The sequence below is a fragment of the Haliotis asinina genome, chromosome 11 (assembly GCF_037392515.1).
Source record: "Haliotis asinina isolate JCU_RB_2024 chromosome 11, JCU_Hal_asi_v2, whole genome shotgun sequence".
Taxonomy (NCBI): Eukaryota; Metazoa; Mollusca; class Gastropoda; order Lepetellida; family Haliotidae; genus Haliotis; species Haliotis asinina.
This window is the reverse complement of record NC_090290.1, coordinates 36710954-36814764: the sequence shown is the minus strand read 5'-3', so window position 1 is coordinate 36814764 and position 103811 is coordinate 36710954. Positions and strand designations below refer to the sequence as shown.

Below are 103811 nucleotides of genomic sequence, written 5' to 3'. Positions count from 1 at the left end.
CGGTGTTACTGCTAAGCGCAGCATCGAGTTTTGAGACCGGTTATTCAACCATTTGTTAGCTCAAAGACGTCATCTTGCTTTACTGCAAGATAACGCGTGAGCGCATACAGCAAGGTTGACCCAGACATACCAGAACAACATCAAGACCACTAACTGCTCAGCTTTTAACCCGGATTTGAATCCCTTCTAACACGGAAAGACGGGATGAGACGGAAAGACAAATACACCAACAGCAAGTACGTCCCGTTAGCTTGAAACACCTGAAACGGAGATTTATTGACGCTTCCAGCAACATTCCCAGGAAGTTCATTCGACGTCTCTTCAACAGCATGGACAGATAGGGGGCGATGAGTTATATTTACATGCAGATCAGAAACAGGAGAATACAGATCATTACATACAATTTACAAAGAAATGTTTCCAGTGGTTAACAGGTGACCATGCATACCATGCATTGACCATGCATTTAATCCCTACTTCCCTACACTATCATCCAGAGATACACAGTATTCCGATTGAAGTACCCCCAGTAAGAAACACCCATTCTTCATCATTGTTCCAAAGGCCAGAAGACAGATTTATGTCAGCTATGTCACCAACTGATTCAATAAGAAGATCTCTCTGACGTCTTGTCAACTCGCAGTACGTAAAAACTTGTTCATAATATCGTAGACAAATGTCCCACACATACACTCTTTTGATAGAACACGCAGAATGCTGATTTGCACCAAGTTTGCTGAAATAGATCGTGAGGTCGACATTTGCAATAGTCTATGTATATTCTGGTATATTCTGGTATATTCTGGTACTCCAATGTCATGTGGTGTACACGTCACGACAGGCAATTTGATATTCTACATTTCTGTGTAACTTAAAGCCGTAGGTAGGTGGATCCATCAAACAAATGTGAAAATGAGTGAGTGAGTTTAGTTTTACGCAGCATTTTATTTAGGACTGAGTGAGTGAGTGAGTTAGTGTTATGCCGCACTCAACAATATTCCACCTATATGACAGCAGTCTGTAAATAATCGAGTCTGGACCAGACAATCCAGTGATCAACAGCATGAGCATTGATCTGCGCTGGGAACCGATGACGTGTGTCAGCCAAGTCAGGGAGCCTGACCACCCGATCCCGTTAGTCGCCACATACGACAAATGTCTCATTGTATTATATAGACCTTTCAAAATATCTTTTTTCCCAATATGCTTTCCAGTCTGCCTGATAACTAGAGGAAGGGATAGGTATGGTTGCTGCCGAATGAAGAGATTTGGTTCCGTATGCATAATGAGCTTCAATATCCTCCTGAAGACGTATACTGGGAGCATTCGAATTCAATATTTCTAAAGCATACTGAACAACAAAAGAAACATTGACTCTCAGATCTAAACCTATTATTTCTTTCTTACAAGGTGGTGTTTTCGTTACCGTTTATATATTTTTCATGTTGGGTTGTCACAACATGCAAGTGCATTTTCTAGGCTAGTGACACTATTTGGAAAAGTGAGCATTAATTCCTACAGGAGTTGATTATAACTATATCTGGATTTTCACACGATTACATACATTCTAAATAGTTTGAGTCTTCGGTTTTTTGGCGTGAATAGCAACATTGGGCGATTTTCTCAAGTTAATGTCATTTTACAATTCGTCATGAATCATACCAAGTGAATTCAGAATCAAACATCTCCGTATCTATTATGGCTATCATATTTTTATTTATTGAAAGTAAACAACGACGTAAGTACAACAAACCCTCGAGACCCAGAAAAGGAAAATCTTATCCGCGAAGATACGGGTTAGAACTGGTCTTCAGTAGCCCATGCTTGTCGAAAGGTATCGGGTGGTTAGGCTCGCTGATTTGTTTGACAAATCATCACGTCACATTCCGTTGATTGATGGTCATGATGTTAATCACTGTTGTGTCTGGTCCAGATTCGCCTATTTACTGGCTGGCACCAAATAGTTGAAATATTGCTGACCTCGGAGTAAAAGTAAATTCACAAACTTACACATAACCTATGAGACTAATCGTGAAATAGTGTAGTGTTCGTAGCCCCAAGTTAACAGAAAATGACACTACTGAAATTCTCTGTTGTCATTTTAAATATTTTATGAACGTTTCAATAAATTCTAAATTTGAATACGCTAAAAGTGCATACGATCGCATCCTCTTCACCTGAAGGGCTTAGTGCTGTCGATAACCCTCACGAAGGGCGACTGTAGTTGTAGCTGCTGACGGCGTTTCTGTTCCTCTTCAAAACGGCAATGCATCAGATTCGTCATATGTGTGGTGAACGTTTATTTGAAGAGACCAATGTCCAGTGATGCAGTGGAGGTTGATTCGCGAAGCACCTGACGTGTTGAGTGTAGACGTTATAGATGTCTGTGTAGAAAGTGGACTCCGAGGGTTGCAGCGTTGTTGTCGACGTAGCTGATGGAGATCCAGTAGACGCTGAACGTTGATCAGGAGTGCTGATGATCTGTAGATGATCTGTATAGCTGAGGACGTAGTAGTTGGAGGTTCGTCATAGATGTGACGTTCTTCGAGAGGGACGATCTCATCGCTGAAGGACTTCGTAGAACCCGTAGAGAATAGTTTCAGCACTGATTTAATAGTTAAATACGTGGTCATACCGATGACGCCGACTTCAGCTTGTTAGGTTGACGGGATCCAGATTCTGATGACGTCCTCTTCTGTGATCTAGACGAAGTCTCGCTGGTATCTCAACCATGCCCCTGGGTACGTCTGGCGGATCTAGACGCAGAATCAACCGATTTATTAGACATAACTTGAGAGATCCTACGTTGTTTGTCATTAGCAACTTTGAACTGTATATGAACTGTATATGAATATAATGCAAATTCTGAATCAGATAGTTTTTTACAAAGTTCACAGCGAACAGTGGAAGAACAAATAGGTTTGCACGAAGGACGGGATATATACGGATCAACCACCGACAGCCGTGACTTACACTGGGAGCACGATTTCATCAACTAAAGCCAAGTCACGGTTGAAGAACGCGTGTTCAAAACACATGAAAGTTTAAATATTTCAACAACAATTTTACACCATGACGAAAATAATTCCAAAACCCGAATACGACACAATTTAGTTTACAGGACCGAAATATAAGCAAAACATATTGCCGTAGCGGGACTCAAAATATCCCCAACTGTCCTCGTCTGGCAATGAAGTAATGAGTGATAGGCATGGCTGTTCGTGTAACCGTATTGGCGAGACAGGGAGGCACATTTAGCTTGACAACGGCGTAAGAATCTACATCGCAACGTCTCGCAACGAAATAGACAAGACGTTGTAATCCATAAAGCTTCATGTTTCAGATTGAAACTGCTTTCATCTGTGAAGAGCACACGTCGACGAATGCCCCTCCTGGATGACCTTACACTGTCTGAAGATCTGCTGCGTTATGGAAACTGTTACGTGTCGCAGTGTAGATCATGTGCCTATCATCTCAAAGTGTTTATACGCCGGGGCGACGTAGTCGACGTGCATATTCCGCGGACCCACTGGCCTGAATCTACAATCATACTCACATTAAAGCGGACAGCAAACAAATTAAATAAATACATAAAATAAAATAAATATAGCCTGACCGATTTTAGTCTGAAAAAAGAGAGTCTCATTTCAAGTTGAACAGTGAATAAAGCATGAGTACTGTCCCCCAGCCTGGTGTGTGTTTTTCCATATTGTTAAGACAAATTTGTAAACCATTTAGATGTATAGATTTCAAACAAAAACGAATATTTACAGCTTTTCAGAAATAGTGTTATCAGTAGCTTGCCCCGTCACAATGACGCCGACGATTACTATCAGAGAGGCTACGATGGCGTCCTATAAAAGTCTACCATATGTTGTTCCTCAAGAAATGCGTATTTAGAGTACGTTAAACTAACAAATGCGAATGACTTAATGCAACGTTACATTAAATAAATATCTGGGAACCGTAACTGACTCTACGCTGAACTGGAACTGAAACTGGAACTGTTGTTGTTGCAACAAGTGCCAGCAACGTCTTTGTCTCATGCGTAAACTCGGACCTTTTAATATTAATGTCGCCATATTATGCAGCATTTTTTCAGAATATTTCAATATTTTCCTTCCATTGTTGGTACGAGTCACTCCCATTTCATCTCAGATCTAAAACAGACACAATTGTTAACACAGTAAGTTAAAAACAATCCTGAAAAGGCAATAAAGTACTCTTCTATTATATTCCATTCAGACCTAAATAAAACCCGTGAAGGTCTGGGGTAGAACAGGAATTTATCAACCCATGCTTGCCGACTAAGCTTGTCGTAAGAGGCGACTAACGGGATCGGGTGGACAGGCTCCCTCGTGACTTGACTGACACACGTCATCGGTTCCCAATTGCGCAGATCGATACTCATGCTGTTGATCGCTGGATTGTCTTGTCGAGACTCGATTATTTACTGACCGCCGCCATATAGGTGGAATATCGCTGAGTGCGGCATAACACTAACTCACTCACTCACTCCTAAATAAAATAAAGCTAATATCTGGTGCAAAACCATACTCGCAACTTGTGACCGAAAGCAATTCAAACACCGAAAACACCACGTGGGACTGTTTTCGATAAACGGAGCATGTTTGTATTGCACATGTGGCAAGTGTTTGCTGTTTGGAAGCTGTTCACATCGAAGTTTCATTTATCGATTTCGGACAAAACTGTAATCGTGTTGGAAAATATGTCTTTTATCGCATCAATAGGAAGCTACATTGAATGCATATGCCCCATCATATGTAATACAGGCCAAATTGTTGTCACTCGGCTGAAGTTGACCGAAGCATTACAAATACGCCCTTTCAATCCTTATACTAACAGAGATCAAGGTTCTTTACATCCCCTCAGCATGCAGCCACCTAATCCACAAATAACTATCCACTCACCCTCTATAGTTTCTCAAGGGCGGTGGGGTAGCCCAGTGGTTAATTCGTTCGCTTGTCACGCCGAAGACCCGGGTTCGATTCCCCACATGGGTACAATGTGTGCGGCCCATTTTCTGGTGTCTCCCGTGGTGATATTGCTGGAATATTGCTAAAAGCGGCGTAAAACTAAACTCACTCACTCTAGCTTCTCATCAACCTGCCTAAGTCACATTCCTCACCACTGATTTCCCACTAATTAATCCCCATCACCTTGGCTTCTGCCTAATTAACACGCATTCACTAACTGTCATGGTAACCCCATTCATCTCATATTGTTATTTTAAGCTCCTCATCATGTCCACCTTGAACCTACCCCGAAACGTCGCCATTGTTGATAAAAGGAGTTGATCATCCATAACATTGTGTCATTTCTATACCAGCACCTGCTAGAAAACTAAATTGCATGTGCATCTATCGTCAAAAATGTGCAAAATTGTGCGACAAACGACATGGCTTGTCCCTAGATCTCGTTTCTACAGAACCTTCTTTTCCACGGAACCCTCATTGCCACAACTCATTTTAGGGCAACCGCCATTTCTGTTGGAGGTGTAGGTATTGGTGTTCCCCAGCATTACTTTTGTCAGCCGGAACAGAGAAGTATCGATCTGTACATCAACAACCCGGTTTGCATGATCTGGTGGCCTTGCTCACAAACCCTCGTGTCACTGCGAAAAAAAGAAAATACAGTAAGTGAGATGACCCCCGACTTGAAACGCTTCACAGTAAAATATACTGTCCTGTGAAGCGTTTCAAGTCGGAGTCATCTCATTTTTTTTATATTTAAATAAAAAATCTTTAATCCTGGCAGTGGCACGAGAGCCGGTGGACATACACTGTTCATAATGTTAAGCATCAAACAAATCGAATAGTCTACTTACACGCTTGACTTACCGACACAAATTTCACAAATCGAATAGTCTACTTACACGCTTGACCTGCCTCTTCACTCTCCTACCCAGAGTTCCATGCGGCCAGCCACGTTGTGATGGAAGTCATGATTTCAACAATGACGTTTGCGAGTGGCAGTGTGGCAAGCAATTCGGCAATTACGCTTTTAGTTCTCGGGCTTTTCGTTTTGAGGTACATAAACTCGTTAATATTTTTAGAAAACTGATCATTTAATCATTTATGCATTCCATACGTAATTCAAATGACTAGTAAATACGACGTATAGTACTTTGTAAATAGGTCAGGTATTATATAAAATTCAAACATCTAGGTCAAAGTAATATTTGTGGATTTCATTATGTTATTCTGTCAAAGGCGTTTGATGTTAGCTCTAAGAACATAAACAGCTTCAAGTTTGGTCCAGGAGACTATGAGGTAACCCAGTGGCCAGTGAGTTGGCTTATCATGCCAAGACCAAGGTTTGGATCCCTGCATGGGTACAATGTGTGCAACCCACAGAGTTGTTGTCTGAATTATGCTGTTACTAGCTTCAGTCATATCATGGTGGGAGACACAAGAAATCAGTTCCATGCATTGTACCCATGTTCGGAATCAAACCTGGATTTTCAGTATGATGAGTGAACGCTTTATGGGTTACGCCACAACCAAACATTTGTCATGAAGTGAAGTCATGTTTTTCAAAACACATGAATCACAATCTTTCTGAACTGATTCAGAGACATCCTGGAAGTTGCAGGCAAGAGGAATAACAAGTCTTTATGGATGTTCAAGTTCTTTGTTGACCCGTGAAGGTCCCGGGGTAGAATAGGCCTTCAGCAACTCATGCTTACCATAAAAGGCGACTATGCTTGTCGTAAGAGGCGACTAACGGGATCGGGTGGTCAGGCTCCCTGACTTGGTTGACACATGTCATTGGTTTCCAATTGCACAGATTGATGCTCATGTTGTTGATCACTGGCTTGTCTGGTCCAGACTTGACTATTTACTGACAGCCTACCATATAGGTGGAATATTGCTGAGTGTGGCATAAAACTAAACTCACTCACTCAATTTTTTTTTATTTTACAATACCGTCGCTTCAGTATAGATACTTATATAAAAATGCCTGAAAATGTATATATAAGTGTTTATACCAAAAAGTCACTGTTGATACGTCCAAAACTGTATTTATCATGAATTTAAATGTTTCATGAGTTTGTCTGAAAATTGTTGTGGTTGACAGAAGTGCCCGGATATTGGCTTATCGTATTATTTTAGCGGGTTGCATTTGGTATTGACAAAGGGAGATAACTGCTGGGCAGTGGTAAGATTTTGGGGTACAGTATATCGTCTGCTTTCCTTGTGTCATTGTGAACATGTTTTGTGAGAGAGCAGATGCTCCACCAGCGGTATGGATTAACATTTTTGCTTATACATGTTATATGTATTCTGTCTATCAGCATATCAAGCAATATCCTGCAATATTCAGTAATGACATTTGTATGTATCCCTCGTTTACAGAACTGCTGCATTCAAAACTCGCTGGCTTTGCACGAATTCTAAATATAGTATTTCTGAAGTTATCGTTGGTGAGGGCTTTCAAAGTTATTAATTTAACAGTAATAAGGGTAATTTGCCATAAAAATGGCCCTGTATGTTGACTTGACTTTATTGATCTCTGCAGGTGGTTAGGAATGCGGAAATTTGGCAGAAATGTGTTAGGTTAATGTTTTCATTAACATTATACTGAACTCAAGTCCTGATTCTCTTATTTCTTTATTGCAGTCAATCCCTGTCAGCGGGACACTTGCATTGAATTGGCAGGAATCTGCTCTGTAGTAGAATACAAATACTGACTTTCAATCCATGAACTGGAAGAACATAGTAAAAGTGAGACTTGGAACTGCAAATGTTAATGTTTCAGTATGATTTCGGGAGAAATGACTGACACAGACACTTTGAATTAGAACTATCATTCAGTGAAGAAGTTGATCATCCGTAAACACTTGTCATTCCTATGACATTCATTCTACTCCTCATCCTAAACAGTGGGAACAGTAACTAGCAACTGTCATGAGTTCAAAAAGTAAAGTTACCCACCTTCAGTGGCAGAGAACATTGAGACAGTGATATCTATGGCACCATTATCATTGATGAAGTCACAGTTGTGTAATAGTTTACTGCTGTTATCAATCAGAGACGTAATGAGTACGCGAGATGGTCTAGCGTATCTTGTATGCAAGATGGGTGTGCCCTGTTGTATTATCTGAAGCGTGCCATCCTTAAGTCTCCTTTCATTCAAGTGAGAAGGGGTGCAGTAGAGTCCAGGCTAATGAGATCTTGGGCCCATTCCACAAAGTGATTTTAGCTCCAAGGTGATTTTAACTGACATACTTTAACGTAGACTTACTGTCACAGTGTCAGCATAGTGTTAGTGGGTGAGTTTAGTTTTATGGCGCACTCAGCAATATTCCAGCCATATGGCTCGGGTCTGTAAATAATCAAGTCTGGACCAGACAATCCAGTGATCAACAACATGAGCATCGATCTGCGCAATTGGAAACCGATGACATGTGTCAACCAAGTCAGCGAGCCTGACAACCCGATCCCGTTAGTCGCCTCTTACGACAAGCCTAGTCGCCTTTTATGGCAAGCATGGGTTGCTGAAGGCCACTCTACCCCTGGACGGTCTCGTAGTCTCAAGATAGCTTTGTGGAATGAGGAACTGGTTTCCATAACCTACATATTTTGGGCTGGTGGGGGTAACCTAGTGGTTTAAGCATTTGTTTGTCACTCCAAAGGCCCAGGTTTGATTCCCCACCACTGCCATGATGTTGCTGGAATATTACTAAAAGTGTGAAACTCAACCCACTCCCTCCCTCACTCATCCAAGTAATCAGTAGTTCTTGTGTAAACTAGTTTTGGATGGTAAGTTCCCATGATAATCAGTAGGTACATTATCTTTGTTACAGTTCTGGAAAGAGTATTCCCAACCCAACAAACATTCTAGATGGCAGGAGAGACGGCTTCGGAGTAAGTAAGATAACAACTAGAATCTGTACCCCACTGAGAAAGTGTAATTCCAAAACAGAACTTCTGTTATCGCCATGAATGGCCAGGGTGTCAACTTGGAAAAATTCCATGGCTACTTCCAGGGGTTCAAAATTCAGGGCAAGTGACTTTAAGAAAGTAAGATGTCTTGACCAATTTTCCACTTGCCCTGATTTTTATGACAAAATGGTGATGATGTAATAGACCGATCCAGTCTGTCAATCAAAGCTCTCGCATGCGTCGATTTCAGCCAATCAGCAGGCCTGGTGTGCATTGTGGATTTGTCAGACTTATTTCCGGGGTCAAATGAATCCTCCGAAGCGATGTGCTTCGAATTGTGCCATTCACACTCGCAGTATCTGTTATACATTGCAGCGATTTAATGAGTACCTTCAACAAAACCATTTTGGTGAAGACAAACAAAATTAAGGTGGATCAAGGAATGCGATAGGCCTCATGATCAGTTAACTGTCGGCACCATCGTGCTCAAAACCTACGTCTGCTCGAAATTGAGAATTTGCATGAATTTCCACACTTTCGCACGTTTCCAAAACCATTACATTTTGAATGACAACAACTAGCAGTTTTAGGCTTCGCAAGTATTATAAACATGGATAAATTTTGCAACTACAAAACTGTTTTTGCATAACGTTGTAGTCAATACTTGGCATTGTTTTGGTAGACCATAAAGCTGAAACGAGACAGGCGAGAAGGCCGTGACACAATGTAAAAAAATCTTACAGCGATCTGTTTTCGGTTAAGAAGACCAAAATGGCACAATTTGTTACATTAAAGAACAATGTGATGGATATGGTTGCCTTCGATCTTACGTATTCTTAAATTTGTCACGCATTTTATGATGTTGTCAAGTTTCAAAGGCACAATCTGAAGGGCTACTGTGCAGTACACTATTCGTCAATAGCTCAAAATATTTGAGGTGTAATATTTTAATTCAAAGGGACAGTGTAAGCAGATGCCTATCACGCAATATCCAAAATATAAAAAGCATTGGGTGTCTATAAAACTATGCCTTAAATATTTCGGAATTTCCAAAAGGAGATGTGGACTGAGACGAAAACTATGCCAGAAGAATAGTGACTTTCTGGAATATTGGAGGGAATTAAATAAAATTGTATTTCTTAACTAAGAGAATATTATTTGTCTTTAATTTTTGTTACAACATAAATTTGTTCATGCAGGAGAGGTACATTGGTACACTTTTGGAATAATACAGTCATTAAAATTGATAGCAAGATATCTTTTAAGGATCTTACATCCTTTAGTAAACGTACGTAGAAATGTAGTAAAATAACTAAATTAAATAATATAACCATTTATAAACAATAATTCCTAACTGACTGACATATTAGATTCATGTGGTTTGAAAGCAGAACCAGCCATAATTAGACAACACTATATAGACATGTCATGGCAGAGCAATGGCTTGGCACAAACTTAGCAATTGCTACGTAGTTGGCCACACCCAGGCCTGGCATTATTCAGTCTTGGAACAGAATAACTTACAAAATCTTGGTTGACTATTCATGTAACTGGAATGAATATTGAAACATACATTTAGTCCAGATTTGATGTAATGCTTCTTAGAAATCACCATCTTTTGACGAGGTTACCAATGTTTCATCACTGAGCCAAAGTGTTGTTTATTAAGATGGACAAATTGTTCAAGGTTTATCGATGCACGGTTATTTGGAAAATTAGCTTCATATTAAATTGTACACTGGTTTGCAGGATGTGAATGCTTTAGGATATTTTCCTGAAGTTATGTTATGACTTTTACCACATTTTGAAACAACTTGAATATGTTTTTGATAACATTTCTAAGTATTCCAGAAAAGGAAATAGATCAGATTTCATGTTATGTCCTCTGGGGATATGGTCTCAGATATAATAAAACAAAGATTTCTAGAATTATTGTTTAAGAATCAATGATGTCTAAATGTGATTTTATTGACACAACCCTTTGAAACATGGACATATTCTTTGCACCTTATGTACCTTAGTAATTATCTCTGAAGAAACCTAGTTATTTGTTTTCGTAACTGTGGATCCTCTGTTCAGAGATTATACTGTTTCTGGAAGATGGGTCAGTGTACAGGTGCAGATCGAGTGTATCTTGGATCTTCTTTGTGTTATGGTGGTGTTATATACCTGAACATAAACACTGGCAGTTCATGAAGTCCAGTATTGTGGAAGTTTGTAAATTAGAATTCCACAACAAAGTACACACAGAAAAGTAAATTGAAGAGGATGATTAAAAGCATATATTTCTATATATTAAGTGTCATTTTAGGATGATGTAGTCATTTGAAGATTGAAATTTTACTGAGATTTGCTAAGATTAGCTGCTGAATATTTGCTTTGGGGTAGATCTATGTCCAGATACATCTACTAGTATGTAAATATTTTTCTGCTTTGTTAATCAAAGGTATAGACCCATGATTTCACATAAATGATTGGACTAAATTTGAACATCGGATAAAAGATCGAACTGAAGGCTCCTCGCGCAGTGTTGACAGTCTATTTATAGATACCTAAACGATCTGCAACTTGAACATGTGACAGTGTTCACGGTTATTATAGAATTACGATGGGAAAAAAACCTAAACAACATACTTCAGTTTCACTTCCCTGATAGTATCTTAGACGGACATGAATTGCCAGATAGATTAATCATTTCGAAGGAAAATACGCTTCCTACACGCAGCCACTGGCCGAGACAATTTTTCATCGGGCATGTAACTCATTTTCACTCGCTAATTACAGCCTGTCAGCTATGATATATTAAAAATAAAATACGTGTAACTTTCCGCTTTAAATATCATTCACAAACCACGGATACCAAAGTACCACAAGCAGAAGTCATCAACGCCGTTCAAGATTTCATTAATGACGCCATTGTTATTAGTCAGAGGTTGTCCCCCTCTAACGTCAAGAAACGAAGTGGGCGGGGCTTATCGACCCGGACTGGATCGGTCTATTATGAAAGAATGAATCAATATGGTACTTGATATTAATGTTGAGTGGACTATTTACTGAGAAGTGAGAAATAGCAAAGAAATATAACTCTACTTAATATTATTATGAAATTTAAAAGCTATATTTGCAGCAGATGTGGAATGAAATCTAAGTTTATTTGCAGTTTGAAACTGTAAGCAGAAGTTATATATTAGCCCAGGTACAAGTAAGATACCATGACTTGGTATCAGGCTAACTGCCCCCCGGACAACTACCAACTTTGTGTGTTGGTGATTAGGTGCCTGACTCTGAGGTAGTGGGTTTGGATTTACAAGATTGATAAAATGTAAATGAAGAAGCCAAAGAGGAAACAGATGATAAAGAAAATGTAATTGATATTGTGACAGTACATTCCATTCCTATGGAAATGTTTCATCTGAGTGGATATAAATGAATATTTTCTCATGTGATTATGTGATTTGCATTGGCTAGTGGCATGCACTCAAAATGGACTATCCTGTACTTTTCTTGAATGGTATATAACCAGATGTAACTATTGCCGGTAAGTGTCCTTCAAATCATTACATTGGACATTATCCCTTCCCATGTGTCGTCAGATATAACTCTTAGTCTTACAAGCAATTAAGTGTCCTTCATCTCATTACATTGGACATTATCCCTCCTCATGTGTCATCAGATATAACTATTGCCAGCAAGTGTCCTTCATCTCATTACATTGGACATTATCCCTCCTCATGTGTCGTCAGATATAACTCTAAGTCTTACAAGCAAGTGTCCTTCATCTCATTACATTGGACATTATCCTTCCTCATGTGTCGTCAGATATAGCTAATGCCAGCAAGTGTCCTTCATATCATTACATTGGACATTATCCCTCCTCATGTGTCGTCAGATATAGCTAATGCCAGCAAGTGTCCTTCATCTCATTACATTGGACATTATCCCTCCTCATGTGTCGTCAGATATAACTTTTGCGAGCAAGTGTCCTTCTTCTCATTACATTGGACATTATCCCTCCTCATGTGTCGTCAGATATGACTCTTAGTCTTACAAGCAAGTGTCCTTCATATCATTACATTGGACATTATCCCTCCTCATGTGTCGTCAGGTATAACTATTGCCAGCAAGTGTCCTTCATCTCATTACATTGGACATTATCCCTCCTCATGTGTCGTCAGATATAACTATTGCCAGCAAGTGTCCTTCATGTCATTACATTCGACAACATTGTCCCTCACATGTTGTCAGATATCACTCTTAGTCTTAGAGGCACGTGTCCTTCGTGTCATTACATTGGACAACATTATTTCTCATGTGTCATCAGATATAACTCTTAATCTTACAAGCAAGTGTCCTTCATGTCATTGCATTGGACAACATTATCCGTCACATGTTGTCAGATATAACTCTTAGTCTTAGAGGCATCTGTCCTTCGTATCATTACATTGGACAACATTATTTCTCGTGTCGTCAGATATAACTCTTAATCTTACAAGCAAGTGTCCTTCATGTCATTACATAATCTCTATTTCTGTGTATTATGTTACAGGATGTGCTATTTCAATTTGGTAATCTTGATGACGTATCTGTTGGCCAAGCTATTGTTTTGCCCCTTCAAGTGGAGAATCACAGCAATTCAAAGAGAACTCTTGCGATAAGTTTTGCTGTACGGACAAAGAATGACAATGGAGTACCTGCAACAATCATCAAAAACCGAAACTTTGAAGTAGTGGTCCGTTCCCATATTGGTAAGGGTGCTTTCTCAAACATGTTATTGTTCTATATCTGATGTACACTTCCAATAAAAGTTTGGACTCGCTGGTGTAACTACAGCTATTTCAAATAAGTTTTCTAAACTAGACTTCACTAAATATTCCATACTCGTAAAATGTATTGTTTGCACATGAACTAATATATTGTAAAGCAAATTCATAACGTTTAATAGATTATTGTCATGAGTTAAAAAAATGATGAAAATGTGTGAGTTCTTAACAAAACTTTACTCTAAAAGGCAGCTGTTCACCTGCATTTCCAAAGTTGTCATTGCTTAACTGATGGAGTGTTTAGGTCTGCTGTTGATTATATGTTATTTGTTGATCATTAATTGTGTTCTACCAGCACATTGTGTTATGATATTTTTGCGAGCTCAAGTTATTTTCAGTTTTCACAAAAATATCATGCTTGCCAAATTTTCATGATTTACAGTATATGCATAACATATAGTGAGTGCTTTAAGTGAGTCTAAACTTTTGATGAGTAGTGTATGTTAGATTTTGTTATAACTACACAATGCCATTTTGAAAGTGGTCAGATGCAAAATGTTTTATTTGGGATTAGGCTTTCAAAGTAAAGTACAGGTTGTAGTACTTTTGTTTGTTTTGTTGAGTTCCATTTGGGAATCGAAGACACAGTCTCAGAGTCAGGCACCTATCTGCCAGCACACAACATCATCCGCCAAAATGCTCAACCATTAGGTGCCTGACTGTGAGGGTGTGACTTCAAATTCCAGATGGGACTCAACTCATTTGAAGCACTGCAATCTTTATTTTATTAAGAAAGTGTAATGTCCAAAATATAACATTACAGATTAGAATGTGCCTTCAGCAATCTATTCTTGTCAGCTTGCAGACGTGGCCGATGCTAGTCATCTTAGCCCAGTAGAGGAGATCATTGTCTAATCCAGTATACATCCCTTGTTTAATGCATTTAGTTGAAGGTATGCTCAAGCCTGTGCAGTTATGTAGCATGGAAGAGTCTTACAGTCTGTTTAGCTCAAAAGCAGAGCAATGAATTGCAGTCTCAAAACCTAATAAACATATATTGCTCAAACAAACGCTGATTATTATAATCCGCATTTTACTATTTGTTACGAGAGAGGAGTGAGGACAGCCAGGTGTGCAAGAGAGGAGGGAGGAGGCACAGCACAGGTTAATTTGAATCAGTAATGTTGTCACTTGAACGTGTGCTTCTCAAACACCTGGCAGTCCCTGAACATTTTTATTGTTAGGGCATAAATTCTGCAAAAACGTCACAGAGTTGGTCTGATGTTTGATTATGATGAGCGTTTCATTGAGAATTTATTATAGTTTATTAGTTTTCAGATTAGATACCAGTTTTGAAGGAAAAGGACTGTAGGTGCCGATGAAACTGATTGTATTTGCATGTATTAAAGACACCACTTCACATTGCAGCGATGCAGATCAACATGGGTGTTAAAGCTGAGGACTATGAAGGCAAGTTGAATGATCAGCGCCGTCTCAGAGTTTCTTGTGTGATATCTGTAATTGAGACAGGCCAGGATGTCAGTAGCATATTTGACCTGGAACTTCATAAACCTCAGGCAAAGAAGTAATGATCTGCCTGGGGATTGAACAGATCAGAATGTATTCAGTATAAGGGCCTCATGGCAAATGAGTACAATAAAGTTTAGTAAATAGATTGGAGTATCACATGACACTCATGTTGAAGATGGATTAAATACATTTCTTATAAATATGGCAACAGGTTTAATAAGTTTGGCATTTTTTGTATATAGAATTTTCTAGACTATGCATATTTTTCAGATGGAATATATACTCATGGATCAATAAAGGGAACACATGAAAATAGAAGTGTTCCCTTATTTGTTTCCATGAGTATACGTTTAGTGAATTGCAGAAAATTTCTCACAGACTAACAAGCATGAAATCAATCTTCTAATGCCCTGACATTGCATAATTTACGAAAGGAATTACTTGATAATTTGATCATTGCTTTGTGGTTCCCTTAAACAAGACCAGATCGGCAAACAAGAATTGGGTTATATTAAATCTCATATTCAAATTATTCATTTGTATGTCAAAGCAATAAGTGTTAGAGGTCAGGGCCTAGATTTTTGAAGTGCTCTTGGCGCTAAGATAGTCATAAGTTAATGTTAATGTATGGCACTTACGACTATTGTATATCTAAGAGAGCTTCGAAAATCTGGGCCCAGTACCTTGACATAATAGAAGACAGAAAATCCGCAAATGAATATTTTTTAGAGAACTTTGAAACTTGTTTGTTTTGCTTCATGATTGCTAGGTACTTAGACAAAATGGTGGCCGTAAGAACAGACAATATTATTGGTGATACGATTTTTAAGTTTACATGTGTGTATGTTCCCACAGTTTTTCCAGAGGCAACAATTTACAATATGACAATATCTTGATCTGACATTGAGGTCCATTTTAACATAGTGGCATTATGTATTAAGTGGATATTGAATAGATATTGAGTTTTTACATTAACAACAATTAAAATTTTGACTGTTTCCATAAAAGAAAAATTAGGTGAGAGCTTGTAGTGCATCTAATTGTCTGAATCATATCATATCACTGTGATATAATATACATGGTATTGCTAATAACATAGACAGTTTATTATGTAGAAGATACAGATATTATTTCATGTTTGTTTACATTGTGAATCACTGTTTATTATTTTAGACAGTTCCTCTATATTAACCCACAATGTTGTCATCAGTTAATCTACTCATGTCAGCCCTTCTTGTGTAGAAATATTTTTATTGTTAATCCCTTGTGTAGCATGTACAATTCTGTGTATTATCATAGCATGCTTAAACCTGGTCAAAGTGCACAAAACGAAAATGCAATTGAGGCAAAGATCTACAGTTGAAAGGCTGTCTTGAATATGTGTTTTTAGATTGGGTTTAAAGGTATGAAAGTCTCTGAGGCTCTGTGGAGACTGGTCCAGTGTTTTTAGATTGGATTTAAAGGTATGAAGTCTCTGAGGCTCTGTGGAGACTGTGGTTCAGGCCATTGATCATTAGAGGTGTGATGTGATATTGTAGTATCGATAATCGTGGTACTTTTCTGTCGATAAATATATTGATACTTTTTTTTGTATTGTGATGCGTATCGTTGACCTCAAAATTGTTAATTGTCACTAGAAATTGACGGTTATTTCAAAATTTACACTGTCACTTGATATCAAAGTATACATTTCTTAAGAAAATAACTAAAGTCAGCATATTGTGATGTTCATCGAATCATATCGCTTTGTTCCAAGATATCGCAATATGCACGGTATCGTGAATTTTCTGTATCGTCACACTGCTATTGATCATGAAGGGACATTTTCAGTCTATTTTATTCTCACAGAGGTTTGGTCTATGTTGACCTCTGACTACTTCTGAGAAACAAGTTGTTTCCCTTGTATGAAATATGTTTCTTTCATGAGATAATATATGTATGAGGTGTATCATTGCAGTTTAGTGCAATAAACCATCTTTGTTCAGTTTTGTGTTGGTTCCTCCTCATACTTTCAAGGAATTCTGGTAGCTTAGTGGTTAAAGAGTTCATTCATCATGCCAAACACCCGGGTTTGATTCCCCACATGGGCACATTCCTGGTGTCCCCTGTTGTGATATTGCTGGAATATTGCTGAAAGGATCATAACCCATACCTACTCACTCCCATGTACACTACACAAAAGAAGTTCAAGATCACGCGATTCTGATGAAGAATCTCCTATTGTGGTATTTTCCTATTTCTGTGTGTTTTCTATCCCCATTCTAATTCAACTTATCTTACACCATTTTTTTAAAGTACATTATTTAAGTCAAGGGCTATTTCGTGGAAAACGCACGAGCAGAGGGACAATATTGAAGTGATATCATGGGGCAGAGGAATGATATTGAAGTAATTCCCCCAATTGACGGCGCATCTGAGGAACGACAAGAAATAGTGCCTTACTAAAACATCAGAGTGAAGTCACTGGAGGTTTATGAACCAGATTAAATTTCATGAACAGTTCTTTTGTCAAATGACATCACAGTGAGTTACATCACACTCACTAATGACGTCATAAATCTTGTTCCATGATCTAGCAGTGTTATGTCAACAGCACATTACAAGTAAGTTGTTTGAATTTACAAACACATCTATGATACTGTTTTGTCTTCTTTGACCCAAATTCCATCCATTTTAGCAGGATAGGGGACTTAACTGACATAGGGCTTCTGCAAATGACAATGCCCTGAAAAAGAGTGTTACCCAGTAGGGTGAGGATGCATCCAAAGGTTTTTGTGAATTAGCTTTCAATTTATGTGGTCTGAAATTCACAGCACTGACCAATCAGATCTCATGTTACACACTAAGTTTCATTAGAATGAAGCTTTCTGCTTCCAAGCTTTCACTCACCCGAGGGTAAGAATATGAGAGTATTAAGAGAGTTTTATGCCTCACTAGACAATTTTCCAGCAATATGGCACCAATCTGTAAATAACTGAGTCTGGACCAGACAATCTAGTGATCAACAGCATTAGCATCAATCTGTGCAATTGGGAACTGATGACATGTGGCAACCATGTCAGCAAGGCTGACCACCCCATACTGTCAGCTGCCTCTTATGCCAAGCATAGTTTTTTATGGCAAGCCAGGGTTGCTGAAGGCCTATTCTACCCCGGGACCTTCACGGGTAGAGAGTAAGAGCATTCATCAAAACATAATACAGAAGCTGCCATCCATGGATGCGTTCCACTTCAAAATAACATTCCAGAAACAACATATTTATTTTGATGATTTATTAAATAATAACTGTACAATTGTAGAAGTATATAACAATAAATGTAAGTCAATAGCTCTGGACATAGTTCATATCACTGCCCCAGCACTGGCTACATGACAAGTTTGTTACAGATCAGTGTGCGAAATAACCACTGGTCCGCTAACTCGTGGCTAGTAAAAAGCCAGTAAATCATCAAGTCACTGGCCTGAGTGGCTGGTGAATTTTCACGTCATTTGTGAATGTTTCTCTCAGACTTGTCAAGTTATGATACACTTTGAAAACATGCAAGACTATGGCCTGATATTCATCATAATAACAGCGTAATGTTGAAACCTGACAATGTCTTATTCTCATTTATATTTGCAATATTTTGCTTAAATTCTACACTCACATTCTGGAGTAGTCAATTATTTGGTGGGCTAGCAGCTTTCAGGCATTGCTGTCCTGAATGGCTAGCCAAATTTAGAAACTATTTCGCACACTGCTAAGATACAATGTTGGTCATCACAAGCCACGCATTAGAAAGTACATGACACTAGGCACATTCTGCTGCATACAGTCACACTGATTAATGTCTTTGTGGGATGGTATATGTCATACTATATCATATGATATATATTGCAATATCTACATATCCCAGTATATAATGATATAATGCGAACACAGTTACCATGCATACTGGCTCATTACAAGAAAACTACTCGACCATCAACTAAAAAAAAATATTTTTTAACTCCTTTGAATTTTGTGGAGTTGGTTTCAACATTGAAATGATCAGTGGTTGAAATAAATAAACGTCAGAACATATTTTCTCCCAAAAAATTCAGGTAAATTAGGAAAAAAATCTTTTGTAGAAAAACATGTTTTAATTATTAAAATCATAAATTCCTCAAGGAAAAAGGACTTGAAGTTTTATGAAATTCACATGTAAAATTGTTCCTTGGGGATTTGTAAACATTATTACAAAAAACACATCACTGTTATTTTCCATGAGATGACAAATAACTTTACTTCTGTAATAAACAATACATCATTCACAGTAATCTTATCTTAACAGCCCACAGTCCTCTGCAAAAACATGGCATTCTACTGAAATCAAATCAGGTTCTTGTGAGGGTCCTACACAAGATAGAAAAGATCTCCAGCCAATCAATTTCCTGAGGTATGTCCCTGCAAAATTCTGTTACTTAAACAAAGGCACTCAAAAAATTCCATAGTAATTTAATAATTATAAGCATTACCCTAAAGTCAATATTAACACAAATCAATTTTGCCTGAATACTTGCAGATTAACATTCAATCAGGTTATATAGCATGCCTGTAAAAGAAATGCCATATCTGTAAAATAGCTTCTGGTATGCTCTTGTATCTATAGTAATATGCTTGTTGCTACAAAACCCTCATCCACGAAGATTCATGACATGTAGGTCTGGTACATGCTTTCAGTTTAAGCACTCCACTCAGTGGCTGTTCTGTAGGCTCTGGTGCTAACTGAGGACAGAATTCCTGCTCACTGTAAGATAATGTACCAACAATTGAGGATTTCTTTTTCCTGTTTATGCAAGTTTGAAAACAATCCAGTATATATGAACAGAAACAATATTAATGGAAACAACACCTCATAAACACGTGGTTAATCTGCATCAGGTAGATATCTGGTAAGACACCTTTTATCTTTTTCTTGAGTTGGTCTGTTTTGCCATGGGTTTATCGCTGCTTTGGACAAAATATCAGTTGTCAACAAAAAGTGGGTCAGAGGTCTGATGTGACAACTGAACCCCACAAAGATACTGCAAAAAAGACTAAACAACAATACAATGATCACTGGATCCTTACACATATAAGGGATGCTACTCCAAAGAGTTCCCTGCCCTTGACAAACTGATGATCAAAACAAGGATCATTAAATTCTTACACAAATATGGGACATAACTTGACAAGAGTTCCCTGCCCTTGACAAACTGATGATCAAAACAAGGATCATTAAATTCTTACACAAATATGGGACATAACTTGACAAGAGTTCCCTGCCCTTGACAAACTGATGATCAAAACAAGGATCATTAAATTCTTACACAAATATGGGACATAACTTGACAAGAGTTCCCTGCCCTTGACAAACTGATGATCAAAACAAGGATCATTAAATTCTTACACAAATATGGGACATAACTTGACAAGAGTTCCCTGCCCTTGACAAACTGATGATCAAAACAAGGATCATTAAATTCTTACACAAATATGGGACATAACTTGACAAGAGTTCCCTGCCCTTGCCCCTTGTGTGTCCAAATGATAACGTGATTACATACTAACATCAGTATAGATCTGGCAATGTAAGTAAAATGGTACAATATATAAAAGAAATATGTGGTAACATAATATGAATAGAGTTATATAACAGTTGATATGTGTGCTGTGAAAAACTCCAGCACACCTATATAGGATGGTTAGATATGTAAAACTGAATGTGGACCAGCAGATGTCAGCGCAACAACGTTAATGTCATAGAAGGCACATAAGTAAAATACCTGGGACCAAAACATGACAATGGTGTATGTTGAACAGCTAGCCAAGCAAGAAATCACAGTCATATAAGAATAACAGGGTAAATACCCATATCGTATACTGGCACCGAGGTGAAGTATATAGTTTATTCTCTCTCCTACCAAGGCGCATGTTAATGAATGTGAAATGAACGGCTGTGTTCAGCAGCTAGACTCTTCGAGTCTTCAGACTGCTTCCTGCTTCACAGACTTCACCAAATTTGCCTCTTTCCAACCAGCTGTGAGTGAGTGAGTATGGTTTTATGCAGCTTTTACAATATTACGGCAAAGTCATGGCAGGGGGACATCAGAAAATGGGCTCCCCAAATTGTACCCATGTGGGAATCGAACCTGAGTCAGTGGCATGACAAACGAACGCTTAAACCACTAGGCTACCCCACAGCTCCCAAATATATAGACCAGGGTAACCAGTGCCCCATTCCATAAAGTGATCTTGACGCTACGATGACCATAAATCTATGTTAAAGTATAGGAGTTAGAAACACCTTAGCGCTGCAATCACGTTGTGGAATGGGACCAAGATCTCAGCATCTCAGTATGAACTGGTTTCAACCAGCTGAAGAAATGAAATGCATCTCCAGGTTTATTTTGCTAAACCTTGATTTACTGGTAGGACTCTCCTTCCAAACACTGAACCGATTGACAGCCTTGGGATTTCATGTGCAATGATAAAAAGTTGAAGTGCCAAGCAAAAAGTCTCAAAACCCATCTTACATCACACCCCAACCACACATCAAATACATAAATGACTATTTATCTGTTCATTCCTATCAGCAGATACATCATGTAAGTCAGAGATCTCATTTGGATGAACTGCATCTTTCTTCTGTGATGTGGTATAACCAAACTATCTATATGTATATAAAATAGATATAAAAATTCACAAATACTGACCGACCTGTCTGTAAAATTTAGAACATTTTAACTCAACTCATTCTCTTATTGACTCATATTTCAATCAGATCTTCATAATTCATAATGTTGAAATGTTACAACTATGTACAAAATCTAGGTATCAGTATAGACACTTTGTACAATGACACATATGAACTCTAACCCATGGCAACCAGAAGTAGATGTGGCTATGTTCTCCACGAGAACACCGGACATGGCTTTCACATATCGTACACATGAAGAGTTGAACCTGTGTGTTTGGCATGATCAGTGAATGCTTTGACTGCTAGGGTACATTCCGCCCCAAACATCTGGGTCTTCGGCATGACGAGCACACACTTTAACCACCAGGCTACCCTACCGCCCCAACCTACAGCTGTAACCACTGACTGTAAGGGGCGTTACCTATTGCTAAACCACAAAGCTGTATTTTCTAAATACATCCAAATCTAAGTCATAAATTGTGGTGTTTGGTCAAACAATTTTAACCATCAGTATAAACTTCATTTGCACTCTCTATGTTACGTTACATGTGAAAACAGACTTCGATTTGAGACCCGTTTGTGAGTTTGGTTTTGTACCGCAATATTCCAGCAATGTCATGGCAGGTACCAGAAATGGGCTTCACACATTGTACCCTTGTGGGGAATCTAACCTTTGTCTTCGAGCGAAAGCTTTAAACACTAGACTACCCCATCGCCCTACATTAATATGTAAGGAGCATTTAGCTGTTCAAATTCCCAAACTGTCGGCATCACATCTGCAACATACCATATTGTGTAGTTTCAATTCATTAATTGACTTTAATACTGCAACAGATTCAGATCAAAGCATGCATGCTCAAGACACATACTGCAGTATGGAGTTATTCCCCCTGATCTGCGTGATAGCAGGCTTATGGTTCCACTACACTGAATCAGAATCACATCCTCCCCGAGTGAGGACCATATGGAAACAACTCAAATGGACAAAGGCCTGTGACAGCTGTGATTGGATGAAATAGTGTAAGATGTTCATGTGTTTTAAGAGCACATCCATTCAGTAATTAAAACTGACCACAATTTGAAGTATTCAGCATTGTCATTTCTATCACCATGACTTATGTGTGCAGATATTTCCATGTAGGTGACATATTTGGTGCGGAATGGAGGGTTGATGTGTTCCGCTTCCTGTACTTGGAAAATTTGCCAGACAAGTTGGAAAGAATTTGTATTTTGGTGTAGTTTAAAGGCCACACTGTATCCGTATGTACATGGAAAGGCTGTTGACAGCCTGGGTAATTTTTAAAAAATAATATGCTCAACATAGAAGTCTATGGGAAAACATTTGGTGTGGTGTAACCTGTAACTATGAGCCTTTGGGATTGTGTCTAACTACCAGAGAGTTTGTGAACCCATGTTTCCAAGAAAAATGGTAATGACATTAAATATAGATATGATGTGTACATAAACGATGCCAGACTCTTGTCAGTTACTGCACCAATAAGTCACCATTATTTCAGCAGTGTAAGGCACATTCCTTCAAAGAAAGGCATTCTCCTGGTAAATATATAATGTAAGGCATTGTTCGACATCAAAAAGGACTTCATGTAAGGTGTTAATCATCTCTCACACTGCGGTAAGGCATTGATCCACATCAAAAAGGACTTCATGTAAGGCGTTAATCATCTCTCACACTGCGGTAAGGCATTGATCCACATCAAAAAGGACTTCATGTAAGGTGTTAATCATCTCTCACACTGCGGTAAGGCATTGATCCACATCAAAAAGGACTTCATGTAAGGTGTTAATCATCTCTCACACTGCGGTAAGGCATTGATCCACATCAAAAAGGACTTCATGTAAGGTGTTAATCATCTCTCACACTGCATAAGGCATTGATCAGCATCAGAAAGGACTTCATGTAAGGTGTTAATCATCTCTCACACTGCATAAGGCATTGATCAGCATCAGAAAAGACTTCGTGTAAGGCGTTAATCATCTCTCACATTGGGGTAAGGCAATAATGAACATTAGAAAACACTTTTCTAAGGTGTCTTTCAGACCTCAAACATCCAGTCTTGGATATGAACGTACACAGAAAAGTCAGATTCTCTAATTCTTCATATAATATGCTAAAAATCAGTCCGGACACGTTTGTTATTTTCAGAAAAATGGTCATTTAAACCCATCACTTAGTTTAAACTTGCACAAAATATACTGGGCATATTCCTATCAGCGTCTAAATGACGCTACTTTCAGACTTGTGGAAGGCATTGTTGAACATCAAAGACATTTGGGAGATTGTGAATGCGTCAGTTTGGTCAGACCAATTTTATTTCTCTTTTTATAGATCCGGTGGTCAGAGTTTTTCAAGAATAAGAGAAAAAATAGCAATTAATTTTAAAAAAAAAAAATCCTAATTTTTCATGGGCCAAAAATTTAGAGAAACAAAACATACTTATGGAAATTTTTTTTAACGACATGTACACTTCAAAAATTGCCAAAAGAAAAATACTTTTAGCATTTAATAGGAATATTACACTGACTTGGGACATTTTTGTTGTTCTTTTACGTTTTTTTCTCCTGTCCTGCCATTAGGTTTTCTGGGAACAAGAATCTGTGAAACAAGAAATAAAATAGCCTGGCATAACTGTTGCATCAGCTGAAAGTTTTAGGATGAAAAAATGAAGTCCTTCAAGGACTAGTATCTCCTGACCTCAACTGAAATGTCTAAAGACATTTCCTTCATGGATCCTAGCATGCACTACTGATATGACAAACATCTTCTCTACTGCCTTGATGGCATAAAATTAGTATGAGAACTGCACCAAGTTATGTATGTACAATATGAATAAAATAACAAATACATCAACTCTAAAAATAGCATTGATCCACAACAGTCTTTTCAGGAGTATACCGATATGCTGATATATCACAAAAAGTCATGTACATGGTCGTCGCAGAACGCAAACATGCATACCGATACTGCAAACGTGAATCAAACTGAATTGGATGCATCACACATCATGACATTGAAAACCTATATGAAATATCATACTTCAAAATGGAAGAAAGTGTTATTAATGTTCATTAATCAGAGCTGTCCATACCAAAATGATTCATTCTATGAGAAATTCAGTAATTGTTTAAGTGGACAAACATGTTGACGTGTATCATCTCGTCATGGGCACTACTGAACATATATTTTCAGTCAAACCTTTCTTAAGACAAGCTTTCAGTAACATTTCAGTAACATCACTGATAGGGCTGCAACAATTCAGTTCGATTCATTGAAAATAAAATCTGACACCTTAGATTCCATTTTTGATAACAATTATCACTATTTCGATTTGATATTTGAATACCTGGTTAAATTATTTCCTTGCAGCCAGAACATAATATTGACTCTAACTCCAGCCGTTTCCAGCATATGGTCTGCTATAATTTCAGACATGTTTAACTCATTTCAGTGTGTGTATAAACACAATTACTTTTGTCCAGTAGTATAGATACATAACATATGTGTGTGTTGTATAAAAGTTGTGTCTGCAAGTGTGGCTACTAGTCTGTGATCTCACGATGCTATGATGACAGCCATAGGTGTCTACAACAGGCAACTGATTGCTGCCTGTACACTGCTATCATGATGGCCACATCCTTGTTGACAACAGACCACTGATTTGGGACCTTGAGTTGCTACGATGATGCCCACATAAGTGTTGACTGCATGCTACTGATCTGTGGTATGACGTTGCTATGATGACGGCCACATCAGTGCCAAGTCTGCTCCCTCCTTCCTGAACACCGGCCCACCATTAATTGCTGTAGATCGGATAAAGATATTTCGACGTTTGTTCCCTAGCATGCAAGACACATTCTTTGCAACATTGACTGTCAGATCTTTTTTGTATGTTCTGAAAAAAGAAGAAGAGATAATTCTATTCAGCAAGTGTCAGAATACAACTGAAATAATACTGATCTACTCAGAACAGCAAAGGAAATGCAAGTTTCGAAAAAATGAAATTCATAAAAGTCAACATTCATGTCATGTCTTCTTTTTCAAATCTTGACGAAAAAACAAAAAACAGAGTTGCATTTCTTTCACTGCTCAGAATATTTTCAATTGAAAACTTAGATTATGTTCACTATCTCTACAGGGTGGATGAACACATAAAAGGACCAGGATTGGGGGTTCCCGTTCGTTTTCTCAATAAATATTCATTTCACACAATTAAGATGATATAAATCGAGCACATTCAAATTAGTTAATAGAAATCAGGTTCACACAAAATAAATTGGTGCCATGTAGTTAATGAGTTAATTATCCTGAAGTTGTTGATCTTGACCTACCTGCGCCAGAAGGAGGCAAGTGACCCAACCAACTCCCCAACTCTCTCCTCATTGACCTTGCTCTGCAGACAGAGGACAAGGTCATTGCCACTGGAGAGGTGGATGACGATGAGCTGGTCTCGCTCTGGAGAAACTGTTACTCCTGTGATCTGGACATGGAGACAATGGACGTAGATAAAACAAATCTTAAAACATGGGGGCAGAAAATTCAAGAAATCCTCTTCAAAGTTTTAACAACAATGAAGGTAGTAATTAGAGATAATGACGATATCTTAATACAAGGTAGATGAAGTCATCTTAATACATGATGGTAAAAATTCCACAAAGATACAGCCAAAAGAAGTCTGACCCCTATTATTTTTGCTCTTAAAAAATTATTAAAACAATGTCCTGAGGTCTCCTGTGTTCATAGAGACTTGATATGTACTGAGGGAACATATCAAGTTTCTTTTGGATGTCAGTATATATGAAATTATATGCAACAAAGCACATTCAACCTTTAAATGAAGATCAGTACAATGACAAACTCAAACAACTTATTCAGTAGGAAAGCACCTTGAACAGATAATTCTATTGAGACACATTTTTTTAGCATATCCACAGAACAATGTACTTATTCATCATGCTTCAAAACATTGTTCACTGGAACAATTGTAAATTTACTACCATTTCCTTCTGGCACATAACATATCCATTTCAACTTTATAGTCATTTCCAGAAACAACTCAAACGCCTATGATTCTGAAGTCTTGAAGCAGACATTACTTTGATTAAAACTATGGTTCATAACCTATGCTAAGGCCAGACCAATTTCACTTCTTGTTTTACAGATCCACCTATCCTATTTTATCAAGAATAAGAAAAAAGAATAATGTTCCTAGCTCAAAAAATATTTTTCCTGACCAGTCATAAACTTTCACAAAATTTTGTTTCAGTTTTTAAAAGGAACATTACTTTTACTGACAATTTTATTTATTTATTTCTCTCCTGCCTTTAGGTTTTCTGAGAACAAAATCTGTAAAACAAAACTGGTCTGGAGGAATATAAACGACAACTCCTTTCAGGGATAAATGCGTCAAACATTTTGAGAATCATTATGAGATTTTGGTGAAGTACATGTTAACCATGATTAAAAGTGTGTATAGACGTGAAGTGATGTGATATTATGTGATGTTATGTGATGTTATGTGATGCAGGTGTTAAGATGTTAACCAAGTTAACCATGTACATTGTACCAATATCATACCAATAAACACAATTGGAGTGAGTGAGTGAGTGAGTGAATGAATGAGTGAGTGAGTGAGTGAGTTATGTTTCACGCCACGTTTAGCAATATTCTAGCAATATCATGGTGGGGGACACCAAAAATGGCCTTCACACATACTCATGTGGGGAACTGAACCTGGGTCTTCAACATGACGAACTAATGTGTTAACCACTAAACTACCCCTACTGCCCTACCTACAGTTATAACCACATTGAATTGCTTAACAGCTGTGCCACTGATGCTCATTCTGATATGCTACTCACCTCTGTGATAGGTGTCCCTTTCCTCATTGCTTTGAACTTCTTATTGGGGTCAAGTTTGTAGATGTATTTGTCTGTGATGACCACACCCCTATCAGCAGTCTTGTTGAACTTGTTGGCCTGGATCAGTAAATTACATGTTACTCTAATAGTGTTCAAGCCTCAAAAAAGAAAAACATAAAGTTATAGTAACATGAATTAAGACTTAAAGAATGTAATAAAGCAAAATAAAATGTATAACAATGATTAATTTATAAGGATGGCTTGGATGAAGGCAGCACTGCAAAATTTCCTCAAAAGCTCTCTTTTCGCGAAAATATCCGAATGATGAGGCACTGGGGTTGTCACATGCTTCTGTTGTGGTTGCAAGGCTGTAAAGAATTCAGATGAGATATTTTGCTGGTTCTTGGGTAACACTGGAAATGCCACTACCATTCGGAAATGAGCATTACCAATTAGTATGAGTCCAGATATCGTAAAATCATGTATTATATCATTGATGATGTATCAGTCATGTTGATGGCTGGCCTATTACTGGATTACTGGCCCACAATCATGTTGCTATTGTTGTTGTCAATGTTGTTCTTCTCATACCTGTTCTTGTCATCTCCAACAAATGCACATGGTGGTTGTTGATCTTGTTCTTGATGTCCCTGTCAACCTCATCGGTCTAACCTTAGAGGTCTGGCAAAATCATCTTTGACACGTGCACACGGTGGTTGTTAATGTTGTTCTTGATGTCCCTGTCAACCTCATTGGTCTCACCATAAAGGTCTGGCAAAATCATCTTTGACACGTGCACACGGTGGTTGTTAATGTTGTTCTTGATGTCCCTGTCAACCTCATTGGTCTAACCTTAAAGGTTTCGCAAAATCATCTTTGACACGTGCACACGGTGGTTGTTAATGTTGTTCTTGATGTCCCTGTCAACCTCATTGGTCTAACCTTAAAGGTCTCGCAAAATCATCTTTGACACGTGCACACGGTGGTTGTTAATGTTGTTCTTGATGTCCCTGTCAACCTCATTGGTCTCACCATAAAGGTCTGGCAAAATCATCTTTGACATGTGCACACAGTGGTTGTTGATCTTGTTCTTGATGTCCCTGTCAACCTCATTGGTCTAACCTTAAAGGTCTGGCAAAATCATCTTTGACACGTGCACACGGTGGTTGTTAATGTTGTTCTTGATGTCCCTGTCAACCTCATTGGTCTCACCATAAAGGTCTGGCAAATTCATCTTTGACACACACACATGGTGGTTGTAAATGTTGTTCTTGATGTCCCTGTCAACCTCATTGGTCTCACCATAAAGGTCTAGCAAATTCATCTTTGACATGTGCACACGGTGGTTGTTGATCTTGTTCTTGATGTCCCTGTCAACCTCATTGGTCTCACCATAAAGGTCTCGCAAATTCATCTTTGACACGTGCACACGGTGGTTGTAAATGTTGTTCTTGATGTCCCTGTCAACCTCATTGGTCTCACCATAAAGGTCTCGCAAAATCATCTTTGACACGTGCACACGGTGGTTGTAAATGTTGTTCTTGATGTCCCTGTCAACCTCATTGGTCTAACCATAAAGGTCTGGCAAAATCATCTTTGACACGTGCACACGGTGGTTGTTGATCTTGTTCTTGATGTCCCTGTCAACCTCATTGGTCTCACCTTAAAGGTCTCGCAAAATCATCTTTGACACGTGCACACGGTGGTTGTAAATGTTGTTCTTGATGTCCCTGTCAACCTCATTGGTCTCACCATAAAGGTCTGGCAAATTCATCTTTGACACGTGCACACGGTGGTTGTTGATCTTGTTCTTGATGTCCCTGTCAACCTCATTGGTCTCACCATAAAGGTCTGGCAAATTCATCTTTGACACGTGCACACGGTGGTTGTTGATCTTGTTCTTGATGTCCCTGTCAACCTCATTGGTCTCACCATAAAGGTCTGGCAAATTCATCTTTGACACACACACATGGTGGTTGTAAATGTTGTTCTTGATGTCCCTGTCAACCTCATTGGTCTCACCATAAAGGTCTGGCAAATTCATCTTTGACATGTGCACACGGTGGTTGTTGATCTTGTTCTTGATGTCCCTGTCAACCTCATTGGTCTCACCATAAAGGTCTGGCAAAATCATCTTTGACACATGCACATGGTGGTAGTAAATGTTGTTCTTGATGTCCCTGTCAGCCTCATCGGTCTCACCATAAAGGTCTGGCAAAATCATCTTTGACACAAGTACATGGTGGTTGTTAATGTTGTTCTTGATGTCCCTGTCAACCTCATTGGCTTCACCATCACCATGGTCAGACGTAACCTTATGCATGCATGTTATGATCATCATCGTTGTTGTTGCTGTTGTTGTTATGTTGTTCTTGAGGTGAAGTCTCTGCCATCCTCATCAAAATATCTCAGCCTAAAGCAGAGTTGATTGTACAAATCTGACCATATCTTGAGTACATATTTCTGTCACAGTATCACAGCAGAACAATGCTGTTTGTAAGTTATCAAGTCTGGAACAGACAATCAGTGATTGTCATCCTGACATACGATATGACGGAAAAGCATGTTTGAGATTCACCATGACATAGTGATGACACCAGGTGTTTGCGAAAAGGTGAGTGTGTCCTGCCCCCTGCTGGGACCTGTCATGAACATATGTAAGTCAAGTCAGTTGGTTACCTGAAATAATTTGGGCATCAATCTTCTCATTGATGCATCAAATCTGGAAACTTTTTGAAAGCTTGAAAAGCTTCTGACCAAGTATGGTATGATGCTCTTTGATATCTCAGTAAAAACAGCATGATCAATTGCATCTCAAAAGTTGTGAAATGTTAACACCATAAGCTAGAGCTGTTGGAACACTGTTTCACATCAATGTTCATGAATGGTGTTTTGAAGTAAGAGGAAATATGGTCCTACAATTTTCAGATGTCCATCTAACCCACTGAAAATTCATAGGACCTATGGAATAAATTATGAACTAACATTTCATACTCAACAATTCTTGTAATTGGCATTGAAATTATTCATGAATGTAAAATTAGCAAACAGGAAACAAGTGTGACGTGTTGCATATGAATACTTCAGTCAAAGTCATTGTGAAATATAAAGTCGTATACTGTTGTAGACTACATCTGACCATCCACAAAAATACTGGATTAGTCCCAGGGTCTGACACTATTCAGGAACATGCACATGAAAGAAAGGCTGAAATCATCCCATTTGTCATACAGCCTCATCAGCTGTTCATGTAGTCAGACACAACCATCTTCATTCATGTTGTAGATATTGTTCTTGTCCCTGGCACTATCATTTGCATCAACATCAACGTGGTCAGACAAAATCGTTTTTAATACATGAACGTAGTTGAAAGTCCTCTGATGATATTGGTCATGTCAACCCTGGCATCCTTGTTGATATGAAATTCAACATGGGTGGAAAAAATCCTCTTCAATATATGCATTTTATTTGTGATGTTGTTGTTGATGTTGTCCCTGCCATCCTCGTTGGCATGAATATCAACATAGTGAGACAAAGTCCACTTCAACACATTGTTCTTGTCAACACTGTCATCTTCACTGGCATAAACACCAACACAGATAGACAAAGTCAACTTATATATGCATTTTAAAAATGTACTTGCTGTCATCCTTGTCAGTATCAACTTCAGATAGAATCTTATCCTATACCTATGCTTGACTGTTGTTGTCACTGTTGTTCTTGATTCTTTCAACCCTGTCAACCTAAACATCAACATGGTTGGACAGAGCCATCTTCACTTCATGCACTAAGTTCCTGTTATTGGGATCCTCAGTACCAGCAAGTTATGATTGAGGTTTTGTTGTACGTGCCTTGATGACATGTCTCTATCATGGCAGCATGCATCTATCATTGTTGGTGTCTTCATGGTTCTAATTTTCATAAACCTACATCTAGATCCATTCATGCATGTCTTGCCATCATGGATTACCAGCCTTCAACAACATGTATCTGTCATTGTTGGTATCTTCTGTATCTTCAAGGCTCTCATTTTCGTGCAGACACTTGGATCTATTTTTAGCAGGCCTTGGCATCACAGATTACATATCTATCTATATCTATCACACTAACACATATGTATCACAGAAAACACATGTCTTTCATGCCAACACATATCCATCAAGATAACAGTGTTTCATCTCTACAGCATTTCCCCCATCTTACCTTCTTCACAAATGATGAGAAGAGCACGCGGCTATAGTGGTCCTGACCTTTCAGAGTACTCATCTGGGACACAAAGTCATGCGTGGAGCTGTTGTCCTTTGTCTGTCACCGAAACAAGTTATTGGTACAGTCACTACAGTCAACAGAATTTATGTACTGGCTATGAAGCATGGACTTTTCCAGCCCTGCTGACAAGCTGATATTCAGTGAAACGTTTCTGGAAGTGTTTGCAAAAATACTGTGAAAGCTGTCTTAACAGGCACTCACTTGGACTGAAGAAACAATCTGGTTTAGACAACGTGCTGGATTGTTGAGCTGACACAGTTACCTACCACTAGAACTGAACCAGTTTTTATCACTCTAATAGAAGTTGTTGTATCACATGGTTGGCTCAATTACTGCTCACTACGACACTACTCACTAATTACATGTAAAAGTATAGTCTTGCTGACCTAAGGTAAAATTCTGACGGTGCACAACCATGTATAGTTGAAGCTGTCAAAACCGGCATCCATCCAATCCGGCAAGTTGTCGACACTGGCATAAAATCTCAGTCCAGCCTGGGGCTTGTTCATTTATCATCATCTCTACATTTTGGCATGTTGTCTAAACCGGATTAAATCTTCAGTCCCAATGAGTGCTGATTTAGACAGCTTCTACAGCAGTTTCACCCAAGGATGAAATGGTAACAATACACATCTGGCTGACAACTTCTCACATGCTGAACAAGACAGCGCTAACTACTTTAAAAACATATTTTGGGGCAGCTTGTTTCACGCCGAGATCCAGCAATGACAACTCCTAATAACTGAGCTTCTAAATGACAGTAAATGTACAAGCCATATACAGGAGTGAGATTTTATGCCGGTGATGGCAACATGCCGGATTGGACAGATGCCGATCATGACACTGCACTCAAATTGAAGTTGAATTTGTAGAGCTTATGAGCATTCACAACAGGAATAATAGAGAGGCCCAACAATGTTGACCTGACTGCACTGATTGCACAGACAGAGATGCCAGCCGTAATTTGACCCAATTAGTATTTAGCACAAAATTAGATGCAAAAATTAGTATTCTGCGGCCAGAATTAGTATCAACTTTTCCAAAGGGTTTTCATATTTAATAAAAAATATATAGATATATGCTGTTTATATGCTATTTGATAATTTAATTCAATGTATATATTTACTGTTACTTTAGTCTTGTATTTCGTCTTGTTTTTCCATAATGAATATGATAAAATGATACGGTTTGGCATCTCTACACTGATGAAATATTCAAAAATGTAAAAAGTAAAACAAGATCATATCCCATCTTTAAAAAATTAAAAAATATGTTTGTTTTGATCAAACAGTTTGTTTGGACCTCCGTATTCAATTTGCAGCGAAGAGGATTGTTTTGACTTGCCCCTTACCGAAGACAGATAGTTGCTCTCCCACTTCCGCTTCAGGCCATAATCTAACCTCTGACCCTTGAGTGCATCAGATGCTGCACACTTAAGGCGGAGAGCTGGCCGATCTTCCTTGGGAATATTGCGTAGTATCATGTTTGCTCTCCACCTGTGAGAACAACAGTATGGTTATAACAGGATCGGTTGTTGGTTTGTTGTTTAATGCTGCACTGCAATATTACAGTTACTGTGGTGGTCTGTTAAAAATCGAGTCTGGACAAGGCAGTTCTGCGTTCAAAAGCATGAGTACTGATCCATGCAGCTGGAATACGATGACAAGTCAACCAAGATAACGAGTCTTACCATCTGATCCTGTTAGTTGCCTATGTGTGATAAGCATGAGTTGATGAAGACAAGTGAGAATGTGTGAGTAAGTGAGTAAGTGAGTAAGGGAGTGAGTATATGATACTATATTCCAACAAAATCACTGCTGTTGACAACAGGAATGGGCTTGATAGATTGTTCTCATTCCACAATGCAACCTTAGAACTTCTGTAGTAAGTCAAAACTAAAAAATAGAAGCTACTATCGTCTCAATACTATTGGATGGACTGTCTGTGACGACTATGCAGATTATCTGAGGGACTGTCTGCATGGACCGTGTGTGGACTGTCTGGAGGATTGCCTGTGTGAACTTACTGTCTGGACTGACTGTATGAGCTACCTGTCTGGACTTCCCCTGTGGACTGTCTGAACTCAAAGTGTTTGCCCTGACGCTGAATACCTGAGTATTTCATGCACAAATGATCTCAAATACGTAGTGAATTTATAGGCTTACTTCTAAATTTTAATGCCTCACACAAACACTGTGAACTGTCGGTGTGGACTATTTATGTGGACCAACCTGTTGTGTATTCTCTGCAGCAAGCTGACCAGGCCCTCCAGGACAGATGGGGGGCGTGGCCACTGGATACTCTTCCCATAATCCCTATTGTTCCTCACATTCCTGAAATAAACCCAAACACTGGCTTATTCCAAGAGAGTCAAGGTGAGCCTAGAATATTTTCTTGACCATTAGCCAACTCCATCAAACACTTCCATTTTCTTAATTGAAGCTGGTAAAGTATTTGTAACCTTCATATCCTGTTCACAACAGGAAACAGATCACTATCATATTAATTTGAAGAAAACTTATTTTGCACATTTCTTCTTCCATAGAAATTTGATGAGCATCTAAACTTGCTACTTTTGTACATTTCATCCTTAAGTGTTTTAATTACAAAATGAACACAAGCCTAAAAGAAATTCACATTTCCTTCACAAACAAATCTATAAATTTGGACCTCTAAACTTAATGTCAAGCCTTAATTGTGCAAAACATCTCTTTTGAACTAATTCTGACAGCAGCCACTTCCTAGAATCCTGAAGGATGGCCCTATGAGAAGTGTTCCCTGCTGAGCTGAATCACACCCTCTACCATGGGTGCACTTTTACCTGAAGCGCTCAACAAGGCTCATGATGTAGGATCGCATCTTGTATTTCCTGAAGCGTCCCATGATCAAGTAGATGGCTCTCATCTTCTTTACACGTGATCGGGCCAAGCCACCTCGCCAATGCTGAAACACACACACACACACAGAGTTTTGTCAGATCAGCACTCAACAACCCACGTATCCTTCACCAACACAGTGAGGGAGTTTAGTTTAACACCATGTTTTTACATTATTAGCGCAATATCATAGTGGGGGACGTCAGAAGTGAGCTTCACACAATGTGGGGAATTGAATCTGGGTCTTCGGCTTTAACCTCTGGGCTACCACACCATCCCTCATGACCAACACAGGGTGATCAAAGTTTGCTAATAGTTTAATGGTCATGACCTTCAAAAGAGGGAACATCTGATCTTAATCCAAGGAGCATGAAATATAATTTCAGAGATTTGGACTTTACAATTGTGTGACCCTCACCGTTTGGAGGAAGAGCACTATTGGTGGTATCTTGGAATCACGGACTTCCTCCAGTGAAAAGAGCGTCTGTGGAGATCGGATGAATAGTTTGGAACGTCCATATTTGACGTCACTTTCAAAGTTCAACTCCTGTATAATGCTCTTGACTCCATCAAAATCAGATCCCCTGAACTTTGGCCACGTCCTGGATGTTATACACTTATACCTGAAACAAAACACACAGCTGTATAAAGTCTGATAAACCTACAGACAGATGTAGATAATGCAAATTTATCAACTTTGCCCCCGACAGCTTAACAATTCACAATTATTGAAGTCACAGTTCTGCTCCATTGATTCATTGATGCACCGATACAATGTGATACATTTAAGTTTGATACTGTTATTGTATCGGTGACTGTTGTATTGATACAAAATGATACACAACTTTTTAAAAAAAATAACCTTAAAAAACACAGTATTATGATACCCATGTCAAAGTGCTTATTAAAGCAAACTATGCAAGGATGACAGGGTTACATGTTGGTTTATAACATTAGTGTTAATAGTGTTTATGTTATAAACAAATACCTTGATATAAATCATTTTAAAAATTATCGCGACATATTGTATCGTCACATAGTGTATCGTCCCAGCCCTATCATTTGGAGCAGTGTAAATAATGAAAGACATGGCGGTATCAATTGGAACTTTTAAAGTTAGGTGCTCTTTTATTTCCACAGACTATTTTTGGTTTCTGGAGCAAAAAGGGATGTAATTCATTGCATGACTTGTGACACCTCTATACGACTGAACCTCCCCTTCAACACCTAAATGGTACAGAGCAGCCACAAACAAATCAGTACACCTGCTTCATATGTCAGGCTCATTAAGCCAGGGTGTGTTGAGTTTGAGGCAGTGTAAAATAATATTTTAGTCAATCACACATCAGCTTCATCTTTTGGGGATGCTAATGTGAAGCCAAGAATTTTCTGTTTCGTGAAATCCTCACATGCAGGTATATTACTGGTACAAAAGTACATCACAACTGGGGGTACACTGGTTTAGAACCCACTATCGTCTGAACTCAGTAAGGATTTAACTGCAAACCACTAGGTCAAACCCAGACCGCTACTGGTAAGCTCATCTCTGCAGGAACCTGGTATAGCCCATCCTGTAGACAAACCCAGCCCTCCTCTAACCCTCCTTCACCTACCCATGACAAAAATCATCTCTGCAGGAACCTGGTGTATCCCATCTTGTAGGCAAACCCAGCCCTCCTCTAACCTTCCTTCACCTACCCATTAAAAAACTCACCTCTGTAGGAACCTCGTGTAGCCCATCCTGTAGGCAAACCCTGCCCTTCTCACACGGACATTCTCCATGAGACCCAGGTACATGACCTGATGTTTCACTCTCGTGTCATCAAACACTACTGGTGATTTGATCTCGTTTGGCTTGATACACCGCACGTAGTGGGGCTCCTGGAATGAAGGTCACACTGTATGTGAAGACATCAATAGATCCCATTCCATTTCAAACCAGGAATAAGTGTTCAAAGTAATGCATGCTGTAACAAATGACAATATTATTCTGAAAAAAAATATCTTTATTTGCTTAATAGCAACAAAGAATCTAGTGCAAGGTTGCCTCTGATGAAGAAATGCTGTTGAATTCATGAAATCAGTGATACGAAAGACTTGCAGGGCAAAAACCCATATAGTCTGCTTACGACAATACTACACAAGTTCCTTAACAAAAAATTTTGTTTGTTTTAATGCCAGCATTATTACAGCTTCATGAGATCAGTCTGTAAATAACTGAGTATGGACAAACCAGACCAGTGATTGACAGTATGAGCACTGATCTATGCAACTTGGACATGATGGCAAGTCTGAAGCACTAGAAATGAGCTTTCAACACTGTATCCATGCGAGGAATGAAACCCTGTCTTAGGCATGACTACTGGGTGAAAACACCACCCCATGAAGCTGGAGAAGACCCTGGTACTGAAATGTCAGGATGATGAGCAAACACTTTAACCACTGGGCTACCCCACTACCTCCTGAAGCTGGAGAAGACCATGGTACTGAAATGTCAAGATGACAAGCGAACACTTTAACCTATGGGCTACCCCACCACATCCTGCAACTGGAGAAGACCCTGGTACTGAAGAGTCAGGATGATAAGAGAACACTTTAACCACTGGGCTACCCCACCACCTCCTGAAGCTGGAGAAGACCCTGGTACTGAAGTGTCAAGATGACAAGCGAACACTTTAACCTATGGGCTACCCCACCCCCTCCTGAAGCTGAAGAAGACCCTGCTACTGAAGTGTCAGGATGATGAACAAACACTTGAACCACTGGGCTACCCCACCACCTCCTGAAGCTGGAGAAGATTATGGTACTGAAGTGTCAGGATGACAAGCAAACACTTTAATCACTGGGTGACCTCCTGAAGCTGGAGATGACCCTGGTACTGAAGTGTCTGGATGACTCTACCTTGGAGGCCAGGTTCTGGACCAGTGCGATGATTGAGTTCTTGAAACTTGTGCCGGCAGTGATGGGACGCTTGGTGGTCTAGAGTACAATGACAGAAATAAATTTAGTAACCTTCCCCTCAAATACATTGTTTATATTTAGAATATGAAAGTTTTTCATGCACATTTCAGCTGAATTCAATTAAGTCAGTATAAACAGTAAATTAATTTTGAAACAAAATAAGACTTGATTTGAAATAATTATTATACACATACAGATAATGTTATCAAAGGAAATATGCAGCAAATGGGTCTTTATAAACTTTATTTTAATTTTACCTGAGTAAATTCGAAAAAATTATAATATAAGGAGATTTTTGAGTGTCTGTGTTGAAGTTCATCAGTGTGACAAACAAACACTTAGCCAGTAGGTTACCCCACTGTCCCCCAAAGTTCACCAAGTCGAATAACTACTAACCTCAGTCACTGACAGTTTCCCTTCCGGCCACATACACTTGAGCAGCTCATTGTCACTGTAACAATAAAAAAAACCATCATCATTGTCACTTTAACAATCAAGTGTCAGGCGTGAGCATGTATGGGAGTATGGTTTTATGCTGCTTTTGGCAAAATTCCAGAAATATCACTGTACCCACGTGGCAAATCAATCCCAAGCCTTTAGTGTGAATGCTTTAACCATCAACCATGTCACCAACTTAAGGTTTAATTATAGTCTGTTTGACTCAAAAGCGGACTGATGGATTGCAGTCTAGCTCGAAAACAAATAAACACAACATACTCAGTGAAACGCTGATCATAATCAGAACATCATACCAACTCTGTGAGGTTTTTGCAGAATACTTTTCCTTAAAATAAAAAAGTTGTTTAACAAACTATCACTAAAACATGGAAAGCATGGCACAGGTTAATGAATGTGTAACTTTCTTGGAAAGGATAGTACATGGGACACCAGACATGTCACAAATGTCCACAGCTTCCATACACTTTCTCTTCTCAAATGCATGCAATTTTTTTTTTAATGCTGAAGTGAGACGACAGCATTGTATGCTTACCATCCAATATTTTGCTGCAACTATCACATACATGCCCATGCTTTTCACTGCAAGCAAGACCTCACACCCTAGCAATATAGGGAGCATGATAATGAGTCATCCTGCTTTTTTTAGCCTGGTCCAAAGCTGCTTTGTTTTACTTGACAATGCCTCTAAGTCACTGAGGCATAAACTCTGTACAAGTAATTAGAAAAGTGATTATGAAACTATGGTCAACAGTCTTTGAAATTGCAGGACGTTCTAACTATGCATTGGTCAAAGTCTGCTATATACTAAAGAACAGAGACGATGCTTGTTAGATGCATGTCAATGTCCTGATTGATGGTCTAGTCAGTCAGCAGATTACCTTGTCAAGACAAATATTCTGACCAGTCATACAACAGGATTTTTGCTAAATACAGTTTTAGAAAACACTAGCAAAAGACAAAGAAACAAAATAATAATCTCACCTGTTGTACAGAAGTCTCTTGAAGTCCTGGTAGAGAGTGTCTCTGTTCTTGTCGATGAAGCCCTCGACAGAGTAGGTGACATCACCAGCGTAGTGCTTAATACGGAAGTCTTTGTCATGTTCCAGGGTCTTGTCTGATGGCACAAGCTGCAAAAGCATTCATCCGGAATTTACGGGATGACACCTATATATTTTCATTTGGGATCCTTTGGAGTCAAACTTGACAAAACATGGAGTAATACACAGTGGAAGCTATCAAAACCAGCAACTGTCCAATCCGGCAAGTTGTCAACACTGGCATAAAATCTCAGTCCTGTCTATAGCTTGTACGTTTTTCATCAGCTCTACAAGCTGGCACGTTGCCTAAACTGAATTATTTCTTAAGTCCTGATGAATGCCGGTTCAGACAACTTCCACTCTATTTTGTCACTGATATTTTCAAAGTAAACTGAAAACAACTTGTAACATGTTCTACAGAACGTACATGTTTGTAAGGATACGTCCCTTTCTAGCTAAAGTAACTGACCGCTCCCTGACGCAAGGCATCTTGGTGTAACCTGTCATGGATCAACCATGTGCCCTTTCTATGAAGAGGAATAAAACCACTCAAACTCCTACCCAAAATTATAATTCATCCCAGTACACTGCACTACACAACTTCATGAAATAGAATAGTACATGAAGATGCCATCGGAGGATAATGTTGTATGTTGCTATGATAACAGGATGAACAACAGACTAACAGTCTCTGAATATATATAATTTGGATTGTAACAAATAAACCCATTTAAATTGAAAAGGAGCCCCAAGAAGACCTGCCATTCAAAATCTGAGGAAATCCAGACTTGCTCATTTAGGGCTTTTGCATTACAAAGAGGATTTGGCAATAGTGGATATAATCTGGTTCAGGGACTGTGAGGCAGACTTGAAGAACAAGAGATTACATTATTGTCAGCACAACCATCTCCTTGAAAAGAGAAATAACAACACAACATTATTGCAAGCAGAATCATTTTAGCAGTGACTGCCAATGACTCACCGATCTGCAGGTGAATCTGTCACTGTGGTTGAGCTTCTGAGACATAGCTTGCAGGAACATCTGCAACAGAGAGAATGACAGAGTAAGTGAGAGAGTAAGTTGGGGAGTGAGAACCATGTTACCAACATGTGTGAAGGGATACATTTAATAGAGCTGTGGTGAATCTTCTATGAGAAAAATCACATTACAAATATTGGTAATGAATACAAAAATAACTAACAGTTCATGTTATTTCCATAAATTCAGTGACACAATAACAAATTAATCATTTGACATGCTTTGACCTGGCTTAGTATGTTAATTTAATACATATGTTCCCCCAATGGTCCTCGGAGGCAGAACTAATGAATATCTGGGTAAGAAATAGTCTTTAGCAACCCATGTGTGACTAACAGGATCAAGTGGTCAGACTCTATGACATGTCATCATATCCCAATCGTACAGATGGATGATCATGCTGTTGATCACTGGATTGTCTGGTCTAGATCAACAGATCACCGCCACATAGCTGGAATATTGCTGAGTGTAGCAACAATAAACGAAGAAACAAACAAACTCAGAGACAGAAGGTTCTCAACTCCTGAAGGTGTTTGTGTAGATGAAGTCATACTTACTTTGTCGGTAACCTTGCCCACACTGAGACAGGCCTCGTCCAGGATGGCCAGGATTCCTTTATGGGGCTGTTCCACAAGGTCACAGATCACCTTGTTGTTGAAGTAGTCCACCTACAATGATGTATACCAGAGCTACAGAAAACATTTTGTTTGCTATTTATATTTGATCATCAATATGAGAAAGGACATGAAAGGCCCAAAGTTGCCAAGTTCTATCCTCAGTTACCTCGAATCTAAGATTTGATATATTGTATGTACGCATGTAAGACCAAATTTATTGAGTTTATATAAAAATTCAAGTGTATATGTATTACTATTACTATTTGTATTACTATTTGTAAGCTACACACTTGATAAGCATTGAGTTTTCACATGTTTTGCTTAATTTAGGAAGATATGCAGTTAATCTGTTCCTCTGTGCATATGGAATTTAACACATGAAGTAGAGTGAAAAAAATCTTATCTGTTTTTGAAAATGCAGTTTGCTTCAAATATATTCTAGAGATTTAAGCATATTTAATGCCAACTTAAGCAGATAATTATGGGAAGGGAGATAATTCTTACCCCAAACAGACCTGTGACAAATTACTTTATAGGAAGTTTCACAAATTTCAACCCCAAACTGAGAAAAGATATATTCAATTTAGCAATTCACATTAAAGGGGATTGTTTAGAAACTATCAAACTATAAAGGCCGAAATCTGCTCAGGGTGCTTCTGATGTTCCCCTTGACAGTTCTTGTCATATCGTCAAACAGAAAGGTATTGTATTAGAATAAGTGAGTGAGTTAGTTCAGTTATACGCCATTTTTAACAATATTGGAGCAATATCAAGGCGGGGGACACAAGAAATGGGCTTCAGACATTGTCATCATGTGGCGAATTGAGCGTAACAAGCAAACACTTGAACAACTAAGCTACCCCACAGAATAAGGAATCGGAACATAAGGAGATTGAGTTATATCACTGCATACCAGCTTGATGTGAAAGGGTTACATTATCTCAGGTTCCTGTCATACCAAAGGGATACAACTCCAACATTCAAATAAAGGTGAGTATGACAACTGGGCCACACCTGCTCTTCCATGTACAGAAAGCTATTGCTGGCAAAATCACAGATGAAGCTGGTTGCATCTCACTCAGGAAAAACACAGGACGGTTGAAGATGCAAACATGGGGAGGAACTGACACATATAATGAACAGCAAAACAAAAGCAACAAGAGTTTTCTGACCATTTTAAATCGAAGACATAAACATGAACGCTTAGTTTCATGAGACTTCATTTTTTTTATATAGCATTTCTTTTGCAGTTCAATCAATTTTCCTTACAAAAGAAAACATTTATCAAATTCGCCACAGAGAAGGGGAGACAACTCACATGCTGCCACTCGATGCCCTCCCTCATGTATTCCTCTTGTTCCTGCTTCAGGACCAACTCTATGAACAACTGCTGGAGTTTCTCGTTGCAGTAGTTGATGCAGAACTGCTCAAAGCTGAAACACAAACATTTCATATCACACAATTACTTCAGTGTCTGCTAAATAATAATGATAATAATAATATCACTTTTTTGTGTAAATGTCCACAAGAATAGAGTATAATGTGTCAGTGATAGGCATGTGATACAGGTGGGTTTATGTTTAAGAGAGATTCAAAGAATTTCATTTCTGGATGTAAAGAGTTCCAAAGAGTTAGTGCAAACATATGAGAAAACCCTTCTCCCATAGGAAACTAGGTGGAATTTGGGAACTTGCAGCAGGTGGTGATTCTGAGAATGGAGTGATCTTGATGATCCTGTGATGAATTCAGAAAAATATTCTAATGAAGCTTGGATTTCTTGACACCAGTTGTTCAATTGACAGAAGAAAACCATCCATAAAATAAAGGTTATCATGCGAGTGTGTTTTGGGATGGTTAATATCCTGCATTGGGAACAAACATTGTATTTAGTGAACCATGACGAGCTAAATACATAGTGTCTATTCCTAATACAGGGTATTAACCATCCCAAAACACATGAGTGTGATAACTTATTTATGATACAATGTCATTCTTAATTTAAAATGTGAAAAAAATGCGATTTCATTTGCCACAGATCATGAAACTAAACTTCCTGAGATGTGCCAGCTTATCTATGACGTCACAAGTATGTGCGTAGTAATACTTGACATCACAAGCTCTGTGACGCAGTTTTCTACTGATCACGGCTTTGACTGCATTACATCATGTAGTTCCCTGTCAGCTTTCATGTTAAAGAGCATATTGTCGTCAACAGATATTAACCTGGTTTGACAAAATGACAAAAAACGTGTGGAATTTGGGAAAATTTCAGTTAAACTTTTGAACAATAACTATATTGTTCGCGGGGCATTTTGAAATCATACTTGTCAACTGACAAAGAGTCAAACAGTTCATTCGAGATTTTCCTGGCTGTTGTCTGAGTCAATGATTCCAAGACGCCTGTGTTTCGGTGCTGGTGAAGGCGTAATCAGTCCCATCTATCATTACGAAACAACAATTTTTTCTCATCCAGGCACTCACAGTACTGTAACCACGGCCGTCAATCTGGACATGATTACCGATAGATGGGCGTGACGCCATGTTCGTTTACAGTGTGGAAGTAGTCCCTAAATTTGCATGACCTCCCTAATTTGCATCAGTATCTGCATATGACCCCAACGGATACCGAAAATATCCGTAGGCTTTATCCTGCCGAGAACACTACCCATTGTATGATAAAGCACTGTATTGTTACTTTGCCAGACACTCTCCATACAGGGTCAGTGACTTTAGTTTTCTGCCGCTTTTAGCAACATTACAGCAGCATCACAGTAGAGGGACACAGAAATGGGCTTTACGCATTGTACCACTTGGGGAAATCAAACCCGTGTCTTCACTGTGATGACCGTAACCACTAGGCGACTCCACTGCCCGAAACTACCAATGTGGGTAAAATTAGGGCCTGTACATCTTCAGCAACCCATGCTTGCCTAAAGAGGTGACTAACTGGATCAGGTTGTCAGACTCACTGACTTGGTTGACACATGTCAGCAGTTTGCAATGGTGTTGATCAATGCTCATGCTGACGATCACTGGATTGTCTAGTCCAGACTTGATTATTTACAGACCAAAGCTATGTAACTAGAATATTGCGGAGGGCAGCGCAAAACTCAGCTCACTTACTATACAGTGGCTGTTAATAGTATGCATGTTCAAGGTGTTACCTCACGCATGCACACAAACAAAGAGTGCTTGTCATTCTCAGACTCACACATATCTTCCTCAGTGTCTGATACAATGTACACCACATATTTATAACATATTTTTTACCAAATACTATGATACACACAGAGCTGTAACCTAAATTTGCAGATAACTTTCATTTATAAGTTGTTTTAATGACCATGTTATCTTGTAAATAAAGTCTTGTATGATGTCAAGAAGCGATACTTTTGATGTACACAAAATGCCCTCCCTCGTTCATGGTGATTACTGTACCTGACTTTGTAATTCATGAAACATTGTGACTGCACATTTTGTGTGGGCAAGAATGGGGTGATGATTGTAAATGGCTCCAGTAAAGAAATGTTAGAAATGTGGAATATTACTCATTTTCAATTAGCGGAATAAAATGATCAGTAAGTATACAAAATGAAATCATGCATTAAAAATATAATTTTCAACGTACTTCCCTTACATCCATGTATCAAAGTTACACGAGTGTACAACAGCTATAACCCCAAGAAAATGTTTAATTTGTTGACATACCTGTTGTTGTCAAAGATCTCAAATCCATAGATGTCGAGCACACCGATGACTGTACCTTTGCTGATGTATCGGACTCCACTGGCCTTGGGGTCGATTGCTTCGTTGATGCGACCAACTATCCAGGAGAACATGCGGTCATAGATGGCCTGGAGTCACAACTAAGTCACATGTCACACAGTCCCAGTCACAAAGTGACCATCTAAAGTTAATGGCAAACCTATCACAGTGTAAGCATTTCCAAATTACTGTTTCTTTTAAGTTCTTTTTCTAGCATTGTTCAATTCTTAGGCCTATTTTCTTATTTGTAGAAAAAAGGTCAGTTTGAAATTGAATGAAAATTACTTTTGAGCAATAAATCAACAATAAATCTAACATGATAGGCATAAGTTTGTCAGTTCATTTTTCTTCTAAACTTTGAACAGCCATGTCATCGAACCGGTGCTATTCATAGCCATGTCTCCGCTATGACAGCTCCTGTAAACAGGGATCAGCTGTGTCTCTGTGTTGCTATGGTTTCATGGGTACTATATCATGGAAATATGCTTACGTGCACAAAAACCTCTGACATTTTAACATATTAAGCGAACATAGAAATTTGGCTGGTGAAAACTAGTCTCTATCTTAGGTTGCACCTGGTGCAGGTAGGGTAACATCTCTTAAATCTAGGCTTGATCATAAGATATCTTTTACCAACCTTAGCGAAAGCATCCCTGGCAAAGTATGCATCCTTCTTGGTGAGTCCTTTCTCCACAACGTTCCCGCCAGCAGCGATGGTGCGTGAACACAGCGCCTTCTCCAGTTGGTCCGGTCGCACCTCCAGCAGCCCCGCGATGATGTTACTGACTGACTGGTTCCCGACACATGCGACGTCTTCGTCTGTCACACCAAACTCCACATTGCCCTGGAGGAAGAGTACAACAATGACCCAACCTGTACACTCATCTCTTGCACGGAACATACAAACACAGCACTTGAATGAATGCAGTGAGTGAGATTCAATAACACAAGTCACTAATTACTAAATCATTATTAAAAAACAAATGAACAAGAGGTTTGTCACAATGTCTGTATATGTCAGTGCATAAAATAAGCCGAAACCCGGCCAGACATCAGGGCTGGTAACTTTACAATGTTACCACGTGCAGGTAACTTCAAAATGTTACCAGCTCCCAAAAGGATTTAACCAGACCAGATCTGGTGAATATTCCCAGATGAATCTAGAATCTTTCCTGGTGGTAGTCTGGCATTTTATTTATTCCAATACCAGTGTATGAAATAAGCCCAAATCCGGACAGACATCAGGGTTGGTAACTTCAAAATGATACCAGCCCAAAATGGATTTAATTAGAACAGACACCAAGAATTCAGGCTGGCTAGCTGTATTTAGACCATCCATTAGAAATCCAGCACTTTTGGGGCAGTTGGATGGGCCTTACTTCATACACTGGTATAACAGAGATACTGAGGTGGCCTTGTGATTAAAACATTCACTCATCACACCAAAGATCCGGGTTTGATTACCACGTGGGTACAATATATGAAGCCCATTTCTGGTGTCCCCTGTTGTGATATTGCTAAAATATTGCTAAAAGCAATGTAAAAATGAACTATGTCAGCGTATGTAATGAGCCCAGTTAGAAATGGAACATGCTACATTTTTACCCGGTTCAATGGATTTAGGTGTTCATTCTCAACTCCCTAGGGAACATACAACCAGTTACATTGCACCTCTTCCTAATAAAGTCTCTGATGGTTGAATAAATTCGTGTTTGAAAGAGACCGCCTTCGTGGTGTAGTGGTTAGAGAGTCACCCCCACCTCACCTCACATTTCAAAAAAAGACTTTTTTCTATGGAGACACCTTGTGTTTCAGTGTTTGGTAGGATGACACAGCCTGTAGCCATATTGACAAACATTATTACTCAACCAACTATTCTCACAAACCACACTGTCACCTACATTGTGAACAGATGGTAGAGCACGATCCACCCTTAACAGCGAGGATTAACATCAATATCAGTCCAACAGTTTCCTGAATCACGGCATCAAGTCTGATGTTGCCTGCAACACCTTGAAGACAGTGACCCCATCCTCCATACTCACCAGGTGTATGACTGCTGCCACGATGCTCCACAACGTCTCCACGTGTGCGAAGGCGAACCCTGTGGCTTTCATGGCATCCATCACAGACTTGAAGTCACGGCGGTCATTGATGGAATCAACCTACCAAAGGAAAGTGGCACATTAACATCATATGGGGTACCTAGGTTGTTTGGCATTCACTGGCAGTATTACAGTGATACACTGGCTGCAATTAAATATTTAAGTCAGAATCAAACAATCCAGTATCTGATATCACGAGCAACAATCCAGTAACTGACATCACGAGCAACAATCCAGTAACTGACATCACGAGCAACAATCCAGTAACTGACATCACGAGCAACAATCCAGTAACTGACATCACGAGCAACAATCCAGTAACTGACATCACAAGCAAGAATCTGTTGGTGATATCACAAGCAACATTACACAATCTTACATTACAAGCAACAATCCAGGAACTGACATCACAAGCAATGATCCAGGAAGTGATTATCACAAGCCACAATCCAGTAGCTGATATTGCAACCAACAATCCAGTAATTGACATCACAAGCAACAATCTAGTAAATGAAATCACTAACAACAACCCATTGCTGATATTAAAAAACAACAATCCATTAATTAATATAACAAGCAACAATTATTGTAATTATTGTATAACAAGCAACAGTAATTGATATTACAAGTAACAATCCAGTAATTGACATCACAAGCAACAATCATTTATTGTCATTACAAGTAACAATCCAGTAACTGATACTACAAGTATCAATCCAGAACTGATGTTACAAGTAACAATCCAGTAGTTATTATAAGCAACAATCTGATATCAGAATCTGATAACTGACATCAAGACATCATGCATCTCACCTTGGCACTCCCTCCCTGTCTCACATAATAATACTGTGTGGGGTCTCTGGTCAACTTTAACTTGCTCAGCTGGGCATCTTGTGCTCCTGATAGAAGCTGAAGGGAGGAAACATACAAAGTTATGAATGGATTTCTTTCACTCTGAAGTGTTCTTAATTTTCATTCCAGTATGAGGTAAGGCATTTCATGTAACTCTGTAACACAGTTTTAGTCAACTGTCTGCAGTGATGAAACTGACAGATCTTAATAAATCACAGTCACCTGAAGTTTGTTTGTAGCCAATATTTGAGTCCACATTGAAGCCTGTAAATAATCATCTCAAAGTCGTGTAGTGGTGTGAGGAACAATACAATAAATCAATGATGAGATCATATAACCATCAGCTTCTGATTATCTTCTTCCATTAAAAAGCATGGAAGACTGGGCTGTCTGATCAAGACAGTCAGGGTATGATGAGAAGCTACTGACCAATAATTGACTGAGTCTGATCAAGTCATCCATACAGTGACCTTGCCGACCAGCAGAGACTGCTGGGGACGTATTTTAACACAGATTCCCACAGGGAAATACGTAATCACCTGATAGAATGAGTGGAAGTTTCGCTCGCCTTCTTGCTGGTACACAACACGACTCTGAAACACAAATAGATGAGTGACTGAGTGAGGCAGGTTCAATGCATTCCATCCCTCGAGTATGAAGTAGTTGTCCAGTATGCACCTCTCCTCTGAAACTATAAGTATGATTAACACTTCACTCAGCAATACTCCAATTATATGATGGCAGTCTATAAATAAGGGAGTCTGGACCAGACAATCCAGTGATGAACATCATGAGCATCAATCTACACAATTGGGATGAGATAGCATGCCAACCAAGTCAGCATACCTGACCTCCCGATACCTTTAGTTGCTTCTTATGACAAGCATGGTTTACTGCCACTTTTAGCACTAGTCCAGCAGTATCTTGACAGAGGAGGACAGATCCAAGTCTGGTGAATACAAATTAAAGATATATGGTGATATGTATATTTACTGTTAGTAAAATGAAAGGTGTTTAGAGGAAAGTAGCACGCACTCATTCATACCTATTCGCACAAATAATGATTATTTTAGTGGTTGGTATAAAAGACAAGTTTCCAGAGTTACCTTTTCCAGCAAGTAGTTGTTGATGTGACCTCCCACTGGATCCCCCTTAAAGTCAAAGTTGATGTCCATGTATTTGCCAAATCGACTAGAGTTGTCATTCCTGTTGGTTTTGGCATTTCCAAATGCTTCCAGTATATTGTTGGACTTGATGAGGACATCCTTCACCCTGAAACATGGTGAGTGAGTGAGTGAGTGAGTGAGTGAGAAAGCGAGTGAGACAGTGATTGATCGACTGACTGACAGATTTGTGTTCAACACCACCTTTAGAAATATTCCAGCAATGTCATGACCAGAAAGGGGCTTCACATATTTTACTTGTGATGGAAATTGAATTCAGGCCTTTGGAATGACAGGTGAACACTTCAACCACTGAGCTACCCGACCACCTAATATAACATGAGTGAGTGAGTTTAGTTTCAAGCCACTTTAGCAATCTTCCAGCAATATCACAGCAAGGGACACCAGAAATGGGTTTCACATATTATATCCGGGCCTTCGGGATGGACAATTTAACCACTAGGTTACCCCACCACCTAATGTAACATGAAATAATACAGACAACTCAAAACGTATTGCTCTTCAACCTTTTCTCAATGTTGATGTTGAGGTTCAAATAAAAATCACTGCTTTTTCAAGTACAAAATAAGTTCACCAGCATTAAGAAGAAGGTTCATTCACATATCTGGCTAAACTCGAGTGAAAGAGTGAGTTTAGTTTTACGCCGCACTCAGCAACATTCCAGCCATATGGCAGTGGTCTGTAAATAATAGAGTCTGGACCAGACAATCCAGTAATCAACAGCATGAGCATCAATCTGTCCAACTGGGACCCGATGACATGTGTCAACCAAGTCAGCGAGCCTGACCATCCGATCCCATTAGTTGCCTCTTATGACAAGCATATTGCCTTTACGGCAAGCATGGGTTGCAGAAGGCCTATTCTTCCTTCACAGAACAGTCCTTGATAGAATTCATGACAGGTTAGCTCATCACCAAGTTCATAATTGGTGAGTTTATGAGGGCAGCTCTTAAGGTTGGTGTGTTAATGTTTAAATGCTCCATGAATAAATACTCAGTTTGTGAAAGGTCAGTTCATAAGTGAGCCCAGTGGAGAGCTTCAGACTGGTGAGTGGCGAGTTCATAATTGAATTCGTGTGTTCAACTTCTGTGTGGTGATAAAGTGCTATCAAATCAAACAGTTCTGACTAACAACAGATCATAACTGGAACAAATTTTGGATTGAAACCAAACATCCCACTGCAACTGAGGACATGCATGTGACTGTCTGAAGTTTAAGTTATCATTTCACTCACCTTTCAACTTCCTTCTGTCCGCTTACATTTGTGACAGCAGCAATGTATCGCATAATAATCTTGGAAGCCTCTGTCTTTCCGGCACCACTCTCACCTGAAACAGAGGAAGTCTTTGTTAGGCTCACTGTTGATAACGTGCATAATTGCCAAACAGCCATGGCAAGGATTTCCGTTGGAATCAAACAGTAAATCATGCAGATTGTAACAAACATAGCATGCATGCACACTTTGCCAGGAGAAATTATATTGAGGCAACTGAGATATCGGCTTATCAGAGTTTGACTCAACGGTGTTCGACTGTAGTTTAGTCTGCAAGTTGTTTGACTGGCCCAACTTTCAAGTGTGTTCAATTTAATCCATGGATGAAGAGAATACAACATATTTCTTTTTCAAGCTATTGGGAAGGAACAGAGGTTATGCCCTACTATGATACCACTGTAGAATGTATGGACACTGTTCCAGCATCTTGTGAAGCAGTGGAAAGGGAGTTAACTCTGCAAGGCATAGTGTACTTACATTTCTTGGGTTACGTAGACATTTGTTTTGTTTATGTTGTGCAGTCATGAGTTTATGCTTTGATTTATTATGTTTTGATTATGATATTCATAATAGTTTGCTAGCTCTGTGAGTAATCACATTCATTACATGTCTTGGAAACATGGTGTAGACCATTGTGCTGATGATTGTTGGGTCAGCATATACCTACTTGAGTCATCAGTGTGAATGTTCCATTTGATACACTCTACTGCCTCATTTCAGTACCTGCCACACACAATCTGGTATCCTCTGGGGTAGACTAACACTGAGTCTTTGAATACACACAATTTTGATACGAACAAATAAACCCATTTAAATTGAAAAGGAGTCTCCCAAGCCTGAGGAAATATAGACTTGCTTCGTTTAGGACTTTAGCACTGCAGGGAGCGATAGTCAGTAGGGAAAACAATGTTGAGATAACTACTCAAAGCAGGCAGGTGGGTCTTCTCATGGGAGGAGAGAGTTTATTCTTGCCGAAAGAGGAAGAGATCCTCCAGGAATCTGGAATTGTATCCTAACTGGGCATGAGAGAGGGTATCCCAACGGAGAAGTGGGGTGGGGTGGAATATCCTCATAGGAAGGATATTTTTATAGGAAGGAAAGTATGAGGATATCATTCTTCAGGAATTGGGAAATATAACTTTGACAATGGACCATTTTCGGGTTTATTAGCCATTTTCTGAATTCAGAATGGACCACTGTCCTTCTATCAACAGTAAACTTCAAAATTTTAATGGGCCATTTTTCATTTTAATGTGCAAAATGACCCATGGTCCCTGCCTTTCCAAATCCCTGCGTTCTAGAAGAAGGTAGGTATTTTCATAGGATAGTTTTCTTTGAGGGATGGTTTCCTAATGGACGTGAAGGGTATCCTCATGGGATGGAGAGTTATGCTTGTGTGAAAGGAGGCTAATTTCATGGGATGGTATCTTGATGGAAGTGAAAGTATGTCTACGTGTGAGAGGAGAGCATATCTTCCTAGGAGAGAAGCATCCATTACACAACTCACACTGCTTGTGCTGGTGGTTGAGCTGATGGGTTGTTAAGAGGTTGTGTGGGAGGTGGTTCACATCACCAGCCACCTTCTGGTTCAAACCCACCTTCTACTGAAAACCCTACTACCACTAGATGCTTGACTAGCATTTCAGAAGATTCTATTTCATGACCAGGGTTTTTCTGGATTGCATCTTCTCTTTATTCATGGATCCAAAGAATAAAGAGACTATGCAATCCAGAGAATTCTTTATGTTCATCTGTTTTCTCTACCCGTAACACTTCTCAAACTGACATCCATATCTTCCGAAACCAATCTCGACCAGTAAAACCTGTTTGCCCAATCATGAACTGGCTATTCCCAGTCATGCTGACATGACGTTTGTGCAGCCCTCGTCAGCACATACCTCACCTCCAGCCATGCAGCCAAATCATGCTGCTCAATCACGCTGCATTCACAATCTTAATGAAATGATCACCATCACACCACCATGCACACACAACAACTCTATACCTGAATCATGCCCCACTAAACTGAGCTACAAGAATGTCAGCCAGGGTGGTGCAAGGTCTGGGTTGGATCACGCAGTAAATGTTGTAGGTCACGGCTCACTGACATGCTGAACTCAAAACGTACAGACAATTTACTTTCCATTTCTTTAATGTGTACATTACTAAATCTGGGGTAACAAGGTCTAGTGGGGCTATTACTACTTATCTTACAACCCCTTAAAACAATCATCCTTCTCTATAGACCCGGGTTCGATTCCCCACATGGGTACAATGTGTGAAGCCCATTTTCTGGTGTCCCTCACTGTGATATTGCTGGAATATTGCTAAAAAGCGGCGTAAAGCTAAACTCACTCACTCCTCCTTCTATATACTCTCATCCCTTCTTCAGTTTAGACTTACGTAGTAGCTGAGATAAAGTTTTCATACATACTGTCATCTACAAAATTGAGAGTTAAATCGACACAGAGCCACATTTTGATGCATTCCTGATGGAAGTTTATTCATTTATATAATGAACTCTCCTGGGTTGGGAAACAGATATTCTCAGCTGCATTTAATGTGTCAACTACATTATCTTTCTTTCTGGGACAACATGTTAGATCATGTCCTGAAATGTATCATGCCTTATACTACTCAAAGGACACTTGACATGTTTTAGTGTTGATTTTGTACTTACAGTTTTAACAGTTAGTGAAAGTAAATGTAAGTAATGTCTCATGACATGGTGTCAATGAGTGAGTGGGTGACTTAAGTTTTATGTCTCTTATAGCAATATTCCAGCAATATCATTGTGGGGGATGCCAGAAATGGGCTTCACAAATTTTACCTGTGGGGAATCAAACCCGGGTCTTCAGTGTGACGAGCAAGTGCATTAACCACTAGGCTATCCTACTGCCCCTAATATGGTATGATCTGGAAATCCTGACCCCATAACAAGCATGTAACCCCATGTTCCTCATGAGCAAGAACATCACAGTAGTCACACAAAATGATTTTTGAACTCTGCAATGTGACCTCTAAAATGTAAAAACGATGTATGATCCACAGGGAGTTGAGACTGATAATACATCATGCCATAAAGATTGACATCCAGTGATTGAGGGGCCAGATATCAGCATTATACAAGTGTTATACAAATGTATAATAACAATGAAATGCTTTGTAGAAGCTTTCACAATAACATTGAAACCCTCTTTCAAACTAAGTATAAAATCATTCAACTATATAAACATATTATAAATAAAAAAGGTGTAAAATGTATGCCTGTTGATTTTTTTTTTTTATAATACTGTATCGTATAGTGTTTCACCTGCACCAAACAAGCAGGCACTGGTTTCATTCAGTACTGGAGTGAGGAAGTCATTTACAACAGGTGTTGTGTTTATGGATCAATGCAGTAGTTCAAGCAAACAGCGAAAGTCTTATTGATGTGGCTTATCTCACTTGATCAATACCACCATATGTTGACACACAGTAGGAAGGACCACATTACCTGTGGCATATGAGAGAGAGAGAGAGAGAAAGAGAGAGAGAGAGAGAGAGAGAGATATAGATAGATAGATAGATAGATAGATAGATAGATAGTATGCGTGCGTGCGTGCGTGTGTTGGATTTTAGGTTGGTTTTAGCAATTCAATTCCATTCATTTCAGTAAAATGGGTCTTAGGCCCAGAATACAAACAATACATAGTGTTTTATTTTGGTGTCTCTCATACAAGAGCATGAATGGCATAATTATACATGCAAATACATTGTACAATTGAACAGTAATAATTATAACTTGCTTTTAGCAATGATCCAGTGATATCATAGTGGGGAGTACCAGAAATGGGATTACACAATGTACCCATGTGTGGAATCGAACCTGGGATTTCGATGTGCTAACCTCTAGGTTTCACCACTGACCCTCCACACAGAAGGGGAGGGAGGGAGAGGGGCTAGAGAAAGAAAGTAAGAAAAAGAAGAATAGGAGGAGGAAAGAAGTGGGAAAATGGGACAGAGAGAAGTTTAAACACTATGCCATTCCTTAATCACCCTCAATATCTCCAGGGTATATATTCAGTACAACTCTCCACTATAGCCTGGATGCATCTACAGGTCTATTTTATTACCTCCCTTTGCTGGCTTCGCATTCTCACAGTAGCCAATCAGCTGAGCTGCCATTACAAATGATCTTGCCAGTGTCATACAGACAAATTGATAGATCCAAAATGTTTAAAAATATATGCTAGAAATCCTTCTACCTCTTTCAGAGAACCTCTGCATGGTTTCTGTTGCCACGTTTAATCAAACAGATAATTTAAAAAGCAAAAGTGATTTGTGACTTGTTCGCTCATCTTACCAGCGTAGACACCTGACTGGATAAAGAGCCACCCAAGGGAGGTAAAGAATATATTGGGCTGAGTCATGGATGCATCCAGGGTATAGTGGAGTGAGTGAGTGAGTTTAGTTCTACGCCGCACTCAGCAATATTACAGCTATATGGCGGCGGTCTGTAAATAATCGAGTCTGGACCAGACAAGCCAGTGATCAACAACATGAGCATCGATCTGCGCACTTGAGAACCAATGACATGTGTCAACCAAGTCAGCAAGCCTGACCACCTGATCCCGTCAGTCGCCTCTTACGACAAGCTGAGTCGCCTTTTATGGCAAGCATGAGTTGCTGAAGGCCTATTCTACCCCGGGACCTTCACGGGTCCAGGGTATAGAGGAGGTCCATCGGAATGTATACCTTAAAGATATTGAAGATGTTTCTTTATCTATCTCTCATAAATCTGTCAAGCCATGACTTTTTTAGGCAATATCTTTCTAGAATTTCACATAACAAGTCATGTTCCAGTCACAACATCTCTACTAGAAACACTAAAAATATGAGTACCACACACTACACCTGTACAAGAAACCTGAAAGATTAGGCATGTCCACACCACTCTGAACCACTGGGCAAAACATCTATCAGTGGACTGTTCTCATGATACTATGGGGAATGAACCACCTGACATTGCCTTACTATTGATTACGCAAGTCTTTTTTATACTTAGTCAATATCTATGCACTGTGTTTCTACCATGTGTCACACTGGGATCACAACTGGATTTAACATTGCAACAGTTTATCTAGGCTGGTATACTTTGTGAAAATTTGAGCAGAATATGTTGCACCACCAAGACATTAAAGGCAAATGTTGTTTGAATCTTGAAATGCATAAGCGTTTCTTTGAGATGAAGACAAGTTATGTTCACAGGCGTAGGTGAACAAAATTAGCGACAATGCAATTTCTAACTGAGAGTACAGGGTGAAGCTCACTAGATCAACCACTAGTTTGTCAGGTTAATGCTCACTAGATCAACCACTAGTTTGTCAGGTTAATGCTCACTAGATCAACCACTAGTTTGTCAGGTTAATGCTGAAGCATAAAGACACTGTTGTCAGAGTGAATGGGTTCAGTTTTTGCCACAGCAGAGGACACCAGACATGGGCTTCACACACTGTACCTAAGAGGGGAATCAAACCCGGGTCTTCGGGGTGACAAGCTAACGATTTAACCACTAGGGTACCCCACCACCCCCTTCTGTGAGATAACAGGAACACATCTCATAATCTTGCTAAAAAAAACCCAATGATCATCAGTGATATCATGAGGAACACCAGAAATATGCTTCACACTGTGCCCATGTGGAGAATCGAACCTGGGTCTTCTTCATGACGAGCCAACTCTTTAACCAGTAGGCTACCCCAGCTCACCCGTGAAATCATGAGGAGTAAAAAGTCTATCTAACCAGCTTCCTGGTTGAATAGTACCCTACTGACAAGACTCATCATGTCATGGCAGCAATACATCCTCCTCTTTATCTGGGGAGCCTGTACAAGGGCTGACATGTAACTCACATAACTGTGTGTCACGTAGTGGTGAACACCACACAATGCTACACAAACATTCTCGTCAACACCCCTGGAGATTATGCTATTATTCATGATTCATGATCTTGTAGTATTTCCAGGGAACTGAACTTTCTCCATAACTCTGATGTTCTCACTTCATGCTGTGTACTGAATAATACCATTCTGTTCAGACAAATACTGTACTCTAGTTGCATTCATTATTATATTGTGTATCAGGATATCTGACAACAGAACATGAACATAATGTACAGGTCAATCAAGGCACTCATCACTGCATTACGTTGAGATAGTAATAACAGGAGCATTTGTTATGCGGTATTTTCCATCCATTGCAGTTGCTCAATGTGCTGGCAAAATTTCATCACAACATTACCAGTGACAACCCATGCTGCCTGTCAGGTATCAATAGTCACACAACATCCCACTTGGTATCCATTTTCTGCGGGGTGAAAAGATGTGCTTTGTTGTAGGGCAGGACTGAAGTGCAAGGAACTCTCAGAAGTCAAACTGCCGAACATGGTCACCCATGAATAAATACTGTAAACAGCCAAATTTTCGCGAACTTTGCGTCAGACTTCATGTCGTAAGAATAAAAACACGCAATAATATAGATATATCATATACTCTATTCAGGTAAGTCAACAACACAAAAACAATACAGGTGTCATTGCTCAATCATGTGTCACCGCTGGGCTAATCTGGATTAACACGGCTCAATCACATTCTATATTCATTGCTGTAACAGTCCTAATTATAAAGGATTAATTCTGAAATCAATTACATTAATTTGTTGTTAGATCACTTCGCAAATCTGTTTATTTTATAACAGCTCAATGGTCACACACCTGCGTGTCATGTAAAAACATTCAGAGATGCCCCTGTAACAAGATCACCTCATGAAAATAAGAAGGCGCAAAAAGGTTTAGTGACCATCACTCGCGAAAATTTAAAGGCACGGAAATAAGACAGTTTAGACTAACAGCTAGTCTCTGAAATGAACATATTTTACTGAAAAAACGTCCATAGTGAACAAAAAATAATATAATGAAATGGAGCCCTGAGACTTTCTTCATTTTCAGAAGCTGAAGCTATGGAAATCTAGACTTGCCACATTTTCTAGATTTGCGTGGGCTTTCTTGGATATTTATACTTCAGGGTCTGTACGACAGACTACCTGAAGCTATGGAAATCTAGACTTGTCACATTTTCTAGATTTGCATGGGCTTTCTTGGATATTTATACTTCAGGGTCTGTACGACAGACTAAAGACAGTTTACAGTATCTTGATGAGCACTGCATTTCCATTTGTCATTATATATTGTATAACAGGATATATAGAGGATACTAAACGACCTTCCATGTAATACCATTTTTATTACACAAGTTAATGATTTGGTATCAGATGAGCGAAAGTGAGTTTGATACTAAATCTTTAACCAGTTTAATGAAAATGGTATTTCATGGAAGCGAGTTTAGTATTCTGTTTATTACTCACCAACATAAATTGACAGAAATTGCCTACAGTGTGAGGACTCTCAGCTTTCAAGTCAAGCAAGGCTTAGTAAAATTGTGACATCAACATTAGCATTGTGACATCACAACTTTGAACCACTTTGACGTCATACGCCAAGTGGTATTACACTTGTGCAATATTGCCGTAAAAATATTACACTGCAGTATCTTCAACTGGCGAGTAATAATTGAGATATTCATCATGACAGAGCAGAAATACAATGGACTGGACAATCAAAGTATTCATTACTGAATCCTGTTCAGTAATGATAAATGTCTCAATTATCCTGAGCATTGTATTCCTGTTCAACTGAGATAAATATCATAATTATCCTGTTTATTGCATTTCCTTATAATTAATAATAAAATAATAAATCTTCCTTATGTTTTATAATTGTGACCCATACCACCATTATCCTGTGTGTTTCAATTCCATCATGTTGTGATAAATACCTTGTTTATCATGATTAATGATTTACCCTGAGTAATTTGTTCCTGTTGTGCTGTGATAAATATCTTGAATCTATTTGCCACCAATATTAACAGCTTGATTTGAATGGCACTTAAATGCTATATTAGTCATCTAACAAATTGTAACTCTCATGAGTTTAAGAGGATTTGTGATATATTTGAAACGAATGAGACATTCTGTACCAGAAAAAGAGTTATCCAAAAACATTTACTTACCCCAAAAATAAATAAAATACAAATTTCGCCCAGATCAATTCCTTATTTCAGAGCTAGGGCAACCTTACCTTGCCCAATTATTTTGGATTTAAGTTGGACTTTAGTTGAACTTATAGTATATCCCCAACGTGTCCACAAAGAAGATTGTAAATATTAGTGTTAGGAATTGGAAATCAAATCCATGATGAATGATTATAGATCATAATCGAAATGTACATACAAGAGTTCAAAAATATGTTGACTGCAAGAAAGTAACTTGTCCTGACTAATTTTCCACTTGCCTAGATTTTATGACACAATGCTTGATGTTAATGCTTACTGGACTATTTATCGAAGAGTGATAATTTCACTCTCTGCTAGATCTAATTTATTATTATTGCAAACTTTAATAGCTTCATTGCGAGCAGATATGAAATTAAATCCAAGATTATTTGAAGTCTGAAACCAAAAGTGGAAATAATCTAGTAGTCCACGGACAAGTAAGATACCTTTATTTGATTGCCCGAAATGAAAACTGACTTGTCCCGGGCATTGGGTGATGGGATTTTTGAACCCCTGATACATTATTAATGTAATTACCAACTTTAAGGTTTATTTCCGACAGGTATTTGCTAATTAACAATCAAACAATAAAGTTATTAAAATTTTACAACGTGCATTGTTTTACGCTGTTGAGTGCATGTTTTCTCATGAAAGGTGTCCAGTTTACTGGGTAGTTTACTTCATTCAAGTGTGTTAAACTAAAACAACAAATTAACATGGAAAATGTGTTTGTTCACTATTGATAATTATTTCTAATCTTTCTTTTGATTGATTTCGTTAATTTTCGATCATCAGAACACCACTTGTAAATATACATGTATACCAGTATTCCAAATAACCTAGGAATATATCACTATGCGTATGTATGAAAGTTAATGTATGACAAAGAGTGAGTGAGTGAGTGAGTGAGTTTAGTTCTACGCCGCACTCAGAAATATTACAGCTATATGGCGGCGGTCTGTAAATAATCGAGTGTGGACCAGACAATCCAGTGATCAACAACATGAGCATCGATCAGCGCACTTGAGAACCAATGACATGTAACAACCAAGTCAATGAGCCTGACCACCCGATCCCGTTAGTCGCCTCTTACGACAAGCACAGTCGCCTTTTATGGCAAGCATGGGTTGCTGAAGGCCTGTTCTACCCTCGGACCTTCACGGGCCCATGACAAAGAGTACTGGCTCCATCATATATGGTAAATTTGCAAAGTGGAATATACACCAACAAGGCTGTTGTGCTGATGATGTAGATACACTGTGTGCCAGACATCAACACTGTTACATGCCTCAAACATAGAGCACAGAGGTGAAGCTCCTACAGCGGGGCAGTATTGACACACTATTACCTCCCAACTCGCCAAAGGTGGTGGTCGAGGTATTTAATTCCTGTATAACCCAACACAGGCTCAAACAGGTGATGGTATAATGTACAGTTGAGTCTTATGCCATATATATCCCAGTTGCACACTTACCTCGAGCCCTTTATAGTATTAATTTTCAGGAATCATGGACTATGAAATTGTGGTCCAAGACACTTAAATATTATTATCAATACTATGTTGGAGTATTGCTGTAATTCAGTTACTGTATTGTATTGTACTCTACTGTATTGTGTATCATGATCATCACACTGTTACAGCAATTACACTGCAAAAGATATCAAACCCAGCTAGCAGCAGACACACACTTATTGTTTACTTGATCAACATTTTTTACAAAAAGTATTTAGACCTTTTCTGCATCCTAGTGGGCATGCTGTTAAATTTTTATGTGTAAATCCTGCCCAGTCTGCTGCAAGTGTGAATGTACAAACCTGTTTAACCCTTCATAGCCTAATACAAGTGATACTTAATATAACCACTCATAAGCACTAACAAAATGCACCTATATTACTGATGCCCTATAAAAGGAAAACTTTCTAGGCCCTTCAGATTTTGTTTTGTGTGAGACCCGTGAAGGTCCAGGGCAGAATAGGCCTTCAGCAACCCATGCTTGCCATAAAAGACTGTGCTTGTGATAAGAGGTGACTAACAGGATTGGGTGGTCAGGCTCACAGACTTGGTTGACATGTGTCATCAATTACCAATTGTGCAGGGCGATGCTTGTGCTGTTGATCACTATATTGTCTGGTCCAGATTTGATTATTCACAGACGTCGCCATATAGCTGGAATAGTGCTGAGTGCGGCGTAAAACTAAACTTGCTCACTCACTCGTTTTGTGTGATAAAACATGAGTCTTCAACTATCTTCACTGTTCTTTTTTCTCCATTGCTGGGGACCATTCAATGCTATATGAAACATCCTCCTATCAGAGAGACAAGGAACCCAGTCAAAAGCCAGTTTGCTGGATACATGTAATCAAGAAGATTGACACTTGTTATTCAATAGCAGTGCTGTCTTAGATTTTCTAAAATATTAAAAAGAGTGTAATAAGAGGGAAATCTTTAAAACATGTCACAATCTCAATGAGAAAAAAATGGGTTGTGGAATGATTACAGCTAGCGCCATGTATACTTCAAGCTGGTGGCCAACTCATTCTTCCCTGCCACTGAACCATACAACAGTGATATGTTCATGAAGTGATACTAATGTCAAACACAATAGACGAATTCTTTCAATTCAGCAAATATCACGACACTAATCTGTCTCCATGAACAAATGCAAGGTATGAATCTGAACAATATTTCAGCCAGACTAGTTTAAGACTAGTTATCCAGACACTTGCTTTTTCGTGAATATTGCTCAAAAGAGAATTGTTTGGGGATGTCTAAATCCCTTATCATTTACCTCCCATACTAAAGCTCCACGGAGGTTAACATATCAAACTACGTAATGCATTTGATTGTGGGAGCTGAACGACATTGTACCCTCAAAGTCTGCCCACAGAGGCCTAGAAAATGTGGCAAGTCTAGCTTTCCACAGCTTTGGGGTATCTGAAAATGAAGAAAGTCTAAGATCCTTTTCATTATATTTTAATCTTTTTATGATAAACTGTTTTCACTGTAGAATGCTCATTTCAGAGACTAGAGTGAATGAAGTGGACAAACAAGAGCATGAGTGAACAAACAGGTGATAACTGCATCTACATGAAAACCACCCCCATGACATTTGTTTCAGGGAAATGAATATCAAAACAAACATTGTCAAACAAGGTCCTTTTCCAATAAGATTTTGTTTGTTGTTTAACATCTGCAATATTTCAGCTATATGATGAAAGACTCTAAATAAATGAGCCAAACAATCCAGGTATGGAAAATGGATCACAACGACGAGCCTCTCATTCTGTTAAAGCTACAAATTCACTGTACAGACTAAGAAATTTGACTGGATAAATTTGATGCAGTGTAACCATTTTTTTTCCATGCAAATATTGTCCAGTTGGCATAGTTTCCAAGTCTGGAGGGTACATTTAGGGGGTTCTACCGTGTATGCAATGCGTGAAATAGGCTACGGCCTTAGGAAAACCAAGTTCTACAGGTAGTCAACTTCTTCAATGCAATGAGTGTGATATTTCGATGTTGCACTTGTTGCAATAAACAAATTGACTATCCTCAGATGGTTTTCTTTGATCTTCATAACTTCTAAAAAGCTTCCCAATGACGAAAAGGAAAGAACCTAGCTGAGTTTAGCTTTCACATGGATAACTGTTGAATATTGATGATGTGATTCCACTGCATCTCCAACCAGGAAGTAAGTAAAAAAGGGATGATGTAAATTATTTTCCCTGTATATACTGAGTTAGGTAAACAATGTTCTGTTTCAGTTGTGGAAACTAGGTTAATTTTGCTCTTCATGGCCAGCCTCTTCCATAAGACATAAGCAGGAGCAGGAACATGTCATGTCTCTTTTGAGGCTGTGGCCTTGATTGAAACAAGCCACTGTTATTTAACAGGCCTAGTTGTGAATGGGTACACAATAGGATGACTGTTAAAATTATGCCATATTATCAGAGCAAGGGACACCAGAAACTGACTTCACACATTGTATGCATGTAGGTAATCAAAACCCGGTCTTCAGCGTGACATGTGATGTAATGAGCAAACGTTTTAACCACTGGGCTACTCCACCTGATCCTCCTGAACATACAAACAGGATGGAAACACAGTATAAATCTTTGAATATACCTAGGATTCACAAATCAATAGGTCATCAAACACATAAAAGAAAGGTGTAATTGTTTAATTTCATTATCAAGCTTGTGATTAAATTTGTTGCTTAAGCTTTAGTCTGTAAACATGGTGAAGTAAATAGAGTCTTATGACACACAAAACCAGTAAGGACAGTTATTTTCTTGTTTGCAGCTCCATAAACACCAAAAAATTTCCCAATCAGACCTGGAAAAAAAACAAACTAATTTTGACATGATCCCCAGGACATTGGCCATCTATTCTCAGTGCCCACGCTGATGTGATATGGAGTAAATATAGCATGCCCCAGTGAGCTGGTCACAGGTGAGATGTTGTCATGCAGCTGTCACCATCGTCATACTGTTGACATTGGGCAGGAGGTCACATTCCTCCACAGGTATTTCGTACACCTCATAATATCCCAACAGCCACTTGCTGTAAGCCATTATACCATCTCCTTGTTTTTCTGGATGACACTCCCGAATTTAAGCTACTTGTCCAAAGCACAAGAATCGACAAAATTCTTTCAGTCTTCCAAGTTCAGCAACCGTAAAAAAAACCTGTACAAAAGAAGCTAACCACCACCTAGACTGCCACTTAGTCTCTGTACAAATACAACTCTGATATTCTTTGATGGGCATTTTAGAAGCTGAGTTGATGATGAATTATGACACTATTTATGGATATATAACTTCCTTTATTCTGTGAAGGCGATGTTTTGACACAGATCCTGGATATTGACATTTAATCTCTGTTGAAATGTTGCCTTCACAGAATGAAAGAAGTTGCATACACATAAAGATTGTCATCATTCTTACATCTTGGATTATCAGTAACATGCAAACCAATTTAAATTGAGGAAGAGCCCCATGGACACCAGAGATTCTGAATCTGAGGAAATCTAGACTTGCTTGACGTAGTGCTTTAGCGTTGCAGGGATGGCTAGGCAATAAGAAAATAATGTTGTTCTGTGACTGTGACTGTGACTGTGACTGTGACTGTGACTGTGACCTGATCAAATAAGATACAGTGGTTCTCAACTTCTTTTGAGTTGTATGCCAACGCTGAATTCAAGTAAATATTATGCTACAGATGCACTAGAACAATGAGACTCAAATACTTTAGCACATACTGAGATCAAATAATGCCAAATGAAACTTCAAAACTTACACTTACCTGAGACTAAAAAGAAAAATATGTTGCTGGAATCAATTAATCATATTTTAGGGGATGAATTAAGTTCATAATGAGGTCAAACCCTTTCTTGGACCCTGTCCCACAATCTGACTGTAACCACTGGAGCCTTATTATTACTCAGTCATTACAGATTTGAAACAGCAATAGCTATAAAAATGCTCTGTTGATCATTTTCACAGTTTGTCCTAGAAAAATGTACATTACAATCAAACTTATTTTCCTGCTTTCATTAATGGCATATTATTAAACACTCCATAAGCCCCTCACAGTTCAAGCTATTAACCTGTGCTTTGATGTGTAATGTACATTGTTCTAGAACAATGCATGATCTTCATCATGGTATTTTTGAACTATTACAGTTTTTCAAGTCTGAAATGACTGAGTTATGATGATTATACGGTTCCCACGGTTACGATCAGTTTATGGATCAGTGTAAGAAAAAAAGTACCACTATCAATATCATGGCGGGAACACCAGAAATTGGGTTTCACATAATACAACTGTACTCATATGGAATCAAACACAGGCCTCTGCATAAGGAGTGAACAAACGCTTTAACCATAAGGCTAACCCACCACCCCTACCAGTCACAGAAAATAGCTTTAAATACATGGGGATCAACTACTTGTTGCACGATTGCCACTTCTCTTGTGGCAGAATTTGCCAAATGACTTCAATCTGAAACTCCTTTAAAACAACCAATAAATGCACTCAAGTCCTTAAATTTACTCTAATCATCTCAATCTTTCAGGTTCCCATCAGAGACAAACCAATGGTGTTCCAGCCTTTCTAAATTACTCATTGTCGGAAGTGATCTGCCCAGTTGTAGACCAGATTCACAGAGATCTCCCACTGAAAGTGTCACTTCATATCCCACGTCTTCCTGTGGTTGAATTGTGTGGTAGATGACGTCAAGTGCCACAGGAAGTCAGAAGGTTTGGTGATGTCATACATCCAGCATCTGCCCTGTTAGTCACTGTGATCAGCATAGTATGAATCTCATCTACAGCAAACATAAGTATCTAATGTTGATTACTAACACTGGGATAAACTTAGGAAGTCCTTTGGGTGGGCCAATGTCCCCAGTCACCTAGTTAAATTTGGGTGGGCCCCAAGTGCACCTCCAGGTTAAGATAAGATGGGTGCCTTTCAGATTTCAATGTTTGAAGCACTGTTTCAGCATGCTTAATTTATATATTAATAAACTGTTTTGATAAACGTGTGATTTTTTCATGAGACATGATCATTCACGATCATGAACAAAAACGAAAGTTCCCAAATGAAAGATTTTCAGAACACTTTCATTGCCTGAACAGATCACAACCACCAATGAGGGATATTATTGCATGTAGATTAAAACTGGTTCACTTATTAGTCTTTGTGTGATTGTGGTAAACAAAAGTCACCCACCCTCTCTAGATGAAGCAAGTCTAGATTTCGTCAGGTTCGGAGACGCCCATCTCACAGGGGCTCCTTTTCGATTCAAATGTGTTTATCTAATACTATCAAAATTTTAAATAATCAGGTGTTAGTCTCCTGTTGCTAGGTAAGACATGGTTGCAAAGAACAGTCAACTTGTTTGTGCATTATTTACTTTGCCATCATGGCCACAATGCCAGAGTCTCAGTTCAGCTTATGTGCAGCCAGTAATTAATGAGCAGAGAATTATGCTGATCTCGGCCTTATTTCAGCAACATCTCAGTACAACTAACCAAGGATACCTGAAATGTGATACAGTCTTCATCGAACTCATCTTGAAAATTGAACAATGCAAGACCCAGACCACCAGCTGCTTCAAGAAAACAGCTACCTAACCAATGCAAGTTATAGTGAATTAGACTGAGCAGACTATGAAACATTAAAACATGCAAAAATTACTCTCATGCTTTTTATTTTACAACAGAGATTCCATAACACTAAGAAAGGAAAACAGTGACTGTATTATTTAGCAAAATGTGTTTTGAAACTGTCCCCAGATTTGGACAGCATGGTTCTGGTCAGTGGTTTGATCTACTTTCGGTGTGACCAGGGCTGACCTGGAGTTAAGGTGTTGAACAGAATAGATACACCTGACACTCCAAGAAACCAACACCAGTGTAGGGACTGTCTCAAAACATGTGCACTGAGATGAGTCATAAGCCATCATACATAAATTAGGGACAGTATCAAAACATGTGCACAGAAATGCCTTACTTTATCTTACAGAGGTTAGGGACAGTATCAAAACATGTACAGAGAGATACCTTACTCAACTCACACAGAATAGGGACAGTATCAAAACATGCACAGAGAGATACCTTACTTCATCTTACACAGATTAGGGACAGTATCAAAACATGTACATAGAGATGTCTTAATGTTTTCACAAGAACCTCACTCAGTAGGAGATAATACACCACGATTAACCAGTGACATCACTTATGGCATACCTATTTCAATATCGGTATTTCTAAGCATAGTGACTTAGGAGAGAAATTGAGTAAACTGGAAAATCAGAGGTACTGGCATATAACAAAATTTAACAGTTCGAGATTTTATACAAAACCAAATACCTAGCATGAGGTTTTAAATAAAACATTTAAAGCCATCATAATTTCATTACATGACACTGATTTTCCAACTCAACTAGTATGCTTATCTTCACAACCACATTATTTAGATTATTATGTATACTGTATAGGTAAATCAGAAGGACAAAACATGAGTATACACATCTAACTGACTTTAATTAACCAATCACAATCCAGTATAAACTGAAGTGACGAAAGAGTTGTCTGTATTTTGCAGCCCTCCCTTTGATACAATGGTATACTGGGTTAAAAAATCCCAGAAGTTTAACCCAGATCATCGGGCTGGTCAGATGTAAAACTTGCCAGCCCTGAACAAAACTTACCTGCCCACAAAATATACATATTTACTTTATTTTTTATGAATCAATCATGATCTATAATTACATATGACAAATATCTTCATAATGTTAACTCTACCGCTGGGCAGGCTGATTTGAGAATCTGGCAGTCTATGCTGAAAACAACCCGTCCTTGCACATATTTCAAACACAGTAAAGTATCTTGAATCTTCAAACTTGCTGATCAGACATTTAAGTAAAATGGGTGTGACTATACGGCAGAATTATATGTCATCATGCCCTGATGATTTAGATCCTCTGCTGTCATGATTGCTGTCAGATTATTACACTGCCTCGTCACAGGTCAAACACAATACCCAGGTTTTTCATGACGGCTGTGGAAACTACCAGAGCATGACAAAAGCAGAGTCAATGCAATGTTGAATCAATACTACAGAGGCAAATAGATCATGAAAAGACAGCACAAAACAGCACATAACATGTCCATTATTATTTTTTTATTACTTTCTCATGGGGTCATAAACAATTTTTAGACATTAGTGATTAGTTTTAGTTATATTTTAGCAATGTTTCAGCAATATCATGATGGGAAACACAGGAAATAGCTTAACACATTGTATGCATGTGGGGAATCAAAACCTGCGTCTCCTGTGTGACGAGCAAATGCCTTAACCTCTAGGCAGGTCCTGGGGTAGAATGGGCCTTCAGTAACCCATGCTTGCCATAAAAGGCAACTATGCTTGTCATAAATGGCAACTAATGGGATCAGGTGGTCAGACTCGCTGACTTGGTTGACACGTCATTGGTTCCCATTTGTGAAGATTTATGCTCATGTTGTTGATCACTGGACTGTCTGGTCCAGATTCAAGTATTTCCAAACCGCCACCATATAGCTGGAATACTGCGGAGTGCAGAATAAAACTAAACTCACTCACTCACGGCAACACAGCCCCAAACATTAGTAAGGCGTGAGAGAGTACATGTTGCGCTCTTCAAGCTATATCTCCGAGGGACCACTTCTTTCAGTATGCTATGACAGTAGTTCTTTATATGTGTTTCAACTAAAACATAACATATGACCACGAAAAGACACTTATATACATCAGTTCATTATAAACATACTTCACTGATGATAATTACACCAAATAAGTCCTGAATGTGTCCTGAAATGGTAAGTGAGCGAGGGAGTGAGATTAGTTTTACGCCACTTTCAGCAATATTCCAGCAATATCATAGCAAGGGACACCGGGAATGGGTATCACATATTGTACCCACGTGGAGAATCAAAACCAGGTCTTCGGCGTGATGTGCCAACGCTTTCAGCACTAAGCCATCCCACTATGCCTCAATTTCAATGAAACGGCAGCCCTAAACCATAGTCTTTTATCACTGGTGATGTCCATTTTAATGAAATATTGCCTTAAACAACAGTCCATTTTCACTAATGATCACCTGATTCACACAAATGAACTGGTGATGTCCATTTTAATAAAACAGCAGGTCCAGACCACAGTTCTTATTTTCAAAGAATCACCTGCCACAAGTTAGATACTTTACAACATCAAAGAATCAGGTGATCACAACTTTTCTGGGTTAAGTGTATTCTTGACACACCCTTTCATCTGTGGGTCTTTGAGTGCTCAATGGCTAGAACTATAAAAATATATTTATGCCCATAGGTACTATACTATAGGCCACAAGGCCCAGAGAAACAAAATAAGGCCAGACAAAGTTTATCTCCTATTTTACAGATTTTTGAAATGAAAAGCGTGGAAAATTAATTTTTAGCTTTTTTTCTTATTCTTGACAGAAATACAACTGGTGGACTCCAAAATAAAAAAATAAATGCCTCTGTCCTAAAGAATCAATGATTAGGAAGCCGCAGCTGCAAGACTGTTGACTCACATCAGGTGATATTGCATCCGTCCTATGGGTGGTGCCATCATTGCACAACACTACCACACATTACACACAATATACTCAGCTGATAGGTAGACTCCGTCCTCGTCACATGACCTCAATACATTGGTAGCCATTAACATGTTAACAAACAGTTTATTCATATTGGAACAAGGTATATGAGGTGTGGTTCATGTATGTGTGTGTACCCTTCCTCTAGGCATGTTTTTTGTGTAATAATAGCTTAAAGTTATCACCAGTGCGCTAACACCAGAACATGATTTGTATCTCGATATCTTGTTAACCAGACAAAAGTGTTGGCAGAGTGGAATAATACAACTGAAATGTTTTATTTCAGGTTATATGTGGGATAACACTTTCACTGAAAATTACTTCCATCAGCTATGGGAGTAGTGGGGGCATGGTGGGCAAGCTGGCTAAGGCGCCAGGCTAGTGATCCAGCGAGGTTGAGGTGTCGGGATTGAGCCCTCCTGTGACCGGGTGTAAAAACCTTGGAGTCAACTTTGTGTAAAGACTCTTTCAATGTTGTCACAACCCCTAGTGTACAGTACACAACACTGAGCACTTAAAAGAACCCATGAATCCATTGGTATATGACCAGATGGTGGCAACATGAATACGTGCAAACTTTGCGGGCACAGCAATGTGCAGTGAACTTGGACAAAGTATTGTGACCATGTGTCCCAGTCCACCCAGCTGTGAATGGGTACCTCGTTAGGATGAGACAGCTTCAATAACCTAGGTGCGCCAACTGGCAGCAAGAGTTGTATACTCCCCAGAGAGTTGAGATTGAAATAAGATGTGCTATTGAGATTGATATCCAGTGACCAAGGGAAAAATATACCAGCACGCTGAGCATGCACTTGTCCGTGGATATGTGCGCTTTATAAATATCCTATATCTATCTATATCCAGTGCCAATTTGCACTTGTCACAAGTTTATATGAAGCACTTGATATGGATTACCAGTTGTCAGATTTCCATTTTTGTGGCAGCCAAGGTGGCTGAGCTGATTAAATCACTGACTTTGTGCACTGGTGATTAGTAGTGCTGTGACAAGGTATTTAACTATTGATGGACTGCAGTGATGGAGTCTCTGATAGCAATTAATGGATAGTAGAAATGAAAAACTATCCATGCATTGACAGTATGTGTGACTACTGATAGTTCAGTAACTGACTTCCGTTCATAAATATGCAGCACAGAATACAGGAAGCACCACAATCGTTCACTTTGATCTAGAGTTATCTGCTCCTCTTACCTCTTCATCAAACATGGAGGCAAATATGGCATACAATTCGGTGTTGAAATTGTGAATAACAATAAGTTTATGTTTTAACTGTTTACTTGATCTGGGTTTCAAGTTTCTTGCCAGTTATCAAAATATACTGAAAGTACTTCAACTTGTTTCTATTTCATATTAACTATCTATTCATTAAGGAAATTACTTCAAACGAGACAACTGAAAGCAAACAAAAACTCATTTCAATAGTATTGTAATAGTTGATCACAATAGTATGTTGCAATAGACTATCGATATTGTAATAGTTGTCTCTCCCTCAATAGTCACCCCTAATGACTAGGTGCCTCCTTCTGAGCATCCTGTGTGAGAGTCAATCAGTCGAACCCCAGACTGACACGAATCAAAAAGATACTAGTATTTTACTGTGAAAGTGTAATCCCATACGTGACACATTCGTCCATATAAAGGCAACATATGTCTACAATTTATTAAAATGTTAAACATGATCTTGCATTACATCCCTGTTGTCACAATGAAATTTTCTGGGATTAATGGTGATTTGTTAATGTTCAAAAGTAGAAAAGAAATCCTGATATATCACATTAATGGTGAGCATTTAAAAAAACATAATTATGGTTTAAAAAAAACCCCAAAATTTTACAGATTAAAAAAAAACTAACAATGGACATTTTGGTCACAATGGTGAGTGTTGATCCTTTATTCATAGATTACCACCACATTCATATCCACAATCAATGACATTTTTTCCAGCTGATCATACTTTTGATTGTCAAAGTTTTTACCCACCCCCAGCAAAATGATACTTTAATAATTGTGAACTTGTTTGTTAAACATAGGGTGAATGTTACTTAACACCACTATCACTGCAGCAACATTCCGGATACATACATATATTTCAGTGCTGAGTTTGGGGCACTGGGGTAGCCTGATGGCTCAAGTGTCCGCTTATCACACTGAAAATGTGGGTTCAACTCCCTACAATGTGTGAAGCATATTTCTGGTGTTTCCCGCCGTGATATTGGCGGAATATTGCTAAAAGCAACGTAAAATCATACTCACTCACTCAGGACTGATTTTATCATTTTCTTGAATGGCCAATCATTAATCATTCAGTTCTTATTTGAAACTATTCAGTCTTCAAAATATAATCAATACCCAACTCTGGTAAAGATTTAAACCTGAGTCCAGGGTAGACAGAGTGAGCCTAGTGACGATCAGTTACCCCTGTTGAATACTTAGGTCAATCACTCAGCAAACAAAGCCAACAGGGAATATATATAAGTAGACAGACACAGGCAGAGACTCTCTCTCTCAAAATTTGACCTGACAAATCAATGCTACTCAAGAGATATTAAGGACCAATCACAGAGTTTGCCATGACGTGGAAACTTGAATATCTGATGCCCAAATTATCTCAAATACACACTGAATTTGGAACCTTTGTCACTGTTAACGCAATGTTACTGGGCCATTAGTTCTGATAATCTAAACCTCTAAACCAAAATGTTTGCCAGCTAACTGATCAGTGTTGATTAAATACCTGACCTGCTTTACCTTGCTCTTTTAGCAAGTATTAAACAATCACAGTTGATGTCTTGATGAAAATTCTGAACTGAAGTTGACTCCACAAAACATGTCTATGACTCCCTCTCATGACACCAGGGAGTCATGATGACTCCCAAATTTTTACGCCCAATTTGTAAATATTCCATTAGTTAACCCGTCACAGCATTACAAATTACATTGTGATGGTGGCCTTGTGGCTAAAGCATTTGCATGTGCCAATAAGAACTGGGTTTGATTCCATACCTACTTACAATATGTGAAACCCATTTCTGGTGTCCCCAACCATGATATTGCTGGAATATTGCTAAATGAAGCATAATACCTAACATACTCACTGACACAGACAAAACATCAGATGATAGTCTGACTATACTAACGAAAGATCTTGTAACTTGTTTTGAGTAGTATATCTCCAAGCAATGGAAAGAAAAATTGCTACATCTAAGAAAAGAAATTCCCTCACTTCTTATGACTACGAGTAGTATATCTTCATGCAATGGAAAGAAAAATTGCTACATTTAAGGAAAGAAATTCCCTCACTTCTTATGACTAGGAGAAGTATATCTTCATGCAATGGAAAGAAACATTGCTACATTTAAGGAAAGAAATTCCCTCACTTCTTATGACTGAGTAGTATATCTTCAAACAATGGAAAGAAAAATTGCTACATCTAAGAAAAGAAATTCCCTCACTTCTTATGACTATGAGTAGTATATCTCCAAGCAATGGAAAGAAAAATTGCTACATCTAAGAAAAGAAATTCCCTCACTTCTTATGACTATGAGTAGTATATCTTCATGCAATGGAAAGAAAAATTGCTACATTTAAGGAAAGAAATTCCCTCACTTCTTATGACTAGGAGTAGTATATCTTCATGCAATGGAAAGAAAAATTGCTACATTTAAGAAAAGAAATTCCCTCACTTCTTATGAATATGAGTAGTATATGTTCATGCAATGGACAGAAAAATTGCTACATCTAAGAAAAGAAATTCCCTCACTTCTTATGACTAGGAGAAGTATATCTACATGCAATGGAAAGAAAAATTGCTACATCTAAGAAAAGAAATTCCCTCACTTCTTATGACTGAGTAGTATATCTTCATGCAATGGAAAGAAAAATTGCTACATCTAAGAAAAGAAATTCCCTCACTTCTTATGACTAGGAGAAGTATATCTCCAAGCAATGGAAAGAAAAATTGCTACATCTAAGAAAAGAAATTCCCTCACTTCTTATGACTAGGAGAAGTATATCTTCATGCAATGGAAAGAAAAATTGCTACATCTAAGAAAAGAAATTCCCTCACTTCTTATGACTAGGAGAAGTATATCTTCATGCAATGGAAAGAAAAATTGCTACATCTAAGAAAAGAAATTCCCTCACTTCTTATGACTAGGAGAAGTATATCTTCATGCAATGGAAAGAAAAATTGCTACATCTAAGAAAAGAAATTCCCTCACTTCTTATGACTAGGAGAAGTATATCTTCATGCAATGGAAAGAAAAATTGCTACATCTAAGAAAAGAAATTCCCTCACTTCTTATGACTAGGAGAAGTATATCTTCATGCAATGGAAAGAAAAATTGCTACATCTAAGAAAAGAAATTCCCTCACTTCTTATGACTATGAGTAGTATATCTTCATGCAATGGAAAGAAAAATTGCTACATTTAAGGAAAGAAATTCCCTCACTTCTTATGACTATGAGTAGTATATCTTCATGCAATGGAAAGAAAAATTGCTACATCTAAGAAAAGAAATTCCCTCACTTCTTATGACTAGGAGAAGTATATCTTCATGCAATGGAAAGAAAAATTGCTACATCTAAGAAAAGAAATTCCCTCACTTCTTATGACTGAGTAGTATATCTTCATGCAATGGAAAGAAAAATTGCTACATCTAAGAAAAGAAATTCCCTCACTTCTTATGACTAGGAGAAGTATATCTCCAAGCAATGGTAAGAAAAATTGCTACATCTAAGAAAAGAAATTCCCTCACTTCTTATGACTAGGAGAAGTATATCTTCATGCAATGGAAAGAAAAATTGCTACATCTAAGAAAAGAAATTCCCTCACTTCTTATGACTATGAGTAGTATATCTTCATGCAATGGAAAGAAAAATTGCTACATTTAAGGAAAGAAATTCCCTCACTTCTTATGACTAGGAGAAGTATATCTTCATGCAATGGAAAGAAAAATTGCTACATCTAAGAAAAGAAATTCCCTCACTTCTTATGACTAGGAGAAGTATATTTCCAAGCAATGGAAAGAAAAATTGCTACATCTAAGAAAAGAAATTCCCTCACTTCTTATGACTATGAGTAGTATATCTCTAAGCAACAGAAACAAGGAGTTGCTACATTTAAGGAAAGAAATCCACAAGAGTTCCTTCTCCAGATCATGTTCATATCAGTATAAATGAAATGCATCGCTTTCCTGTTTCTGCCCACATAAAAGAACAACAACTTGCTCCTCCATCCTAGTCATCAAAGTACTCGTAAGAATACAATTTAAGACTGGGGCGTGAGATTTCAGCTTTACTGAAGTCTTCCACAGGTTGTAATAGCTTCTCACTTCCGTGAAACAGGCACAGCAGCAGCTCAGAAGACATGTTTCAGCAGTGTAAACAGTGGTTTATGTCTAGTGTTACATGCTGTCCATGTGCTCCACACTTGTCTCCCACAACAAAGGGCTTGAATTGTCCTACATACATATTTTCCCAGTTATTTATCAAATGTTAACATTGTAAACTTTTCCTTTGCAGATTTCCTATTTGTCTTGATACTTGAACTGCAAAGTGACGTAAAGAATTAGGTGGGGCATGGTAACCTAGTACATTGTTTGAATTTCTGAAATTCTTGAAAACATTTTCAGTGTATTATATGTGTTAATCTAGGTTGGAATTTTGTGAATGTCCTGTGACACTGTTAATTTTCAGAAAATGAAACATGACCACACACAATGAAATATCAGTTTTCATATCCAACTTGGTGGTATTTATCTTCTTTAGAGTAGTACAATTATTCTTATTATTCTTTAATATCATGACACATTACCTATAGCTGTAGTAATATGAGTGAGTGGATGTCTGGACGAGACAATCCAGTGATCAAGAATATGAGCATCGATCTGCACAACTGAGATGCAATGACATGAGAAAACCAAGTCAGCGAGCCTGACCACCTGATCTCGTTAGTCACTTCCTACGACAAGCATGGGTCGCTGAAGACCAATTCTAACCTGTATTTTCATGAGGCTGCACTAAATGTTAATGACTCAGGTGTTCTTTAACGTCATATCAGTTACCTCAAATATCAGTTACCCTAAATGATGTGAAGGCCACCAAAATCAAATGGGCCCTACACTATATGTACATAAGCTTGGTGTCAAATATGAAGAAAATCCAGTGACTGGTTCAACATGCTGAAACCTTCAAAGTGTTGCTTTGACTTTAAAAATGATGTGAAGGACACCAAAATGAAAAGTTTGATAGATAAAGCTTGGTGTCAAACATGAAAAAAATCCAGATATCTTGCCAATAAGGGTAAAATGTTTAAGTCCCCTTGTGACCTTGAAAAGGTCAAGGTCGCTATCCAGCACCTTCCTTATACTGTGATGAACCTACGTACCAAATATGTAGAGAGTGTGGGCAACCGTTCTTTACTTATTCCATTTCGCACATATGTACGGAGCCTAATACTATATTCCTGATTGGCACTAAATGCATGGCGGGGGATAATAATATTGATCGTTCTTAATGTAAAGGGAAAGGATGGAGACGGCATAACAAAGGTTAATGACAAACTAACTTTCTTGGCACTTGTGCACATACTTCTTGAACACTTGACTGTTCCTTTCTCTGCACCCCTCCCTCGGAACAAATAGTGAAACTGCATCAAATATTTTAAAGATAGTTTGTTAACAAAAATTACGCAAAAATATCATAGACTTGGTATGATGTTTTTATAATGATCAGTGTTTCACTGAGTATGATATGTTTGACAGTTTTTGAGTCAGACTGCAATTCATTGGTCAGCTTTTGCGCTAAACGGACTACTGTCTGTTTGTCCAGATTATTGACATGAGTTTTCATGACAGAACTGTGTTTCCATTGCCAACAATTTCCTGGCTTTGATGTAAAATTTGTGTATCTTCGTGACTTTATAAGTTTGAACTCATGCTATTTCCGAATCAAATAAAACCCATTCAGTTTGAAAACCTGTCTTGCCAGTCTTGATATATAAATGTTAAATTTTTCTTACACTTATTTTATTATGCGGAGGGCTGTCACACTGATGAACCTGTAAGAAGTAGGTGTGAGTGAGTTTAGTTTTACAACCCACAACAATATTCCAGATATATGGCACTTGTCTGACTAGGCAATCCAGTGATCAACAACATGAGCATCAATCAACACAACTGGGATACTGAAGATCAGTTCTAAACCAGATCTTCATAGGTCAGTTGCCTGTTTAAACAAAATCTGACCCAAACTTTCATAGGTCAGATGTATCTCTCACACTTGGCAATGGCGATCCTCAAGTGATTCTCAAGTAAATTTGTAAACATTACTTTAATAAAATCATTCACAATAAAAATAATACAACATGCTTCTGACAATAAATATCCTTATGTACTGGTGAGTTCTTTGTTCCAGTTTGGATTAAATGTTTACATTTGCTGCAGATTTTGAGTCAAAAATCAGCCTTGAAATACCCAGTGTCCAGATAAACCCCTCAGCTGTTATGTGTAAAGAATGGTACTCCTTATACTGTAAAACCAGGAATAAAAAACAGTAAGTTGTGTCCAGTAAGTTCAGCGTAACTTCCTGATAAGTACTAGATGGTGATGTACTCCTGATGAGGAAATCAGGAATAAACTGTGAAACTAGCTAATATTAATCAAGCGTGACTGGATTTGCATGTCAACTGTGTAGACTGAAGCTTAGTTTCTGAATATATTACTTATTGATTATTATTTATATTATTTGACAAATGAACTATTTACAATTGACTAAAACTAGAATTTTCATACAATGTTAAAGCCTTAAATTAAGCAAGAGAAGATCTCCTCAGGTTCTGAATCTCTTGGGTTCGTTTTCAATTTAAACAGGATTGATAATATCAAAATGATAAATAATCAGAGACTAAGCATTAGTAGGGAGGGAGTGAGTGGGTGAGTTTTATTTTATGCCGCACTCAGCAATAATTCAGCTATATGGCAGCGATCTGTAAATAATCGAGTCTGGACCTGACGATCCAGTGATCAACAACATGAGCATCGATCTGCACAGATGGGAACCGATGACATGTAACAACCAAGTCAGCAAGCCTGACCACCCGATCCTGTTAGTTGCCTCTTTCGACAATCATAGTCGCCTTTTATGTTAAGCATGATTTGCTGAAGGCCTATTCTACCCTGGGACCTTCACGGGTCCTAAGCATTAGTAAGGTAGAGGGTCAGTATGACATACTACAGCTTTATAAGCATGGATAAGGTTCTATGGCAGTGACAGGATGTAAATATCCTGCACATGGCCTGCCCAACAACACAGGAGTTACTAACATGACCTCATCATTCATCCAGTCTCTTATCAGCTCTACTTGACACACATTCAAAAACTGGCAGATTGGAATGACATTTTACTTATAATTCTTATCAACAGCCTGCTGTCACTTCCTTGTACTCTAGCTATGAATGGTTAAGTGGCTGGCACACATTTAATTAGAGCAGAGGTATCACAAAGAATACTGAACCTGTTCTGTTAACAATGTAATAAAATAGCACATCATGGCCGAACTGTGATTTTCAACACACATTTTCTATGAAAATTCTTGTTTTGCAAGATACAATTGTCTGTGTCTCAGGCTCTAGATAACCAAGCAGCTGGAATAATACTGATATGATGTAAAGCCAAAGTCAACTCAACAATCCAGTTAAAGTTACTCTGTCATACAGACCCTGAAGCAAATATATCCAACAAGGCCCATGCAAGTCTAGAAAATGTGGCAAGTCTAGATCTCAGGGCTCCTTTTCATTATATTATATTTTTTTACTATAAACTTTTTCCATAAAATATATTCATTTCAGAGACTAGGTCTTAGTCTAAGTTAAAGTCTGAAAATATTTTAGCAACTCTAAACTCAGCTCTGAAATTCAGCATTGCCCTGATCTCCATTTGAAATTTTACTTTACTACGTTGCACATATTTTTATGCAACATAACCTTATGGGTTAATCACTGGAATGTCTGGTCTAGACATTTATTTACAAACCAATGTCATATTGCTGGAATATCCGGAGTGCAATGTCAAACGACAAACGAACAAAACATGATTCTGTGTATACTATTGTGCATTTGACCAATCACAATTTCTGAACTGGCTTTGATCAAGATGAAATGTCCCAAGCTATTATGGGTAAAAAATATTATAATTCAAATTTGGCGGTTCCACGCTATTACGGGACAAAACTGTTGATTTCATTCCAATCTTGGCCATCCCAAGTAATCATGGGTCAAAACTGTTGATCTCAATCCAATCTTGGCGGTTCCAAGTTATCGTGCGACAAAACTCTTGATTTCAATCGAATCTTGGTGGTTCTAAGCTACTATGGAACAAAATTGTTGATTTCATTCCAATCTTGGCCATCCCAAGTCATTATGGGACAAAACTGTTGATTTTGATCCAATCTTGGCTCTCACAAGCTATTATGGGCAAAGAATGTATACTAGTATTTCAAACCAGTCTTGTAATGCCAAGTTATAATGGGTAAAAACTGCTATTTTAATCAATCTTGTATGAGCATAGTGTTTATCTCCTAACTGTAAAGAGTTCCCCCTCCACCCACACCTGATATGTAGAGGTCAAGACAGATACATCACTGTACTCTGAGAATAAGAGATGAGTTCAAGCTGGAGCCTATGATATAGCCTTGCACCAACTGATAGGTTGGTTGGTTGGTTAGCTGTATAATGCCTCACTCAGCAGTATTCCAGCTATATGGCATCAGTTTGTAAATAAATGAGTCTCGTCCAAACAGTGATCAACAGCATGAGTACCAAACTATGCAATTGGGATACAGTGACTAATGAGTCAACAAGGTCACGAGTCTGACCACATTACATAAATTTCTTTTCTATTACTCACACATAGAAATGAAACTTATAAACCTGCTCCAAATTTATCTCTAGGTGCTTGTCAGTTCTTATGCATTTAAACCAACAAATACATTTATCATATTTAAAAATACATAACAAAATATAAAAATAGAATCTAAACAGAATCCAGAGCAATTAATTCTAAGGAATCAAGCTGAGGCAATCACAACATACCAAATATTTGGTTGCAGTGACCATACGACCAAGCAATCGATTACATTTTCTCATTATCAAACATAAACGAGTTTGGAATTACTGTTTTAGAGTTTGAAATACTTTGCGATCAAACATATCTTCGAAATTGTCAGGGTAGAAAACATGTTTATTTCGCAGAAAACTAACCGAAAAGTCATGACTGAATGTTTCTTCAAGACCCCAGGAAATTTATGTTCATGATATATTAGTCACCACTTTAAAGTAGCAAGTAGCATCATGTTATACGCATCTGCAGTAACAACTTTGATAAGGAAATCTGAAAAATCACACTAACCATTTTTTTTTTGATGATTGTTCATTGGTAATGACAGACAGACAGACAGACAGACAGACAGACAGACAGACAGACAGATTTATTCAATAGAGAGGCCTTGGGCCCATAATACATACATTTTGCTCATATATATAAGTCATACTAAATTGGTGAATATATAGTCACCAAGCAGACATAAGTATGGACATGTGTTAATAGTGGTGGGTCAGTGTTTCCATCCTTAACATAGATAGATATACAGGGATTGACTAAGCATGGAAATGAAGTGATCAATTGTGAGATTTCAACCAATTCCCAACAATAACGTCCTCTCACTTGTTGGAGAGGACTAGCAAACAAGAGATAGAAAAATATATACAAACATTATTGACCCATATACCCTATGCAGCCAAATCACCTTATAACTAAAAACAAATATTGAACCATGTATCCTTTTGGGCCAGAGGTTACAAAAACAAACCAAGACATTCTGACCCTTGAATCAACAAGGCCAAAAGCCCCAGTCATACAAAATCATTGATCCATGTATCCCATAAGGTCAAAGGCAAAAATAAATTCCAGTATTAGAATCACGAGACCATCTATTATTTCATTGGTTAATACTGTTGCCATAGTGATTATGAACGCCTACTCACATCTGATAGTTTATATATTTTTACTTGACTGATGTTTAACTTTAATCTTCTTTTCTGTCTCAAATAATATGGCACTTAGTGAATATGATCATAGCAATCCGTAGTGTTTCTGCTTTCCCGATGTTTTCACATGCCACGATAATACAGAGCCTATGATAATAAAGAATTCCTGAAACCCTCGTAGTTCAAGAACAGCAAAAGGTCTTCCATATAATTTGTTTGTTTCCCATTTGACTGTTATTCGCATGTTAGCAGGCACCTATACTCTTCAGGACATAGGAAACACAGTGTTTCATATCTACAGACTTTAATTCCTATACCAGAATACCTCCAGAATATGTTTGATATATAAATAAAAAGGCCTTGAAGGTGCTTACTGGAGATATGTTTATAAGTTATTGTGCTGTCACCAGTCCCATCCTTCTGTAAACATCCCAGCCCTTCTCAGTTTACATCGCAGGATAAGAATCAGGAAGTATCAGGAAGTCAGCCCATTAATTCACATTCTTTGGGCAACACTTCGGCCAACATAAACAGGATTAAACTTAAGTGAAGTTTTCCTTTCTTAAAGGCATGTAACACTGTTCTGTCGTGTTTTGTTGTATATTGCAGAACTTAAAATACACTTGACATCCTTTAAAAATAAATTCTGGAGTTTTAATTTTTTTGTATTTATTTATAGGGCGTCTAAAAATCTGCACTATGAAACATTGTGAGTGTTAGTGAGTGAGTGAGTGAGTGAGTGAGTGAGTGAGTGAGTGAGTGAATGTCTGGACCAAACAATCCAGTGATCAAAAACATGAGTATTGATCTACAAAATTGGAATGCGATAACGTGTCAACCACGTCAGTGCTATTCAAGCAATATCAGAACTGGGCACCACAAACTGTGTATCACAAGTTGTTTAACCAACAGGCCACCTCTTCACCCCAATAAAACATTATGCCAAAGGGGAAGTATCACAGCACCACCACAAATAAAACATCCATTGAAACAAATAGAAACAAAATGTGACCGCTCCAACAAGCAATACTGCAGCTGAGAACCAATGCAACCTTCAGGACAACAAATCCCTTCCTTCACATCCAAACACAGGACCAACTGGAATCCATCTTAACACCATGTTGCTCACCATTACCAATTCCACATAGTCATGTCTTGTATGTGCAGCGTTTCTCGCAACAACACATTAATTTTGATCTCACAGCACCAGCTGTATAAGGTTCCTGCCCAAACCAGTGCCAGGCTCATTAACACCCTGCTAGTTAGCTGGCACCAGGGTCTCAGACAGGCCATGTTGCAGGAAAGCATGAACAGCAAGCTATTTTCTGCTACTTCGACCTCAGGGAAGGGAACCGATTGTCAACACGCAGGTTCCAAATATTTATTTGGTGGCAAATAACACAGGTTATTGAGGCAAAACTCACAACAAATAGCTCCAGCCTGCTAAACAAGCTGTAGTTTACACACACACAAAGAAATTGACACTGTCTCGGTAAAAAACACTCCATGGATTATTTGATTTTTTAGCACATACAGTACCTTTAGGGAAACATGGACAACAAAGAGATTTACTTTAAATATACCAAATCTATACTGAAAAGACATTTATTGACGCAGCAAACAGATTTTCCACAAAGAGGAATGTTAGAAGCATTTACCCTTTACCATGCGACAAACTTACTAATCCCTGATCACTTACAAGATCTTAAAATGACTGCAGCAATGTTTTAAATATTCGAGTGACATCACGTCTGAGAATGAGGGACTTGGGAACATGTGCATAAACTTGCAGTATATGCCTTTGGCATCAAAATACTAATACCCTGTCGTGTACAGTTGTTCAAATACCTTAACGAGGAATAAATATGTTGGGAGAAATATTTGTTGACCATCCCACCACCTCTACAGTTAATAATCTGGGTGGGGAAGCAGGACTGAAATTTGAGTTCCAAACAGGATATTTTGTCGGTCAGTGCTTCAAAACATGGATGGTCTTTTTTACCCTTCTAAAAACGAAGGCAAACATTTTTTCACAAGTCCAGGACAACCAGAATGTCCGTGAGAACAATATTTTTTCTTGTAAACATGAGTTGAACTAATCTTTTGACTGTTTCCTCTAAACACCATCTCCAGGAAGGACCACCCCAAAAAAATGTTTATTGGAGACAAGGAAAACAAAAACTTCATCTTGAAGAAAAAATTAATAAGAAAAGAACAAAATATAATATGCAATATCCATATTTTCTTCAGGTGAGTGAAAAAAGTTAGTTTTACACCACTTTTAGCAATTTTCCATTAATATCATGGTGGGGGATACCAGAAAATTGGTTTGACACATTGTACACAGATAGGGAATCAAACCCAGGTTCTTGGGGTGACAAGTGAATGCTTAACCACTTGACCACCCCACCACCCCTATATGCTTTAAAAAAGACTCTCTTGGGCCTCTTTGGTTCTAGTTTACTACACAGATTGATGAGGTGATGAGAGGTACATGTATATGACATGTTGTTGTGGGCAGATGATTACCATTAACAACAGGTGATTGATAACAAACGTCACACAAATACTTGGACTATAACTGATTTACAGACAGACCACAGAATAACAAACCACAGATATGAAGTAAAGGTTTTAAGATGTCACTACTGGAGACTAACTTAATATATTAACAAATTAAGAGTCTTTTGCTTGATTAGATAATAACAGGGAGTGGGGATGAATGTCCTTAATCTTTTATAAGATAATATAAAAGTTTTACCTGATGTATGAATGTGGAAAAACAATGAGTTTTATGAAATTTTTCCGTAAGCAAATATCAACCCAAATATGATGAATAATTCAGTCAGGATACAGAAGCTTTTGGTCTGAGAAGAAGTGATTTTAAACAACCGTTTATAAATAACTGTTAGTGAGTTGAGTTTTATACAGCTCTCAGCAATATTCCAACTATATGGTGGTGGTCTGTTAATAATCGAGTCCAGACCAGACAATATAGTGATCAACATCATGAGCAACTAGGAACCAATGACATTTGTCCACAGAGTCCAAATCCCATCAGTGTTACGTCAAGTACTGAAGGTCAATTTGACAGTACAGTTTTGCATTTCATTTGACATAATTGTTCCATGAACTATTTTATAAATTCCCAAGGCTCAAAGTTCATATTTTGACTTACATGTCATTAGCTAAGTGAAAATAATAATTTGCTAGAAACAATTTAATGCCAGTTTTTTTTTAAGTTTTCAGTTATTGTTCACATAAATTTACTAAGTTCTACTATTACTATTAGTGATCACGACTGATCAGTTTGTTGTAAATAGTCCCCATGAGTCTTGGCGATGAGTCATCTGTCCCAAAACATGGCATCATTATCAAATAAATTCTTGATTAAACTGAAGTTGGAATTACTTATGATGAAAACTGAAATAACTGCCTTAATTTGATTGAATTTTTACAAACGCTAAGTGTTTCATATGATTAAGTCACATTTTTAATTATAATGTGAAGCCTTATAATTAGCTAATCTCTATGCAACAAACATACTGATCATCATTTCTCAAAATATACTCGCAAATGCAAGGAATTGATGGGCAACTTTGGGGCCATGCATTCCGCAAATAGGCTTTAAACGAGCATTCTTGAGATTACGATTGCCCAGTCAGCTGACACAATGAAAGAAAAAACGTCTCCAACACAAGAGAGCTTGAAGTAGCCATGTGCGGGATCATCTCAAATTTTTCAATACGATATGGTGACAAGTTCAAGTTACAAACATACTTCATTGAAACATGCCTGCATTTCCATAAATACACATGTAACTATATTGCTGTAAAAAAAGAAAGAGGAAATTTCATAACTTGTGGCGTCCCAAATCTGCACCATGTGACCAATCACATGATCCTACCCTACTTCAGATCTGGAGATGTTGTCAACACACGAAATATCACCATGTGCTAGAGTTCTTCATGAGCAAGCATGATCAAAAACAAAAACAAGGTGAACCAAACACAATTTAATTTCAAATATTGGGATTGTATATGTGCAGATGATGTTACTTTGTTCAAGGCTGCTTTAAATTAGGATATATAAGTTAACATCAATTTATGTGGTAGCATTTTATACATGGTAATTTAAAAAAAAGAACATTGTGAAATCATCAGCTGCAGAATCAAAGAGAAAATTTGATATTTAATGTTCGTATGCCCCTATGGTGATATGGTCCCTATCAACCACCATATTACATAATTGGTGAAATAACAGGTGTTGCAACCATAGTATGCTGAATGGTTGTCCTTACCTGGAATGGTGTACTTAGGTCTCATTTGTCTAGGTCAACATTTGCTGATCAATGGGAGATATTGAATTTTCAATGATGCATTACTTCAATAAAGGAAAACAAGCATTGTCACATAATCCCCCACCGCATATTATCAAATCAAACTTAAAAAGAAATGAAAGTGAAAATCGTAGCTTAAGACGAAGTAAAATGCCAACAAAAACATTACTTTCAAACTCTCTTAGTATCTTGAATTGTAGTTGTTCAAACTCAAAAATATTTTGAGGAGTCGCTTAGAAGTATTCCATTGGAGTCAGGTGCTGAAAACTGTATGTAACAAGCATAACATGCAGTTTAGCATGCTGAAATCTTCAAAGTGTCGCCATGACCTTGAAATTTTACTGAAAGTCACCAAAATCAACTGGGCCCTGCGCCTTCCCTTGATAAAGCTTGGTGTTGAATATGAAAAAAACACTGATAACAGTTCTGGAGATACCTCACTTACAAGGTAAAATGCTAAAGTCCCTTTCAACCTTGAGATGAAGGTCAAGGTCACCAAACATGACTGACACCTTTCTCTTACTATGATAAACCTAAATACCAGATATGAAAAGAATCTAGTCAACTGTTCTTACGATATTCCAATCCTTACGTATGTATGGAGCCTTACACTAAACATATGCCTGGGATAATTGCATAAACAATAACATTGAATACATAAATACACGTACAAATACATAAACAATAACACTGAAGCATTTGGTTGATTAATTAATCCAAATCTACACAATGTTAGTTGTGGTCTGATGGTTAAGGCATCTGCCTGGAGTGCGATCTTAAAACAAGGATGTTAAAACTATGGTACTTGTTGCTCCCTGCCTGGCACTTGGCATTAATGGGTACTATAAGGAATGGTTGGCTTGGAGTCGGAGTATTATGGTCTGAGTGGGGTATTCATGCTTAACTTGTATCTCATCCCTATGACCAAGGACTTTAAACCAGCTTAAGTCTAAGCTTGTACTAGCAGCCACACATACACATGCATGCATATTGTCATATGAGTGAAACAATTTGAAGTGGGACATTATAGCCCATTTCACCTCACACAATGTTTGGTAGAGGTAAAACAATATACCATGGTATTGGTAGAAGTGTGGTATTGTGCTTCTGGTTCGGCAAACCGTAATGCAATTAAAAAATTCAGTGTTATCAGTTTTCATACCAACGTTTTATTAACCTTTTTAAATCTTTCCTAAAATGGCTAAAAATCAAATCATTTTGTCAAAAGCTATGTATTTCTTTGCTAGAAGTCTATTGCTTTCAATTTTCAGCTTAAGCATCATATCTCATATTCCAAACGAAACGAAACAAAACGAAATGAAACAAAACGAAGCGAAGACCTTGTAAGACATTAGGTATCCTATCATTGTAAAAGCATACCATTTCACCCCTAATGTTTAGGCTTTTGTTTTAGTAATGTCTTACCTGAAATGACAATACAGGTATCCCTAGCATTTCTTTTCATGGTCTTGTAGGCATTGTCGGCCAGTGCAAAGATGTGTGGAGGACGCTCGTAGATCTCCCGTCCTCGGTACTGTTCCACGAAACTCTGATTGTACATATCCACTGGTCTGTATGGGTTGACGGAGACAACAACCTCGCCAATGTACGTGTAGATCTTGCCTTTCTCATACCTGCAACATGGAACAATACGTTTGATGTACAGAGAAAAAATCTTTATGATATAGATCAATGCCCAGGATGTCAATCACTGGATTGTCCGATTCAGATAAGATTATTTACGTACTGTCGTCATACTGACGGATTCTTGGGGAGTTGGGCACTGAATATTGAAAGAACAAATTCTTACAACCTGAATTGTTAGGCACAAATTCTTACAACCCGAATTGTTGAACACCTAATTTGACATGCTTAAATACTTCCTTCAAAAGAACAGCTATTGTTTGTCAATGTGAAAACACTACAGTCCATGCTGGGTTTTACATGACACAGATATGTACAGAATGGAAAATAAGTTTACTGTGTCCAAAGGGACATACAACATCATTCACTGTACCCACAACACATCTGTGACTTTGCTGATTGTTTGTTTCTTTCAGAGCATTTGTGTCCATCATTTCATCAATTAGTCCACATGACAGCACGTGAAATAGTTTCCTAATTTTGCTAGCCATTTGGGATAGCTTATAATGCTTTAAAGTTACTAGCCCACAAAATAATTCTCTAGCCCAAAATTTGAATGTGTTTCACCACTAAGCTGCTAGTATGAAGAACATTTTTATCAGGCCATAATCTGCCATGATCGTATGTGTAATATAACTTAACAAGTCAGAGAGAGTGATAAACATATAAAATGACCCTATGAAAATTCAACCGCCAGTTGCACCAGTGACTGTGGAGATTTACTAGCCATGTGCTAGCAGACCGGTGGCTGTTTCGAACACTGCTACATGATCAAATTGATTGATTCCCAAATGTATACTTCTTTACATTGTTACTTCACACTGCCCTTACATATTAAAACAGTAACTGGGAGTCCCTGAGACCCCATGGTCGTGACTCAACATAAAACACTGTCCAGGAAATTCAAGAGAGACAACTTGTGTTATTCAGTATACACTGAGAACTGATGTGAAACAGTTTTTTTTCACACTTTATATATCTTTACATCATACAATGATATCAGTCATTGTGATGAAGAAAAGTCACTCCTGTTGGTAGTGTAGGTTAACATGCGTTTGTTTTCAGTTTGGTTTTTGTTTAACACTGCACTCAGCCATATTCCTGGTATACATGGTATATGGCGGTGTTAGCGTTGGTCTCTAGCAACCTGTGAGTGAGTTGAGTGTTATGCGCCTTTTAGCAATACTCCAGCGATATTCCAGCAATGTCACGACAGGGGACATCAGAAATAGGCTTCACAATTTGTACCCATTTTACATTAAGCTTCTGACTGCCTTATGGCTAGAAGTCACCACCTTCTGCCAATAGACCAAGATTTCACATCGATGTGGTGATAAATCTATATATCAATCCTGTGGTTTTAAATTAAATTCCAAATGACCTGCTGTAAATGTGTTTGTACCTGGATATGTCACCATAGGAAGCATATTTTACAAGCTCTCTAGTTTGATTTTCATGACAATCAGGGTTCCCCCTAGACACTTATATTTGGGGGTCTGGTTGGCTCCAAATGTTTAGGGGTATCGATAATCGATTTTCAACTAATAATGTCTTTTTTATCAGGCATCTGTCGCCAAGTCTAAATTCTAAAGAATTATTGTGTGTACTTTCTGATCAGTCTGAAATCAGAAATCAATTTAGTTACATTTACTAAGTGTAACATTGAGTGAGTGAGTGAGTTTACTTTTACGCCGCACTTAGAAACATTCCAGGTATATGGCGGTGGTCTGTAAATAATCGAGTGCTGACCAGACAATCCAGTGATCAACAACATGAGCATCGATCTGCGCAATTGGGAACCGATGACGTGTCAACCAAGTCAGCAAGCCTGACCACCTGATCCCGTTAGTCGCTTCTTACGACAACCACAGTCGACTTTTATGGCAAGCATGGGTTGCTGAAGGCCTATTCTACCCCGGGACCTTCACAGGTCCTGTAACATTGAATATTGTGTGGTTTTGATTAGTGATTTCATTGCAATTGAAGCATGTATGCATATTTTCACTCTACACTGTGTCATATATGCAGGTTTTCCACGTCAAGGGGAATGCTGGAAACTATTGTACAACCAGTTGTTGTACATACACTTCAGATAGCACATTCATTGGTGTAGCTACTCAGAGACTAACACATGGTCAGTTTATAAATATAATTTTGATAATAACAAATGAACCCATTTAAAATAAAAACGAGCCCCATGGAGAGCAGAGATGCAGACAAAATCTTACCCAGATAAATAGACTAACGCTTAGTCCTTCAATATATATAGTTTTGATAGTAACAAATAAACTCATTTAAATTAAAAAGGGGCCCCACTGAGGTGGCAACTACAGGAGAAAACCTGTACTTGCTTAATTTAGGCTTTTAGCACTGCAGAAAATGCTAGTCAGTAGGAAACTGTTAAACAAACTAAGCCACTCACCAGCATTACTTCCTGTTGATATTTTTTAACTCGTAAATATTAAAATCTGATTGCTGTCCAAGCAGAACAATTGCATTTAGTCTCAGAACGTGCTCTGGAGGGCTCAACACAAATCAACAAGCAGGAGCAGACAAAAATGCAAATCCATCAACTGAAGATATTTTTCAGAAACAAACACAGCACTGAAGGAAAAGAATCTTTAGACTAAAAAGGGTTGAGGAATTTCACTCATGGCTCTTCTTTGACAATGCATTCATCTTTTTCTAATTTCATTCAGATTAAGAAAAGTTCACGATTTTAGGTTTTACGTTCAGTATTCCACTTTCATATAGAAGGTCTGAAAAGGGTTTGCAGGTTTTGAAGTCTGGTGGTACTCATGGCAGCCTGGCAGCTGTATTTATATATATCATATAATGTATATGGCACATATATTCAAGACATATCAATCTGAAGAAATAAAAATAACCTTTTCAGTTTTGAAATTTACTGAAAATCAAGGTATCACAAAAATGTATTATTATCAAAAATAATAAATAAAGCATATGACTTTATAAACAGCATATCTTGTTTATTGAAAAGAGTGACATTTCAGTGTAGGTTTTAACACCATTTTCAAACACAATGTCAAACATAAAGGCCACCTCTTACTTAAAAATGGTACAAGAATGTCAATCTATGCAAGAAACAAGATGTGTTATCCATAAAGTTATGTGTTTCACTATTGACTTGCCAAGTTCTAGAATGCCGATCAAACAATTATCAAAATCAGCTGGGGCTAAGTTCTGGAAATATTCTGATACCATCTCATGGGAGTATTCGGCCATGCTCTGGAATGAGGTAAATATTGAACCTGAGCTCCAAACAAACAGATACAATAATGATTATTCCAGCTCTACTGTTTTACCAACACTGTAAGGAGAACAGAGGGGCACTTCCACCAGTCAAACAGATCATGTCACATTTGTCAGCTTTTGTTGTGTATCCATTCCTGTTTAATATACATCATCTGTTCATATCGAGCCCTGATCATGAATGTATTGAGATCATTATTCAACTAACGGTTCGTGATCAAATATCCATTTTCACGATACAGTTACCATGTGCTAGCTGCCATGTGTTTGCTAGGACCTCTTGTCGCTGTATTGATTCCTACAGTCAACATGCTGTCATTAATCGGTCAAAGTTAAAAGATGTTGAGTATTGTCCTGGGGTAAAGAGTGTTTCAACTTGAAATAATCAGCCTGGATCTACACCTTCATTGACTGCTAGTATTGAAAACAAAAATATTCTTTGCAAAACAAGGAAAACTAGCATTAACTTTTTATTTATGACCTTGGAAACAGATAATCATGATAACTGATTTAAATTCTCATACATGCCTAGTTTTGAGTCTTACATGATTTTAGGAAGATTAGACTCTGGTCAGTTTGTGTGAGACCAGTGCAATTCAAGGCACTTCAAGTCTAGTTGGTCATACCAATGTTATTTCTTGTTAAAAGGATCCACCAGAGGTCTTTTTTCAACAATAAGAAAAAAAGTAATTAATTTTTAATGCTCAAAAAATAAAATTTTAATTTATTATTGGCCAAAAATGTAAACTTACCGAATAAACTTTTGAAGATTGTTTCTTGCCTCTTATAGACTTCATAAGTTTATAAATTGCCAAGTCAAATATGTTTAGTATCTAATAAGAATATTACTTTGACTGTTTCGGTCTTTTCCCTCCTGCCATTAGATTTTCTGAAGAAAAAGATCTGCAAAAACAAGAAATACACTTGGTCTGGCCTTAATGTACATATACAACTTCTGTGATTTAAGATGTAAACTTGATGTTACAACCAAAAGACTATAAAAAACTAAAGACTATAAAAACTTTCTCCAACCTCAGTCTGCAATTTTCAATGACAAATTTCTGGTGAATAAAGGCCTGGGACACTCCAAATGGGCTTCACGTAAAGAACCACATGTTTGTAGGATCAAAACCCATATATTTGATGATAAATAAATGATTCTCATTATATGCCAAATGCATATTTTGAAAATATCTGATTATTATAATCATCTTCAAGAAACCTTGAGTAGTACAGAGCAACAGATAACTTTTGGAGTCATTGTGTCATGTACATGTTTGTCTCAATTGGGTATCCTAAATCATACCCATCTCACTCAAACTCAAGTGGATATTCTGCTATTAATCACAAAAAGTACAACAAATTGTAAATGAAAAAAACGTTGATTTATGTGTTTGTTGCATATGTTTAATCTGTAATATGAGAAACAATCAAAAAGACTGCAAGTTGCAAAGTTCATGTTGAAATAAAACCTCTCCATATATCTCAGTTAAATCATCCATCCACCAGTACACAAGTTAAAGTTTGTGTGTATGCATGCATGATCAAATACATTGAGTATTTCCAAATGTTCCAGCAAACGTGTACGCAATAGACTTGGCAGGAATTGACTTTTCATTGCATAATTCACAGATACGCAGCTTATCTGTACTTTTGGTGATATATATTCAAGTCCAGAAAAAAAACAACACAGTAATATATTTCACAGTAATAATAGTTATGATGACACATTGATAACCTTTCAATATTGTCACCGACAACAATCTTTTGTTACTGGGATAGCTACTGTAACTAACAAGTCCCAGTAGGGTATAAAAAAAATATCTTGTGGTTCTGATTATCCGACCAACCTTTGAATACTAAAGCCGATCCTAATTTTCCCAGGAGGGTCTGAAAAAAGTATGTTGTGCTTCTGGTTATCCGACCAACCCCTGAATTCTAGTGCTGATCCTATTTTTAGGCATGAAGAAAATAAGCTTTCAGATGCCATCCTTTTTACTTGAGAAGGACAGACATCGGCCCTTCTGTGTATTAAATGAAGACCCTGTAGTAGACCTGGGTGGCTGAGGGAGTTGGGTTTTAAGCCACCAGAATTGGTCTCACACATTGACCCCAATCGGGGAATCAAACCCAAATCCTTTGGCATGACAAACAAATGCTTAACCACTATGCTACCCCATCGCCTCCTGAAGATGCCAAAAAATGAGATGTCACTTTCACATTAAAACATCATTTTCAAATGTTAGCAATGTTTTCATGCTGCTTTAATTCACTGTGGCAATGTTTCAGTGCTGCTTTAATTCACTGTGGCAGATCATAATGTATTTGTAGTTACGATCAACTCTGAATCTGAATCTCTGAGCTGCTTTAATTCAGTGTGGCAATGTTTCCATGCTGCTTAAATTCAGTGTGGCAATGTTTCAGTGCTGCTTTAATTCAGTGTGGCAATGTTTCCGTGCTGCTTAAATTCAGTGTGGCAATGTTTCCGTGCTGCTTTAATTCAGTGTGGCAATGTTTCAGTGCTGCTTTAATTCACTGTGGCAGATCATAATGTATTTGTAGTTACGATCAACTCTGAATCTGATACAGTGTTGTATTGATCAATGGGACATTCCCAATCAATACAGATCAATAATTCAGTGTTTCTTGCCTGTTTACAGTTACATTTGAACCTTAATGACATTACAATCAAGAAATGTAACAGCAATATCAGATTTCCTTCAGCTGATTTAACATGTTGTTATCGTCTGCCTCACAGTCCCTGATCCACATTTTTGACTCCCTTTCAGGTCAGTCCTTTTTGCAATGCTGAAGTCCAAAATGAATCTTCCATCATACAGAAGGCTTTTTCCGACATAAATTAGCACATTTTTAGGTTTACATTGCTTCAACATGACGAATCAAAGTCTGAAAAACAAGACCTGTGAAGGTCCCAGGGTAGAATAGGCCTTCAGCAACCCATGCTTGCCATAAAAGGCATCTATGCTTGTTGTAAGAGACGACTAACAGGATCGGGTGGTCAGGCTTGCTGACTTGGTTGACACATGTCATCTGTTCCCAATTGCGCAGAACGATGCTCATGTTGTTGATCACTGGATTGTCTGGTCCACACTCGATTTTTTACAGACCACTGCCATATAGCTGGAATATTGCTGAGTGCAGCGTAAAACTAAACTCACTCACTCACTGAAAAGCAAATGCTTTAACCACTAGGCTATCCAATCACCAGCTTAAAAGGAATCATTTGTTTCTTTCACAAATGATTACATTCAAAGACTAATCATATATTGGTACTGGTACTGGTACATTGGTACTGGTACATTGGTACTGGTACATTGGTATATCTGTATTGGTATATTGTATTGGTATATCGGTACTAATCTCACTTTGGTGAGGCCCCATGAGACGGAATCTTGCTGAACCGGCTGGAAACTGGGCAGATATCAAACACATGAACGCTGGTTCCTGGTGGTGCACAAGGGACATAACTCTACACAGCTATACGTTGGGTGGAAAATAACGACACTAGTGCACCTTGTAAAGATATAACGCACAAGGTTTCAGAGTTGCATGTCAGTGATTTCATTTCTTATTAGTTATTGTGATGCATCGTGGTATCATAAGATTGTATGGGAATAAGCATGATTCTGTGAGATTTGAGTAAGTGAGTGAGTTTAGTTTTACGCCACACTCAAGGATAATTCCAGCCATAAGGCATCTGTGTGTAAATAATCATATCTGGACATGACAACACAGTGATCATTGTCATGAGAATCGATCTGAGCATTTGGGATGCTATGACATGTGACAACCAGATCCTGTAAGTTGGAGCTTAAACAAGCTATCAAATGTATGACTAATAATCACTAAGAAATACTAACGCTTTCAGTTTTTATTTCTTCATTTATTTATATATATATCAATGAGAAACAGGTCATATTTAGCTAAAGTTATTCTGTGTAAATATATCCTTCTTGTCAAGATTAATATGTGACAAATAACACTCCATTATGAAACATTTTCAAGAAACCTCTAGAAAATTCGAAGCTCTATTAGCGCTAAGAGTTGTAAATGACGCATGTTAAGGGGTGACAACATGGTCAATATCTTCCTGAGGTATATGGGACGTTAACTTTTATATTACAGTCCTACTTTGTACAGAGTCATCAAGTTTGAGGAGGCACGTTGCACTTTCTCCATTTTGTGAAATGTTATATTTTATTACATTGTTTTACTTTGTAAACTGTTTTGAGGGACTTTAATGCTGTATCATCAGAATGACATTATTTGATTCCAGCGACTCAGGTTTTCTGGCACTTTTTTGACAATATTCCAACAATACCCTGTCAGGGGACATCAAAAATGGTCTTCAGACATTGCACCCATGTGGGGCACTGAACTGGGTTTTCTGAAAATTGAGCGAACACTTTAATCACAAGGCTATCTAACCGTTCCTTTAAGATTTGAACAAGAAGTCTTGTGCCTTTAATCACTAAGAGGGGTTTGTTTAGTTGTAAACATCGTATTTAGCAATACTCCAGTAATATCACGCCAGGGGAGGCCCAAAATGGCCTTCATGCACTGTAACCATGTCAGGAATCAAACCTGCCTCTTCAGCGTGACAGGTAAATGCTTCACCCACTTGGTTACCCTACTGCCCCAATGTTCCTCATTAAATAAAAGACACTGACATCCATAAAGGCAGCAGACAGGAAGAAATTTAAATATTTGGTAAACATGAGGCCTCTTTTCTTTATGATAATACTATTCTCAGTCTGGGTTGAATTTACACAAAACCTTATCATCTGTGGGTGAATGTATGTGCATGTGAATAAGTGTGTGTACAATAAACATAAGTTAAAGAACACCAGTTCTTAAGCATTTTGCCCGTAACGTCAGCATGAAATATTTGTTTTTTTAATATTTCAGTTTTGGATTAGGTTTATGGTAATGTAACACTTAGTCTCTGAATATATATATATACATATATTTATCGTGTATACCCTCGTATAATGAGGGTAATATTGATAGAAACAAACCCATTTAAACTGAAATGGAGCAGCAGGGAGTAGCTTTAGTACTGCAGTGATGGCTAGGCAGCAGTGTAAACAATGTGGTTCAGGGACTGTGAGACAGGCTAGGTTTATGGTTTTGGAGTAGAATCATGGTTATCGTTTTTAATTAAAAAAATCCCATACATTGTTATGCATAGAAGAGCACAAAAAACCCCAACAAAACACAAATTACGGACGGCAATCTTTCCCACCAGTTCTGTCGTTACAGTAATACTGTCACAGTAAACTCACACATGTCACCCAATTTCAGAGTAACTACGGTAATATGAAGTAATGTACATGAAGCTATTTTTTCTGTGCTATCTTTGATCTGATATTCTTTATGTATGTATAAGTGCAACAACGGATAGTATATTCTTTACACAGTCAAAGACTTCGCAAATGTCAACTTGCACTTTCAAATTAAAATCTGATCACTGACAGGTATGGCTGCTCACCTGTCGGACTGATACAAGTCCAAAGAGACAGCAAGTAAACTTTCACCATATTCAGTGTCGGGACCCCTAGTACAAAGTAATTAGCTGTGTTTCCGAGCTCGCCAGTCAGTGCGAATCTTCTCTGTGGAATGTAATGCGTTGGAGCCGGCAAGAGGTGACTCACAATCAATGAAGTTCGTCAGTCAACATATGAAGTTAGGGCGCGTTATGATGAGTTTTTCTAACTTGTCATACAACGAAAATCATAAATATTCATTCTATCACAAACAAATGCTTACCTGTGTTTGAGATTTTCCATAAAAGCATCGAATGTAAGTTCTCGCAGCAATACAAAGTCTCCGATCCCATATTCGGGACCTTCGTGTATCCCCGCCATGGTTAAACTCTCAACAGGTGCCTGTAGATGGCGCTATATCAACCGGTGTCGGCCCAAGTCGCTCCCGCTACGGTTCAATGAAGTGGTTGTCTGTGAAATTGGATCCGTTTTATATATATCTCACGAAGAAAACGTTGTGTCGTTCAGTAGCTTCTCGCTAAATACTAGTACACACATACATTTGTGATATCACTTCCGTGTTGAAGGGTCGTATGCTCAGGTGATCTATTTTTATCATACTGCATTTACGGTTAACAGGTTTTTTGTAACCGTCTGAGCCCGTGGCATGATAGGCCCACGAGATGCGACGTGAATTTGTTGGTTAAATCTTAACTGAAATATAATGAATGGGTGAACGCATTTAGGAGTGAGTGTGTGTGAGTGAGTGAGTGAGTGAGTTTAGTTTTACGCCGCACTCAGAAATATTCCAGCTATATGGCGGCGGTCTGTAAATAATCGAGTCTGGACCAGACAATCCAGTGATCAACAACATGAACATCGATCTGCGCAATTGGAAACCGATGACATGTGTCAACCAAGTCAGCGAGCCTGACCACCCGATCCCTAGCTGTTAGTTTACCCGATCCCGTTAGTCGCCTCTTACGACAAGCATAGTCGTCTTTGGAGGCAAGCATAAGTTGCTGAAGGCCTATACTACCCTGGGACCTTCACGAGTCACGCATTTAAGAAATAATTCAATCATGTCTATACACGCGAACTAGTGACTGTGTGGAAGACTGTGGTCCAAGCGCTGGCTCGTCACGCCGAAGACTCGGGTTCGATTCCCTACATGGGTACAATGTGTATCCCCCTATTGCTTGAATATTGCTTAAGGAGGCGTAAAGCCATACTCACTCATTCACGCGAAGTAATTAGTCAAAAAATAAAGTAACACTCACTCACTTTATAAATGTAAAATATTTCTATAATGATGCTTTTACTGCCCAGTATGAAGGGAATGAGTATGCAGCATCGTAAAAAATCGAACCCGACCCTCGGGAGAGGCGAGTCAACGTACGCTTCAACCACTAAACTTCTCCACCGACCCATGTATATTAAGGGGAACGACATATATCCAAAAATGTTTCGGAGTAAGAATGTGCTGTCAGAGAAAGAACGTTATTCATAAAACCTGACAAACCAACATTCGTCTTTTTTCTCTACTGTATAGCCATGATGAACTGTCAGTTGTTTCTCCTTAAGACAATATTACTTTGGGAAAGTCAATGAGTAAGTCTGGCTTTATGCCGCTTTTAGCAACATCACGGCAGGGGACACCAGAAATGTGCTTTGCACAATGCATCCAAGTGGGGAATCGAACCCGTGACTTAGGGATCACGATCATACGCTTTCACCATTAGACTACATGGCCGCTTTTTTGGGGAAGGAAAACATGTTTTATGACTGTTTTTATTTTATTTCATTTTTGATTTCATTTTCTTAAACTGATTCAAAAAACGCTCAAAGTATTACTTCCGTGTAGCTATTTAGCGATTTCCGTTCACCGTGAGATTTAAATTTACACATATATGTTACCAAATATTCACCCAGAGACAATTAGAACTGACCTATATCACACGTCGACCTTGACCCAGCATAGGGCAGGTCAGGTGTCTCATGTCATGTTTTGTGCTCTACATACACAAACAAGTAAAGAAGAAAATAAGGCTTTGGAAATCTTAATACCCAAATTACGTGATGCGCCGTGCGCCGTGGTATGGTCACGCTATTGACGTGATCTTCATGAAACACGCCACTGCTCGTGGCAGCTGTTGGACCTCAAGGGGATTAGCCAAGCCGAGTTACGGGATATGTGTTTAAATTGTGTCAGAAATTAAACACAATTAGCTGCGGCTGCTCCTTGTTTTCCGACATCAACAGCTCAAATGCGCAACATCTCTTCATATTAGGCAGCCTAAATTTGATCTTGAGGTGGGCGAGTTTGGTTTTACGCCGCTTTCGGCAATATTCCAGCAATACCATGGCGGCGGTATGTGAAGAATCGAACCCGGACCTTCAGGGTGATGAGCGAACGCTTCAGCCATTAGGTTACCCCATCGGCCCGCCTACATTCGATGTCCAGGAGAGATCCATTATAGCGAAATTCATAACAATATTCATAATGAAATAAGCAAATGTAGATACATACAATACGAAAATAATTCACAGTAACATGTAATCAAATTAAGGGCATTACGACTGATATGTGTAGGCCTATTGTGTTCTTTCTCAACGTTTAGTGAACTGTAGATGAACAATTTACCTGTTGTTCAACTGGTATGCAGATTAACTCACCGCCACAGTAACTCTTGTCCTATCATTATCACTTTCAGTTGTAAAACCGAGGAATAAGGGAAAAAACGCTTTCTATTGACATTGTAGGAATATAGAGAGAAGGATCCAAAGGAGAGAGAGAGAGACTTTTTGAGTTAATAAACTTAAACTACATAATCATAACAATCTGGACATCACTCGATACTAACGTCGATGATGGCGACGGTGATGTTGGTGATGGCGGTAATGGTAATATTCTTTTCTACAACGCTTATCATCCAACTTCCGGTTGTCCGGCTGTGCTTCATACATGCTTTAAACACCAGGGGGCGTGACCAGGGGCAATGGCCGATTATCCGGATTGCGAAGGAAAACGTCTATGTGTGCTCAAGGATGACTCTTGTCTCACGCAATGTGTAGTCAGTGTCGCTGCTCAGCACACATTGCGTATTATACCATTAGACGTACGGTCTTTACACGTTTTCCCTCGTTCTCAAAAGCGAAAAGGGTTTTTTTTATCTCCGATTTGACGTCAAATAACACTGCCGTGAGATGTGCTTAGCAGATAAATGACAGGCCGGTACTCTATAAAACATGGAATGTGGTTGCATCTGAAGGAAAGACTATGACATTTTAAACCGATGACTTAACATGAGGTGAATACGGCTTGATGTGCCCTCTTTGACGCCGTGTATCTCGTGCCTTCGGGCGACTACCAGTGGTCACTAAAATATGTTATGGGCAATTAGAAACTGAACAGGTCAAAATGGATACATTGTCCCCAGTCAAAATGGCCAAATAAAAATGTTATTAGCATAAAAATAAAAATAAGAAAATACGATATGTCCATTTTGACTTTCTTAAGGCCATTTTGACTCTTTGATTGTGATGAAAAGGTTACTAAAGATTCGAACAGTCCCAGAGGCACAGCAAACAAATGATTTCAAACACAACTATGGGTGGGTGTGTTAGGTTTTACATCGTTTTGGCAATACTCCAACAATATCATGGGCTTCATACAACATACGCATGTGGGGAATCGAACCCGGGTCTTCGGTGTGACGAGCGAACAGTTTAACTACTGGACTACCCCCTACGTTTGCGCACCAGTTTCTTAAAGGTTACATCACAAATTGTAGGGGAAATACCAAATTGCTTGTTTCTGTATTCAATGCTATGACATCTTCCGTTTTTAAATGGTGGTGAAATGAAACCCAAACTCTTTTGAACCATGCACTTAAAATGGTAATGAATGCAAACTTGAACTCGTCATTGCTTGGCTGGAATGATGCCGATGTGACTTAAAACCCAACTCAACTCAAGTCAACTCAAGTCAAATCAACTCAACTTATAGGTTACATTCTATACCGAATAGACGTGTATTAGTGTCGCGTCAAAGCCGCTCGAGAATCCTCACCTGTTGTATATATTTCATAGTATAGTCTGATTCTATTTACAGTCGCACTATTGTGTACACTATTTACAGAGACAATTCATGTTCTAAACACGAACCGAGCGCATGCGTGTTCCCTCCATTTTGGTCCGGTGAAGTCAAGGCTGAAGCATTACTGTGATGCTGTATATTTTACTAGCGCCTCTTATTCCTATTCCAAGCGGACACACACACACACACACACACACACACACACACACACACACACACACACACACACACACACACACACACACACACACACAAACATACACACAAAACACAAAACACGAGAGTTTCTATTTTATCTGCCCGTTACATTCCTTACTAGATGACCCACTGTCTATTCTCAAAGCTATAGCAATAACGACACATATCAATTATATTACTTCCAACACCAGACCCGTGATGGTCCCGGGGTAGAATAGGCCTTCAGCAACCCATGCTTGCCATAAAAGGTGACTGTGCTTGTCGTAAGAGGCGACTAACGGGATCGGGTAGTCAGGCTCGCTGACTTGGTTGACATATGTCATCGGTTCCCAATTACGCAGATCGATGCTCATGTTGTTGATCACTGGATTGTCTGGTCCAGACTCGATTAATTACAGACCGTCGCCATATAGCTGGAATATTTCTGAGTGCGGCGTAAAACTAAAATTCACTCACTCACTTCCAACACCAAACGTTAACGCTGTCACACAAACTGCTTCAAGTGAGTTTAATTTAATTTCATGCCGCTTTTCAGCAATATTCCAACAATATCGCAGTGGTGGAGGACACAAGAAATAGGCTTCACACATTGTACCCATGCTGGGAATCGAACCCGGGTCTTTGGCGTGACAAACTGACACTTTACCAACTAGGCTACTCCACCGCCCCTTACGGTACTTATAAAACCGGGTTCTTCCAATGATCATTTCTGACAAAACCAGTTGTAATTAACCCTTCGGTTCAATCGGATAATCATGCAGAGGGTACATGTGTTATCACGTCGTACTTAAGTGTATAATTTGAGATCGAGACACATTTTATACTACCCCACTAACTAGTTTTGCCTCATCGTTGTAAAACACGTATCGTGGAAGAATAGTGTAACTGAACGCCAAATTTACGTACTCAAGAAAGCATACGGAAACATGAATCTCATTAACCTCTTCAGACAATGACAAAAAAAAAAAAAAAACATAAAAAAACAGACACCACAAAAAACTCTGGTAACACTGAATTCCAATTCTTTGTTTCGTAAGAAAGTGGTATTTAAAAACGAATTTTAATTTTAATCTTTAATAACACCGTATTTCGAGGATTAGGCAGCAAACCTTTACTATGAAATCACAGACAGTATTATTAACTTTAATAATACCGTATTTCTAAGTTTTATGGCGAAGTGTAAGCAGCATACCTTAACTAAGACGTCACAGACTGCCCCTGTTTGATGAGGTCGTAAAATGATTCACAATGCATCCGGCTCACTGGTTACACCTGTTATGTTTTTTTCGCTTATTCAGTGTAGTTCTCTAACTCACAACGAAACAGATATAATACCAGACCGCCAAAATTTTCTAGCGGCAGAGCCTTGTTTTGACATTTCCACGATTTCCAGGTTTCAGTTTCTCAAAGTTCGCTGTACGACAGAGCACGTTGTATGACGTGTTTGCAAGGATTAAAAGGAGCGTAGTGTTGCAATAAACAAGTGCTTAGATGTATCAAATCATACTGATATAGCATTTATGCATCCAGTCAAACGAATCAGTCTTAAAAGTTCTGCACTGGCTATCGCACTAAGTTGCGCAAAAGGACGGAACCCAGTAAACAGTAAACGAGACTGTTCTGTACTCAACGTTTTGACTTGAATCATCTAAATCTAAAGGTTTAACCTATATTGAAGATGAATTCCACGTACTGTTCATATGTGATGCTTATTAACAACTAAATGAGAGGTTTATAACAAAATTTGTTAAAAAGCCTTATAGTATCATTCTTTAACACATCTTCTCAAGAATACTAATGTTGACATTGTAAAATATGTTGCCTTGTATCTATTTTATGTTAAGAGGATTATTATAAACACATTTGAACGATCACTGTGCACCTGACCATAGCAGTTGGCCTTTGGCTGTTTTGATTTGAATGATGTACATGAAATACCAATTTCAATAGTCTTCATCTAGTCTAACAGTGACCTGATACTGGCGATGTAGTGGCCTGAATAGTGGACCCGTGAAGGTCCCGGGGTAGAATAAGCCTTCAGCAACCCATGCTTGCCATAAAAGGAGACTATGCTTGTCGTAAGAGGCGACTAACGGATCGGGTGGTCAGGCTCGCTGACTTGGTTGACACATGTCATCGGTTCCCATTTACGCAGATTGATGTTAATGTTGTAGGTCACTGGATTGTCTGGTCCAGACTCGATTATTTACAGACCGCCGCCAATTAGCTGGAATATTTCTGGGTGCGGCGTAAAGCTAAACTCACTCGTCACTCACTTAGTCTGGGTTCTTGAAATGTATAACCGTTACGACAAAACACGCCTAACTTTTAAAACAACTCCCTAAAACACAAATAAGAACAAACACAACGTCCTGAAATGTATATTTAAATGGTCAATGTACCATTATTTCGGTGGTTTTAAGAATGAAATGTGGCCAGAAAACAACCAGTAAGAAAAATGACAGTTCAAATGCCGTGTGTATTATATAGACTAACAACTAGTCTCTGAAATGAGTATATCACTATCCGGAAATTTGCAAAAATTAAGCAAACGATTACAAAAACAAGAGAATAAGATATTGACCGCATGACGCGTGTTTTACCATTAGGCTGCTAATGTGGTGAACATGTTCATCAGGCCATAATCTTGCATGGGTTAAAAGTAAATTTCACATGTAACACATAGGAGAGAGTGATATGTTTACAAATTTACTCCATGAAAATTCACTAGCCAGATTTACGGGCCGACTGGAGTTTTACTAGCCAGGAACTAGTGGGCCAGTGGTTATTTCACACATATATTCATTTTCTGTGAACTGTTTGGTTACCACAGCATGCCTTTAGTTGCGTATGTTTTGTGATCGTAAGCTTGACATCTACTAGTATTTGTTGAGTCCCGAATGACTGAATCACCTAGGAAACACCGATCCTCTTTATAGGGCCCCAAGATGATATATCATAAACCTAAAGCTATACTTATAAGTTCTATGAAAAACAGAAAAAGAATAAAAGTAAATCTGTGCCACATTGTCATGACCACAAAGATTAAGAGGAGCCCGAGGGGACGTTTCTATTGGGATGTGGGATATTTTAACAGACGGCAATCGATGAGTGCAGAAGCGATTTGTTTGACAGCTGATCTCGTGAAATCAGCGTTCGCCGTTTGTACAGAAATCGTACGTGCTGTGAACTTCGGCTCCTTTAGACTCGAGTGTCGCGTGTGCTGAAACTGAAATCTCCATAAATGTCCAAAAAGAACAACCGCATCCCATTTAGACTGAGTTTTCAAGCCATGTTGACCATCAGTATGTGCCATATTAAATTGCAGGTGTATGGAGAAGTCACTTATCTTCTTTCAGGGGAGTAAATTCTGCGAATAATATTTGTAAGGTATGACCAGAGTTGTCTCCTCACACGTCAGCAGACGACACTCAAGACAACTGTTGAAATGGCTGCTTCGGCTGGGTTCGGATAAAACACGGATTATTTCTGAAAACCACTTTGAAGAAATCGGACTAGCAGTAATAGAACTGAACACAAAAGGCAGAAGGTAGGCCAAAACAATCTACTTGTCTCATATAAAGACAATCTGTCAATTTTGGCGTCTTACAAATGACACACGAGCGTACATGACAAGATTACACTGAGTTGATGTTTCTAAAGAAACACGAACGCTTTGATTTAGCAGAAATTACGGGGTATTCCATCACTTAAGCCCAGAGCAGCAAGAACGACATTTTTACTGGGGATTTGAACAACAGAATTTCAACTTGAATAACATCTTGTCTGATGAAAGTTCATTATGCCGACCAGAAAAAAACAAGCACACTCTGAATTAGGTTACTCTTGTATGGTGGAGCAAAAAGAAATAGATGATATATCAAGTCATAGCTCAAGACGTATATATACAGTATGGTTCAAAATTATTGAGAATAGCTAAAGCATTTCATATTATTAAACGAAAACAAATCAGATAAAATTGAATGTATTGTGAAAGTGAACTGACCTTTTCATGTTGTGTAGGTAACAATTTAATATTTTATCAAGTCTCCTTGAGCTTCACGGCACAGTCTAAGACGGGTAGGCATACTTCCTATCAGAGAGGTTAGTGTCTCGTGAGTTATGCTGTCTCAGTATCGGACCACTTCTCTCTTCATGTCTTCATTTTTTGTCAACCCCTTTTGATTCACACATTCCTGCATCATCCCCCAAATGTTCTCAATGGGATTTAAGTCAGGACTATAGGCAGGAAATGGTAATGCAGTCACATTTTTCTCCTGAAACCACTGCTTGGCATGTTTTGCGGTGTGTTTAGGATCATTATCTTGCTGCAAAATCCAGTCATTTCCATAAAAGACATGTGCACTTGGAAGGAGAAAATTATCTAATATGTTAGTGTAGCGTTGACTTGTCAGATTTCCCTCAAACACACACAGCGGGGTCGTTCCTAATAAGGATATCCCTCCCCATACATGAAACTTTGGGCTGTATTTAGGTCGTCGATACAACGGTGCTGACGCAGACTTTGTCCATATTTTCACATTATTGGGATATACCCATATTGAGCTTTCATCAGTAAAAATCACATTTTCCCAGTCAAAGTATTCATGTGCCAAACACCACTCAACACGCCTGTCTTTCTGTTCTTGTTTCATGAGAGGAGAAGGAATTCCAGTCTTTTTCTCCCATCCAAGATCAATCAAATTTCTTCTAACTGTAGATTTTGATACAACAGTTGATCCCCTTTCTATCTTTTCATACCTGATGTTGGAGATGCTTGACCTTTGCTTTTTAGACGCTAAAATTCCTAACCGGACGCGTTCTGAGAAGTCCAATTTTCTGGGTCTCCCTGCTCCTTTCTGGTGCCCCAAATCCTTTCCCTCTTTAAAATTCTTCCTAATCCTATACACAGTAGAAAGAGGAGTTCCTGTTCTCTCTGCCAATGTATTTACATCATCAATTCCTTGATTACACAACTCAAAAATCAACCATCTTTTATCTTCAGCAGACATTGTTGACAGTGCTGAGGAAAATGACGTCTGCTACAAATTCAGGGGAGGTAACTCTAATTGTACTATACTCAGTAGGCCAAGATGAGTTACCTCCCTTATACCATTACTTAGTTTTAAGTATCAGTGAATCAGTTGAGGTGTTAGG

General features: G+C 38.4%; 1 protein-coding gene across 1 annotated transcript; it reads right to left on the bottom strand.

The window, feature by feature from the left end:
* Nucleotides 1-24451: 24451 nt before the first annotated feature.
* On the bottom strand, nucleotides 24452-94816 carry LOC137255613 (unconventional myosin-Id-like). Its single transcript, XM_067793061.1, has 24 exons — nucleotides 94641-94816; nucleotides 85359-85567; nucleotides 50176-50269; nucleotides 48864-49029; nucleotides 48297-48350; nucleotides 47719-47814; nucleotides 46846-46965; nucleotides 45438-45644; nucleotides 44744-44889; nucleotides 42354-42468; nucleotides 40976-41086; nucleotides 40362-40421; nucleotides 39324-39469; nucleotides 38280-38334; nucleotides 37824-37901; nucleotides 36637-36803; nucleotides 35341-35545; nucleotides 34868-34989; nucleotides 34278-34379; nucleotides 33398-33542; nucleotides 31981-32082; nucleotides 27778-27894; nucleotides 26248-26396; nucleotides 24452-25811 (listed from the first exon to the last, which is right to left on the bottom strand). The coding sequence occupies exons 1-24, from the start codon at nucleotides 94736-94738 to the stop codon at nucleotides 25652-25654; spliced, it is 3024 nt and encodes a 1007-aa protein (XP_067649162.1). The 5' UTR covers nucleotides 94739-94816; the 3' UTR covers nucleotides 24452-25651.
* Nucleotides 94817-103811: the final 8995 nt, after the last annotated feature.

What these genes read in the sequence shown, in the direction of transcription:
- LOC137255613 (XM_067793061.1), bottom strand. Translation starts at nt 94,738, where the DNA reads ATGGCGGGGATACACGAAGGTCCCGAATATGGGATCGGAGACTTTGTA. An exon ending in TAGTGCTCTTCCTCCAAACG is followed by an intron (nt 34,990 to 35,340) that starts GTGAGGGTCACA and finishes TGTGTGTTTCAG; the next exon opens with CATTGGCGAGGTGGCTTGGC. An exon ending in TCTCATCATTTGTGAAGAAG is followed by an intron (nt 27,895 to 31,980) that starts GTAAGATGGGGG and finishes TTACTGATCCAG; the next exon opens with GCCAACAAGTTCAACAAGAC.